We start from the raw sequence: 116,620 nt of genomic DNA, 5'->3' as shown, positions 1-116,620 counted from the left end.
AGAAGAAGAAGAAGAAGAAGAAGAAGAAGAAGAAGAAGAAGAATAGTAGTAGTAGTAGTAGTAGTAGTAGTAGTAGTAGTAGTAGTTTGGATTTGATATCCCGCCTTTCACGCCCTTTAAGGAGTCTCAAAGCGGCTAACATTCTCCTTTCCCTTCCTTCCCCACAACAAACACTTTGTGAGGTGAGTGGGGCTGAGAGACTTCAAAGAAGTGTGACTAGCCCAAGGTCACCCAGCAGCTGCATGTGGAGGAGCGGAGACGTGAACCCGGTTCCCCAGATTACGAGACTACCGCTCTTAACCACTACACCACACTGGTGTACAAATCACACAAATCATAATGACAAATGAAAGCAGGTGTGATGCAGCAGCCTGCTTCTTCTGATAGTCTCAAATAAATAAAGCCATTGGAACAATTATTGATTTGATCGTAATAAACAAAAATCTGCCCTTATTCACTTATGGGGGACACAAGAGCCCTTATAGAGTCCTTTGCAGGTTCTCCATCGGTCGGAGAAAATAACAGAGGTCAGCCAGAGAATATTGAGAAGCAAAGCAGCTAGTAAGCCTGATCTTTATTGACTGTTGCAACACGATACTCCCCTCTTATGCAGGAGAAGGAGGAGGACCCAGAACAAAGGTGTGCCCACACTTATATAGACATTTTAAATTGCCCACCCTGGAGCTCAAGACCACCCCTCCATACATCATACATACATCACAGAAGGGGTGTAACCCAAGACCACCCTCCACAAACATCATACCTACATCACAGAAAAGGCGGTCTACAGCAGAAATCTGAGTGGGTTGTTTATCTCCTGTCTGACAGGTTACCTGTTAATGCTCACTTAATTGGATACCCTGAGGAGCCTGGCCAGTCTCTTGTAATGACAAATACTTAGTTCCTGAGCCAGGTCACAGGCTCACCCTATTCATACACAGACATACCCTTAAGACAGGATTTGTGAAGGAAAAGACAATGGGGAGGCTTTTCCATTTTCCTTGACCTTGCAGAGAAATCATTTGGTCAGTTTGGAAGTCAAAATGGTTTCAGGGCTGTTTTCCTGTGGGGTTTCAGACATGTGGTTTATATATGCAGTTATGAACATTTATCTTTTATAGAAGACCTTAATTTTTTAATTTCACGATGCAGTTAAAAAACGGTGACGATGCCTCGTCCCAAGGCAGCAGCAGGGGGAGTGTAGCTCTTGGAAATGGAGCCTGGGGAAAAACCCTCTCTCCAGCTCTCCCCCTCCTTCTCCAAATGCTGCAAGGACTCTTAGCTTGGAGTGTGCAGCCGTGTTTGTGTACAGGAAGGGGTGGGGGGTGACTGGCCGGCCTCTGGCCTCTGTCCAAGTCCTGCTTTCTGCTCTCCTTGCTCCTCCTAACCGGCCGCCCTTGCAAATTCTCTATACTGGGGGGGAGTGTCTGCAGATGAGGAGCCCCCCTGTTGTCCTCCTCCTCTCCTGGAGCCAGGGGGCTGCAGAGGGGAAGGGGCCGGCCAGCCAGTGGCCTGGTACATCCCTCCATCTGCCTGCCTGCCTGCGCCGGGGTCTGTTCTATAATAAGAGTCTTTGGCAGCTGTTTTGTGCCTTGGCTGCTTGCCAGCCTCCCGGCAGTTGCACTTGGAGAAAGCCTGTTGCCTCCATTTCCCACCTCGTCCGCTCCAGCTCCTTGCTTGTCCCACGGTGAGTACCCTCCCGCTCGCCCTCCTCCAAGCTCTACCAGGGGCACAACGGCCTGGCTAGGCTAGGTAGGTGCTGGCACCTCTGAACCACCAGGCTGGGAGAACTGCCTTCCTGCTCGGCTCCCCGGCACATAACGGGAAAGTCCGCTTGCCATCCGACTCTGGGGAGGCAGATTTGCCCCCTCAATGCCTCCTCTGCCCCAGATTTCTGCCCGCCGGGCCCAAGGTTTGGGCACTGCGCTCCCTCGACGCATTTTCCCTTCTGCGTCTCTTGTTTCCTTTCGCCTTGGAAACTTTCTTTGCTCTCCTCCAGGCCGTGAATGGAGGAGGCCAGAATTTCTCCGGGAACAAAGTAACTTTGTAAGAGTTTGGCGTTACAAGGCAAAGCTTGGCTTCCATTCTCCTCCTCCAGCAATGCCAGGGCAACTCTCCTTCTCGTGCCCCCCACGAGTTTCCGCTTGGATCCCCAAAATGTCAAACAGATGGATCCTATCCCTGCTTTAAAAACTGTCTGGAATCCTCCAGAGCAGAAGAAAGCCTCCTCCACAGTGCCCAGCAAGAGATTTGGGGTATCTGTTGCCCAGTGCCAGGGCCACCCTGAACCCTCTCTCTGCCTCGAGTGCCTTTCTCCGTGTCTAGAGGTCAGACAGGACGGGTCCTCCTCAGCGGCCACCTTCTCTGGTGGCTGCCGGCCAGGACCAGGGGCTGCTGGGATGCTGGAGGGCCGGCGTGTGTGTGCCAGGCCACTTTCACTCCTGCTGGCCGAGCTACTGCAGGTGTGGCCAGAGAAAGGCGGCTTCAGGTGTTTAGGATAGCCAGATCTCTAGGCCTCTGGCACCGAGGAAGCTGCCATTGGGTGGACCATTTATTCTGCCACCCTCTCTCCCTTCCACCCACCCACTGCCGGTCTGATTTCGGAGACAGGGCTTGTATCTCGGGCAGCTGACACCCTCCAGGCGGCGACAGAAGCTGGGTGGAAAGAGGGCTGTGGTGTGACTTGCAGGATTAGAGATTCTTGACCTATCCAGGGCTGCACACACACAGTGCATTTAAAGCATGTGACTTCCCCCCCTGGGAACTTTAGTTTGTAAAAGAGGCTGGGAACTGGAGCTCTGTAAGGGGTGCGCTGTGGGTTAAACCACAGAGCCTAGGGCTTGCCAATCAGAAGGTCGGCGGTTCGAACCCCCACGACGGGGTGAGCTCTCGCTGCTCGGTCCCTGCTCCTGCCCACCTAGCAGTTCGAAAGCACATCAAAGTGCAAGTAGATAAATAGGTACCGCTCCGGCGGGAAGGTAAACGGCGTTTCCATGCGCTGCTCTGGTTCACCAGAAGCGGCTTAGTCATGCTGGCCACATGACCCAGAAGCTGCACGCCGGCTCCCTCAGCCAGTAAAGCGAGATGAGCGCCGCAACCCAGAGTCGGCCACGACTGGACCTAACGGTCAGGGGTCCCTTTACCTTTAAGGGGTGAACTATAGTTCCAAGGATTCTTAGGACGTCCAGAGGTTGGGCTACACGAGAACGGGGCCCTTTCAGTGGTGGCTCCCCGCTTGTGGAATGCTCTCTCCAGAAAGGCTCACCTGGCGCCGTCATTACATATCTTTAGGCACCAGGCAAAAGGAACCCTTTTTTGTCTTTGGATTGGCTTGGGATGTTTTAATGTTATCAGGGCCATCTTTACCCGAGGGTGCAAGGGGTGCAGGGCACCTGGGTGCTGAATTCTGGGGGGCGCCTGGCATCCGCCGCTGAAGCCTCCTAAGCTCTTAACTATCTACCTGTTATGAAATAATAAATAATTTTGATCAAGCTAGAAAAACAAAATACGTAGGTATTACCGAAATGTATACCTACTGTTTCACTAAAGGACTTTTGACTTTGTGCGCTCATTTACCAAAGATGTGCCGGTGTTTGTCATTCACAACGGTGGCACTTGTCATTCTCAACGGTGCCATGCATGCAAAATTAACTAAATTTGGGGGCGCTGGGTGGTTCTTTGCACCCCAGCGGCACATATGCTAAAGACAGCCCTTAATGTTGTTTAGAAAAACAGAAAAGATTTTGCCATTTAGATTTTTTGAGGCTGGTTTTAATGTACGCATGAGAAATTGTAAGTCGCTTGGAGCTGCCGTGGCAAAAAAGCAACAAAGAAATTTAATAAATATTAATAACAATTGATTGTGATGATGATGATGATGATGATGGAGTGGCAATGTGCTTTAAATGTGCTTTGAAGGTTTGGTGTGCACATAGCCCTGGATAGGTTAAGGTCCCCTGATCGAATGAGGCTTTTAAATATTAGAAAATTCATGCATGGAGGAGGAGAGGGCTATCGAAGGCTACCAGCCATGACAGCTCTGCTCTGCTCCACAGTTGGAGGCAGCAGTACTTCTGAATACCAGTTGCTGGAAACTGCATATACAGTGGTACCTCTAGATACGAATGGGATCCACTCTGGAGCCCCGTTCGCATCTAGAAGCAAACGTAACTAGCAATGGCACGCCTGCGCATGCACGAGTCGGTTTTCGCCGCTTCTGCGCATGCGCGTGACATCATTTTGAGCGTCTGCGCATGCGCAAGTGGCGAAAACCAGAAGTAATGTGCTCCGTTACTTCCGGGTTGCCGTGGAGCGCAACTTGAATGCGCTCAACCCAAAGCGCATTCACCCCGAGGTATGACTGCACCATATTTTTCACTCCATAAGACGCATTTGACCATAAGACGCACCTAGTTTTTAGAGGAGTAATAATAATAATAATAATAATAATAATAATAATAATTTATTATTTATACCCCACCCATCTGGCTGGGTTTCCCCAGCCACTCTGGGCGGCTTCCAAAAGAATATTAAAATACTGTGATACATCAAACATTAAAAGCTTCCCTAAACAGGGCTGCCTTCAGATGTCTTCTAAAAGTCTGGTAGTTGTTGTTCTTTTTGACATCTGGTGGGAGGGCGTTCAACAGGGAGGGCGCCACTACCGAGAAGGCCCTCTGCCTGGTTCCCTGTAACTTGGCTTCTCTCAGTGAGGCAACCGCCAGAAGGCCCTCGGAGCTGGACCTCAGTGTCTGGGTAGAACGATGGGGGTGGAGACGCTCCTTCAGGTATACTGGACCGAGGCCGTTTAGGGCTTTAAAGGTCAGCACCAACACTTTGAATTGTGCTCGGAAACGTACTGGGAGCCAATGTAGGTCTTTCAAGACCGGTGTTATATGGTCTCGGCGGCCGCTCCCAGTAACCAGTCTGGCTGCTGCGTTCTGGATTAGTTGTAGTTTCTGGGTCACCTTCAAAGGTAGCCCCACGTAGAGCGCATTGCAGTAGTCCGAGCGGGAGATAACCAGAGCATGCACCACTCTGGCGAGGCAGTCCGCAGGCAGATAGGGTCTCATCCTGCGTCCCAGATGCAGCTGGTACACAGCTGCCCTGGACACGGATTTAACCTGTGCCTCCATGGACAGCTGTGAGTCCAAAATGACTCCCAGGCTGCGCACCTGGTCCTTCAGGGGCACAGTTACCCCATTCAGGACCAGGGAATCCTCCACACCTGCCCGCCTCCTGTCCCCCAAGAACAGTACTTCTGTCTTGTCAGGATTCAACCTCAATCTGTTAGCCGCCATCCAACCTCCAACCGCCTCCAGACACTCACACAGGACCTTCACCGCCTTCACTGGTTCTGATTTGAAAGAGAGGTAGAGCTGGGTATCATCTGCATACTGATGAACACCCAGCCCAAACCCCCTGATGATCTCTCCCAGCGGCTGCATGTAGATGTTGAAAAGCATGGGGGAGAGGACAGAACCCTGAGGCACCCCACAAGTGAGAGCCCAGGGGTCTGAACACTCATCCCCCACCACCACTTTCTGAACAGGGCCCAGGAGGAAGGAGCGGAACCACTTTATGACAGTGCCCCCAGCTCCCAGCCCCTCAAGACGGTCCAGAAGGATGTTATGGTCGAAGGTATCAAACGCCGCTGAGAGATCCAGCAGAACTCAGAAACAGCTCTCACCTTTGTCCCTAATCCGCCAGAGATCATCAACCAGTGCGACCAAGGCAGTTTCAGTCCCGTGATGAGGCCTGAATCCCAACTGGAAGGGATCCAAATGGTCTGCTTCTTCCAGGCGTGCCTGGAGTTGTTCAGCAACCACTCGCTCAATCACCTTGCCCAAGAATGGAAGATTTGAGACTGGGCGATAGTTGGCCATCGTGGCCGCATCTAAAGATGGTTTTTTAAGAAGCGGTTTAATAACCGCCTCTTTCAGTGGGTCTGGGAAGGCTCCCTCATGGAGGGAAGCATTCACCACCCCACGAAGCCCATCACCCAGCCCTTCCCGGCTAGCTTTTATAAGCCAGGATGGGCAAGGATCAAGGAGACAGGTGGTTGGTTTCACTCGTCCAAGCAGCCTGTCCACATCCTCGGAGGTAACAGATTGGAATTGATCCCACTCAATTTGACTAGACAGGACTCTAGCACTCTCCCGCCCTGGCCCTGCTCCCACGGTGGCGTCTACCTCTTCCCGAATCTGAGCGATTTTATCTGCAAAAAACTTTGCAAAATCATTGCAGGAGAACATGTGGCCCGTTTTTAGGAGGAAAACATTGTGTCTTATGGAGCAAAAAATATGGTAAGTGCTGGAGATGCAAAGAGGTTGAGAGAACGCTTTTTCATATGGGGTGGACTTGTAAAAGGGTAAGAGAGTATTGGGAAATGATCCATAATGAATTGGAAAAAAAATGTGTAAAACTACTTTCCAAATAAACTCAAGAGTCCGTTTTGTTGGGGATAATTCAGACTGAAATTCCCAGGCATCAAAAAAGGTTATGATGTATGCCACTCATATGTGCAGGGTATAAATAATAAATAATAAATATTATATGATCATCACCATCACCATCACCATCATCATCACTACTGCAGCCTGTGGTTTGTTAGCCCCAAAATGGAAAACGAGCGAGGTCCCAGCCAATGACGAGTGGCAACTTAAGCTGACAGAATATGTGCAGCTTGCAGACTTAACATATAGAATAAGAGAACAAGAAGAACATACGTTTAGAGAAGATTGGAAAACGTTTATTGAATATATGGGAAATAACTGTGTGCAACTGAAAACACTGGTAGTATTAAGATATATAAGTTATGATGGATGCAATAATGGAATACTGAATGGTATAGTTTCTGTAAAATATGCAGGGACTTATGATATGTAAAATGAACCGTGGAAAGAGAGAAAGGGAAGTCATTGATATATTAAGGATGTAAAAATGAGTACTTTAAATTGTGAAACAGAAAATTTAATAAACAAATTATATACAAAAAAGAGAAAGAAACTGCAGCAAGGGAGAAATGTTCTTGTGCCTGGATCCTGCTTGCAGGTTTCCCATAACAGGACCCTTTGAGAACAAGATACTAGCCAAGATGGGCTATTGGGCTAATCCAAAAGAGCCTCTTTCTTATATCCTTCTATTCACAACAACCCTCTTTCTACTCGGCCCCTAAGAAAGCAGCTTCTTCTTCTGCCATGTGGTGGATCTTGGAGGGTGTCGGAAGGGTGTCCCTCTGTCCAGGGCGTGATGCGCACCCCGCACGAGTGCTCCGCTTGGCCGACTTCCCACACATGTCTCTGGGCCCCCGGGTCCTGTGTCACAAAGCGCTGGACTTTGGAACGTAAAAAGTGCAATTCCCGGAAAGTCCACCTTGCCCCACATTCCGAGCCCAGACGCGGCCAGAAAGCTCACAAGCGGAGCAAAAGGCTTCTACTCTCTTGCTATTTATTCCCAGCATCCGGTCACCAGCGGTAGAGACCTCCTGAATATGGAGGTTCAGCTTTGCTGTCTTGTCCTTGCTTTGAAAAGTTTTGGAGTGTGAACCGTATCCAGACGACACGGTTACCAGTCCTTTCCACATATTTCTTCTTCTTCTTCTTCTTTTCTTCCCCCCACGAAATTAGCATGTTTATTTGTCAGTTGGTAAGAAGTCTGTTACTTATGTAAGCAGCCAAACAAAATCAGAGCATGAATGATTCCTATGCAAAATCACTGTGAGCAATAGCTTCTGCAGTGACCATTACACGTCTTAACCAAACATACAGAATATTGCCATATGAAAAAGTTACTACCTGAACTACATGCATTAAATATTGGGAGGAAAAAAGGTTTACATTTTTATTATAATTCACTTTAACAATCTAAGATGTTTGCGGCCATCAGCAGTTCCAGTGCAATTTCAGGTGCAATTGGAAATTCAGGGATCTCTGTAGGGCTGTTAGTGTAGCGAACCTTATAGGTGAAATACATGCATACTTTGGATAGGACGTGGGAAGGAATCTCTCTGAAATTCACTTCATTTGTTTAATTTTCTGCAAATTGTCCTGAACCATTCAACATAGCTTTTATTGTTCCCGATGTGAGTGCAGGCTCTCTTTTAACTATGAACTCATGGCCATCCGAGGATATCAATTTCACATACATAACATCAGGGCCTTCACAGCCCCCATATATCTTCTCTTCTCCATCCATCTCTTCTTATCAGATGCTTGGTTCTTTGCCCCTGGAGCCTTTGCAATAATATCTCTGCCCTGCCAGCGCCTGAAAGATATTCGCCGAGTAGCTTCTCAGGCCCCTCACGGTTCCAGCCGGGACAACCGCCCTCCCTCTGCCCAAAACCCTCCAGATATTTCTTCAGAACATAGATTTAATGTGCACGGGGGTGCGTGCGTGTGTGTGTCTCTCTCAGCCTAAACTACCTCACAGGGTTGTCGTGAACATAAAATGGGAAAGGGAGCACCACGTGCACCATCTGGAGCTCCTTGGAGGAAAAGGTGGGATAAGAATGTAAAAAAATCATAGAATTATAGAATCATAGAGTTGGAAGGGACCCAAGGGCCATCTAGTCCAACCCGCTGCAATCTCAGCTGGATGCATTGCTTGGGGGTTGGACTAGATGACCCCTGGTGTTCCCTTCCAACCCTAAAATTGTGTGATTCTGTGATTATTGCTCTGGTCACTGACTTATGTACACCACCCTGAGTGAGAAAAGGGTGGGATAAAAATATGATAAATCAATAAGCAATAAATTCCTTTTTTAAAAAAGGCCCTGGTGAAGACTTGACGTTTTCATCCCCAAAAAAGTTTTTGATTTGAGTTCCTACTGAAATGAGGCTGCATTTTAATGTTGCATTTTAATCTTGTTTTTAAGTTGTATTTCAGTCAATTGTTTCTATACCTGGTGTTAGCCGTCCTCAGCCCGGTCTTGGCTGGGGAGGGTGGGGTATAAATAAAATGTATTATTATTCTTATTAAAAATTATTTATGCTTTTCATTTTACAATGAACACAAAACATAAATTTGAATCCTTCCACATCGTATTTCGACTCCCCTCCCCCCTTTACTTCGGTTTCTTATACTTTTTTTTACTGTAATAAAATCCCTTGGCCTTGCAGATGCTGTCGCTGCCGTCCTTGCGGGTGGGCATCCTGACCGGAAGAAGGGTCCTGGCTGCTGCTGGTGTCCGAGCAGCCCATGGGCATGGCGGACATGGTAAGTGATGCTTCTGCCATCATCTCTTGCTCCCGTTGTCCTTTGGGGCGAGTGGTCCCCTTCTAAAGGGGGGGCATGGCTTGAGTTCTCTAACGGCTCTCAGCACCCAGAACAAACTTCAGTTCCCACGATTCCTTGGGGGAAGCCAGGACTGTTGAAAGTGGCGTTGTGTTGCTTTAGATGTATGAGGAAGATGTGGCCTACTTTTTAAGGTGCAGGTAAGGACGCGGGTGGCGCTGTGGGTTAAACCACAGAGCCTAGGACTTGCCGATCAGAAGGTCGGCGGTTCGAATCCCCGTGACGGGGTGAGCTCCCATTGCTCGGTCCTTGCTCCTGCCAACATATCAGTTCGAAAGCATGTCGAGGTGCAAATAGGTCGGCGGTTCGAATCCCCACGATGGGGTGAGCTCCCGTTGCTCAGTCCCTGCTCCTGCCAACCTAGCAGGGGTAGGTATGGTCAGGGGTCCCTTTACCTTATGTGTGTTGCCCAGCCCTCAGTGTTGTTAGTAGGGATGCGAGTGGCGCTGTGGTCTAAACCACTGAGCCTCTTGGGCTTGCCGATCAGAAGGTTGGCGGTTCGAATCCCCGCGATGGAGTGAGCTCCCATTGCTCTGTCTGGAATGCGGATCCTACCCAGGGCCGACCCGGGACATTTTGGCTGCTGAGGGAAACCACAAAACGATGTCCCTTTCGATCCCCATTGGAGACAGCTGCATATTCGTGCGTTGCACAGGGTTGGATGAGGGGGCTGGATCCCCAGGGACCTGTCCAAATCTTACCATCGTTATGCCCCATCGTTCTGCCCGGACACTGAGGTCCAGCTCCAAGGGCCTTCTGGCGGTTCCCTCGCTGTGAGAAGCCAAGTTACAGGGAACCAGGCAGAGGGCCTTCTCAGTGGTGGCACCCGCCCTGTGGAACACCCTTCCGGCAGCCCTGTTTAGGGAAGCTTTTAATGTTTAATAAGTTATTGTATTTTAATATTCTGTTGGAAGCCGCCCGGAGTGGCTAGGGAAACCCAGCCAGATGGGCGGGGTATAAATAATAAATTATTATTATTACTATCTATTATTCTATTATTCTAAACTACCCGGATGATCATTGGAGGCCCTTCTTTGTGTGCCTTCTCCATGAGAGGTCCAGAGGGTGGCAACATGACAACGGGCCTTTTCGTTGGAGGTTTTTAAGCAGAGATTGGATGGTCATCTTCCATGGATGCTTCAGCTGAGATCCCTGCATTGCAGCGGGGTTGGACTAGATGACCCTTAGAGGTCTCTTGCAACTCTACAATTCTATGGAGACTGCATTAAGCGTCCCAGTGTGACCCAGTTACAAAACCTTTGCAGCTTGTTGAACCCAAAAAAGGAGGTGGAAAAGAGGGAGTCAGCCTCAAGAGATCTTCCCTCCTTACAACTTGCACTTGAGAGCTAATCGCCGTAATGGCGAAAACAGTAACATTGCATTGACACAGTATAATTAAGGAAGCAAACTACACTGGTAATAATATATTTGGAAGAGCTGCAAAGACAACAGATAAAACACTGAAAATGCAGCAGCAACCCCACCATCAACCCCCCCCCCAAAAAAAACCTCCCCACAAGCAGCACATATAACTCACCAGCATTTTGCAAACAAAATTAGGGACGAGCTTTTGACACCCCTGTTTCCATAAAAAGGATCTCTGCTGAGGCCCCCCCAGAAAAAAATCATTACATATTGCGGAAGGCTGAACATGTAGCTTCTGGCTCTCGTTATATTTATTTACTCAGCAGTAGTAAATGCTGATTTCAAAGCCGAGGCGGTATGTTTGTTGAGTTAAAAATACACTAGAATACTAGTCATCCGACAATGGCTTATCAGCAGTTTGAATTGCAAGGTTCTGCAGGAATAATCAGATGCACAAATAGAGGCTGGGGGACGTCTGGTTTAGCGGTGCAGGTGAAAAGGATCTAGAGATCTTAGTAGACCAAAAGCTTAACATGAGTCTACAGCGTGATGCAACAGCAAATAAAGTGAGTGATATTCTAGGCTGCATCTACAGAAGTCTAGTGTTCAGATCAAGGGAACTCATTTTGTTGTTTAGTTGTTTAGTCGTGTCCGACTCTTTGTGACCCCATGGACCAGAGCACGCCAAGCACTCCTGTCTTCCACTGCCTCCCGCAGTTTGGTCAAACTCATGCTGGTAGCTTCGAGAACACTGTCCCACCATCTCGTCCTCTGTCATCCCCTTCTCCTTGTGCCCTCCATCTTTCCCAGCTCAGGGTCTTTTCCAGGGAGTCTTCTCTTCTAATGAGGGGGGCCAAAGTCTTGGAGCCTCAACTTCAGGTTCTGTCCTTCCAGTGAGCACTCAGGGCTGATTTCCTTCAGAATGGATAGGTTGGATCTTCTTGCAGTCCATGGGACTCTCAAGAGTCTCTCCAGCACCATAATTCAAAAGCATCAATTCTTCGGCGATTATCCTTCTTTATGGTCCAGCTCTCACTTCCATGCATCCCTACTGGGAAAACCATAGCTTTAACTAGACGGCCCTTTGTTGGCAAGGTGATGTCTCTGCTTTTTAAGATGCTGTCTAGGTTTGCCATTGCTTTTCTCCCAAGAAGCAGCCTTTTTTAATAGTCCTACTCTATTCTACCTTGGTCAGACCACACTGTCTGGAATACTGGAATACTGTGTCCAGTTCTGGGCATCACAATCTAAGAAGGAGGTTGACAAGCTGGAAGGTGTGCAGAGGAGGGCAACCAAGAGGGTTTTGGCAACCAAGCCTTATGAGGAGCAGGAGCAGTTGAGCACAGAGCTATTCCCCTATAGATTGATCTCCACCACAGACAGGCTAAGCGTCACCCATCAGATGGCCTGTGATATGGACAGAATTCTCCTACAGGGAATGTAGAATCCCCTCTGAGCAGTTTAACTCCAGGCTCAAAAGAATATAAGGCTTAAAAGCAATCCTGTTTTGAGCCTGCTGTCGCCGTAGGGATTGTGTTTTGATGACGTCTACGATGCTGTTTTTACTGCCGTTTATTTCATGGTAATATTTGGCTTGCTTGGGTTTCTACAAGCCTCCCTGAGTTTCATTTTATCAGAGAAAATGGTTACCTTGACATGTGCTCCTTGGAGATGATGGTGCAAAACATCTGGAGGGATGGTTTTGCACAAGGGAAAAGGGCAAAACACCTCTCTCTCTCTCTCTCTCTCTCTCTCTCTCTCTCTCTCTCTCTCCATGTGGCTCAAAGTTGTATAAAACCCAGTTCAATCCTCAGACAGTCATCTGCAGAGGGGCTGGTGGTCCCTAGCTTGGCCGTGTTGCCTGCTTTACAAACCTCTAATTTGAAGGGGTGTCAAGAGCAGGGGCGTAGGAAGGGCGTAGGGGGTGGGCTGCCCTGGGTGCCACTCGGGGGGGTTGACAAGATGCCCCCTGCCTCCCCCCAGCTGTAGAGCGGCCAAGGGCGCACGCAGTCTGTATGGGCACCGCTTGCACGGCATCCGTATGGGCTGCTTCTTGCACAGTGACCATACGGGCTGCCACGCATGCGCACTCCGTACGGGATGCCACACATGTGCAGTCCATACAGGATGCCGCATATGCGCACGTTGTAGAGGATGCCGCTCGTGCAACAGCCCGTACGGTTGCTGTGCAAGTGGCAGCCCATACGGTCACTGTGCGTACGCACGCCATACGGGATGACGCACATGCACAGTCTGTATGGACGTTGCGCGTGCATCACTGGGTGGTTCACCCCGCTCCGGGTGCCGGAGAGAGTTCCTCCGCCACTGGTCAATAGTTGTTGTTTAGTCGTTTAGTCGTGTCTGACTCTTTGTGACCCCTGGACCAGAGCACGCCAGGCACTCCTGTCTTCCACTGCCTCTCGCAGTTTGAGTTACAGATAGGTAGCCGTGTTGGTCTGCCATAGTCAAAATAAAAAAAATCCTTCCAGTAGCAACTTTAAGACCAACTAAGTTAGTTCTTGGTATGAGCTTTCGTGTGCAAGCACACTTCTTCAGATACACTGTGTATCTGAAGAAGTGTGCTTGCACACGAAAGCTCATACCAAGAACTAACTTAGTTGGTCTTAAAGGTGCTACTGGAAGGATTTTTTTATCTCGCAGTTTGGTCAGACTGATGTTTGTAGCTTCGAGAACACTGTCCAACCATCTCGTCCTCTGTCATCCCCTTCTCCTTGTGCTCTCCATCTTTCCCAACATCAGGGTCTTTTCCAGGGTGTCTTCTCTTCTCATGAGGTGGCCAAAGTATTGGAGCCTCAGCTTCAGGATCTGTCCTTCCAGTGAGCACTCAGGGCTGATTTCCTTCAGAATGATAGGTTTGATCTTCTGGTCAAGAGTACAGGTCCTCTATTTCAGAGGCTCCCACAGACCACTTGAAAGTGGCTGAGGGTCTTGGTTTTTCTGCCCATTGTAGCAATCATAATGTGCCAGGCTAGACGCAGCAGGCTTTTCAGTTGTAATCTTTATTGCTTCTTTTATTTCTTACATATATATTGCACACTGCTGTATTGCAATTTGCGTTCTATAGAATTAAAAATGCAGTACAATAAAAAATACATAAGAAATGGAGCCGTAAAAACACAATATAAATCAATTGGGTTCTTTGTTTATTTTGTTTCATAAACTTTATACACCGATCGATCGGTTTTATAAAAAACAACAACCCTGAAAGCAGTTTACAAAAAGATAATGCAAGAAAAAATGACAACCATACTGTAAAGCATACAAAAGTTAAAATACTAAAACAGATTAAAATTGCCTCAGCTTCCTAAATATCTGGCTTGTCTTGTCTAAGCAAGTATGTTGTTTGAAGCTCTCCCCTATGTATGTGAAAGCCCTGCCAGTACGATTGCGGTTTCAAGATAAAAGACCCCTGAGAAGGGGGACCTGCAGGGCTCTTGCAGGGGTTGCCTACCCAGAGTTTGCAGCACTCAGACAGCTGACTGGGCAGGTTGATGTGTCAGCTGGTCACAGCCTCCCCTGCTATTAGCCGAGATTCCAGCAATGCAGGGGGTTAGACTAGATGATCTCTGGGACCCATCCATCTCTACAATTTTGTGATTCTATGGTGAGACATATTGTACTATTTAAATGATAGGCAGTGCACAAATTAAAAGTGAAATAAAATGAAAAACATTTTAAATTTTTAATATTTTTTAAAATTCAGTGGTGTCAATATATTTAGTGTAAAAAATGGTAGAGATAAAGAACCCCTGGACGATTAAGTCCAGTCAAAGGTGACTATGGGGTTGTGGCACTCATCTCGCTTTCAGGCCGGCGTTTGTCCACAGAAAGCTTTCCGGGTCATGTGGCCAGCAGGACTAAACAGCTTCTGGTGCAATGGGACACCGTGACAGAAACCAGAGCGCACAGAAACGCCATTTACCTTCCCGCTGCCATGGTACCTATTTATCTGCTTGCACTGGCATGCTTTCAAACTGCTAGGTTGGCAGGAGCAGGGACAGATCAACGGGAGCTCACTCTGTCGCCGGGATTCGAACCACCGACCTTCTGATCGGCAAGCCCAAGAGGCTCAGCGGTTTAGACCACAGCGCCACCCGCATCCCTGTAATTAGTGTGTGCAATTTTAATGCAAAAATGGCAACTTTTTAGCTTGGAGGGGTGGGGAATGTATAAGTGGCCACCCTCATGGCTGGTGTGGGGATGTGCCCTAGCCATGCTCAGGTTCCTCTCTGCTGTTCCTCTTTCTCCCTAGTTGCAGCCCAAGAAGATCTCTCGGTGCCTATGTATTACGACAAGCGCAGCTACCCGCTCCCAGACATCCCCTTCTGCAAGGAGCTGGACACTTCCCAGAAGGCCCTCAAGGAGAAAGAGAAAGGATCCTGGAAGCAGCTGAGCAATGAGGAGAAAGTGGCCCGTACGTAGCAACAGACTGGCCTATCCAGGGATGACCTGCTGGGCTGGAGGAACTTGGGCATCCCCACAGGGCCAGGACGATGTTTTGTGGGCAGCCTCTGTAGGGTCAAGGCACACTAGACAGACAAGATAGAGGCTGCACCCTAAGTTGCCAGCCTTTGGGGATGTGGGAGTAATTTAACTCCCATTTAAAGGTGAATCACACTTTCTGCCATAAAGGGAGATACGGCCACCCGTGGAAATTCACACTTACCTGAATTTTGCAATGCAACACTTACCTGAATTTTGCAATGCAACACTTACCTGAATTTTGCAATGCAATTCTCCAAAGGTATTGTTCTGCTTTCCTTTGGACCACTTCAGCAAGGCCAAGAGGGGGTGGTCTTGTGGTCTGGGCAGCCCAGGACCTCCACACCCCAGGGAGGTCACTCCAGCGCTGCTTATGCAGCGGTTTGACTTCACCCTCGGAGGCACACTCCATTGTCTCTCGGGACAGATGGGTGCCCACTATATTCTCCAGCCATGCCACATGTATAAAAATGCATCCATAAGGGGGAAAGTGAGTGCATTAATGAAAGTTAACATACAAAATGCATCTTATCTGGAGCAATTGCTCACAAAAATGTGCGAGTGAGCAAAAATTGCGAACGAAAATTTGGGGAGCATGTGCTCTAAAGTGCTGAAGAATTTTCATCAGCATGAAAGGAGAGCTTTTAAGCCAGTGAGAATAAGTTTTCTCACCCTGAGATATTACTCAGAGCCAATTAGAGGGAAAGGAGGTGAGTTGGCCACTGAAGATGGGCTCCTGGGGTTACTCTGGAGAAGGTTTGCAGGAAGGACACCAAGGAGTTGTTGTTCTGCCTGCTCCAAAGCTAAGCGTTTAGGAACACTGAAAAGACAAAGCACTTCATTTTCAAGAGAATGGAGGGCATGTTCTGTTATGTATAAATGTACCTTCAGGGAAAACACACCTTAAGGCGCTCCAAAATATTAGAGCACTCCAAATCATTTGCAGAAAACAGATCTAGCTGGAAGCATCCCTCAGAGATCTGATTCAATTGTTGCACCGCATCTCTTAATTCTTATTACAGTGGTACCTCGGGTTACAAACTTAATTCGTTCTGGAGGTCTGTTCTTAACTCAAAACCGTTCTTAACCTGAGGTGCACTTTCACTAATGGGGCCTCCCGCTGCCGCCGGCACACGATTTCCGTTCTTATCCTTGGACAAAGTTTGTAACCTGAGGTACCACTTCCAGGTTAGCGGAGTTTGTAACCTGCAGTGTTTTATAACCTGAGGGGTTTGTAACCCAAGGTACCACCGTATTGTATAATGATAGGATTGTTGCATCATCTTAGAAGGGGGCATGGCTGTGATGTTCACGAAGGCGTCCCTGCACGTCTGAATTTTCTGTTCCGCTCCTGCCTGGAGCTGCCATCTTTGCCTGCCCATCACACCTGCATGGGAGACAGGGAACAGCCAGGGCACCCCTGCCAATCATCCGGAGGGTCAGGCAAGTGAAGGCACAGAGAGCCTGAGCAGGGGAGGTGGGTGGTGTGGATCCTGACCCTGCTGTGCTTGCCTTGCAGTGTACCGGCTCAAGTTCCACCAGAGCTATGCAGAGATGAACAGGCCCTCCAGCGAGTGGAAGACGGTCCTTGGAGGAATTTTCTTTTTCATCGGCTTCACGGGATTCATTGTCTGGTGGCAACGGGTCCATGGTACGGAAGTGGGAAGAGGAGAAGGAGGAGGAGGATGGGTGGCTGTGGTGTGGATGAGAATCCCAGTGGTGTTTACAGAGCTCCCACCCTTTCCTGGGCATCTGTGAGTCTTCCAAGGCAGGCAGAAATACAACCGGTGCTGCCTCCTCCAACAGCCGCATTGCTGGGCCAGATGGTGGCTTCACCTGTGGAATTTTGCTCCTACGCACAACTGCTGAAAGCACAGAGCCTCACCTGTGCTGGGGGAAGTACTTTGAATTTAGGGGGTTTTTTGTTTCCAAAGCCACCATATGCTGAGGCAAATCATGGGCTCATCTACCCAAGAGGGCTGGAAGCCTCTCTCACAGGGAAGGACCATAGTTTGAGCATCCGCCTTGCATGACAAAGGCCCCAGGTTCAACCCCCAACATCTCTGGGTAGGGCTGCGGACGCCCCTGCCTGAAATGCTGCAGAGCTGCTGCCAGCCAGAGTTGACAGCACTGAGCTAGGTAGAACAATGGCAGACTCAGTATAAGCTAGCTGGTTGTGTTCCTGTGTAAAAATAGCCTAACTCGGAAGGCGCTGGACTCTTTGTTGTTGTTGTTTAGTCATATCCGACTCTTCGTGACCCCCTGGACCAGAGCACGCCAGGCACTTCTGTCTTCCACTGCCTCCCGCAGCTTGGTCAAACTCATCCTGGTAGCTTTGAGAACACTGTCCAACCATCTCGTCTTCTGTCATCCCCTTCTCCTTGTGCCCTCCATCTTTCCCAACATCAGGGTCTTTTCCAGGGAGTCTTCTCTTCTCATGAGGTGGCCAAAGTCTTGGAGCCTCAGCTTCAGGATCTGTCCTTCCAGTGAGCACTCAGGGCTGATTTCCTTCAGAATGAAGAGGTTTGATCTTCTTGCAGTCCATGGGACTCTCAACTGTCTCCTCCAGCACCAGAATTCAAAAGTATCAATTCTTCGGCCATCAGCCTTCTTTACGGTCCAGCTCTCACTTCCATACATCACTACTGGGAAATCTATAGCTTTAACTATACGGCCCTTTGTTGGCAAGGTGATGTCTCTGCTTTTTAAGATGCTGTCTAGGTTTGTCATTGCTTTTCTCCCGAGAAGCAGGCGTCTTTTAATTTCGTGGCTGCTGTCACCATCTGCAGTGATCATGGAGCCCAAGAAGGTAAAATCTCTCACTGCCTCTATTTCTTCCCCTTCTAGTTGCCAGGAGGTGATGGGCCCAGTGGCCATAATCTAAAGAGATTCTAAATAAGAGTTTGGATGGCTGCCTGCCAATAATTCTTGTGATTCCAGCATTGCAGGGAGTTAGACTAGATGACACGTGGGGTCCCTTCCAACTCTACCATCTTTGATTCTGGGATTCTACTCTGCCTGGCAGCAATTCTCCACCCTAGAGGGCTTTCCCCACGGGAGATGCTAACGATTGAACCATGGGCCTCTGGCATGCAATACATCAACTTTACCACTGAGCTACGCAGCCCCTCCCCAAATTGAAGCCCAAGGTAGACATCTCACTTGGAGCAGCACCTATCCAGATTCCCCTCCCAGGCAAAGATTCCTTGTACAGGACCTCTTTCCTCCTTTGTGTCTGAACCAGACTGGATTTATCTGTCTCGGTAAGTGAGGCATCGGTGGAAATCCAGCCAATTTGGCTGCTTGAATCCTTCCTTCCCTCCCTTTCTTCTTTTTACCATTCTTGATGGATGATTTCTCCAGGCTGCCTCAATGCTTCCCCTTCGTTTAGTCTGGCTTGTGCTCCCACTGCCCGGCTGCAGACGTAGGCTGTGCTAAGACATAATGGCTTGGGAAAAGAGGTCTTGAGGCAGGCAGCCTTCGCTCCTGGTTCACACTGCCCATGATTCTGTAAATGCCATTTCCCCACTTAGGCCAAATCTACGCATGAAGCAGAATGAGGTCAGAATTAGGTGGGTCAATTAGACTGGGCCGCTTCAGATTGCTAGCGGAGGATAATACATCTGAACGCTCATGGGTGTTGAACCAAGCAGAAATGTAGCACACCAGGGAAAGAAAACCAGTAGAAAACCAGCGTATCACTGGAACCTGTCTTGATGTGCTGGATTTCCAAGTACAGGCAGATTACTATTATTTTACATTTATAACGGAGCATTCAAAAACAGGGTTCCAACCTTTGCAGCTTGAAGTGGAGCAGTGCATCTGGCCAAGGCAAGACTCCACGGCTTCATTCTGCTCTATTGAACATTCAGCCTCCACCGACTTAAGTGTGTCAGAGAGTGGGTGGATGCGTAAATTAAAAAGCCTCAAGCTTTCCTTTCTACGGATAATCCGAGCTGCCCTCTTCTGAACCATTCCCAGCTCTGCACAATCCTTTGAGAGACGGGACAACCAGAGCTCTCCTGCTTGCCTGGAGTTTACCAGAAGCGAACCTACCATAAATGTAGCCTGGATGTGGGGAGTTGTGATTTCTTAAGAACGTAAGAAGAGGGTCTGGTGGATCAGGCCAATTGGCCCATCTAGTCCACCATCCTCTTCTCACAGTGGCCCACCAGACGCTTGTGGAATCTTCTTCCATTGTTCAGCTTCACTACTGACTCCGACAGGCCTGAGCATTTAGAAGATCGCTTTGCCCCCATGTCAGGCACTGTGCTGGTCCCGTGGGTTACCCGAGAGGCGAGGTCCAAGTCCGGTCCGGGGTCAGAGGTGCAACATGGAGGCAGTCCGTAGTAGCTGGAGCTGGGTGCAGGGCAGGGAGTCCGGTGAAGTCAGGAACAGGCTTGCAAGCAGGGAGCCAGGGCAGGTCGGGAGCTCAGGCACGAAAGCAGGACAGGGTTCAGGCAGGAACTAGCAACCAACAATGTTGCTCCCGCAACTTGGGACTGGGGCTGGCCGGCTTTTATCTGCCCCGAGGCATAGGGCGGCCCCGAACTTCTGGTGACTAGCCTCTCCTGGCCTGGAGGCGAGCACCTCCTGCGGGTTCCCTCCGCCTCTCTGCCCTGAGCCGCTGCAACTCCGGAGGCTGGAGGGTTACCGGACCCAGAGGCAACCTCCTCTTCCCCTGACGGGGCTGAGAGTGGAGCACCTGCAGGCAATGGGTCCTCCATCACCTCAGGAGCCAGAGCAGACTCAGCTGACGCCTGCACCTGAGGATCCAGCACAGGTGAGGACCCTTCAGGCTCATGCCCCAGCCCCGGCTCAGCTGGTTCTGGAGGCGGGGAATCCTGTGCAGGCTGGGATCCCTCAGGTTCAGCATCCGAGTCCGAATCCCAGGCCATCACAGGCACAAAAGCAAACAACTTGGAAGGTGTCTGCTTCAAGCCTTGCATCCACGGCTGGGAAATGGCCTGCCTAAATCAGCCCTGAAAAAGCTTTTTGGTTTCTGCAGCGTTCCTGCTGCTGGAAGATGCTTTCCAGCAGAGGGAGCACATGCTTCTCCTAGCTGCGCACCCCAGCCATTCCCCAGGCCAGGCCTCTCTGCCCACAGCTGATGTTCCTGGACCATTGGGGAGTAAACAACCCACAGCCGGCCATGTCTGCCCTGCGCTCCTGGAAATCAGGGTGGGGAGGAACAAAGGGGCCGCTGTTTTCCTCGCACTGGTCTGATGCCCATGGAGCTGTTTTCCTGGATTTGCAATAACAGCCCATCTGCCAAGTGAGGGGTGTGGAATGGCGGGGGGTGGCGGGCTCGGAAAGGAGGAGAAAGGCCAGTTCTGTTGCCTGCCTTTGCAGCAACAGCAGCTCTGGGCTGTTCCCCTTCACGGGGCTCGCCTGGTGCGTAGAAAACCCGCAGGGATGGTGGGGCCCAGTTTATGTGCGCAGCCCAGCGGCAAAGGGCGAGGAAATTAGCGCACCCACTTTCTCACTCTGCGTGCTGTGCTGGAGGTTGCAGAAGAGGACTTCACCCCAGGCAGAATTCAGTTTGTTTGGATGCAGAATTGCATTTTATTTTTTTTAAGCGCACCTAGAAAGCTAAGGGTGGCCCAGTCACTTGCCACAGATTCTCACAGGGCAGGCAAAAAGAAAAAGAAAAAAGGATGTTGCAGAGCTGGAGAAGGGGAATGGATGGAGCAGTTCCCCTGTAGGAACGTAAGAGGAGCCTATTAGACCAGGCCAGTGGCCCGCCTGGTTCAGCATCCTGTTCTCAGTGGCCAAACAGATTCTTGTAGGCACAACAGCATCTCTTCCCTCCTGTGGTTCCCAGGAAGGAACCTGCTTTTTAGTTCAGAGAAAAGGCAGGTGAAAGGGCTCATGATAGGTAAAGGTAAAGTGACCCCTGACGGCGCTCATCTCGCTTTATTGGCCGAGGGAGCCGACGTACAGCTTCCGGGTCATGTGGCCAGCATGACTAAGCCGCTTCTGGCGAACCAGAGCAGCGCACGGAAATGCCGTTTACCTTCCCGCTGGAACGGTACCTATTTATCTACTTGCACTTTGATGTTCTTTCAAACTGCTAGGTTGGCAGGAGCAGGGGCCGAGCAACAGCTCACCCCGTCGCGGGGATTTGAACCACCAACCTTCTGATCGGCAAGTCCTAGGCTCTGTGGCTTAACCCACAGCGCCACCCAGAGAAAGGTTTTTTCCTCCCTCTCTCATAACTCTAGAACTCGGGGACATTCCACGGAGCTGAATGCTGGAAGGTGGTCTGATAGCGCCAAGGTCACAGGTTTGATCCTCGTATGCGACAGCGGCATATTCCTGCATTGCAGGGGGTCAGACTAGATGATCCCGGGGTTCCTTCCTATTCTATACTTCTAGGATTCTGATTCTATGCAGGACAGATAAAAAGACTTCACGCAGCACAGTTAAAACTCTGATAGTGACGGCCGCCAAGTTGGATGGCTTTGAAAGAGGATTAGACAAATTCATGGAGGAGCTACTAACCATGACGGCTATGCACCTCCGTTATTGGAAGATGCAGGCCTCTTGCTGGGAGTCAGAAGTGAGGAGGCGGCTGTGATATTCGAGTCCTTCCCATAGGCATCTCCTGAGCTGCTTTGCGAAAGATGTTGCTGCACTAGGTGGGCCTTTGACCTGATCCAGATGCAGCGCTCTGTTTGTGTTGAAAGAAATCTTAGCAGACATGCATTTCACTCCATTAGCCAGTTGATTAAACCTGAAAACTTGTCCTGCAAAGCACAAATACTAACAGAATTGTAGAGTCGGAAGGGACTCCACGAGCCATCTAGTCCACCCCCTGCAAGAATCCCTGACAGATGGCCATCTTGTTTAAAAACCTCAGATGGAATGGCTTTGCTTTTTGTTAAGGTGTGGCTGGGTCTTAAGAGGATTTGTCTTAAAACAGGCTAAGATGGCACCCACAAGCTGCAGGTTTTAGAGGTACTTACAGGATACTTACCAATTAAAGCTTCCATCCTACACATCCTTATCCCTTGAACTCTCTGGGACTGACATCTGAGCAGGGATGTGGTCCAGGTTGTAGCCAACTAGGAACTTTGCTGTGCTCTATTCTGCGTTCCCAAGGCAGGGTGTGTGTTTGTGTGTTTGGGCCCCCGTCCACTTTTTGGTCTTACATATGGAGTAGCAACCATACACCGGGGTGGGAACCTATAGACCAGCGGTTCTCAACCAGTGGGTCCCCAGATGTTGTTGGACTACACGTCCCATCATCTCTCACTGTTGACCATGCTGGCTGGGTCTGATGGGAGTTGGAGTCCAGCCATATCTGGAGGGCCACAGCTTCCAGTCACCCCCCCTCAAAGAAACAAACTACTTATTGTCTTTCTACCCCTAGACCACCCTGGAACAGGATTTGGGAGGCATCAAGGGTCTCCTAACCAGTGCGGGAGAACCTTCCCTGTGACCTGCTTATGATCTTTCTGTTGCCCTCCTCACTCGGCCTTCCCCCGTTGCCTTGACAGTGTTCCCCCCGAAGCCGCACACCTTGACCGACGAGTGGAAGGCCAAGCAAATCAAGCGCATGCTGGACATGCGCATCAACCCTGTGGACGGCTTCTCCTCCAAGTGGGACTACGACAAGAACGAGTGGAAGAAGTAGAGCGCGGAAGCGGAAGTCGGGGAGAGGCAGCCGCGGATCCTGCACGTTCAAGGCAGAATTGACCGCCCCGAGGGTGGCAGCTGGGGTGACGCCTCCCACACTGCCCATGCCCCTACCAGCCCCCTTTGGATCACCTCCCCATGGCCCAAGCCTTCCCAAATCCACCCAATGTGCCTTTGCCTTCCTGGAGCTGCAGGAGGTTGGGCATGTTCACCAGCCGTCTCTGTTCCACTGGAGAGACTGGCCCAGCCTCTGCCAACCTGGTGCCCTCTGGCTGTTCTGGACTACAGCCCCCGGCAGCCCTTGCCAGCACAGCCAAGGTCAGCAGGTCAGCCGAGACTGGATTGGACCCAAGCCTCTTTGCGTGGCCTTTCCAGCGGCTCCTCTTAAGCAGCCTTGCTCTTTCCCTCCATACAATAAAACACTACGTTGTACATCAGGCTGTGATTTGCATCTCTCTTGGGTAGCCATAGGTAAGAGGAAAGGGGGAACCACCTGGGGTTCTGGCAGGATTGTCACTGCCTTTGGTCAATGGATGCAAAGCTGCCTTATCCCGACTCAGTCCTTGCAGCTTCCAGCAACTTTGGATCCAAAAAGAATCCCCCGCTCCTCTTAGGAGCTCAAGTCGCTGGAAGCACCAGGGATCACATATCAACAGTCTGCTGGATCAGGCCAATGGCCCATCTAGTCCAGCATCCTGGTCTCACAGTGGCCAACCAGAGGTGTGTGGGAAACCCAAAAGCAGGATTTGAGCACAAGAACATCTTCCCTTCCTGTGGTTTCCAGCAACTGGTATCCAGAAGCACTGATATCTCCAACTGAGAATAACCATCATGGCCAGTAGCCTTCAATAGGCCTCCTTGTCTAATCCTCTTTTAAAGCTACCCACGCTAGTGGCTGTGGCCAGGGCTGCCTCCTGTGGGAGAGAGTTCCAAGGTCTGCACAGTCCTAAGTACGCGACTGTGCATTACTGCTGGTTTAAAGGTAAAGGGACCCCTGACCATTAGGTCCAGTCGTGGCCGACTCTGGGGTTGCGGCGCTCATCTCGCATTCTTGGCCGAGGGAGCCGGGGTACAGCTTCCGGGTCATGTGGCCAGCATGACTATCCGATCGGCAAATCCTAGGCTCTGTGGTTTAACCCACAGCGTCACCCGCGTCCCTACTGCTGGTTTAGATGGCCTTTTTTCTGATCCAGGTTACTCCTGACCATGAAAGGCAAGACAGTCTTGCCAGGTTCGAAAAGCTTGCTCATGCTCCCCCTTAAAGAGCACACAGGCAGAGAGGACAGTGCTTGAAAAGACTACTGGCCTGCCCCGCAGTGCCCAGTTGCCCGAGAGTGGCGAGCCGGAGATCCCAGCCACCTTTCTCCAGCAGGCTGTGATGCAAACATCTGCCTCCCACTCAGCCCGATACTCCAATGTCCTCTAAGCATGGAGGCTGCAGTCATCACTTCTCCTGCAAGCCAAGCCTTGACAACCCTGTGCCTGCCATGTTTCAGAATACAACTCCCATCAGCCCCAGCCAGAACGGTTGCGCTGACATCAATTCCAGCATCCCACAGCCATGCTGGCTGTAGCTGATGGGAGTTGTAGTCCCAAATATCTGGAGAGGGCAGTAGGTTAGCAAAGGTGGCTGTCTGTGTTCATTGAATTCTTTGCTAAAGTCTCTCCCCCCCCCCTTCAACCATCATCTAGAAAAGTGTTCCCCAAATTTGGGTCTCCAGCTGTTTTTGGACTACAACTCCCATCATCCCTAGCTGGCAAGGCCAGTGATCTGGGATGATGTGAATTGTAGTCTGAAAACAGCTGGAGACCTCAGTTTGGGAAGCATTGATCTAGAATATCCTAAGATTCTTGGCTTTTGCCTTTCATTTAAGTTCATCTGCCTGCAAAGACATGGGAAGCCATCAAAGGCAGCAGAATGGGACTTTATGACCTAGCACAGCCTTCCACAGCCAAGAGGCCTTCTCCAGCCATTTTGAACCCGAGTTCTCATCAGCCCCAGTCAGTGCAAGGGGCTCTCAGGGGAAAGGTGATATAAGAGGCAGCAGAATCCCAAAAAGCAAACCGGGCCAGATAATTCAAACACCACAGTTTTATTGGTGGAACTGAACTTTCATCTTCAAATCAAACTCTTTCTCCTAATAGGGGGTGCAGGTGGGGCCTGAACACAAGAGGGATGGGCGGGCGGGCGAGCTCCAGGTTCAACATTCACGCTTTAATTCAAAGGGGCCAGAGAGGGCGAGGTGGGGGGAGGCTCCCGCTGCCACATGGGGGGGCCCCTGCGCTCCCTTGCCCAGCTCCCGCCACGTCCCGTCCTCGTTGGCCGGTTTTGTGAAAAATGAGGTTAACTGGGAGGAGGGGAAGAGCACAGTCAACACACATAAATACAGACATACAGTTAACAAAAATAGTATTATTGTATTCACAACTGAATAAAAACTACTCTCCGATATATACAGCCGAGCATGTACAGGGTGGCGGGGAAAGGGGGCAGGCAAGCCGCACAAGGGATTCGGACAGGACAGGCGGGCATTGTGAGGTTATGTCATAAGCGGACTTGACGTTAGAGCAACCCAAGGGGTTCAAAATGGTGCGACCCACAGAGGGAGGGACCGGGCATTTTGCGAGGGGCCTCCACCCCACTACCCCCGAGTCAGAACCAGGAATGGGAGCTTGCGCATACCCCCCCCAACCAAGCCCACCCCTCCCCAATTCCCTTGGCTGCTGCAGAGACCAAGAGAGAAGCAGACTCCCCAACCCCAAAGGAAACATCGCTTTCTTTTCCTCTCCCTACGGCCATTTCTGAGTGGCCTGCAGAAGCGGCTTCTGAGCACAGCTGGCTTTGAACACCCAAGGCCCCCCCAGTGCCCCATCCGCCCCCTTCGACCCTGCGGACCAAGGCCCCATGGCCACAGCTAGGAGAGGGGTGGGCGATGAATGTAAAGCACTGAGGTGGCGCCGTCAGGCAAGGCCCAGCCTTGTGCCTGGGGCTGCCCTGCATCTAGAACACCCACTCCCCGCTCTAAGGAAGCCCACTGTGCTAGACCGGCCGCTGCCCCCCACCCACACAGCTCTCCCACTTGCAGGGAGGGAGAAGAAAAAGTGCTGGCGTGCGCACGCACACCAGCTAAATCTGGGGTGGCAGGCAGTGGGTGGGAGAAGCAATTTCTGCCACTCTCTGCAGAGCCTTGGGGAAGCGGACGCACGCCCAGGCAGGCAGGCAAACACAAACACACACAGACAGACAGACACAAACCACCTCTTCCTATCAAAAACACTCTCTGCATAGCCTGGTCCAGCACACGCTGTTGATTTTTGCTCTTACTGGAAGTTCTCTGGGCTGCCGCCAGGGAGAGTCCCCGGAGAGCCAGCCTAGCAATTAGCAGCTGATCATAAACACCTTCCAGAGGCTGCTCCGGCTAACGGACTCTCGTCTCCCTTCCTGGCAGCCGGTCTCTCTCTCTCTCTCTCCCCCCGCCATCTTGCGCCTGCTCTTTCCTTGTAACCGGCAGAGGACGGGCTTCTTCTCATTGCAGAGGACGGGAGGGGAGGCGTCTCTTTCGAGAGAGGGGGGCAGGGCCGGGGAAACGGAGACGTGGGCCAGGACCGTGCCCAAGGGGCCAGCGCAGCCACCCCCCAGCCACACTGGGGACTATCAGCCACCCCAGAAGGTCGAGCAGGACAGACGGGGATGGGGGTCATTACTGAGGGCATGGGAGGGAGTGCTCTGGACTGCAGTCCTCACTGCCAAAAGCTCCTTCCAAAGAAAGAGGCTTGTCCGCCCCTGCACATGACTGGCCTCCATTTCCTTCAGGTGTGCAAAGCAAACACTGGCCTGCATCCTGTGGGGTGCTGAGGATTAGCACAGGGCTGGGGAAACTCCCTTAGAAATAAGCTCGGAAGGGATGGACACGAGACCCGCGGCAACATTGAGACCCCTCTTGACCGTCCACTGGGAATAAGGGGAGGCGGATAAGTTTGGGAATAAGAGGTTGATAGTGGATCCTGCCTTTGACTGTTCCCATTCCAGGGCTCCCATGCACTTGCCTCATCCTTCCTCCTGCCCAGCCAAGCACTGCCCCACAGAACAAGGGGGTCCCTCAGAGAGGGCACCCCCTTCTCCTACGCTCACTGCAGGGTCCCCTCTTTGGTCATGGGAGGGGAACCCTCAACGCACTCCCACATGCAGGAGGCTCCCACGCAGGTCAGCACAAAAGGAGTCTCTCTCCATCGGACTTGCTGACCTCGGAAGGCGTTTGCAGTGCTAGAGCTCGCTAACCCAAAACGACCCACGTGGCAGAACACACACACACACACACACACACTTCCTGGAAGTAAAGCAAACAAGAGCCAGGCCTGCCTTAGGGGGGCTTTTTAAAAAAAATAAATCAACCACCAAACGAAATACCAGGAATGTGAGTAAAAGTGATTAAAAGGAGCAAGGGAAGCCCGCTCCTGGGGGCGGGGTGGGGGGTTTGGAGGCACAGCACCCAAAGGTGAGGTGGGGAGGAATCCAGGTCCCTACGCATTGGAACAGTAACCTGGGGTTGGTTGGAGGTGTCTGTGGGGCAGGAGGCACCAGAAAGAGGTCTGTGAGTTGTTGGGGGGAGGGAGAGGATGACACCTGGGGTCAGAGTGGGGGGTTTGCTACACGGAGGCCCACCCCCCGTCTCCACCCCCCCCTGGAATGATCGCAAGGCTGAGGGACAGGATGCGCAGCGCGTCCCTCGGCGACGGAGCGCAGGCCGAGGTGGGTGGTGGCGGCAGCGGAGAGTCCGTCTCTGGCTATTTGCGGCTCAGGAGGGAGCCAAGAAGGACGACCCCGGCCACGGTGGCCCCCGTCCACAGCCACTTGTTGAAGCGTTCCTGGCCTTTCCTGCTCTTGGCCGCGGCGTCATTCCCGTAGAGGTCCACAAACCTCTCCTGGAAAAGAGAGAGAGGGAGGGGAAAAGAAGAAAAACGAGGGTGAGATGTGAGGCAAGGCAAAAAGTTTCACTGACAGCTGAGATCATGGGTGACAGAATGAGACCGGGAAGGGCAATAGCTCAGGGGCTTCACCTGCAGAATGCCCCAGGCTCACTTAACAGCAGCACCTCCAGGTAGGGCAAAAAGAGACCCCCTGCCTGAGCCTCAGGAGAGCAGCTGCCAGTCAGTGTAGGCAGTACAGATCTGGAGAGACCAATGGTCTTACTCAGCGCAAGGCAGCTTCCTGTGCCCTGTGTTCCAACATACATGAAAACAAGGTTCTTTCTACGTGGTCAGGAGGCGAGGAGGACTGCTCTGGCAGCTCAGCAGGGAAGAGCGCCGTGAGCAGGACTGAGCTGAAGCACCACCTCAGGGCTCCAAATGAAGGAGGCAGAAGGATCTGGTGCAATTTAGCATGTGCTCTCAAGTGGGACATGGTGAACAGGAAGCCCAGGTAAGGCTCTGTCACAGCACATCCTCAAGGAACGGATAAGTGATGCACAAAGTTTTATAGACCACTATTCATTAAAAAAAAAGTATCAGAGAGGTTAACGACAATTGTACATGAAAGCATACGGAAAGTTGGAATCAGAAATCAGCAAACTGTTGTGGAAAGATGTATTCTTAATAGCCTGCTTAAGCCTGAGAATCATAGAGAGATGAGACAAGCCTCCGTCCACCCACCCACTTCACATTTCTTCATCAAAAGGTTAAAAGAAGCCACAGTCAAGAGCCTTATTTTCTGGAGTGTGGCTTTAACTTGGGGGCAGCTGACAGCATAAACTGTGTCGTTAGAACTGCACAAAACTCGCAGCAAACAAGTACCGAAGAACAGCCTAAGAGAAGCAGACAAGAGGCTGCAGTGAAGACACCCAAGATCCCGCCTAAGGTGCCCTGGAAATCTCCTGCGCTGACCAAATAAGAGGCATTGATGGCCTGGAGCATCTTGGTCCTGCGTTCCCTGATTTGCAAACTGGCCTCTAACAAGCAAATTGCTTAGGAACGTCGAGAGGACTCTTGAAGGATCCTTCCTCAGTATCTGTAACGATATCAACAGCACTTCTAGCCCCTGATCCTACAATTGCGAATTATCTGAAACCAGGATTCACTCTACTTGCCGTATTTTTTTGTGTCTAAGATGCCCCCATGCATAAGACGCCCCCCTTTTTGGGGGGACTCCAAGTTAAGAAAACACCCCTCAGCACTACCCGTGTATAAGACGAGCCCCAATTTTAAACCTAATTTTTTGGTTAAAAAACCCTAGTCTTATACACAGAAAAATACGGCAAGTTTTATTTTTATGTATCACATTTGTCACACTGTGTGTGGTGATGGGAGCATCAGACAAGGGCAGGAGAGAGGAGAGACCTCTCCAGACATTTGGAATACGGTCCACCAAGTCAGGGCCAATTGCGTTCCACACATCAATGACTGCATGGCCTAATAAGCACATAATTTCCTCTGACTGCACAACTGAATATCCTGCAGCATCTCAGTTTCCTTTTTTCTGCTTTTTTTTTTAAGCTTCTAGTCCTTAAGCCTGCAGAAATTTGAAAACTTGGGCAGTGCTTGGTGAAAATGCCAGAAGCTAGAGGGAGTTTGAGCAGGGCTTCCAGATCCTTAAAGGTTCAGGGTTGAAACAGATGCAACAGCGATGCAATAAGCCCACATCCCTTCCCAAAGCCAAGCAGAAATTGTACAACAGAATAAGCAAATATGGGAACATGCAAACTGTACAATATATTTGGGACTGCAGGATTTGGGTTTTGCCCCCACCGTCTTTTGGGTGGGCACAATCCTGTCCCTTAAAGTTCCTGCGCAATCCTTTTCGGCAAAGCCATCCCAGGGGAAGCAGTTTGCTGCGGAAAACGCTTGCTGATTCTTTTGGATCAGCACTGCAGAAGGGTGCTGGGCGGGGAAGAGACAGGGAAGTGACATTAGGCAGTTTCTTAGCAACGGCTCAGAATAGATGCTTTTGGTGCTGACATAGTCTATCTCTTCAGGCCCCTTCTGCCCCGTCATTGGGGAAGGAAATGACTGGGAGTTTGCTCTGCGTTTCGCAGGGGTCTGCTAGGCAGACTTGGCGTCTGAAGGGAACCAAAAACCACCAAGCCCAACTCACTGCACAAAAACACAGGACCCCCAAGCCCTGGAAAATCCAGGCTCTTAATATATGATCAGGAGAAGCATGAGACATGTTTCTGGCCCCCTGGTGGGAGTGGGCAGGTGCACTAACACAAGCGCTACCATGCCCCCCACCTAACAGAAGGATGTAACTGCCTTTTGGGGTGAAGGATGAATTTCTGCTGTTTCCCCTAATGGATATGAATTTGATGACTCTGCATTTTTATACAGAAAGTTTCAAATATTCAGAATACTTTGCATCCCAGTGATCCTTGCAAGGTTAGCCAGCATAATGAGCCACATGTTGTGCTAGAAGAGACAGCAGGGTCCAGGGTGTAGAGAGAGAAAAAAGGCTGAGCCTGACCAGAGTGTCTGCTCACTGTGCCACAGCGGGGTTAGCAAAAAGGGCCTATTTTGCTTCCTCCGCTGAAACCTGAAGCAGTTGTCCAGAGGAACTTTATGGAGGGATCAAGGGACTGTTATCATCTGTGGGCAGAGCAATAGGGCTCTCTGGAGTCTGCTGTGAATTATCTGCAAGACTCTTGAAGGACAAAGTCTTCCGCTTCTGTGGTGACCTTCATGCCGCAGTGACTGCAGGATCAGCTGAGGTGTCCAATGTCCGCTCTGAGCGAGTGCTGCGGCATCAGTTTCAGTTTCTGTGGCACGACGATGATGTAGCAGCAATGCATCCGCCAACGTGAACGCCTGACCTTTGCCCCTCTTGGCTGACTAAAACTAGCTGGGTGCATGTGTGCTTGGCCAGACGGGCCCAGGATGTGCTTAAGGTGCCATTATGTGAGCCGTCTTCGAAATTCCCGAGGCGCCAGGCACATTTTGCGAGTGAAGCAGGTCCAACTGCAACCATGTGGAGATCTCTGCATGCCAAGTTGGCAACTGACATCTCCACCTAGCCGGCCCTTCCAGCTTTTGTAATCAGGCAAGCAGGAGAGCTTATTTATTGCACTTATATCTCACCTTTCTCTACTAGGACTATTCCTCATGGTTCGCTTCCCTTAGTTATTTCCTACAATGACCCTGTGAGGTAGGTTAGGAGGATGTAACTGGCCCAAGGTCACCCAGTGAGCTTCATGGCTGTGAGGATTTGAACCCTGATCTCCCAGGTCCTAGTCCGACACTCTAACCACTGCACCACCCTGGCTTCCTAGAGTACTTCTGCTATGGGACAGCTACATAAATAAATATGGAGAAAGCAAAATATCACTTAGAGATGGATCTGAAATATTTTCCTTGAAGCTTGAATTTGTTTTATTCTGGATTTATTTGATGTTTTAATGTGTTGCAAACCACTTCCAGATTTTTTTCTTTAAAATATAAAGCGGTATAGAAATGAAAGGACTAAAAATCACCACAACAATAAATTCAACTAGCGAGGGGAAATGGCACCTAGACATTCCATGGTGGTGACCGCAGACCAGGTTTAAGGTGCATTTGGCAATTAGCTTGTATATCTAAGTTTCTAACACTGTCATCTGATGAGCAGGGATTTGGTAATTCTGCTGTTTTGGCTGTGCAATCCTGTTCCCTGTGCAGAAAAAGCAGAATTAAACCCATCAGCTGGTAAAACCAGTGGTGTCAGCTGACAGGTGGGTGGCTATGGTTTGGAGAAAATGGCCTCATGAGCCAAACTGGACTCCCTGGCAGGCCAAGGTTGGACCACAGGGCAGCGATTCCTCACCACTGATGCAAATGGACAATTGCCAAGAAAATCCAACACGGTCACATCTGACTTCCAAAGAGGAAGCTTCCCGAAAGTGAGGGGACTGGTAAGAAGGAAATTGAAAGGAAAAGGATATATATTTTTATATTACACACACACCATTGTGTGAGTGCTTTGCAAAGAGGGACCTGCAAAGCAAAGTCCTGAAATGACAATCCCTAGTGAGTGACTTCATACAGCATACTATGTACCAGCCTTCCCCAATCTGGTGCCCTTGCGTTGTTTTGGACCACAACTCCAATCGACACAAGTCAGCATGTCCCCTGCAAATGTACCTAAATTCATTGTCTGCAAATGGGTGAGAGGAACATTTTGTTCCGCACTATCAAGCTGTCTTAATTTTATGTACGTGCTGCTGTCGTTTTAAATTGTTTTTATGTAGGAAGGATGAAGGTTGAATGTCCGAAGAATGTTTTCTCCCTGAACATTTGGAATATTTGTGAACATTCCAAGCTGTCTAATCAGCTCAATTGCTCAATATCTCTAACTGGTATACAGAAAACTGAAGCAACAAAAATATTACAAAAATTCACAGGTACATATAAAAATGTCTGCATTAATATAAAGTTACTAATACAGTGGTACCCTGATACTCAAATGGCTTGGTTCCTGAACAAACCAGCTCCCAAACACTGCAAACCCGGAAGTGATTGTTCCAGCTGGCGAACATTTTTCAGAAGCCGAACGTCTAACGCAGCTTCCGATTGAGTGCAGGAAGCTCCTGCAGCCAATTGGAAGCCGCGCCTTGGTTTTTGAACCGTTTCAGGAATTGAACGGACTCCCAGAACGGATTAAGTTCGAGAACCAAGGTACCACTGTATATATCAGGCTTCCTCAACCTCGACCCTCCAGATATTTTGAGACTACAATTCCCATCATTCCTGACTACTGGTCCTGCTAGCTAGGGATCATGGGAGTTGTAGGCCAAAAACATCTGGAGGGCCGAGGTTGAGGAAGCCTATTATGTATAAATCAATATCAATTCATTATCCTTCTGGCACACCCTCCTTCCCAGCCTCCGCGTTTTTAGCCAGGGTGCTAACAAACTCCCAGCTGACCCACAAAACTCTCACAAAGAGAAGAGTTCCTGGAAATAGTGGACATCACCCTAGTCTCTTACTCTAGACTTGTTTTTTACAGGTAGCTCAAGGTGGAGGGTACTTCTTCAGGCTGCCCACAGCCGTGTCCCATTCAGCTGCAGCTCCAGGTACAGTAGGTTAGTTGAATTTCCCAAGGGGTCCAATACGTGAATTAATGCCTGCAAATTATTTATTCCACGAAGGAGGCACAAAATCGACGTTTTCTTCGGTACAAACTTTGAGGCGCTTATAGACACAGGCCGGGGAAGCACAGTACAGCCTGGATTTCAGGACGGACGATGCAGCTACCGAGAAAAGGCAGAAAGGCTACAGGCACTTGGAACACAAGACCCATCACGAGTGGGGCAGTGGGAGGAAAAGGCACAAGCTGGAGGCAGGAGGAACACCACGAGGCCTGGCCGTGCCGAAAGCAGACAAGCTGTGCTCAGTATGAGGTTGCAGGGAAGAGAAAGCGGCACTTTGTTCTGGCGGAAAGAAACATCCGCAAGGCATCTGACCCATTTGCCAAGCTGGGGGGGGGGGGGCGGGGATACCCTGAGGACAAACACCACATGAATCCAGCGCTTGGACAAGTCACCCCTTGGTCCAATGATTGAAAGATGTGCCAGGATAACCCACCAGAAAATGTACTGCACACCCCTGGCCCCACTGAGACGTTCACCACAACGCTGGCTGCCCTACGGGTGCGTCTTTTCGCAAAAAGCACAGGGGAATGAGAGAAAGAAGTGCAATATTATCCAATTAAAAATAAAATAAAATAAAAAACAGCCAAATTACAATCCAATTTATTGGATTATGATTTGACGGATTTATTAACTGGATGTTCTTATTGGAAAACTAATAAAAATGATTTATAAAAGAAAGAAAGTGCAATATTATGCAGCCTGCTGATTTCATACATCCCTTGAGCGTTTGATGAAGCCTTCCCTTGGCCTCTGCTACCAAGCGCCTTTAAGCCTTTCTGCTGAGGTTCTGCAAGCCTCTCCAATTTGGTAAAACGCTTTCTTGAGTCCGGTGCCCATATGCGAAGAGCTGGTGCAGCCCCAAGAAGGACAAGGCCCATGACTTCATCCCACAGAGGATATGGTACTTCTGCTAACGCAGCCCAAAATAGCCAGGCCTGTCGCCTGTCCCATCCCTCCTTGCCACAAGATCTGTCATATGTCTGGCTCATTCTTAGTTGGTGATCTTTTATAACCCCCAGATCCTGCTCAGCAGCTAAGCTCTCCACTCTCAATCCCCAGTCCCCACCGCTGTTGGCCAGCTGCACATTTGAACATTGCCTCCAAGTTCAGCAAACAGTCGAACGACAGCAGAGCGTTATCCTGCTGGCAGCCCAGCGCTGTTATCAGTTCTTCCATGAACCCGGCGGGGAGAACAAAGGAGCCACAGTGCCGTCTCTGGGGCTTTGCCCAGCCATGGGAAAGTTTCCCAGGATGGCATTGCAGAGAGCAGTGGGGTCGATTTCCTTGGCTTTCGCCAGCTCTCCTGCCGAGGGACGGAATGCAGAAGAAGGTGCAAACCTGGGTGGTTCTGCAAAGCCGCAACAGGCAGAACAAGAAGCTGATTTATGGTGCATTTCCCGGGAATCAACCATGGAACAGGGAAAGCAATACCTTAAGGGAGCCATACTTTGCGGAGTATGTGCAATAGTGCAACATCCTCACAGTCAACTAACACAGAGCCTACACTCAAATGTCTGGATCTGGGGTGCGCGCACACGCATGTGTGTCAAAAGATGTTGCTTCTAGTCAGGTCTCATTCGTGACCTGCCATTGGAGAGCTTCACCATCACCCCAGCCTCATATTGCAAGTGAGAGATGGTCAGCAGCCCTGGGCCTTCTTCTCTTCTGAAGTCCTGACCACTTGAGGCCAGCTATGGAGCCCCCTCTTTTATGCCCCACCTCCTCATTTAGGAGGGAGCTTGCTTCAGGCTAGTGGCGATGTCCCACTTCTAGGAATTTCCATGCCTACAGAAAGAGACCTGCCTGACTCCTGCTCTGCAGTCATTTAGCAAAGTGGCTTAGAGCTTCTTGCCAGGCACTCGGTGAGAGGCTGTTGATTCAGTGAAGCTGTGATTTGGGGCTGTTGGGCTTTTCCAACTAAATCCTATGCTGTTTTCATTTTGGTTTTAAATGGCTTTTATGCCTCCTCTAAGCTGCCTGAAGTGAGTATCTGAAAGACAAAGTGTGACTTATCAGGTAGGTAGGTAGGAAGGTAGGTAGCACCCAGGAATATCATTCACCCTGACCTCTCACCTGCCTTAAAGGAATTAAAGTTAAGAACATAAGAACATAAGAACATGAAGAGAGCCTCGCTGGATCAGGCCAATGACCCATCTGGTTCAGCATCCTGTTCTCACAGTAGCCAACCACATGCCCATTATGGGAAACCTGCAAGCAGGATTTGAGCACCTGTGGATTGCAGGAACAGGTATTCAGAAGCATCGTTGCATCCAACTGTGGAGGCAGAGCATAGCCATCATGGCTAGTAGTGATTGACAGCCCTCTCTTCCATGAATCTGTTTAATCCTCTTTTAAAGCCATCCAAGTTGGCGGCCATCTCTGCCTCCTGTGGCAGGAAGTTCCATAGTTTAACTCTGTGCTGCATGAAGAAGTCCTTTCTTTTATCTGCCCTGAATCTTCCAGCTTAGGAGCAGAAGCACCTCTGGCTGGGTCCCTCTCCAGCCTCTGACCTAGGCAGGCATTATTGGGATTGTTCCCTGGACAGATCAAGGGCAGCACCCGTCATTTAACAGACCTGGAGAAGCAGGGATGTGCGCTCCATATCTCCCCCTCCTCTCTCCACCGCTTTCAGAAACCCGCTCCCCCTTTGCAAGACCAAAACCTCAGCAGGGTTCCCCAGGCTTCCTGCAGAACTGCCAAAGAACTGTGCCACGCACAGCAAGGCCACCGATGACATCAAGAGCTGCAACCGTTGCTAAGGGTGCTGGGAGGTGTTCCCAGCCTTGAGGTCACAGGGGCGACCGACAGACAGCTAGCTCGCCCAATGGCTTGTGTCCAAGATCCCCACTCCGGCTTCGGAACACGCAGAACTCCCTCCCTCTTGTTGTCATAGCATCCCTGAAGCATCCCAGCAGGGTCTTCCGCCATCATTTGGTCCCAGCCCACTTTGGCAACCCATGTGAACAAGAGGCTGGAGCCCCTTCCCTGGAAGGAAACACTTAAAGCATTTGGGGCATTGGGCTTTGTAAAAACATGACTTTAAAGAGCGTGGGCATGGCAGAATTTTATAAAACTAGGCCTGGTGTGGAGTAAGCAGGCACAGTTTTTCTCCCTCTCTAAAATATACCATCAGCATCAGCAACAATTTAGTTATTGCCTTCTACACTGTCATCTCAAGGTCATGCACAATAAAAACAGCAAAAAGAAAAGTTTGAAACTCAAATAGTACTAGAACTGGGAGTTATCCAATGAAGCCGACTGACAGGAGATTCAGAATAGTCCAAAGAAATAATTAACTTGTGCACAAGAGGTCATGATGACCAATAACTAGGTGAGGTGGTTTGGGGGGAAAGGCTAGGCCTAAATTCTCCAACCTGGTGTGCTCCAGAGATTTTGGACGACCACTGGTCGCAACGTCCTACACCTGTGCTTGCTGAGACCGACTGGAATTGTGCTTCAAAACATCTGGAGGGAACTAGCTCTCAGCTAGGAAGGTTTGTGGAAGCCAGGTCTTTCAACAGCTGGTAGCCATGATAGGGAAATGGAGCCTCCACACTCAGAAACTGGCTACCAGATGCTGGGCACAAACCACAGCAGAGGCCTATAGGCTGCTTGCAACGTTTGTGAGCCTGCTAGGGGCACCTGGTTAGCTACTATGAAAAGCAGGATACTGGGGCAGGTAGATGCCTGATGCAACAGGGCTCTTTTGTAGCACTTCCCACCTCCAGTCCAGCTTGCTGTAATCCCCCAGATCCAATTTGGGCCCTCTTCCACCTCATCACCGGTCACAGCGCCGGTTCCTCAAGTGTTGCCAGGCCAAGTCATGGGGGTCTGCACTTTCAGCAATCTGACTCAAGCATGAGTGGCTGCAGGGAGCCCCAACTGATGCCAGCCCTGCCTGTGCCCATGTGCTGCTCTGGCCATCTGCCTCAGGTTGCCAGGTCTCCATTTGGCACAAGGAGGTCTGAAAAGAGCCGTGTCTATGGCGTTGCATGACACTCAAAAGCCCCCTAAGCCCAGAGTGAGCCTGGAAATGACAGGACTCTGCGCTTCTCTTTTATCATGTGCATGATGCTTTCAACTTGCTGTTTTAATAAGGCTCCCATTGACAGCAGTTTAGTAAAATAAAGCACTACCATTGCAGTTTTGCTGGTGAGGAGCAGAGGAACAGAAGCTAAGAACTGCTTTGCAGGATAAGAACAAGGGCTTCAACAGTGTGGGCAGATCATAGCCATTCTGGCTAATAGCTATCAATGGCCCTGCCTTACTCCATAAATGTATCTGATCCTCTTTTAAAGCCATCCAGGATTGTGGCTGACACTTGTCTCCTGTGGGAGGGAGTGCCATAGTTTGACTATGCCGTACTTGAAGAAAAATTCCTCTGTCCTGAATCTTCCAGCATCCTTGCACTGAAAAGACATCTTAGGTGGATACTTAGGTAAAGGTAAAGGTAAAGGACCCCTGCCAGTTAAGTCCAGTCACAAATGACTCTGGGGTTGCGGCGCTCATCTCGCTTTACTGGCTGAGGGAGCAGGCATTTGTCCACAGACAGTTTTTCCGGGTCATGTGGCCAGCATGACTAAGCCGCTTCTGGCAAAACCAGAGCAGCAGACAGAAACACAATTTACCTTCCCACCAGAGCAATACCTATTTATCTACTTGTACTTTGACGTGCTTTCAAACTGCTAGGCTGGCAAGAGCTGGGACCGGGCAACTCGAGCTCACCCCATTACAGGGATTCGTCTAGGGCAAATCATTATCTCTCAGCCTCAGACCTCTAAGGAGAGAGCAGCAAACTTCCCCTCTGGGCTGTTGTGAAGATCAGTTCACCATATAACACTCCTGGGTTCTGATTTAAGAGGCACAATCTGTACCTCCATCTTCTTCTGTAGCTCCAGAGAGTGCTTACAACACAGCTGAGCTGGTATAGGTGCTGCACAGCTGTTTGTGCATCCTGTGATTTTTCAGATCATAAAAGGGGACAAGCAGATGGTCTTCTATGAGTATTCCCCCCCCACCCTGCCCTTTGCACCTTGGCCAATGTTGCAGGTGCTCCTGTGGGAAGCGAGCTGCAGTAACAGCTGAGCATTTGCATCCCACTCTTCAGCCAAAAAGTCTCCCAGAGCAGCTTACATACGATCAAACTGACCACTGAGCAAACCGGGACGGCACTTTTGAAGCAGATATCCTGACTCTTCTCTTCCGATCTTACTCTGCCCACACTCACACAGTGTACACAGAGTTGAGATACCATTCCCACCCATATAAAGCAGCCTCTCCCCCCCCCTCCACCAGCCTGGTGCCATCCAGATGTCCTGGACTACAACTCCCATCAGTTCTGGTCGGCGCAGCCTGCAAAGGCTAAGAGATGCCTTTCCCCACAAGGCATGCTTGCAACCTGGGGACTCAACCCTGATTGCGTTTACAGTGAGAGCAGATGCCTCCTCAGCCCCCTAACACCCAAGATGCTGAGGGGTGCAGGTACGGCTCTCGGGTTTCTAGCCTGGGACCAGTTTCCAGGCAGGGACCAAAAGCGTGGCACGATGTCTGCAAAGCGGCGAGACATGCAGGGCTGCACGTTTGCAGAGTACAGGCTGGGGAGGGGGGAGGAGAAAGCGGGATGTCAGCAATGCTTAGGTTTCAGGCAGGCAGGGAGATGCTTTCCCTGCAGAAGACAGATGCTGGGGCCGGAGAGCCCTCTGGATAGAATCGCGTTGTGTTGAAGAGGGAAACGGAAAGCAAGGCAGGCTGTCTTGTGCTGCGCATCAGACTGTGGGGCTGCCCTCGCAACAAGCACCCCAACATCTTGCTCTTGCCTTCCCACTTTCATCTAGAAATACACAAAACCTGTGTGATGTCACTGCATCACACTCGTGGTTTCCCTCTCCGCAGCAGGGGCACAGAAACTCTGGGCAAGTTGGCCAAGGAGAGCCTGGCTTCTGGATCAGGCCAACGGGGACTCGCCTGGCGCAGCATCCTGCTCTCACAATGGCCAACCAGATGCCCTAAAGAGAAGCCTGCATGCAGGACCTGAGCACAACAGCACTCTCCCCACTAGTGATTCCCATCAACCGGTATTTGGGGAGCCACCACTGAAAAGTCACCACCCTCTGCACATCCCTTGGAGGGGGCCTACAACAAAGGGGCTCAGATTATGACTGTGGGGCCCGAGTTGCTTCATGTGAGTAGAGGCGGTCCTTGTAGTATCGGGGCCCTGAGCTGCATAAGGTTTAATAGGTCAAAAGCAGCACTTTGCATTGAAACTGGAAACTAAGGAGGCTTTTTCTAACAAATGAATCTGATCATTTCTCAAATATGAGTACAGTGGTACCTCGGATTACATACACTTCAGGTTACATACGCTTCAGGTTACAGACTCCGCTAACCCAGAAATAGTGCTTCAGGTTAAGAACTTTGCTTCAGGATGAGAACAGAAATCGTGCTCCGGCGGTGCGGCAGCAGCAGGAGGCCCCATTAGCTAAAGTGGTGCTTCAGGTTAAGAGCAGTTTCAGGTTAAGAACAGACCTCCGGAACAAATTAAGAACTTAAACCAAGGTATCACTATATTTAAACTCCACCTACCAGATGCAGGCAATCCATCTTCACCTGATCAAAACCAACTGCTTTTGTACACCTGGCAGCCCTACTTTGAGTTATCAGTCATGGTCACTTCATTTTTATTTATTTTTTGCAACTTTCTGGTTGAGTGTGTGTGTGAGAGAGAAGGTGGGCCGAGAAGCAGTAAGGAGCAACACTGGAAATAAGAATGGAAGACAAAATTGTGCATGTTTCCATATTCTCATACTTAAGCAGGTATAGGACTGCAGCCTAACATGGGAGAAGAAGCCCCACTGAACTCAAGGGGACTTACTTTTGAGTAAACATGTATGGGATCCTGCTATCAACTTTGCAAACTGTCATGGGTGCTGCTTGTTGTTAGCATCCATTTGTCCTGAAAGACAATGGAATGTGCCTCCTCTGCTGATAATAGAATTTAAACATATTCCCTCTACAGGTAAATATATATATATATATATATATATATATATATACACATATGGAAAGCAAGTACAACTAAAATAAAGAAGGCCTGGCTATAAGAATAAAACAAGTATCACTACTTTAACATGGTTTAGGGGTCAGATTTGCACTATTATTTCAAGAACAAAGAGTATCAAAGGAGAACTTGTTTTAAATAAATGATTTAAATTGCCTCTTTCTTCTTGCTGATTTAAACCAATCCACCCTGTCTCTAATTAAGCAAAGTGGAGAGTAACTGGAAAATTCTAATGATAAAGCCAGGAATAACACCTATCCTGAAATTATTTGGGGTCAGTTAATGTGACCCATCCTCTCTTACAGATTTTGGGGTGCTGGATCCAAATGTTAATGCCATTTGGCCACCAGACACAGCCTTTTGTGGGAAAGAACAAAATATCTTCAGAGAGAAAATAAGATCCATAAATCATCTGGGTCGCAAACACATGTGACAGAAGTGACTGATAAAGAATGCAATACCTGTTTGTTAGGGTTGGTTTCTTAAAATTTGACATATGCTGACATTCAAACACACACACACACACACACACACACACACACACACAGACCCCACAATGCATTTATTACACCACAAAGGACCGTTACCCCAGGGTCATACGTAAGTGCTCTCACTGTAGACCTTGTGGCTAAAATTACAAGGAATTGTGAAGTTCCCTGCAACTTCCTCTGAACTCATCAAGTTAATTTCTGAAGAAATAGTGGAAGGATGCCAAAAGACTGATGTAACCCTGTCAAAATACATATTAAAGGCACCTGAAAGGAATGTATGAAAAATGACCAGTCTACATTCATAGGTTCTCAGAGTAGACTTCTTATGACATTTCCCAACTGCCACAAATGATATCAACAGGAAGCAAAACGTCTGATGTCATCATAAGTGATGACCAAAACAATGCTTCAGCCAATCAGGAAGGAAGGAAAGTGCATGTTTCATAGTAAAGTGGCTATTTTCCAATAAAAGAAGAAAGCACTTTGCCGAAATCCGGAAGAAGCTGACTCAAGAGTTATACCATATGCTTTACGTCAGAAGATCATTGTGTATGAGCAGCCAAGGAAACTTTTTTTGGAAATACCTATGATTAGACAGACATGTGCCCCATGTCAACTGAGTCTAACATTACACATCCACCTCTCCAAATACCTGTGCAGGCTCTGATGGCTTGCCACAACAGCAAGGATTATTGCTGGCTTTCCTGGACATCATGGATGGAATAAGGATAGGACAGTCAAATGCGGCCAAAACCTGTAACTTTATTATTACGATTTATTAAATTTCTATACCACCCTCCAACCGAGGATCACCGGGTGGTCTACAATATAAAAACACAAAAATACATACCATAAAAACAATAACCCTCCATTATTATATATTTTTTAAAAATAAAAATAAGCTTGATGAATGGACAAAGTGACTGGATGGAAATAAATAAACAGCTTCAGAAGACTTATTAACCTTTGATATTTGGGTTCAGAGACCCAAGCATTTTATCAAAATGAGACTGGCCACAACCATTCATGAACCAGGTAAAACTAACCTAAGACTACGGCTGGGCTGGACCAAAAGCTTATCTTTCTCTGGTTCCCATGCACAAGACTCTTTTGAACAAAACAAAGGATATGGGATGAATTCAAAAAGAAAAGGTGTCCATCAACACCACCAACTGCAGCTGTACTATTTCAACCACAGTTTAAGAAAAGTGAGACTATAGAATGATTTGCCAACTGGCATAAAGGAGGTTTGGGGAAATTTGCTGATTGGATTGTCGACAATCAGATAAAGTCCACAAATCAAACGAAGGAAGGTTTAAGCCAGGCATCCCCAAACTTGGCCCTCCGGATGTTTTGGGACTACAATTCCCATTATCCCTGACCACTGGTCCTGTTAGCTAGGGGTGATGGGAGTTGTAATCCCAAAACATCTGGAGGGCCGAGTTTGGGGGTGCCTGGTTTAGGCAATGCGGAATTTATATTATTTTAGTATTTTCGGATTAAAGACTTTTGAAAAATCGCTGGATGTGAATTCAAAAGAAAGATTAAGGCAGTTAAATAATTTTGAAAAATTAATATGGCAAAAAGGGACAAAAAAAATCCCAAATATATATGGGCCTAGGACACAGAAAGGGAAAAGATTACTGGGACATTAATCCCAAAGGATATCTGGATTTTTTTCTCTAAATATACTGCATTATTAACACGGAGAGATGCAATTAAACTTTGGGTGGTGTGGTATCTAATGTCATCTCAGATATCTAGAATATATATATATGACAGGAAGAAAGGACAAGATGCTTGAAATACGGAACAGATACAGCAGATTTTATCCACCGTTGGTGGAATTGTTCCGGGGCTAAAAAGTATTGGTTTGAAACTGCATCTGATATAAGCAATAGAGAAGCATCTCCCCTCCTCTGCGTGTTGCACCCTGGGAAACTGCTGTTATGGAGCAAAACTGTGACCCTGCAGGGGGCTCAAGCTGGGAAGTTTTCTCTGGCTTGGAACTTTATTTGCGCCAGAGTAGAATTCAGGGGTTTCCAGCGCTTGCCACTCCCTTTCAGAGAAGCATCACCAATCCCCTGAAGCTTATTTCAGGGCCTTAGCCTGGTGAATTTCACTGGCGTCTCCACCAACCCCCTCTGCCCTGCGATGGCCACCTTACTGTACTTTCAAAGGCAGGGCTTTTCTCCGATGGGAGCGTCCCGCACTGCTAGAATCTGCATCACCACCCAACTGTGACAGACATGCCATTCACGCTATGCTTCAGTGTTTCGTATCCTACCCCATGCCTGTTCCTTTGGCAGGTATGCCCGCATGCACACAAAAAAGATCCCAGGAGTTTTTTTGGGGGGAAGCAAAATATCTGTAACAGCTTGGCTACTTAAATTTTGCTTTGTTTGTTTGCTTTCTGCCTCAGGCGTAGTCCACAAAAGAGCTCTGCCTTGTGATACAAATAAAAATCTCCTGCGCGTTCAGGTTAAGCAGTGGGGAAATGAATGGGTCCTCATGCAAAGGCCGTTCCTCTGCATCAGCTGATCCCGCCAGAACAAAGCAGTTTGCCTCCCAGGTGCCCCTCTTTGCCTTTTAGTTGCTGTTGCTACTGACCAAGAGGGTGACTCTTCAAGGACACATCCAGCTCCTTTTGTAGAGGCACCTTCTTCTCTGTTCCCTGACTGGGCTTGCAAGGTCCTTCTGCACCCTGCATCCCAACAAGCCCCTCCCCACACCAGCTCCCCATACACTGACATCTCTGCTTCCGAGAGGGAAGCTCCAGTCCTTTGTTCTCCGTGGGACCAATAGTCGATAGTCTGTGGGACAAAGGAAGGAAAGGGAGGGAGGGAGGAGGAGACCCAGGAAAACCCTTCTTTTTTGAAGCAGCTCCTTCAAACAATAGCCCATTGTTCCAGAACCCATCCCACCTGCCACACCCCAAATACCCTTTGGCTGCTTGCTCCTGAGGAAGGACACACACAAAAAAAGGAATCACTTGAAAGTTCAGGGCCAGAGCTGATGACTCTGGAAAGCAAAGACTACCAGAGCAGCAGTGCAAAGCCCTCTGGCATGGCCAACCGTGCTTCTTCCCATGAGCTGATTCTTCTGCAAGGAAGCTGTCACTCTACTGCTGCTCCAAGCTAACTTTTTCCATGCACCCGCCAACTTTGCTGCCATTACTGGGTAACCACTGCCTGGCCAAGGAATCGAAGAGGGGGTTTCTGTATCCACATTGTCAGTAGTAACCTAATGCTGACAAGCTTACTTCAGCGCCTCGTCTCATAAGTACAAAAAATATTGCTTCCATCAGAGAAGTGTTGTAGACCAGTGGAAGAGAACATGCTCTGCATGCAGAAGATTCCAGTTTCAGCCAACGACCTGATTCTGTTTAAGGCAGCTTCCTATATGTTCCTATACTCCCAGAGGAAGCCAAAGGTGATGGTGCTTAAAGATGGGGATAACAGTTGGGAAGAGCAAAATGAAATTCCAATTTCAACTAGCTCCTGTGCATGCTCTCAGCCTAAGAATCATTTACAGTGGACTCTTGTGATCATGCTCTGTGTGCATTGAAAATGTGGCAGTGTGCCTTGCCATGCAATAATCTTCAACAGGAAGAAAGCTCCCATGTGAAGAGATTATTGCCATACCAATGAGTTGTTTACAGGTTATCTGAAACCACAGTTCATTCAGGCACAGAAGTGCAAAGTCTTAGAAGTTTATTTCTTTGGGGGATTTTCACCATATCAGTAAGATGTCCCCACCCCATGGCTTACAAGCTAAAAGGCATGACACAAAAGGAGGAGGAAGAGGAGGAGGAGGAGAAACTAACTCAGGCACTGGTTCTTAGTTACCAAGTTCTCAACATGACCAGTTGGAATGGAAAACAATTTCAGGGGAAGAGAAGCCCAAAGTTCTTGATCTCAGCCAAGCCAACAGAGGGGCTGTGTTTTCCTTTGTTGCAGCCTGATGGAATGGCTGCTGCCAGGGGGCATATCCTGATGGAGTTGCCTTCTCAACACAACTGATGGCGGCCATCACTTCCTCTACTACAGCCTGAGGAACCTGATGCTGAAAAGGACTCCTACTGAACTATCAGTGGTGAGGTGGTCCTAGTGACTGGGGAGTCTAATGAACTTAGTGGAGGCATCCTGTACAAAGTGGGGGAGAGCAAAACCCACTGAAAAGGAGATACGTAGCCAAGCTGAAAGATAGCAAGCATAATGGGGGAGGGTTTGCACAGGGGGCCTTCTTCCTTCATCTTCACACTGCTCCTCTTTCCTCACTCTAGGCAAGTACCGTATTACTTCCGTGGGCCTGCCCAGCGCCTAGCACACAGTTGGCACTAGGTAAATGTCAAAAACGTTTAACAGCTTGGGAGGGGAAGAAGATGGGGGATCAGACGCAGAACACTTCAAGGCACAAGAAAATGCTGGGGAGCAGCCAGCCGGCTTGGCTTTGTACAAGTTTTTGATTCTAGGCGGTACTCGCGGAAATCAAGTTCCAAGAAAGTTCTCTTTCTGAGAAACAGAGCTCTTGCTGAGTGGGAGATAAACGCCTTCCACCAAGAGCACTATCAAGAGACGCCAGCTCAAGGGACTGGGGAGGGCAGAGCTGTGCAAATGACATGCCCCCCCCCCCAGCTTCAAAACTAGGCAACATGCAGGCAGCAGGCAACCCTTGTGCACACCAGACAATGTCCCAATTCTATTTTCTGTGGGTTTGGCGGAAGGGAAGGCCCATTCTTACAACGCATTTCCCTTGCATCATCACCTCTTTCCTGGATCCGTGATGATCTTCCCTCCCTTAAGGCTTATGTCCACATAAGGTTGGGCAATGCCAGGGAGGCTGAGCATGGGGGACAGGGCTGGCTTACGTGTCACACTCCTCGACAGGAAAAGCAACACTCTACTGTCATTCTGCAAAGCAGCACGCACGCTGATGATGCACTGAGGACAACCGCAATAAAGCGGAGTTTGTGCAAAAATAAAAGGCACCCACATGCCAAATTAGGCAGGAGCTGCATAAGGATGCACAGCAGGGGGGTAGCATTTCAGTCCGTGTACATTTTTATAGTACAGAGCCGAGGCAAAGCAATTAGCCCCACTTTCAACTAATGCTACTTTCAACACAGGTAGTAATGCTGTGCCCATGTCGCTTCCCAACAGAGGTGGTTTGTCACGAGAGAACCTGGGAAGGCTGCCTCAGGTGGCAGATTTGGGGTGCCAATAAAGGTGCTATCCATGAATTCACCTGGACAAGTTCTAGTGCTCAGCACCTTTCCATAATTGTCCTGCTCTTTGCTTGTGCCACATTTTCTGTGGGGTGTGAATGTTGTGCTGTGTATAATTATTTGCAGAGACTAGTTGGAGGGAAGCTAGCACAGCCATGGGTACCTTTACTGCTTTAGGATTCCAAAGCACATCCACTGCTAATATGTGCTGGAAAGAGTAATAAAGTCTGGGATAGCTCACTCAGTAGAGCATGAGAATCTTAATCTCAGGGTAAAAGGTTCGAACCCCATGTTGGGCAAAGGATTCCTGCATTGCAGGGAGTTGGACTAGATGACCCTCATGGTCCCTTCCAACAATACAATTCTAGGGTTCTATGATGATGCTACAAGTGTTTACAGCAGCTGCTTAGTTCTAAAGACCAGGCAGGGGCATCCCCACATACTGCTATAGCTGAGCATGCTGGGAGAAAATTATGCCTGGCTGTTATCAGCACAATGCTCAGACCTTGCTGTGATCTAGAAAGCAGTTCTGAGGTTCATCACAACTGCAGTTCATTTAAGCCCCACTGAGATGGGGATGAAGCCCATTTGCCCCCTCCTGAGTCCACACAAACATCTCAAAACACATTCTGAAAACCAAAAATGTAGAGTGGGGCTAGCAACAATAGGTCCTCAAACTGAGCCAGCCTGAAGCCACAGAATCTAGCAGAACCCCTGTTTGACCTTTGCATTCTCCAGCCCAGAATTCAGGACCCAAGACTTGTCTGGACAAGTCCAGTTACATCTACCCTTCCCTTTATCTGAAAGGAAATGTTTGGAATTCCTGAGTTACTCAGTCAATGACTCGTGGTAGCAACAGCTTGCCTTGCTACACAGAGGGTGACTAACCCACATGTCAATTTGCACACTCACTTGCCAAGGGACAGGATGTCCTGCAACAGGCTGCAATTCTAAGTGGGCTCACATGACTGAGTTTTTCACTCCGTGGCAGAGAGCCACATGGATTCTGGTGCAGCAGAGTGCTCCAAGGAGTCTTTCAGTTGCCGGCCTACCTGAGCTCCACAGAATGGAAGTGTGCCAATCTCAAGACGGCCTTGCAACTGGAGTGCACAGTGTCGAGAGTGGGACGCTGCCCAAGCTTTGTGGAGAAAGGGTGGGGTTAAAGTGTCACAATAAAAACGGCTAAGCAGATGAAAGAGAGGGCAAAGTTGGTACAAAACACAAAGCAGCACCTTCCTCCTCCACCTCCTGCTGCTCATCACAATCCTCAACTTTCTCCTCCAAGAGCCCAGGTTGAAAAGATGGGATGAAGCTGTGTAAACCACATCTGTGCTGCTGTGAGGTCCAGAGGATGGAGAGCTGGCACCAGATACAGAAGACATGAGTTCAAATCCCAACCACTTTCAGCAAGGACAATAATGAACTTGCAATCACAGATTTATAAAAGTGGGAGGCAGGATCCTGGGCCTGATCTAGGAGCGCTCTTCTGAAATCCTTCATATACTTATTGTGGGATAGGACAAACTACTTTTTAAAAAAAGAAATATATACTTTGAGGCCAAAAATGAAGTGGAAAATCCTCATTCAGGGAACTGGCACCAATATGACAGGGGCAATGAGGAGCAGGTACCTGCCTCTCTGTCTCTGGGCATGTGAGTTCAGTGTGCAGAACAGAGCATGGAGCGATGTGTTGCACTGCAAGGTGTGCGTTGGATGTGTGCATGCGGCTCGGTCAGCAAGGTGGGTGGGCGTCAGGTAGCATGGAGCAGGTGCCTGCTCTGGTGCAATGGCTTTGTGGAGTGGGTGTGTAGCACAGGAACAAGAGCCCCTCCCGCAGTGAAGGAAGTGCCAGCAGTTCAGAGCAATCGGGGAGGTTTGAGGATCAATGGAGTTCAAGCTGCAGGAGAGGATGGGACAGAGTCCAAAGGCAAACGCCAAAGGCCTTTCACACAGAACATTCTCTGCCGAGGAGGGAAAACAGGCTGGTCCGAGCACCACGCCTCAGCATGTCAACACAGACGACACCCCTGCTTCCGCCTCAGACAGCTTGCAGAAGCAAGGCAGCAGCGCACACAGGAAGCTTGGGGACTTTCTGCAGCCCCCCTCCTCAAAGACCCAGCAAATGACAGGCAACTCCAAAGCAACTGAGCGCTTGCAAATGCAGGAAGCCTCTTTGCTGCTCTGCAACAGTGTGCTCAAAAGAGAGAAAAATGTGACGATCAAAAGATCCCCTGAACCATCCACGGCTTAGGGAAATGTTTATAACTCTCTTCCTGTCTCTCATAAACACTAACAACTGTTGTCACTATGTGTTTTGGTTAAATTGGTATCCCATCCTTCTCAGGGTGGCTCCTTTTCAGTGTCCCCTGGTCTCCGGCCACAGCTACGGGAGGTATTCTGGTGCCCCTCCAACCAGCCATGAGAAGACCTTCCAAAGCCTCACCTGCTCTGGCAAACGTACAATCTGCCAGTCAATGCTGTTTGTTTCAGCACATTCCTGCCCAAAGGAAAAGGTGTGCAATTGGACAGGGGCCAAATTCTTCCAAAGATTTTGCACCTGGCGGCGTGGCCCACGCCTTGTTGAATCTGTCACAAAAGGTTTGATGTACCACGGCGTGGGCCTCCATGCAAGGGGCTTGACCCACAACTGCCCTGAAGATCAAAGGGCCTTGCCCCCTTGGACAGAGATTTGGCTGGGATGGTCTTGGCTGCCCACCAGGCTCCCTCCATACTTCCAGCAGGCCCTGGAATAACCACATGGAAGCTGAAATCATTCCCCGCCCTCCTCATTATCCTTCAAATGTGAACCAATGTGCCTTTGTTAACAAAGAGCTTACCAGCTAGGCGTGGAATCGGAAACCCTGCCAAGGCAAAATCCTGGCAACAAGGGCAGCCCCAGGGGGCAGCCAACTCTGCTTTGGGACAAGCCTGCTGGGTGAAAGAAAGAAAAGGGGTGGGGCGAAGACAACAGAGCGCTTCCTGGAACGCCAAAAGACAAGGTATTCTCAGGGCCCACAGCTATATTCTCGTGAGAGTGTCTTGAGAGAGAGGGTTTCCCTTGCCTCTTCCAAATGGTCCCACTCTACACCTCGCCCAAAGCCAAGGGCCAACACCTACCAATTATCTACAGCTGCAAACGCCTTTTAATGCGGCAGTTACGAGAACAAGCTGGGATATCACCATTTCAAATATTATGTCAGGCACCAATTTTTGGGGAGCCCCCATCTCTTGGCCCCAGGCATCACCACCTGCAATGTCGGGATGACCAACCTTATAAGGCTGCTGCAAGGAACATTGCAACAAAGTACTTCGGGGAAAGCCAGGGAAAAAGTGCTATGTACGTCTACCATTACATCCTTCCAGCCTATAATCCTCTTTTTCTCTCCCACCCTGGCTGCCCGCCCCATATCATAATGGGGAAAATTCAAGGACTACCACACCTCAACAGGCTCCTCAGCTCAGCTCCTTGCAATGATTTCCTCCCCCCCTTCACATATATACAACAGAAGCAGGATTAAAGGGGAGACACCCCAGTGAGCCAGCCCTGCAGGTGCGAATGCTTCTGGGACTCCGTTTAAACTGTTATGCAAATGACTGACCTACATGAGAGCAGCTGGTGCATTTCAATGACAAAAGAGGGAATTCTGGGCTCAGCAACCCACAGAGCAAACAAACCCTGAGTGGTGGCAATTAAGCTGAAAGAGATGCAAAACTACAAAGGGTTAAAACACTAAAAGCTACCCACCCTCCCCCTCCCCACTTTTCTTTTCCTACCACCCCCTGTGCAAGCCAGCAAGCAGCTTGGCTCCAGGCGGCAACGTTCAACCTTCACCATTTGGGGTTAGGGCTCCACACAACTGTGGGTGTTCTAAGGCAGGCATCCCCAACCTTCGGCCCTCCAGATGTTTTGGACTACAATTCCCACCATCCCTGACCACTGGTCCTGTTAGCTAGGGATCATGGGAGTTGTAGGCCAAAACATCTGGAGGGCCGCACATTGGGGATGCCTGTTCTAAGGCACCCAGAAGGAATTTGGGGGAGCCACAGCTACTCCTCTCGTGCCTCCTCACACCAGACACAAGAGGGCTGCCAGCACAGAGCAGGCTCCCTGTCAAATTGGTTTCCTGAGACAGCGCATTCAGGTTGCTCAGAAGCCACTTCAGATGTGCCAAAATGTCTGGTTTGTGTAGGCAAAGACAAGGAATCACACTCTAGGTGTGAGGATCACACAAGCATCTGAAGCAAGGGGTACACTTTGCTTGCGAAGGCAGGGCAGGACCCAAACCAACAGATTCAAGTCACAAGAAAGGAGATTCCAGCTAAACATCAGGAAGAACTTTCTGTGTAAGAGCTGTTTGACAGTGGAAGGGTCTCCCTCAGGAGGTGGCAGACTCTCCTTCCTTGGAGGTTTCTAAGCAGAGGTTGGATGGCCATCTGTCATGGATGCTTTAGCTGAGATTCCTGCATTGCAGGGGGTTGGACTAGATGACCCCGGGAGTCCCTTCTAACCCTATATTTCTAGGATTCATCGGCTTCCAGTTTGCTCCCTATTTCATCTACGTCCAGAAGGTGATAGATTAATCATTACACACAATACACTAAAGGTGCCCATGTGCCTCAAAATGTCACATTTCTAAGGTTATAAACTCATTTCTTGGATATTTCAATAAAAAAATTTTACCGGTACCTGCTAGGAAGGCTATTGTGATATAGAACTGACTGGAGAGGCCCTGCTCCAGCTTCCAACTGCAAGTAGGACCTTTCCTGTGGTGGCCCTGTTTTTATAAAACCGTCTCCCAAAGGAAGTTGACAGTATTCAGAAAGCAAGTTGAAAGGGTGGGGCAGTTTTCAAAAATGGAGCTGTCCTTGGTATGCCCTTACTTTGCTGATGTGAATGTTCACGATTTCAGCTGCTTGCGCATAATAAATAATAAAACATGGAATCAAGCCACTGTCCGTCCACAGAGCAATATGCCCAGGTATAACTGCCAATACCGCTAAGTAAGAAAAATGCAGTTTGGGGAGATCGATTGTCAGTGAGCTGCACAACAACTGCACCCAACTTGCAGAGGACATTCTGGGTGCTATGACAATGCAGACACACTGGTAGGTGAGTGGGGGGGGGGTGGGATGGCGAGGGAGAGAGAGGCTTCGACACAAAGGCTGAACATGTAGGTCGAGCTGGAGATTAGCACCTGCTGGGGATGGGGTGGTGTTACCATTTATCATTCCAGTTAATGCCCTTTGGAAAACATTTGCTTTGCCCCTTCTTGCCCCCCCCCGCCCCTTTTATGGACATATGGCGTCTGAGCCCTCCCCTCTCCCTCACCCGCGACAAGCACAAAAGGGAGAGGCACATTATTCCATAATGCCTACCTGCATGTGACAGGGTGACATGCAAAGCACAGAACCTCCCCTTGTGTAGGCAGAGACACCTTAAGCCTCTTATTATTTCTAATGTCTGGATCCTTTAACAAAAAAAAAAAAGTGAGCAGAGTGCTTAACAGCCTTTCTGTTGTAGCAACTCAAAAAACCAAGAGCCCTGCAAGGTTGCTTGCTGCTCCTTCTACCTGACTCTCTGGGAGACCGAAGCCAAGAGGCGGCAGTTTGACAAAACCCACAAATCAGCCCATGGCAGGAGGTTGTACTTGAACCCACATCTCAAAGTCCAATTCCGTGTTCAAGGTTCCCCAAAGGAGATCACGACGGGTGGTGAGCAGCAGAGCTGGCAGTTTCCAATGCAAAGGAGGAGAGGGGGCCGGGAGATAGCAGCCCATCCTGTGGGCTGAGGATAGGACAAGAAATTACAGGCTTTGTTTACAGCAAAGGAAGAACTTCCTAACTTTAGGATTCTTTGGACTGCCAAGAAAGTCACTTCTTTGAAGTTTCCAAGAAAAGCATGAACGGGTACCTGCCATGGATTCTGCCATTACAGGATATCCAGCAGAACCAGGGCGCTACCAACACCATTTTCTTTTGTGTTTAAAAGTGACAGGAGGAGAGGCAGACAAGAAGACAGGCTGCCTTACAGTGAGTCCAGCTATTGGTCACCCAGCTCAGGACTGTCTACACCAGGCATGGCCAAACGTGGCCCTCCAGCAGTTTTGGGACTACAATTCCCATCATCCCTGACCACTGGTCCTGTTAGCTAGGGGTGATGGGAGTTGTAGTCCCCAAACAGCTGGAGGGCCAAGTTTGGCCATACCTGGTCTACACTACACTCTCCAAGGTTCCAGAGGGGTGACATTCCCAGCCCTATCTGGGATGCTGAGGAGTGAACCAGGGACCTTCTGCATGTGAAACAAACGGTCTGCCACTGATCTACCACCCTTTCCCCGCGGGGGAAAAAGGTACAAGTGGATTCTATCTTGCAGGATGGGCTTACTGATAAGTCCTGGATTTGAAAAGGCTGGAGACTAGGTGGCCCATGTTGCAAGGACACAAGAGAGAAAGAGAGAGATCTGTAAATCAAAGAATCATAGAATTGTAGAATTGGGAGGGACCCCCAAAAGTCATTTAGCCTAACCCCCTGCGATGCAGGAATCTCAACTAAAGCATTCATAACAGATGGCCATCCAACCTCTGCTTGAAAATCTCCAAGGAAGGTCGGTCCACAACCTCCACTGTTGAACAGCTCTTTCAGCCAGAAAGTTCTTCCTGATGCTTGGTTGGAATCTCCTTTCTTATAACCTGAAGCCATTGCTTCAAGTCCTACCCTCCAGAACAGGAGAAAACAAGCTTGCTCCATCTTCCATGTGACAGCCCTGGAGTGCCATGGAATCAACCAATATTAAGCTTTTACAGATGGTGAACATGCCCATTTCCACAATGTGGGCCCACTGCAACTTGTCAGCAGGATGCTCACAGCTGCCATGTTGGAACCAGGACTTGTTAAGTTGGGCATCCCAGCGACACACCATCTGGCCGTGGGAAGGGTGTAGGCAAATCAAGCAGAATCCTCCTCCCCCAGCCATTTTCTTCTGCTTTGGCGCTGCAAGATACCATGTGAGTGCAGCTCCTTGGGAAAGCGAGCATGTGGGCACACGGAAGCCGAAAAGGAGCATGAGCAAAATGACTGGCATCTCAGCCTGGCTCTGCCAAGCTCCCCTTGCTTGCTCACTCACTCACTCACTCACTCACTCACTTGCACGGCCAGGGCAGCCTACAGAAGGTACTGGGTTCAAGGTACACAGGGGTGGGGCAATGTCAGAGGAAATCTCAGAAGCAGATGCACGAGGGTGCAGTGGCTGAATACGTTCCTCAAGGGGTTGGGGGGCAAGGTTTCAATGTCCCTGCCACTACCCACAAATAAGCACACCACAAAACCTTATGCACAATAGGGGACATTTCACCCATTTGGTCAATCTCCACAGTTTAGATGGGTTGGAGAATTCATCATGTCTTGGCGCAGAATCTGGACTGCTGGGGCAGTGAATTTTATTTTCCTCAATGTCAAGTACAGTGTCATTCCTAGAAATCCGATACTTGCATTTCAACAGCAACCCTTGGCAGCTTGCACCGCCTGGGCTCTGGGAACCTTGTAGAGGTGCCTTTGAACAGGAGTCCTTTTTCCGCAGGCTGCTTTGCTTCCCCAGAGGAGGAGGAAGAGACTGATCAGGGTAGGCAGCTCCTACATTTAATTTCCAAGCACAAGAGAAGCTTCTTTTGTTCTGAGCAAGACGTGGGTGCAACTTTTCCACATTTAGGAGCCTTAGATCACCAGGAAGACAAAGATCTCAAAGATCTGGAAAATGTCTTATAGAGTTCTGGGATCGGACCAGGAGCTGGGCTATCTGAGCACAATGCAAGCAGTGCTGAGCTCCCTTTCCTGCCCAGACCAGCTGCTTCAAGGCTGGAGGTAAGTTCACAAGCAGATGGCAAACACTCTCTTCTCTATAATTCAGTGCAAAATGCTGCCTTGTGTGGGTCTGGAAGCTGAGCCCAGAATGCCTAGGGCAGATGCAGGCCTTAACCTAGAGAAGCTGAGAGGAGGGCCAGTGCTGAGCACATTGGGCTCAGAAAGAGCTTTTGGCCTTGGGAATCTTGAGAGGGAGAGGTGTGCAGGATCTTGCCTCCCCCCCCCCCGACTCCAGCTCTTATGTCTCCTGGTTGTTGCAACTCTAGGGCAGGGGTGGGGAACCCTAGCCCTAGGGGTCAAATGCAGCCCACCAGGCTTCTCTTTAGTCCTCAGGACTCTCCCTAGGCCACACCCCTTCAATTACACTGTTGCCTCTTTCCTTGCTTGGATGGAGAGCAAGGTGAAGGACCCCTGGACAGTTAAGTCCAGTCAAAGGCGACTATGGGGTGTGGCACTCATCTTGCTTCAGGCCGAGGGAGCTGGCGTTTGTCCACAGACAGCTTCCCAAGGTCATGTGGCCAGCATGATTAAACTAAGGTTACCAGACACTCCCGTTTCCCTGGGACAGTCCCCAGATTTACAAATTAGTCCCCTGACAAAATCCATCTATTTAGTAGGAAGTTGAAAAGTGTCCCCAGATTCATTGAAAAAAATCTGGTAACCTTAGATTAAACCGCTTCTGGCATAATGGAACACCATGACGGAAGCCAGAGCACACGGAAACACCATTTACCTTCCCACCGCAGTGGCACCTATTTATCTACTTGCACTGGTGTGCTTTCGAACTGCTAAGTTGGCAGAAGCTGGAACAGAGCAACAGGAGCTCACCACCGTTGTGCGGATTTGAACCACAGACCTTCTGATAGTCAATTCCAAGAGGCTCGGTGGTTTAGACCACAGTGCCATATGCTGGATGGGGAGCAGAGAGATCTGTGTATGTGGGCAGAACAGAGAGAAACCTCTGGCTTGGTGTGACAGGATTGTATCCTACTGTACAGAGGTTAAGAGCCACATCTGTTGCTGTGCTCACCTTTGGCATTTGGTCCTCGGAAAGTTGCAAAGGAAATGTGGCCCTCAGGCTGGAGAAATGAGAACACCTACAACCCTTCCCTAAAGTGGATGAGGAAAACAAGAAGCTGCCCTAAGCAAGGTCAAAGGAAATGGGGCTTTGTGAGATCATCCCACTCCTATACCACCCTCTGAAAGAGCTCTTTTTCATTGCAGAAGAACTTGTCCCAGGCACTTCTGGGTAACCATGTGATTTAACTGGACCACTGAGAGTGATTGGAGTTTAGACCTCACTCTCAGTTCCTGTTAATGCCACATGAAGCCATCACTTCCAGGGTGATTCAGCCCATGAAGTCATCCTCAGCCCACAGAACACTGGTTGGGAAGAAGAGGGGCTTCCCCTCCTAAAGTACATACAAGGCTGTGTGTGTGTGTGTGTGTGTGTGTGTGTGTGATTCCTCTGCTATGTGTGGCTCACAGATATCTTGGCTGTTCCTTAATATATTCTCCATCACAATCTACTAGGTCAACCAAGAGCGATCACAAGTCTAGAGAGGATGTCTTAATGACTGCTCCACCTGCCCAAAAACTGGGGAGCACCCTTCCAACAGAGGCTTGCTAAAGCCTAGGCCTGAGACTTAGCTGAACTCTCTGCATCCCAAGGTTTGGGCTGGGAAACCTGTTAAAAACTGCAAGATAAAGTGCCTCATTGCCTTACCACACCTGCTTAATCCAGGCCCATAAAATGAACAGATCTGGGTTTATAAGAGATGTGCACAAAGTGCAATCCTATTCATGCTTACTCAGAAGTAAGCCCTGCTGTGCTCAAGCAGGATTATTATTAGGTAAGTGAGCATACAATCACAGCATTAAGCTCTTAGGGCAGCCTTTGCCAACCTGGAGCCCTCCAATTTTGTTGCTCCCAGCATCACAGAGCTGTTCCAGCCATGGCTGCTGGGAACTGTAGTCCAAAAGAACTGGAGGGGCAACTGTCTTTAGGGACAAGGCAAGATTAAATACTCAGAACTGTGCTGTATGTTTAAATTGCTATCGACAAGGAGCCCTTTTGGTGGACCAGATTCAGAATGGAAATAAAGCCACATGCAAGGAACTGGCTTTTGCTTGTGGGCCACGATAAGCCGTGCCTGCTGCAGAAGGGATCCAGGCTTGCAAAGGTTAAAGCCAGAGCCAGCTGACACTGAGTCCACAGGGTGCAAAGTGCCACTGAATCCGAGCCACCGCTGCAATTCCCTGCATGCCTCGGAAGGGAAAAACACTGCACTGAACACCCCCCACACCTCCAGGGATCCTTGGGCTGCAGCCTGGTTAACTCCCCTCTGCATCTCATCTGCTTTTCCACACACACACACACACACACACACACACACCCCTTTCTCCGGAGAGGCTGCAGCAGAGAGTGGCTCCGGCTCCCCATTACGGGAATCCTAAGAGATGGCGCTAGCGGAGTCCACGTGAGCCGGCTCCCGGGAGCAAGCACGTGTATCTGCACGGATGAGCAGGCAGCGCGCAAGAGCGGCGCTGGGTGTTCCTACCCGGAGGCTGTCCTCCCTTTCCCTAGCCTGCTCTTCTGCTCACTCTAGTTAAAATAAAAAGCAGGGGATAAAAATAAGTCAAACGCCTAAAAATACAAAACACACACACACACAAAGCACTTTCCGCGCAATAACTGGGTCAAGCCAGCTTTGCGGCGTCGCGGGCGAGCAACCCAGCAAGCCTCATGGGGTTGAGGAGTCACTTCAGTGCTCCCTCCTGAACCACACACCTGCTCCCTATAACCCCCAGCTGGAACCATCTGTCAGCTAACAGCCCTGCCCCGCAGCCATCCCCTTTGCGCTTCTCCCCCCCCCCCCAGCTGTTTTGCTTGTGCGGCAAAGTGTAACTTTAACGCAAACACACATCCCACCGGCCGGCCCCTGCTCCAAACCCAAGCAGCACAACAACAAGAAGCACCCAAGAGGGCAAAACCCCAAGGCAGTTCTGCCTGGCGAAGAAGAGCCCCACTCACTGCCTCTTTTTTGGAGAAGGCAGCTATTGCTGGGGAGGTGCAAGAGAGTGCAGGCTGAGAAAGGGACAGGGGGGCGAGTTTGCACCAAACAGCATTACTACCAGGCACGTCGTGAGCGGTACAAGACCAAAGGTCCATCAGGAGACCAGACTTGCTTCTGAGACAACCTACAGCATTAAACACCAACCCCAGCAGGAAACCGATACGGAAAGAGCTGCAAAGCATATGTTCCATCCATCCCTCAGCTGACCCATGTGACTATTGCCAGTCAGATGAGATAGGGATCTTTTAAACATGAGGATTGCTTGTGTGAACACGTGTCTAGTCAAAAACACTGCTGAGCGACTCAGACTTCTCTGACAGCTGATGGAAGGAGCTGCAATAGCAGTGAGGAACATGATCTGAGGAGTCTCTGGCTCAAGTCTAGCATCAGCCGCAAACTCCCTTCTGGAAAGCTTGGACTGCAACTCTCTGCAGCCTTGTCCAGCCTTGCATCGTTCTTGTAAGGATTACTGTGATAATTCTGTACTGTTTTAATGGCCTTTTAAAAATGGGATTTATATTGCTGCACACCAACTTCATATTCTATGAGACGATGGTACACAACAAAGAACCCGAGGGCTCCGAGCGCACTCTATAAATGCTGTTATTCGGGACCAATGGTGATTCATTGTAAGGGACTGAGGGTAGCCATTCTGCAAGGAAGGGCACTGACTTTAGCTAGGAACCGTGCTGCAATGGTTTACTCATTTATTTGAGGCATTTCTACCCTGCTTTCCAATGTTCAAGGTGGCTCTGCACGCTTGATGGCTTAGAATGCTCTACTCTCTGTAGAGCAGGAAGAGATCAGCCAGGTTAAGTAGGGAAAGGGGCAGGGGCAATGGTTCAGTGACAGAGCATACACTTTGAATGACTTAGAAGGTCCCAAGCTCAGTCCCTTCAGTTAAAAAGGATCTTGGGGACAGCAGGGCTGAGAGAAACCCCTTCTAAAAGGACCTGAAGAGCAGCTGGAAGTGAGACTGGACACTACTGGGCAAGAGTGGTCAATGGTTTGACTCAGGATATGAAGGCTTCATATTCAGGAAGAGAAGCAAAACACTGGGAGCTGCCTTAAAAAGAGTGAGGCCACTAGTCCATCAAACTCAGGCGTGTCTTCACTGGCTGGCAGCTGCTCTCTAGGGTTCCAGACAGGGGTCTCTCCTGGCCTTACCTGAAAAATCATAGAACAGAACTGTAGAAGGGACCCTGAGGGTCATCTAGCCCAACCCCCTGAAATGTAGGAACCTGGCCACAATATGCTGTGGATTGAACCTGCGACCTCTTCCATGCAGAACAGATACTCCACCACTGTGCTACGGCCTTCCCCAAACTGTTTGTCAGGAACTGAAGTCACTTAACCAATTTTGGCCAATGGCTACTATAGAAATGTTGGAATCCACCCTTGAGCCACACCTATGAGGTTCTCTTCAGCTGTGGAAAGCTCAGAGCCACACACAGAAAGGCTGAGCTCCAGTCGCTCTCCACTCCCAAGTCTAGCAAGACCCTAATGGATGCTAGGTAACCTTCTGCTTCCTGCTGCTGCAGCAATCTCAGGAGCAGCACACTCACATTTCACAGTTCTCCTGCATGTTTGCTAAGATTTTTAACCAAATTTGCCCACCCCCATGTAAAAACTCCAGAGCAGTGATCTCAGCGTCTTAGAGAAAAGGTTCTGCTCTAGCAGCTTTCCAGATTTTACTCAATAATTTAGGGCAATGGAGTGGAGAAGAAAAAAAGGACAGGGAAAAGAGTGAATCGGCTGCCTCCCACCCCCACCGTGTGCCCCCGGGGCTCACAGAGCATGTTCGCATCCTTGTTATATAACGGTGGGTTACGTCACTTTCTGAGGCACAGCTTGGCGTGCCAGGCACACAGAGCTTCCTGCTCTCTGAATGAAAACCCGGAGCCTGCACACATCAGCCACCCTGTCTCAGCAGCCAAGACAAGATGCAGCTCCCCGTTCAGGGGCCCGGATTCTGGGTTCAGGGGCCCGGATTCTGGGTTCAGGGTCAGCATCATCAGGATGAAGAGGGTCTGTGGGTGCCGAGGGCAGTCAGAGGATGGTGCCCTAAATCCATCTTTAGTCAGGGGTCTCTGGCAGCAGCAATTCTACTCTGCACTGAACACTTGAAATACCACCTTATCCCATTAGTCACAGTCTTCTGCGTATTTCCTCCATAAAGTCCCCAAAATGTCAGAAGCCCACTCCACAGTGACTTGGAGCAAGCCTTTCAGGGTGGCTGCTGCTCTTGTTCTATGGATCAGTATTCCTGTCAAGATAAGATAGGCACCCACTATCTGTATTTTCCGGAAACTGCTGAAGACATTCTGTTTCAACAAGTTTTCCCAGCTAGATGAAAGGTCTTTGCCTTAGGTGTTGATTTTGTGTTGCTTTTAAATCTATACTTTGCTGTTCTTGTGCTGTTTTTTTAAAAATGTTTTAGCTGTTTTTAAGGATATGTCTGTAAACTGCCTTGGGACATATTTGTGGAAAACAATTCAGAAATTAATAAATAATATAATAGCAGTGGTTCCCCCCCCCCCCCCACAGACAGACAACACACGCAGGGAGAGAGACAGAGAGAGGCCTTCGCAAGGCTCACAGAACTAAATGCATTCTCGTTCACCAAACCCTCCTCTCTGTCCACACAGAAAATAAATTAATTTGTGCAAAAATTCAACAAACTAGCCCAGGAAAATCAGGGGCCCCAAACCAAGGCTAAGAACCAAAGTGAGGGGGTGAAAAGTTAAGGTCTGTAAATGTTCTTTTCCATCCTTCACATTTTCTGAGGCAGGAATGCTATTTGGGAAAGGAAATGGTTGGGGGAAGTCATTCCATTGGCATTTCCTGAAGAGCTCGGCAGAAAACCCTCCCACTTCCGAAATCAACTTGGGTGGCTGCCAAACCTGGGAAGAGAGCAGAGACTGAACAATCCCATCTTTCTGCCTGCAATTACCTGCGGCTGGCGACTAAGGCTTCCCACTGTCTCAGTCAGCGGCAAATGGGTTTTCCTGGGAAACCAAACTCAGACTCCCCAAAGAGGCTGACGGGGGGCAAAAGAAAAGAATTGCACAGAATTCTGGGGTTCAGTCTCAGTCTACAGAAGAGCTTTAGCAAGGGGTGACTTGGTATGTTCTACATTTGGAACCCACTGCATGAAAACTGCACCGTCGTCCAGGCACATAATGATATCAATCAGGACAATTCTGAGTTTGCAGAGAGACCAAAGCTCTGAGCTGCTACTCAGCACTGAAGGTCCATGGGGCTGAGGGAAGACTTGCAAGAGCAGCACAGATAGCAGTAACAACCTTGCACAGATGGCTAATAGAAGCTTGGACAAACAGTCACTAAGAATGGTTGCAATTGATAGGAGGTTTGCTTCCAAGTCACCTCCTAGTGAGAATATCGGCTCTTGCAAAATCAGACACGTCAGCTGTAAGAGGATGCTATTACTGTCCAGGGGTCGGCCTGACATCAACAGCAATGTCAGCCGTCGGCTATTGTGCCCACCCCTGCTCCCAGTTTCCAAGCCTTTGAAGAAACAAAATAGTTAACCTTCCCAAAGAGCTGATGAGGTGAACGAAGAAGAAACCGGTAACAGTAAAACTAGGATTCTTTTGCTGCCACGAAGACTACCAAACTGCTGGCCTCTCAGGTAATGAATGTCCAGGATCTTTTCTAGCTAAGACCTGAAAGGAGGAAGTGGAAGGGGGAACCTACTGGACAGGATGCAGAACCCACCTCCAGGAATCTGCACCAAGGCACCACCTTGCAGAGTGCCAGCAACTCTGCCTGGGTTAACAAGCCGATCCGTTCCCAGTAACATCCAAGTGGTGATTTCTCAACCCATAGCATGACCATTGCTACACATGATGTGTGCAGTTGCCATGTGCCAGAATAGAAGTGGCTGCATTTTATTGGCAAATGAGTCAGCTCTTTGACTTGCAAAATTGCGATGTAAATTGGTGAGTCTTAACGCTACAGGTGTGCCCCGTCAAACAAGTTGCATTCATGCTCCAAACATCCGTGCCAGGCAGACCAACTCCATGGCTGACAAGAGAGACATAAAGGCAAGCAGGCATGCGGATTCTCCCCAAATCGGCATGTCAGGATTAAATGAATTGGTTCTGGTGACAGCCTTAAACAAACTGGACGTTCCTGACAGAACAGTCTGAGTTGTGCAGAATATGGTTAGAAGGTGTGAATGTTGGGAGTTCATCTTGCTACAGTGCCTGAAATCACAGACACACCTTGTGCATACCTTCCCACGTACATACCCATGAAAAGGAAACAGAAAAATCACCTATGCACCAAAAAAAAGATACTCTGCCCACACACCAGTTGCCTTAGAGGACTGAGCTTACAATAGGCAACTGAGTTTTGACTGCACAGATTTAATTATGCATTGTACATTTATATCCTGCCTTTCCTCCAAGCAACTTAAGGCAGCAAATGTGGTTTTCTTCCTATTTCATCTTCATAATGACCAAGAGGCGGCTTGGTATGTTCCAGTTTGGAACCCACTGCATGAAAAATGCACCATCCAGACCATGGGTGCCAATTTGTCTTGCATTCCTAGTCCAATCCTCTAAACCCAGCCTTTCCTCAAGCTGGTGCCCTCCACATGACAGCTCCCATTACAGATACCGGGGTGGGGTTACTGTTTTTATTTGCTTTTATGGTATGTATCTTTGTGTTTTTATACCGTAAACTGCCCTGTGGTCTTCGGATGAAGGGCAATGTGGAAATTTAATTAAAAAATTAAAAGTTCCTGACCACTGATTGGTCTTGCTGACTGACGATGTTGGGCGCTGTCGTCCAAAGGTTGTTCTAACCCCTACACCACACTAGTAGTGGCCATGGGCACACTGTTAACACCAGAACTGACCACTGTTCCCTCGCCTTCACTTTCCAGTTGCTAGATCTAGGCTTGATCCATCCTCTCAGGCTTTTTAAGCCTGCCAGATAGCTTGTTTTACTGCTCCAATGCCCATGTACTTCTCCTACAGCCCATCCATGACAACAGACCATACATACCAAAATCCATACATACCAAAATCCAGCCTTGGGCACAAAAGGGATCCCACCTCCCTCACCTTACTAAGAAGGCCAAAAATGCTTCATGCGACGTCTGCAAAGGCAATGGAGGAGAAGGACCAGGAGAGCGCTGGGGACCCCTTGCTGGCTACCTTACACACACACACACCCCTCCCAATGTGCCTCTGTTTATCTACAAAATTTCCAGAGTAACTTTCATCTCCTGAAGACTGATCAAATAAAGGCATTGTCCCACCCGCTTTGAAGTGTGCTGCTCCTCAAGCCCTCTCCAAAGATACTTTCCAAGACATAAAATGCTGAGCGACTCTGGGGAATGCGCACGAACACACGGAGCCTGCTCCCTGCCAGGGGCAGGCCTGCCAGAACATGCAAGCCTCTCTGTGGGTCTTTCTCGCAAGCTACGCCCTTTCCACAACAGCATTGTTTGAAAGGGCCAGGCAAAGGCTGCTCCCCAGGCCCCAAGAGAGTGCTAATCCCATGCTAACAAGGCTACGGCAAGAGCAGGGAGAGAAGTGCACATTGGCTGAAGGCTTACAACAGGGCAGCCAGTTCAGGGCCAGTGTGAAGGGGGGAGAGAGATAGAGCTCACCTCTCAAGCCCAGAGATTTTCCAGGCTGCAAGCACAATCAGGAAGTTAGCACAAGGCCAATCCAGCCACTTCTGTTACTGTTAGCAAAATGCCCCTCATTCAGACAGGAGGCTTGTGGGTAGGAAGGGGGCTTGTATACGGCAAAGAAATGAGCAAGTGAGGAAAGCGCACCTGTGTGCAATCTGCACGGAGACGCTACTGACCCTTCTGTGAGATCACTGTCAGGGACAGAATCACGGAGTTGTAGAGCTGGAAGGCACCCCAATGGCCATCTAGGCCAACCCCCCTGCAAACGCATCCCTCAATAATTAAGACTCAAATCTTCTAACTGCACATTCCTGCCATCTGTTTCTCGGTCACTCTAGAGCATGACAGTTTATTGCTACTGATTGCTACCAGAAAAATGCCTGCCATGATGACTGGAGGACTGTGTACTTGGCTGCTTACTGGAAGCTCCCAGTCATCACACAAGCCAGCCCACTCAGGGCCAGGGGGGACGGCTGCGTTGTTCTCCCTTCAACAGTCTTATTGATGTGACTTTTTCCCAGGGCAAGCAACCATTTATAAAATTAAGGGGTATATACTAAGACAACATGAAGCAGGGGACCAAACCTGCTCCCCAGCACTGGTGAACTGAGTTCCTGGCAACCAAGCCCACTACTATCAATATAGTCCATCCTGAGTTTGGGCTCCTGGTCACATTGGAGAGCAACAGCAAGTGGAATAAAATGCTGGGAAATAGATGCATTTGCATCCTTCCAGGAGTGCCAAGAATAATGCATGGACTTCATAACAAACTCATCAGGGAGAAAAAGAGAGAGAGAGCAGCCACATTTCCAGAGATCTGAACCCAGCTCTTCCTGCTCCAGGTCAATCCTCTGTCCACAACATTCACCGGTTCTTAATTTGCCAAATGCCTTCTAGTCACTGCAGCCTCACTTGCAATAATTCTGCGAGGTTGGTAATGAAAATTATTCCATTTTTACAGATGAGGAACAGAGGCCAAGAGCAACATGCCCAAGACCACACATGTTATTTTACTTTTCATTTAGTACTTTTCCATCAAAGCTATCTCCAGTTGGTTGATGTTAGGGGTGGGGACTCAAGCTGTCTGTTCTGGATCCAGGTGCAATTATATGATCCACTGGATCTCAGTAATTCCATGATATGTGATGGGAGTCTAACCTTATTAGTGGTTAGTATGTTGGAGAAACTGGATGACTCTCTCTCTCTCAACTTGACCTACCTCACAAGGTGGTTATGAGGATAAAATAGGAGGGGACTACATGCCACAACTTAAGCTCCTTGGAGGAAGCATGGAACAAACATCAAAGAAAGAAAGAAAGAAAGAAAGAAAGAAAGAAAGAAAGAAAGAAAGAAAGCTATTCTGCAGTACAGAAAAAGTTATCCCCATGGACATGATGGTCCATAACCTTTCTGTGGCCACCATTATCTACTTCCCCACCTTGCACCATTCATTTCCACCAGCAGAACTATGTAACAATACCAGAATAGTGAAGGAGAACCTAGGGAGACAACAATGTTGAGATCTGAGCAGCAGGAACCAGTGGGTGTGCATCCCAGAGCAATTCTGCCCCTCCTACAAATGCTGAACAAATATTTGCCCAAACAATGCATTTGTCCTTAGACATAAAAAAGGGAAGACTCCCAGCAGGCGGTATTAGCTGAGTTGGGGGGGAGGGGAAGGGGGATCTCAGCCTCCCAGCAAGCCAGGGCCAGTGACTTTCCATCAGCGATTTAATCTAAATCCCTCCGGGGAGTTCGTTTACAAAATCAGATTACATTATCGCCTCGGTCTCCAGGATACAGCCCAATCGTCACCAGAGCGACAGGGATATGGAAATCTCCATTGGACCAAGGACTAATCTTGGGAGCTGGAGGGAACCAGGAGAAGAGGAGAGAAGAGAACAAGAGATGGGGCCAGCCACCAAGATGGCCTTAAGAGGAAGAGGAACCAGTTGGGTCAGTTTGGGCAGACACACCCCAGGTTGTGCCCCCAGGACGACTGCATTCCTAGCATTCCTGAGTAATACCCCCTCCCCATGTCTCTCAGTTTTCTCAACACTCACCCTATCCAGCCTGCATCCAATACTGGATTTCACTCCATGCGCCCATTAGGTTTTATCCCTTGCTTGCTGCATTTACATCTGGGTAGCTGAGAGCTGCCACACACAGCCTTGAGTGGTACTTAAAAGTAAATTCCCAAGAAGTGAGCATTAACCCACCAGGAGCTTTGTTTAGGTTCAAACCAAAGGATGTAGACAATTCAGCAGGTGGGACCTTGAGTGAAACAGCCAGCAGCTGATTTTTAACAAGGATGTATTTTCAACTGAGCCAGCATCACCGCCAGATGCAGGGAAAGGGCTCAATGGCCCCCTTGGTGTGAGCAGCCGCGGAGACTGGGTCAAGGGTCTCCCGTTATTCTGCATCACAGCTACTGGGAGTGAGCAGCTGAGAGACGTCACTGGAGGATTCTGCCAACGCGTCTGCTGCTGATCGCTCTCTGAGGGGAAGAGGGCATTAAAGTGTCCTTAGCAGATGAGACACAAATAAAGAGGGCTGGGGGAGGGTATGCAAGGGGTCCAGATGGGGAGTCTGACTGAGCCTCCAGTGACCCACCCCTACTTTAACATAATGCAACCGCCCTGGAGTTAAAAGCAGCCTTGCTGTTAGCCACTTGCCCATATGCCCAGGCTCCAACTTGGTCACTAATTGCTAGGCCCATTGTTCAGACTGCCCTACTCTGCGCAGGTACATGCAGGCAGCCTGGCTAGTAAAACTTTTGGGGGGAACCAGGAAATATGACCCGGAAGCTGTACACTGGCTCCCTCGGCCAATAAAGTGATATGAGCGCCGCAACCCCAAAGTCAGCCACGACTGGACCTAATGGTCAGGGGTCCCTTTACCTTTACCTTAGGAAATAAGGCTGGCCTGTTTACAAGGAAAGATAAAACTAATTTTCCACCCATGATGAATGTCAGGAATTTGTTTGGAGTGTTCCAACAAAGCACGAGCTCCTGAGTGGTATGAGAGCTTCCTAAGTCAGCACTGATTTGCAGCAGTTAACCCATGTCTCTCTACCAATTGCACATTCTGGGTGTCACAATCACTGTACAGGGTCTTCCTGTCAAGCAAAGGAAAAACACCAGGGAGTTGCCAGACACTTATGCAAGGCCACACCCAGAGCCACACTAGCTGCTGGCAAATCCCATGACCTAACCTTTTCCATAGCACATTCATGCTTGGGGCAAGCACATTGGCCATGCACCAAACTGCACTCCCTGGGAAGGTGATTATGTGTGGCAACACAAACAATCTATTTATCCACAGTTGGGGTTAAGGGAAGAGGAAAAATACAGGATTGAGTCTAGTCATGACCAGCAGTTGTCTCATCACCCCTTCACTGGGTACCTGTGCCCTGGAAATGCACCTCAATCATGCCAGACAGCAGGGTAGGCAAAATGTCAACCAACCTCTTCCTTAACCTCAAGGCTCACCCCAGGTTCCAAAGATTAGCTTTGACCCCTAAAGATGAAGAAGACCCAGGGTGGTACATTTTATCTGAAAGCAGCCTTCAGCCCCTGTCAGGGTACAGGTGGGGTATAAATAGATATATAATAAGGGGATAATAAACTAGAAAAGAAATGGAAAGTACCTCTGAGGCTTTGATTAGTGGGCTATGAAATGCTCTAGTGAACAACGGGATTCAGAGGCAGGCCTGTGGGTGACCTGAACCAAGCCAGCCTGAATGAGAAAAGGAAAGACAGTGGCTAGTACCTATCCAACTACACAGCTGAGGAAAGAGCCCTTGTATCATGTGTGTCTATATACTTGGCAGTGCAGGGGAGAAAGAACAGGAAACCTAATATCCATCAGGAAGTGTGAAATAGCATGGAACAAAGATACAATATTTCAGCCCTTGGTGGCCATTTCCAGCTTCTGGTTATCCAACGTTGCATTGGCACCTTGCTGGAGAAGGCACTTGGCGCCTTTCCTCAACTGGTGTCCTCCACATGTTTTGGACTACAGCTTCGATTAGCTCCAGCCCATCAGCATCCTCAAGTTCTGCCTCTGATGCTGCTAGAAATATAAACTGGCCTGTTTCATACTTAAAACTACGAAGGTGCCCTTCCCACCACTACCACCCTTTGCCAACTGCTTACCCAGCCGCCATTTTCTTGGATCCACGGGTCCAGGTGGTCCGTCAGGTAAGTGGTCATCCAGCTGACAATCCGTCCCACCAGCACTCGCATCTCCTTGTCGACGCTCTCCACGCACAGGGCCCCTCCGAAGGAGAAAAATGCCACAATCCTCCCCCAGTTCACCCCGTCCCGGAAAAGTTCATTCACCACCTGCTCAAAGCTCTGGTATGCTGTGCCAGGGGTGATGTGGAGCTGGGATGTGAGGTCACTGAAAGCTCTCCGGTACCTCAGTTCAAACTCATCGCCTGCCTCTCTTAGCGTCTGCCTCACGTCCAACCTCGGGCTGTCTTCAAGATCACTGAGGATGCTCGGGTGTCCAGTAGCCCCATTTACGACCGGGCTGGTACTTTGATGCCAAGACGGACTCCCATTGGGGACGCTGTCCATCTCGTCTCTCAACTCAGTCCTGTTCTCGCTGTCCTCCTCCAGCTCATCCCAGCTGTGGCCCCTCTCTGACAGCTTGTAGGAAACAAAGTCTACCACGAGCGCCCTGTTATTGCGTGACATCTTCACACCTGAAGGTGTCTCAGTAAGTCCATGGTCCAGAATGCTAGCCAACCAGCACGTTTACCGAGCGAGGATGCTGCTCCTTTCCATCTTTCTGGCAACCAGAAGAATGCTAAGCAAGAGAGCTTCAAGGGAGAAAGAGCAGAAGGAGAGAGAGAAGGAGACGAAACTGTTAAAAGGACCAGGCTTCCACTCTGTTTTCCTGGCATGCACGTAGAAGCAGTCCCTTACTACTCAGGGAAAGTCAAATATTCATGAGCATCTCTGTGGCTCATCCTCAGACTTAGTCATATGAGCATCTGTATAGACAGCCAACTCCTCCCCTCCCCCGGCCACTTTACTTTTCCACTAAAGCTGGTCCCAAATCTCATGCACAGGGTTCACCCCCCCAAACAGATGTTTTACCGGCCTCAGGTGCTGCCTGTGAGGTCCTTTCCCCCAAAATTCTGTGCAGCATGACCAGGACACTCAGTACCCAGGTGGTCTCTCTGCCACATCTGAGATCAATCTTTGGAAGCAAAACCAGCTCTGACCGGAGTGATCCTGCAGCCTGCCAGGCTGGGAAGATGCAGGCAAAGAAGGTTCTGAAAACCCAAGAGGGCTCCCCCTGCCACCTTGATTGAGTGCTGCGGCTCTCCTGCAGCAGCGAAGCATAGAGATCCCTCCCCCTGCATCTCCACCTCCCACCATCCCCAGGATCTAAGCACTTCCTGGTGCTTTTTTTAAAGGGACAAGTACTGGATGAAGCTTCTCGGCTGTATTTGCTTGCTCCCCAACAAGGACCAGGAATTAACAATCAGGACGCCACCTTTTGCCCCTGGTCAGTAATGTCTCTCAACAGCCTAAAACAAAAGCAGAGAGTAAACCGGGGAGAGAAGTTTGGGCTTTTTTTAATTATAAAACAACTTCAGGGAAGGATTAGAAGCTGCTTTCAGGTGTGCTCAAGCCAAGGTTGATCACCTTGACTTAGATTTCAAGACCCTGAAAGGTGTGGGGAATTTGATTACACAGCCTCTCCATTTTACACTGGAAAAGCGGCTCGTTTTTCACTCCCTCCCTGCAGCCTGCTCCGGCAGCAAAGTCAAAGGCAAGAGTTTCCTTCTGCCTTCCTGAAATACTAGCTTAAGTACTCTGCGCTAGCTTAAACGTTAACTGCAAAGGGTTGCAGCTGAGGAGCACAGAGGCACAGCAGACCTCAGCCGTTAATGCAGCTCCAAAGCAGAATTCTGAGCACAAACTCCCACCACAAACAGACCCACTTATGGGAATGAGTCATGCATGAGACATATCCCCCAAATTGGAAAGCTCAGGCACGCACAAGGCAAATGACTGCGAAGAACTAGGCAGAGGGGGTGATAGCAGGCTGCAATTGTGCCAGGCATGGCAAAGGATCCAACTTAATGTTGAATTTGTATTAACAACCGGTCGGTGGTATTCTCTCTCTCTCTCCTGCCCACCCCAACCCTATTTCCTCCTTTGCAGGAGCTGGGAGAGACAGGGCAGTCACAGCAGCATCCCCTTCCTCCTTCCCAGAAGGCCAGCTGAGCAACAATAGCCAGGCTATCCCCTACTGGGAGATGTGTCAAAAGGAGCTTGTGCAGTACTCACCCCCTGGAGAGGGAGGACGAGCTCAGTTCTGGGAAGTCTTAGGGGAAGGAGGAACCCAGCCAGCCGCTGTGCACTGAATGTGGCGGAGGAGGCGGCAGCAGCAGGGATAAGTTCCAGGCACTGGCCAACCCGCCTTGTCATCACCATCGCCCCGCCTCCTAAGGGCTGGCCAAACATTCAAGCCAGCCAGCCCCCATTCCCAGATTGTAGGAGGCCTAAAAACATCAAAGCTCAGCAGATTATGAAACCTCCATTCTGTTAATTGAGCCTTCATTCAGGATTTTTTTTTTTTTTTGCGCGGGTGGGCGTGGGAGAGGGGATTTTTGTAGTTAAAATCCCAATTTTTCTACCATTCACTCTAGCAGTATGGCACAAGCCTGTGTCCAGCACACATCTAGACTCCTTCCGCGTCCATCACAAGGAGGTTATGGGTCTGAAAACACCCTCTCCCCAATCTTTTATGTTCTTCTCCCACAGTGCCATCTGAATAAAGGTTAGTCGGAAGCGAGCCCTTCTGAATCCAGCAGGAATTTGCTTCCTGGTAACCCTGAAAGCGCTTTCTGTAGGGTTGTACCGCATGTGGGGAAGTGCGACAGTGGCTTCTTCAAAGGAGAGGTAACTAAATGCCATTTTCACACAACAGACTAAGGAAGAGAAACCTTCATTCTCACCAGGCTAAAGCAAGATTCCCTAACCTGGTGCACTCCAGATATTTTGAACTACAATAAAAACAACTCCTATCAGCTCTTGGTCAACTTCCCCAGCCTCCTGAGCCCTTATTTCCCAGATCCTTACAGCACACAAGCCACTTCCACTGCTAGGCCCTATGTGGCCTTTTCCCTGGACAAAGTGGGTTTTTTTATTTCCCTCCCAGCAGCTGTACTCTTTAACATTTCCGTCTCCCTCTCTCCTTTGCTGGGAAAGCGACACAGGCAGGCTGAAATAAAAGACTCCTGGAGGGCACTCAGTACCTGTGAAGCAATCCTGTCAAGAGCACTGTAGAGTGGTCCCACACCCCAAGGGTGTGGAGGCACCTGTGTGCCTGTCTTCCAAGCCTTAGCCAATTGCAAATCATCCTGTCCTCCACAATGAGATCATCGAAAGTTAGAGCTGCTAACTCGAACACACACAGAGAGACTTCTCTTAAGACCACCCTCTATCATTTTCTCAGGACTTTCAGCCAAACACCCCGCAGGCTACTGGAATTCGGCAAGATCAGCATCTTTCTTTTCTCTCTCCTCCCCAAACATGCACAGAGCAAAGGGTTTGGCTCTGGACACACTCACTTGCAGGATGAACTCCCTGTCTGAGAACTGTCCCATCTTGGGGGAAAGGGAAAAGAAAACCAGACTCAAAAGTTAACTGCTGGGCCTTGGGTTCCCCTTGTTCTCTATCAGAGTTCCCCATGTGCCAGAATGACTTCTTTTCTGCAGGGGTGTGAGAACGTGTTTCCCAAAACTCAAATCAAGAGGTCATGGGTATATCACTTTCTCTTTTTCTTCTCTTTTCCCACCTCTCTGCTAGTTTCAATTGTGTGCTGTCTCAAAACTAGATTCAGGGTTATTGTTTGGCCTTGGCAACTCTTGCGCTCGTGCTGCTTATCTGCACATGAGATGGATAGAAAAGTGCTAATTAGAAGCTTCATACTGTAGTTTTGCAAGAAATCTGGACACTGGTTCCTGTACATGCATACCCCACTCTGTGTGAGGCTCAAGAGGGGGATAAGGCTACCAATGGCTACTAGTGAGCTACCCCCAGGATCAGAGACAGCATGACCCTGAATAGCAGTTGCTGGGGAATAACAGCAAGAGAGAGAGCCATTGCCCTCATGTCTTGCTTGTGGACTTCCCAGAGACATCTGGTGGGCCTCTGTGAGAACAAGGTGATGCACTAAGTAGGTGTTCAGCCTGATCCAGCAGTCAGGCCCTTCTTATGGTTTTAAGAGCAAAGAATGTTGCTAGAGTGAAGGCAGAGTGAATTCACTCAAGAATGATGTATAATTTCTTTCTAATGCCTTTGTCATGGGTTCATCTAGCATCTCTGCTGCATCTAGTGTAAAACATGTGTCCCTCACTAGAATTTCCCTGAAAAAAGGAAGAGCAGTCTCACTGATCAAACTAGGGCCAACTTTCTGATTCTGTGGGTTTTCTTCTCCTTGCTTTCCTTCAGCTCCATCCTGACTATCCCCTCTCCAACCCACAAATCTCCACATTCACCATGTGCTTCTTTTACTGCTCTTTTTAATTTTTTACTTAGAAGAGATGCCACATTTCATCTGTTTTTTTCTGCCCATCCTATGCCTAAATGAATTTCATTTGAAAACACTTTACAATCATACCTTGGTTCTTGAACGTCTTGGTACTTGGACATTTTGGCTCCCGAACACTGCAAACCCGGAAGCGAGTGTTCTGGTTCGTGAACGTTTTTCAGAAGCTGAACATCCAACGCAGCTTCTGCAGCGTCCAACTGAGTGCAGGAAGCTCCTGCAGCCAATTGGAAGCCGCACCTTGGTTTTCGAACCGTTTCGGGAGTCGAACGGACTCCTGGATCAGATTAAGTTTGACAACCAAGGAATGACTGTATTGATTTGGCATATCAGAGTCTTTCAACAATATGAAAAGTCCTGTTCCACTACCAAAGACAGCTTTCACCAACCTGGTGACCAACATGCTGATGGGATTTGCAGCCCAAAATACCTGGAAGGCACCAGGTTGGCAACGGGTGACTTAAAGCATCATCACCCTGTTAGATATGGTGGAATTAAAAGTCAAGGGGCACAACAAGAAGTGCTCAGATCCCATGTCTGGAACTGGCAATTCTCTGTTGTCCCAACTATAGGATGAGCAACCCTGCCAATGATGTCTCCAATCCCAAATTCAAGCAGTTTCTCCCTGGAATTTTGGTTGGAGAATTGAAAGCTGGGGAAGGGGCACATGTTCAGTCCCTGGCATCTCCTGTAAAATGATCCTAGGTCCTAAGGCTGGGAAAGATGTTGAAGAGCCACTGGCATTTGGAGTAGACATCACAGGGCTGTGTAGTTCCACAGCTAAGCTCAATATAAGGCAGCTTCATAGGTGTACAGGCGCAGATCAGGGAGCCTATGCCCTTAGCCCAGTGGTGGCCAAACTTGGCCCTCCAGCTGTTTTGGGACTACAACTCCCATCATCCTAGCTCCCAGTGGCCAGGGATGATGGGAATTGTAGTCCCAAAACAGCTGGAGGGCCAAGTTTGGCCACCACTGCGCTAAGAAGACTTCGGCAAACCACACTATAGTTCCATGCACACTAATGGCACTATATCAATAGGTCAACAAAATGGGTATAACAGTGACCAACATTATGGGTTCAAGGTGAAAACCTGCAATAAATGATTATTGCAGGGCACTCTGTAGATTACAAACGATGTCATCTGGTCCTTTCTCTGTCCTGTTTCTTTCTCTCGCATATCCTTGTCCACCCCTTAGCACTATCCTATCCCTAATCACCCCCCTCTCAAGCCACTTCCTCTTCCCACACTGGCACCCCACTCTGCTCTCCACAGATCACAGCTCCTCACACCTTCCTTTTACACACTGTTCCCCAGACAGAGCTGTCTGTATAGGATGATTCCATTCCGATCAGCCTAATCCCTTAACAAACCAGAGAACCAGAGGGAGAGGAAACCAGATAGCTTCCCAAAGCTGCCTTCTGGGAGAGCTGTCCAAGACCAGCTCCCTGACCACTGCACACCATTGAACCCTACTGCTGCCTCACATTTACTGAGTTCACATGAGTCAGTATATTGCACTGGCTAAGGTACAGGCAAGCAGCCTGTGGTCCTCAGGCATAATTTCCAACACCCTCTTGCTCAGGTCAGACCTGTGGCCAGAATGATGTGTCGCAACCTGTTCAGCAAGAACGAAAAGGGTAGTGGTCCCACCAGCTATTGGCTTCTGCATGGCCAAAGTCAGATTATTTCTGCAGCGTTTCTCAAACTTGGATCCCCAGCTGTGGTTGGACAAAAACGCCCATCATCCCTGGGTCCTGCTAGTTAGGAATGGTGGGATTTGTACTCCAACAAGAGCTGGGGGACCCAAGTCTGAGAAACACTGCCTGACAAGAATGGAGACCTCATCATTAATAAAGAAAGAAAAAAGTCATTTTTAATTTCTTTCTCTATAAGTTTTATAATTGTTTTCAGTATCGGGAGTATAAATGATGTTAGTTATATTAATTTTGTTGTTTCTTATATTGTGGTTGTTTGACTTTTCTATTATTTGTTTGTTTGATTGATTGTGTTTGCTTATTTGTTTGTTTGTCTGTTTTCCCACAAATGTATTTATTTTAAAGCAATAAAGATATACTTTAAAACCATATATCTTAAAAGGTAAAAAATTAAATAAAAATTAAATAAAAAGAAAAGAAAGAAAAAAGTGAGACCATCAGACGACAATCCTGAGAGACCAGGACTGAAATCCCAGTCATCAAGATCAGTGGGGAGCCATCGTTTCTCAGCCTAAACGGAGAGCCTCAAGGTCCATAAATAGCAACACCCTACTGGTCCCGGGCCCTAAGGAAGTTAGATCAGCTTCAACCAGAGCCAGGGCCTTTTCAACACTGGCTCCAGCCTGGTGGAACGCTCTGCCTCATGAGACCAGGGCCCTGCAGGATCTGATTTCTTTCCGCAAGGCCTGTAAGACAGAGTTGTTCCACCTGGCCTTTGGCTTGGAGGCAATTTGATTCCCTCCCCCTCTTTCTTTTTCCTTTTTCCTTTCTCCTCCTGTGATGAGGCTGCATTTTAATATTTCAATGTTTCAATATTTTAATGTTGTATTTTAATCTTGTTTTCAAGTTGTATTCATTCAACTTGTTTTTATTATTGCTTGTCAGCCGCCCTGAACCTGGCCTTGGCTGGGGAGGGCGGGGTATAAATAAAATTATTATTATTAATATTATTATTATTATTATTAATATTGTTGTTTCTTATATTGTGGTTGTTTGACTTTTCTATTATTTGTTTGTTGGATTGTATTTTTGTTTATTTGTTTATTTTCCCAAAAATGTATTTATTTTAACTCAATAAAGATATACTTTAAAACCATATATCTTAAAGGTAAAAAAATAAAAAATAAAAAGAAAGAAAAAAGCTGTCCGATCTTGGGTGAGACCATCAGACGACAATCCTGAGAGACCAGGACTGAAATCCCAGTCCTGAAGATCAGTGGGGAGCCATCGCTTCTCAGCCTAAACGACCTCACAGGGTTGTTGTAAGGTAGTTGGGGTGAATCCTATATGCCCCTTCTCAGCCCTTTGGAGGAAGATGCAAAAGGTCTCACTTCCCCCTTTTGCAGAGAGCATCGCATCCGCCCTGACCCGTAACCGCATCCACTTCCTTCCCCCGCGCCCCTCCCCCGCTCCCCATTCATCTTTCCCCGATTCAACTAGGACAAAGCGCAGCCCCGCCCCCGTTCCAGGGCTGAGCCAATCACAAAGAAGGGAGGGCGAAGACGCGCATGCCCGGCGCGCGCTGCTTCCCCATTAGACGAGCCTCCTGTCACTCCTCTCCCGCTCGCCGCCCTCACCTCAGAAAATGCCAAGGAGCCCCGCCCCCTGCCCCGGTTCCCTTTACCGGCCTCCGTCCCCGGTTACCTCAGGGAAGAAGCGGCCGGCAGGAACCGCCGAGAGGAAGGCGCCGCGAGGGCTGGGCCGCTCCGGCGCCGGCGGAGCTTCCCTGCCACCCGACGAGGCGGCGGCTTTTTCGGCGGTTCTGCCTCGCTCCTTGACCGGCCGGGCGAAAAGAACTGGGCATGCGCGAGCAACCGCTACTTACTACTCGGAGCCGCCTTGCGCATGCGTGACTCGAAGCCGCGGCGGAGGGGGAGGAATGGTCTGGAGTGCGCATGCGAAGGAATGTGACGCGAGTGGGGAGGGGGAAAGCGCTCTCACAAGGGGTTAATGCGCCTGCGCGAGGAGCGGCGCGCCAGGCAAAGGAAAGGCGTTGGCGCCCTCTCTCGGCCGAAGACCGGCATCGCGTGGGAAAAGAGGTCGGTGGTGCTGATGTTGCAGTGACTGCGCTCTGCAAAGAGAGACGCGCTTGGCAGAGTGGCGTTGCCGTGATTTTCTGCGGGGTTTACAACGAGTAAGATCTAACGTAGATGCCTAGACAGCATCTGAAAAAGCAGAGACATCACCTTGCCAACAAAGATCCGTATAGTAAAAGCTATGGTTTTCCCAGTAGTGATGTATGGAAGTGAGAGCTGGACCATAAAGAAGGCTGATTACCGAAGAATTGATGCTTTTGAATTCTGGTGCTGGAGGAGACTCTTGAGAGTCCCATGGACTGCAAGAAGATCAAACCTCTCCATTCTGAAGGAAATCAGCCCTGAGTGCTCACTGGAAGGACAGATCGTGAAGCTGAGACTCCAGTACTTTGGCCACCTCATGAGAAGAGAAGACTCCCTGGAAAAGACCCTGATGCTGGGAAAGATGGAGGGCACAAGGAGAAGGGGACGATGGAGGATGAGATGGTTGGACAGTGTTCTCGAAGCTACCAGCGTGAGTTTGACCAAACTGCGGGAGGCAGTGGAAGACAGGAGTGCCTGGCGTGCTCTGGTCCAGGGGGTCACGAAGAGTTGGACATGACTAAATGACCAAACAACAACAAGATCTTACGTAGTAGTGTAAGAGCCAAAGGCCTATCTAGCCAAGCTTTCCTGTCTCAGAGTGGGCAACCAGATGTCCCAACGAGAAGTTGGGAAGCAGGACTTGAATGCTTCAGTGATTTCCCCACTTGGGAATCTCAAAACTCACACCATCTTATTTAGCTGTTTGCAAAAAGCAAAACAAAGCGAAAACAAAAAAAAGCTACCACCTAGCTGTAATCAGTAATTTTAAAACAATTAAGGTAGCTCTGCTAGAATAGAAGAAAACAAGCAGAAAGTTTTCTCACCATCAAAAGCAACAGAAATACTGATGCAGTTGCAGTTGTAGGAGAATATATTAACATGCAGCCCAATCTCTTTGCAGTTTATTCAGCAGTCACACTCTTTGAATTACTTGGGACTTACTCCCAAGTAACTGGATAGGTTTGCATCCATCTATCTCAAATCATAAGCCCACTGATTTGGAGTTCAATCCTAATATACAGACCTGGAGACAGGAGAGGCCCTCTACTGATGGAGAGAAAATCTGTGCGTGTAAATCTTCAACCTTCTGTGTTTTCACAAGCAATAGGCCCTCAAAAGGCCTGCTTCAGAGCAGGTCACAGGTAGCTTTGGAATCTTTGGATCCAAGGCCCCTTTATTCACCTGAGTGGTTCCAGGACTGGGTCCGTCAAATGTGCCAGCCTTGAGATAGAATAGTTCCAGGACATTTGGTCCAGCTGTTGGTCTGCATAGAGGATTCTGATTCTGTGGATCATTCAGAAGTAAGTCTCACTGGCCACCCAGATTCTGTATGAAGAAGAGCTTCTGATATCTCTGATGGTAGAGAATATAGCCTCTGGGGGAGGGGGAATATTCTGCACAATTTCAAAGATTTTGAAAGCCCCCCATTTCAATGCCATTTGAATAAGCACTCTGCTACAGGGTGGCGCTGTGGGTTAAACCACAGAGCCTAGGACTTGCCGATCAGAAGGTCGGCGGTTCGAATCTCTGCGACGGGGTGAGCTCCCGTTGCTCGGTCCCTGCTCCTGCCAACCTAGCAGTTCAAAAGCACGTCAAAGTGCAAGTAGATAAATAGGTACCGCTCTGGCAGGAAGGTAAACGGCATTTCCGTGTGCTGCTCTGGTTTGCCAGAAGTGGCTTAGTCATGCTGGCCACATGACCCGGAAGCTGTACGCCAACTCACTTGGCCAATAAAGCGAGATAAGTGCCGCAACCCCAGCGTCGGCCACGACTGGACCTAATGGTCAGGGGTCCCTTTACCTACCAGGTATCTTTAGGTGTTTTCGGAGATGACAAGTGAACTAGTTTGTGAAAAGAGGGAAAATGCTAATCCTGACTTCTCTCTTTGCTTTTTTTGCCAGGATCCAATCTGGCAACAAGTCACACTCTTTTCAGTGTTACACAAGCACAACGCTTCCTCCCCGGCTCATGTCCTGCTCCTTTTTTAAAAAACAGATTTTTTACTAAATTTTCACATTTTTACACATTTTATCTCCAACCAATTCAACCATTAAAATATCAGGTTCGCTGAAACTTCGGACTTCCTTCCCTCCCTCCCATGGGTTCTTAAATTAAAATTTTAAGTTTTCTGCATCTTTTACTTTATCCAACTATTGTATATCACTAATTATCATAACCAATTTCATATCACAAATGTCATTACAACGCTGCCAATGATTTTAACTGTTTGCAGTGGTTTTTAAAGTAAACTACAAATTTACTCCAATCTCTAACATATACTTGATCTTCTTGGTTTCTGATCTTCCCCGTCAGTTTCGCCATTTCTGCATATTCCATCAAATCCGCCTGCCATTCTCCCTTTGTGCTCATGTCTTGTTCCTTTCTGGTCTTGGCTACTGTAATCTCCTCTTCTGTGACCTCACATTATCTCATTTTTGACACCTTGAATTTATGCAGCACACTTCCCCACATCACTCCCCTCTCTTGTTGCTGTTACTCTGGTTAGAGGGTGATCCTCCTTAAATACCATCTCTGGTTTCTTTCCCACAAGCTCCTCATCTAATCCGTGGCCCCTGCTTTACAAAACTGAGCTTGGGCCAAGGAAACCTGTTTGGAAATGCCATAAGAAGACCACTGCTCCCTTTCCCTTATGGGGTATCTAAGAGCCCGTATAGAGTCCTTATGTAGGTTCTCAATCCATAGGAGAAAAGAACAGAGGCCAACCAGAGAATATTGAGAAGCAAAGCAGCTCATAAGCCTGATCTTTATTGAACTGTTGCAACAGGGAGGGAGGGAGGAGAGGAACCCAGAACATTGGTGTGCAAGCTCTTATATAGACTTTTGAAACCCTGTAGCTCAAGACCACCCCTCAAAACATCATACATACATCACAGAAAGAGGTGGTCCCCAGCAGAAATTTGAGTGTGTTGCTTCTCTCCTGTCTGCCAGGATATCTGATAATGCCTCATCTGAGTGCCTTTTCTGGGTAGCCTGGCCATTCCTTGGAGATGGTCAATACTTAGTTCCTGAACCTCTTACGCATATTGAGAGTGTGCCCAGCTTAACAGACACTTGTCAGGCTGTATTTGAAAAGGGAGGTGTAAGCCCCTAAAGTCCAAAGAAAATTGGAAAGCTTTCCCCATTTCCTTCCTCCTTGCAGAGAAAATATTTGAGGTCAATTTGGGAGAGTCAAAATGGCTTCAGGATTGCTCTCCTGTACTATTTCAGATGTGTGGTTTATATATTTATGTATGTGTTTGCCTTGTACATTTATTAACATTTATTTTATATATATAAGACCTTAGAATTCCTATAACAGAAACAACTAGCCTCTACCATGTGGAATGAGATTATCTTGATCAAGTGCAAACACCACACAATGATGGGAGGTTTCACATTTTTATTTCCTACAATGTTTGCACAGCTAGGCTGCCCTTCTCTAATGGAGGTAATAAAGTCTGTCTTTGATAAACACAGATAAACATGTTTCTCTGTTCCACAGCCAGGCAGCCTGGATACAACTGTTGATAAGAGTCAGTTGGGGTGAGGGCTTGCCTTTCCCATGCAGGAAGATGAGAGGAACACCTCTGTAACTGCACAAATTCTTCACACATGCCTTGGGCCTCTTTGGTACAACAAAATGTCTTCATCATGTTAAGAAGTCTGGACTGTTTGCATCTCTTCACACTTCAGTCTTACTGGCCAGCTGTCCAGCCCTCTTTAGCCTTTGTTGACCTTGGAAAACAGTCCCTCTTAGCCTCATCCACTATGGGCTGCCTGTAAGAAAAAACCATCCACACGCCACACATCCTTGGAGCTTGTTGAGTTAAGCTCTAATTATTACTTTTAACACACGAGAAACAACAGAAATGTTTGGCTACCTTCTTTTATATATTATATAAAATAGATTCTATAAACTGCCTTCTTACGTTATGGCTTCATATGTTCTTAGCAATCCTGATAGGCTCAGCAAATGTCTTCCTAATAACCTATCCTATACCTGAAGGATTCCATACAAGGTTACAGTACAGTGGTACCTCGGGTTACATTCGCTTCAGGTTACATACGCTTCAGGTTACAGACTCCACTAACCCAGAAATAGTGCTTCAGGTTAAGAACTTTGCTTCAGGATGAGAACAGAAATCGTGCTCCAGCGGTGTGGCAGCAGGAGGAGGCCGCACTAGCTAAAGTGATGCTTCAGGTTAAGAACAGTTTCAGGTTAAGTACGGACCTCTGGAACAAATTAAGTCCTTAACCCGAGGTACCACTGTATATGATAAAATTGTTGGTTGCCACAGAATAGTCTTAAGTGGACATGCCAGGACATTTGTGCTTTGATGATGTTCCAAAGATGTTGATACATCACATTTAGCTAGATGTAACATTGAATCACCTTGTTGTTGTTATTTAATCATATCAGACTCTTCATGACCCCATGGACCAGAGCACGCCAGGCACTCCTGTCTTCCACTGCCTCCCGGAGTTTCGTCAAATTCATATTGGTAGCTTCAATAACACTGTCCAACCATCTCGCCCTCTGTCGTCCCCTTCTCCTTGTGCCCTCCATCTTTCCCAACATCAGGGTCTTTTCCAGGGAGTCTTCTCTTCTCCTGAGGTGGCCAAAGTCTTGGAGCCTCAGCTTCAGGATCTGTCCTTCCGGTGAGCACTCAAGGCTGATTTCCTTAAGAATGGAGAGGTTTGATCTTTTTGCAGTCCATGGGTCTCTTAATAGTCTCCTCCAGCACCACAGTTCAAAAGCATCAATTCTTCGGCGATCAGCCTTTTTAATGGTCCAGCTCTCACTTCCATACATCACTACTGGGAAAACCATAGCTTTAACTATACAGAAACCCTGGCTGGTGAGGGACCATGATGGTGCTGTTATTATTTATTCAATCTCTGTAGCAGGTGCAATAGGATGGTTCATCTGGGCAGGAAAAAAGATAGTGGGATCAGGAGAATACGTGTTGCTCCTGGCAACCATTACGAAACAGGGCTGGAATGTGGGCTGGAGATGAGCGGGTAAGTTATGGAGGAGTGCAAAAACTGGGAGATGAGAGCAGCTTAAGGCAATTTAAATGCTCCCAGGCACTTAACCTGAGAGCACCAGCTAATTCATCTTTCTTCTTATATTCTTAGTAGAGTTAATAAATTAAAAGACACCTGCTTCTTGGGAGAAAAGCGATGACAAACCTAGACAGATATTAAAAAGCAGAGACATCACCTTGCTGACAAAAGTCCGTATACAGTGGTACCTCGGGTTAAGTACTTAATTCGTTCTGGAGGTCTGTTCTTAACCTGAAACTGTTCTTAACCTGAAGCACCACTTTAGCTAATGGAGCCTCCCGCTGCTGCTGCACCGCTGCTGCACGATTTCTGTTCTCATCCTGAGGCAAAGTTCTTAACCTGAAGCACTATTTCTGGGTTAGCGGAGTCTGTAACCTGAAGCGTATGTAACCTGAGGTACCACTGTAGTTAAAGCTATGGTTTTCCCAGTAGTGATGTATGGAAGTGAGAGCTGGACCATAAAGAAGGGTGATCGCCGAAGAATGGATGCTTTTGAATAATGGTGCTGGAGGAGACTCTTGAGAGTCCCATGGACTGCAAGAAGATCAATCCTCCCCATTCTTAAGGAAATCAGCCCTGAGTGCTCACTGGAAGGACAGATCCTGAAGTTGAGGCTCCAAGACTTTGGCCACCTCATGAGAAGAGAAGACTCCCTGGAAAAGACCCTGATGTTGGGAAAGATGGAGGGCACAAGGAGAAGGGGACGACAGAGGACGAGATGGTGGGACAGTGTTCTCGAAACTACAAACATGAGTCTGGCGAAACTGCGGGAGGCAGTGGAAGACAGGAGTGCCTGGCGTGCTCTGGTCCAGGGAGTCACGAAGAGTCGGACACGACTAAACAACAACAAAGAATGGAGCCTGCATGTTCAGAGGCAGTCTACCTGCATCTGCCATGTGCTTGGGGGCCAAAGAGCAAGCTTTCTTTCTGGGCACCTGATTGGCTACTGCAAGGAAACAGGATGCAACTGCCAATTTTGGGGGCTGGCTGGGGGTCAAAAACATCTGGGGGGGGCACCCCAATCCTTCAGGCCTCTTTTTGAAATTCTTGAGGACTAGCCCCCTCCATCTAATTCACCCTCAGGACCAAGCACTTAAAACTAACGGAGGCGCGTTTTCATTTTATTTCTCCCCCCCCCCCCGCGCTACCCTTGCTGGGACTCGTAGTTCATTCGGCGCGCTCCTCCTCGGCTTGCCTTTAATCCAGGCCCCTCTTCTCGGACTACGTTTCCCAGGAGGCTGCGCGGCCTGGAGCCGCGAAGGAAGATGGGGCGAGCGTGCCCTCGAGGAGGCCGGCGAGAGGGGCGGGGCACCCGCTTCCCAACGCGATCCGGGACGTTGTTTTTTTTCCCCTTCTCCCCGCCCTCCCGCCCGTCAGTTCCACCCTCTGCCCCAATCAGCGCGCCATGGGGACCTTGGGACGGGCGGCGATTGGCCAGTTCGGAAGGGAGGCCGAAGTTTGAAATATTTAAACGGCGGCAACGGCGGAGGGAGCTGAGGCGACGGCGAGACGAGGCCCCGGCGGCTCCGAGGTACGGAAGGCGAGAACCGGGAGTGGCGAGAGGAAAGAGACGGAAGGAGAAAAAAAGATTCGGGAGAGCGACTGCTTTCCCTGCGGTCCGCGGCGGGGGGGGGGCGGGCATCCCGCTCACCTGAGGTAAAAACCGCAGGTAGTTCCGCGGGTTCTGCAGGTGCGGGGTCCGAATTTCAGGGTCCTGAGGAGAAGCCCAACCCCAACCCCTCCGTTAGTTTCCTGGGTCTGTCGGTTTGGTTCCCCCCCCCCGCCTTTGTTTCCCGCCCTTCCCCCTGCCTAAGGGCCCAAGGGCGGGTCGAGGCCCTCGAAGCAGCCGGGCGGCCCTAGGAAGAATTGGCCTCGGCGGGTCGCTTACCTGCCGTCTCCCCCCGCTGGGCTTCCCGGTGGAAGAGGGCGCCACGTCCCAAGCCCCGGAGAGCCTTTTCCAGTCGGGGGAGGCCCGTTCGAGCTCGCGAGTCTGAGTCCCCCCTTGGGCAGCTTCCTATTGTGGGGATTCTGGGGGTGGAAATGGGCCCTATAGCCTGGGGAGTGGCTCAGGGCCTCCTCCCTCCCTCAACCGCCAAAGACAATATTGTTGTTGTTATTATTATTATTATTATTATTATTATTATTATAATATTATATTTATACCTACATGCATGCATACCCCACCCATCTGGCTGGGTTTCCCCAACCACTCTGGGGTCTTCCAACAAAAGATTTAAAAAGATTAAAAATACATTAAAAAGACAAGAGGCCAAAGGGTGGGTTGTTTTGTTTTGTTTTTAAATAATTTTTATTAAATAGTTTCTTTTAGGTTACAAAAATATGGGCATTCTCTCCTTTTTCAGGTTGTAGAGCCTATTCTACAGATCAGTTGTATTTGATGAGAGACATTATGTAAGGCTGCCATATTTCAAAAACTGAAAATCCAGACGCAAAAGTTCAGCTTTTTAAAATATATACAAAGTTGCTCAGCTTTTTTGGCAAAATCGCAAAAAAACCCACCAACAAAACGGTTTTTGAGCTATTTTTACTTGCAGATTGGGGGTGGGATACAACACTATGTTCCACCCATCCTTCATCATGTGGTCCAAGTATTATTTACATACAGCTCAGTATAAGTAGCTGTTAAACAGGATGCATATTCTGATCTCATCTTTGTCTTGATCTGGTGTTGTCATGTATGACCCATACATAGGGGCCAACACAAAGAAGGCCCCCTCACACACTCCTGCTCATAGCTTCATAAGGCAGCAAAGCTTCCAGCAGGACCTCCCCTCCAGATCATAACATCTAGACAGGTTTATATGGGTTCCTCTCTCTTTTAACCCACTCACCCAGCAGGATGGGGAAAAGTGATAGCTGCAAAGCCAAGTGTTGAGACAAGTGGCATTCTGGGCTTTTTAGAGGAATCTGGTTGACTGAAACGGATACTAGTGATTTTGACACTAGATAGATGACCCTTTCATCTGCTAGCAGAGCTGTTCTTGCATTCAGAAGGCAAGTTTGCTTTAGATGAGGTGAGGTATTCTGCAAGTTCTTTATTTCCAATGGTTCTGATAGAGACAGTGATGGTTTAGTTGCTTTCTGTTTGAGAGAAACACCAGGCAGATAAATGGATGATTAATCATTAAGTTCCCTGTACAACAGCGCCAAAGCAGTGAGTAGATACAAATTTTTGGAATGCCACCACTGCTCTGGTGCATGATGCATATTAACAGAACATTCAAGGCCGATTGCCAGGAGGTTTTAGAATACTTACAATTCTTGCTCTTTCCAGTGTACTTTTTTGCTCTGTTGCAGAGTAAGGCCTGTGTACTTGCTCTGTGTTACACTCTCCTGGTTTTGTGTTGTGGTGATATAATTTAGGTATTATAGCCTGCCCTAACTGTTAGCTTTTAGAGTGGAGAACAAGTTAAAAATGGAGAGCTTTTTGATCACTAAATAATATGCATCCAATTAAAAACTTGGTTCTAGCCATTTCACATAATGGGAAGAAAATAAGAGCACACAACTGGAAGGAATGTTAGGTCTCAAAATAACCAGCCCAATTTCCAGCTCCAGGGTGTTGGTTGGGGGGATTTCATTGTTCTAGCAATTCCCCCCGCCCCATGCCTTCCTTTCTCAGGCACTATGACAAATCTAAACTTAGGGCACCTAGGCAAAAGCTGGCCTGGCATTAAGCAGGAGATTTTGGGTGTCTTAAGAGGCTTTCTGGTTCCCCTTTGCACCAAGTCTAACACATCAGCCCCAAATCCCCTGCTGTCCCTTTAACACCTATTTTTAACTTGTCCCATCTTGATGTCGCCTAGAGCTTGTGGGGCCTGAATTACAGGGCATACGATGTCAGGGGCATTTATTTTTGGGTTGCTGGGAAGGGAGACACGGATCTCTAGCTGGGGTGGAGGGGCATAAGAAGTCTGGGAAATACTGGCACAGCTTTTATCTCTCTCACTTGACTCTCCCTGTTCCACAAATGAGTCTGTTGCAACATCAAGCATGATGGATAAGCAGAATTAGCATGGGGATAACATTGCAGATCCACCAAGACTTCCTGGCTGGCACATTACGGTTTGCATCTTGGCCTTAAAGTGCAGGGCCTCCCACATGTTTGTTAGGCCCCAGAGCTCTGTACCAGGAGCTGAGTCAGGTTGTGACCTTGCAGAGCACCCAGAAACAGTTGGAACAGCTCTGACACTGGTACCAGCAGGGTACATGGTCTGCATCCGCAAATTCCACCAGAAATGGTGAAGGATAGTTGGGAAAAAATACTTGTGGGGGAAGAGAATAACAAGTTTTTTTCTTCACAACATAGAAACATTAGAAATGGGCTCATTCTGAGAGAAGATGCTAATTGCATCATAGAATAATAAAATTGGGTTGTTCACTTTGAGCTGCTGCTTGACACATTTCCTGCTTCCACATTAGAATGTTGATTTTTCATATTGTTCCTGATCCCAAATAATACAGTCACCTTTCTTTGTTATCATGGGGTCATTGGCTTCTATTTTCAACTTATTTTTTGCTAGCTGAAGGCAGATATTGGGGGGGGGGGGGAGAAAAAGATAATGAGGGCTCAGCATTGCAGTTTCCATTTATGGGCAGATTTGAAGTGACCTGAATAGAAACTGCAGAACCTGTGCCCTATTAATATAACAAACATTACCATTCCATGTGCTGAGATTCCTGATGCATTTTGTGTGTTTGACATATAAGGTCCAGTTTAAATGGGCAGTGCATAGAAGTTAAAACTCCAAAAACCTTTTGTTTCTCCTCCCCCTGCCCCCAAATTGTCATTCTCCTAAGTGCTGAACAGAATTTCTGTGTGTCTTGCATGTGTGGAGTTGAAAGCATAAAAACAAAAATGCATTTACAAATGGCATACTTACTAGTAAAGACATTACCCGCCCCTCCTGGGTACCTGGGAATTAGCTTTCTAACATGAGGACTGTGCTGTAAGGAAATAGGTACCTATGGCATGAGCAACCTTACTTACATGAGTAAGTTTGGGGTGGGACTTACCAGGCAGTCATCCTTTGATGATGCTGAGACCCTAAAATACTTCCGCTGCTCTGCCTGAAACCTTGATTTGTCCTGGGATTTCCTTAGTGTAATGGAAGCCTTGAACATCTGTAAGTGTTTCTGCAGTGAAGGAATGTGGGCCCTTGGGCACAAGAGGCCTGCAAGTTAGCTGGGGATATGGTCAATGGGGCAAGTGGTCAGCACAGCACCTGTGCCAGCTTGTTCTGTTTGTAGCATGAGTTGCTCATGTCCTCCAGCCTGGTCTTGCACAGTAGTTTCTTGGAAGTGCCTGGGCTTGAAAGCAAAAAGATCTGCATGATTGGGTGGTGGCGGTGGAGGAGTGGGCAGAATGTAATGGCTTCTAACCTTGGGTGTAATTCATATTTCTCTGTGGCTTCACAGCCTCTACTTGTCTAGCAGGGATTATTCTTACTCCTCTGATGAAAAGGCCGAAGCTGTGCAGTATCAGTGAAGGATAGATTATGCCCAAGGTTGGATGTGATTAAGTGTGGCTGTTGTGGTTCCTAGCTGGAAAAAGGCATGCTATGCCCTCCATGCTGCTGGGTGACCTTTTCTGCAGAGGTGCAGAAAGTGACACAGCCCTGCCCTGTGATGAAAGAGTTGAGATAAGTGCTAAAAAAAGCCTGCAATCCATAGCCTTGCTGAACTTCACTAGTAAAGCCTATTGAGTACCCCTGTACCAACCAAGTAATGGTGTGAGGTGGCAGAGAGGCAGGCTTATCTGGTAAATTGGCTGTGGGAGGCACCATCTCCCAGAATGTTCTTCCTCACAAGCCCTAATGCAATGAACAGCAGATGTGCAAAAGCATCTGAATCCTGTGTACTTAGGAGAGGATAATCGGGTGGGAGCAGTTGGTTTAGTGCCCTACTTGTGTGATTTCTAGAAACATTTAGTCCAGTAGAGCTGCTCCTCGGTTTTGTTGCTGTTCAGGCATCTAAATGGCTACTTGCTTTCTAACCTGTGCACATGCTTTCCATGCAGAAGGCCCCAGATTAATCTCAGATATTCCTAGGTGGGGCTTGGAAATTCCTCAGCCTGAAGCCCTGGAGAGTTGATGGCAGTCACTGGACCAATGGTGTAACATGGAATAAGACAGCTTCCTGTGTTCCAGTGAGGCTTCTTCTAAAATAGGAAGGGTTGGTTCTCAGAGGCCTCTTATTACAATAATAAATAAATAATAAACCTTTATTGTCACTACACCACCTGTGTGCAATGAAATTAAATGAGCCCCCCCCCATACACTCAGTCTAGTTTGCGCTCTGTGTGCTTGTCAGAAGTCAATTACACCACTATTTTTTTTCCATTCAGCAGCCTACGGATAAAAACTGTTATTTAACCTGTTGGTGCGGCTGACTATACTTCTGTATCTCCTGCCCAAAGGTAGGAGATTAAAGAAGTGCTGGCCAGGTGTGAGTCATCCCTAAGAATTTACCTCGCTCTTCTGAGGCAGCGGTCTCCCGCGATGTCATCTAGCGAACTCCGAGGACAGCCCATGATGTCATGTGCTGTATTCGCCACCCTCTGTAGGGACTTCCTGTCCATGACTGTCAGACCAGCGTACCACACTGTTATACAGTATTAAAGGACATTTTCTATTGTGGCCCGGTAGAAGCAGATCATCAATTTTTGTTTGACATTGTTCTTTCACAAGACCCTGAGGAAATGGAGTCTCTGTTGGGCCTTCCTAAACCACCTGGGTTGTATTGATTTTCCAAGTGAGGTCTTCACTAAGGTAAACTCCCAGGAATTTAAAGGAAGAGACTCTCCACACGCACACACCTGATATACAACGGGGCTAGTTCCTCTCTCTTCCTCCGAAAGTCCAACACCATCTCCTTTGTCTTGCTGATATTTAGGTTCAAGTTGTTCTCTAGGCACCATGTGGAGACTTTTTGAACCTCCTCCCTATATGCTGATTCATCTCCACCTGTATTTAGACCCATTATGGTGGTATCATCTGCAAACTTAATAATTGCAGTGGATGGATCAGATGAAATGCAGTCATATGTATACAATTACAGGTAGGGATTCAGCACGCATCCCTGTGGGGTGCCAGTGCTGAGCTTCAAGAGGTAGATGTAACAGGCCCAATCCTCACGAATGTGTGTGATCCCTTAGAAAGTCTTTAATCCAATCGCAGATGGTAGGGAAAAGGTCCAGGTCCATCAGCTTTTTAATAAGAATGCTTGTGTATTGATGTCTAATGCTAGCAGATCTATTTGGAAGGTTATGGACTGTTAAAGAAAACAAGGCACATGTTCCCTGCAAGATCTGTATTTTTCCTTGTTTCCTTATATGAGGGTGGAGGTATTTCTACTCAATGCAATCTTTGACAATCTTCTGGCAGCAGATCTTAATAGAGATGAGAATGCACCATTGCTTCCAGTTTGGATGGATGGCTTGAGCTGAAAACAGCAGTATGCGCTTTTGGGGGAATTGTGTATTGGAATTTTTTTGTCCTGCAGATTATAATTCGCTTTGCCTTAGCCACTGTGCAAAGCTGAAAGGTAAAAGGCTCACTTCTCAATAGTGTGGTCCAAATTGGTGGCTGTAGTACAACCCAAATTGCAGCCCACAGCTGATATCTGAGGAGGTTGAGCTTATGGCTTCCTCCAGTGGCCAGACCATTGCTTAATGCTGCCTCGCATGGTCGACCTACCTTTCCCTCCTGCTCTGGAAATGCCCTGGAAATCGGACCCTTCCAGAGGGGGATTCCCTACAAGGGCCTCAAGCACACCACAGCTCCCCTGTGAATGTGTTTCTCTGGCTCCAGCTGCTTCCCCAGCTCCTGCTAATGAAATGGCCGTTGTCACTCTCTTGCAGAATGAGGGGCTGAGGGAGCAGTGGGCTAGCTTTGGAGCCAACCATTTCTGAAATGTGATTCCTGCTCCTCCTGCTTGGCAGCTCAACTTGTTGGGTCGTGTGGGCGAAAAGAACGTCAATGACGCACTTCAATATTTTTTTTAAGTTGTTAGTGTTGACAGAAACTTGATCCTGATTAAGGGGGCTAAGAAGGGATCTAATTCCAGCCAGGCTTTGGAGCTCTCTCAACTCTCCTTTGGGGCTGTCACTTTCTTCCCTCCATCCATTCCTGCTCTGGGGCATTTTGATCTATTGTACCAACTTTTCCCTAATCTTGGAGACCACCTTAGTCTTGTTGCAGGACCCTTTCTGCCCTGTCTCTCAGCTGGTCCATGCTTGGAGACCTCTTGTCTACATTTCAATGTGGCAGCTTTCCATGCCTTGGCAAGGGAAGGCCAAGGGTTATAAATTAGGGTGGCACCTGCTAATGGTGCTGTAATTTATATCTGGGCACCCTTCCCGCATGTGAGTGTAGCCAGCTTTTCTAAAAGCACATAAACCAGCAGTAATCCTGCCCTAGGCCTCAGCTGACTGAAGAGGCCATGCATGCAAAGTCTTCCTTTGGATAAACTTGAAGCCGTTTGGCTTAGCAAAAGCCAGTTGCTTTTGTGGAAGGTTGCTAATAAGGTGGGGCAACATGGCACAGATGGATGTACTGGATATGTTAATGCATGTTCTCAAACCTAGGATGCTGCATAAAAATATGCGCCAGGTTTATGATTCTAGGAAGCCCTGCCCCTTAACATGGAAGTTGCCCTTGTAGTTGTAGAAAGGGTGCTCTGCACAAGCGCAACATTAACCCATTAAATCAGCCTATCTGCAGCAAGGCCAGAACTATGGAGCAATCTGAGTAACTTGAGTTTCAGGGCCCCTTTCTTAGCTTGCTTTGCACCAGGTGTGGTCTGAAAAACATCTCAAGTTCCTAGGCTAGAAAATCCTGTCCTTTTCTTGGCTCCTTGATTCTGTCTCCGCTGACACCTATAATCCCCTTTGCTCCTTCTAACTCAGGCTGGGTCTCTTCCTGCAGGATCATTCTCTGGGTGATCTTATTAATTGCAATCAATTAAGCTTTGGGAAGGCCCTCAAAATGCTGCAAAGTTGGGTGTGAGGCCAGAAGCAACCATGCTGGGGTCAATTGTGAGGCCAGGCTGATTCTTTTAAGTCTGTAGAAACAGGTTTTGCGGAAAGTGGCTTGCTGAAGGCACAAATAGCTCCTTAAACCAGGGTTACAGGCGCCAAAACAGAATGTCAATAGTTGCCATTTTGGGGCCAGATGGCTTGAAAGTCATATTTTTCAATACAACACTTGGGTTCCTGAAGTTTGTTCTGATTGTGCAGATAAAATATCATGGATAGAATTCTACAGGCTCCCCAAGCATTCACCACCAGATGGTAGAGATGTCAGGTGCCATCTTGGCACCTGGGCATCTTCACTTGGTCTTAAGTGGCCAATAGTGTGGTGCCAAAATGTGCCTGGTGAATTTTAAATGCTGGCTGAAGGTCAGGGTGAGCACCTGTGTTTCTTCTCTAAAGTGATGAATTCCTTGTTGCGCAGTGTTGAAGTACTTTGAGGCTTAACCTTCTTTCTTGGTCTTCTATCTTGCATTGCTTTGGGTTGTAGTGTCCTCTAGCTGATAGTCATTCTACCTAGACCTGGGATGGTTGCAAGGTTGCAGTCCCAGTTCAACCTTGGGTCATTGGTTAGATTTAAACATGGGTGGCTTGTGACTGTAGCTTTCAATCTATAAAAGCAGAAATAGACTGACCATCCATAGCTTTGAGAGGCTGAAAAAGATAGCATTTGTAAGTTACTCGCCATGCTAATAGTGCTGTATATTTCTTGATTCTCAGGGGTTTGCTCCAAGATTGCTGGAAAAAGGCTTTGCTCCAGCAAAATGTCTGAGGAACGGTATTCCTTTGATGTCCCCAATGAATACATTGACTTTAAGAACATTAAAGATGGTGAAACAACTGGCATTGATGCCTGGTTTGGTGAGTATCTGCATATTCTGCCAAGTTGGGATGAAAAACTGGTCCTGGTGAGCAGGGGGTTGTCACTTTTTTGGCTAGGGGATTTCACAGGCTTGAGGAGGTGTTTGTTAGCATAAACTGTGGTGTACAGCCAGTATAGGATGCTGTAAGACTCCAACCCCCATCATCCACAGACTGCATGGCCCAGAGGTCAAGGATGGCGGGAGCTGTAGTCCAACAACATCTGGAGGGCTGCAGACATCTTATACTCATTGTACAGGAAGTGATGAAACAGCACTAGAAAACCAACCCTCAACTCTCTCTGCCACCGTTGTATCAAAAGGAGCATGGAAGAGGGCTGCCTATATTGTCAACAACTTTCTTCCACGTGCAGGTGTTGGGCAAAGCAACCCACAACTGCTGAGGAGACCCTTGTTGGACTTGGCAATGGTTAAAGATGCATAGGGTTGTCTGAAAGAGAAAAGGGGCCAGCTAGGGGCTATATGAGCTGAGAGAAGCAACGTAAGAGAGAGGAAAGGCCAACATATAATATGCTGTAGGCTACCCCAAGTTGGGATGGCTTAATATTCCAAGAGCCCTTAAATGCACCACTCTTGTCCTTCTGCTTGGTTGGAAGCAGATCAGAATAAAACGAATTGCCTGGCCCTCCTGAATTCTTTTAAGGTGATTTAATACAAAGCTTTGGAGAACAGAGATTATTGCCAGTGCTGTCAGCCAAACAGAGTTACCAGTATTGGCACACTGATTTTTGGACAGATAGACATAATCAGGGACTTGCTTGAGTTCATCTTGGAAACCTTTCCACACTGTCATGCCCTCATGTTTTTGATGGAAGTGCTAGGATGCAGACCAGTATTAAGGATGATGGAGTTTTCATGTGAATAAAGAGAAGACTAGAAATGTGTCTCTAAGAGATTCTCAGGATCGCATGTGATCTGGGAGATCATCATCTGATCTTTATTAATCTGTATGTGAGCAAGAGCAAGAGCTTTTTCCAAAAAACAGGAATCTACAAATGCTTTCAGAGTGGTGCCAAGGTGGGTGGGTGTTTAACTGTTTTTCCCCAGCCTAAGTTTGTCCTGCCTCAGAAGCTATAATTAGCCCTGCAGGGACCCTTTGGAGAGTAAATGACTTCTCTTCACTTGTTTTATGTTTACAAAAACATGTAGAGAGATCCAGTTGTGATCTTCTGTCTAGAATGTGGCTTTTGTGATTCCACACATCTTCCTCTCTGTAGTGGAAGGATGTGACATACCAAAAACCTCTTGAGAGATCTGCAGTTGCTTCCTTGAACACTTACTTCCGAAATGCTGTGAACCTGCAATATGTTCTAACAATGCACACGGGATCTGCAGCGTCCAAGTTTTTTGTTGTGCTGCGATATGTTTTCAGCCAACTTTAGGAAAGGGGGCGGGAAGCAGTAGCCTCAAGCTTCTACCACACTACATCTGATGATTTTGAGCTTTGAGAATTTTGAGTCAAGGTGGGAGAAGATTAATCTATCCTCTTGTCAAAAGCTGGACTAGCATACTCGACTGCTCTTGAGTCTAGCTGGCACTTTTTCTCTCTCAAATGTGGGAAAGGAGCAGGGGACCTGAGGTCTTCTCTGTGTTTGCCTGGCCCTCGGACTGGGAGAGGAAGGGCCATAAGGGCCACAGCTGGCAGTGGAGATGGCAGTTAGCCTACCAAGCAGCACTGGGAGGAACATTGAATTTAACCAGGTGGTTGTTGGTTCTTCCAGATCTCAGAGCTGGTCTTCTGAGCACTCCAAGTTCAGATATGCCAGCCAGTCATCTGAGAACTCCAAGTTCAGACATGCCAGCCGGCATCCTGCAGAAATCCTCAGCATCAAGGGCTAACATTCCACGTGCCATTGTCTCTCCAATGGTGAAATCCAGTAAGTTGTTCAGCTCAGGACAGCAAGTTCTTGTAAACTTACAATGGTAATAGAAGGGTATATGGACCTAGTCCAGTGATGGCCTGTGAACTTGCTCATGTGAGGCTTGGCTTTCTCTGGCAGTGTCAAGACCTGAATGCCTGACACACAAATGTGCATCTGATTATTCCCGCCTAAGGGTTGAACCTTACACTTGTCCCTATTGAAATTCCTTTTGTTGGTTTTGGCCCTGTTCTCCAATCTGTTAGGGCTGCCTTGAATCTGGACTCAATTTTCTGCGGCATTAGCTACCCTTCCCAGTTTGGTGTCATCTGCAAATTTGATGTGCGTCCCCTCAATTCCTTCATCCAAGTCCTTTATAAAGATGTTGAACAATGCCAGGCTCAGGACAGAATCCTATGAGTGCAGTACCCAACGTGTCACTTTTTTCCAGGATGTTGAGGAACCATTAGTGAGCACTCTTTGGGTTCTCTCAGTCAACCAGCAGAATTCATCGCAGTCCACTCAGCTTTTCACCATTCCGAATAATTTGATACTAGCTACAAACAAGGCTACCGCCTTAACTTGCCACTGACTCGGGATAACTTCTAAGTAAATTAAAAAGCACAAGTCCTAATTCAGGTCTCAGTGGGGCTAAGCTAAGGTTTACGTTATCCCTCTGAGGGTGCTTTATTGCCCATGCTGGATGCATCAAGCTGTGGAGCTGTGGAAGGATAACGCAGGGTCCCAAATATAGAGTGGAAAGATGAACTACAACCTCAAATACACAAGCAAGCTGTTTACTGCTGAAGCTAGCAAAAGATCTATTTCCTGCTCATTTGTTTTTCTTCTGTGCTGATAGTTCAAAGCTGTGAAGTTTTTAAAGCTCTTTCCTCACAACCTCACTTGCCGATGACAGGCTCAAGCCTCTGTGCATCTGTTGGTAGTATCCTATCCTGTAGCAGGCTTTTCCTGGGGGGTGTCAGAGGGAGCACTGTAAGGTTGTTATGGATAGTTATTGGGGTCTTTTTGTGAATGTTGTATAAGCTATTAGCTGGCTTTGAGCCCTTGGAGAGGAAGAAGGGGCATATAAATTTTGAGGAATATATATAGCTCGTGTTTCTTATTTGCCTTAGCTGAGAATCACAATGAAAATGAGATGGGACTGGCTAACAGGGTGCCACCAAATGTAGTTGGATCCATGGCACAGTGGCGCAGTACATCAAATGAGACGGTAGCTGCCCCTGCAAGGGCCCCAGGAAGGTAAGCATTCTAATCTCCAAGTGGGTCACCTTTCCCCTGGGACTTGGTGTTGACACAGCTTGTAAGCTTTGACGTAGACCATGGTTGCCTAACATCTTGATCCTCCCACAAGTGCTTCTCTCTGTTTTCTCAAGAAATGGCCTGCTGAGCTTTTCCAGCTGGCCTAGGACTCTCCTTCTCCTTTCGTTGCTCTTAAGCTAACTTCCGGGTCTGCAGTTCTGGGAAGCTGCAAAGTGATCTGAATGTGGGAATAAAGCTGATGCACAACCCTTCCTGCCACAGTGCCCCTTCAGTGGGCTTCTTCTCAGAGAGGCCAGTATAATGAATTCATAAAATAATAAGTTTCTAGTCCTCATGGCTGCCAAGAATCTCCAACATGGCTATTACCGTATTTTTCGCTCTATAAGACACACCAGACCATAAGACGCACCTAGTTTTTGGAAGAGGAAAACAAGGAGAGAAAAAAATCTGAATCCCATAAGCCAGGACAGCAAGCAGGATCACTGCGCAGCAATCCCGCTTGCTGTCCTGGCTTATGGGATAGCCGCTCAGCCTCTCCTGGGCAGGGGATGAAGGCTCCCCTTGCCCAGGAGAGGCTGCGTGTGTCTAAGCCAGAAGCCAGGACAGCCAGCAGGATTGCAGGGCAGCCCTTCTCCCTCCTCGGGAAAAGCCCCCAAGAGCTGCACGCACGCTCCATGTGGCTCCTTAAAGGGAGCGCTGAGCAGAGCCTCCCGCCTGCATTCACTCCATAAGATGCACACACATTTCCCCTTACTTTTTAGGAGGGGGGAAGTGCGTCTTATAGAGCGAAAAATATGGTATGTTGTGATCTAATTCTGAAATCAGGTTGTCCTTGAGAACATGACAAATAGTCTCAACAGAACCAGTGAAGGCGGTGAAGGTCCTGTGTGAGTGTCTGGAGGCGGTTGGAGGATGGATGGCGGCAAACAGATTGAGGTTGAATCCTGACAAGACAGAAGTACTGTTTCTGGGGGACAGGAGGCGGGCAGGTGTGGGGGATTCCCTGGTCCTGAATGGGGTAACCGTGCCCCTGAAGGACCAGGTGCGCAGCCTGGGAGTCATTTTGGACTCACAGCTGTCCATGGAGGCACAGGTTAAATCCGTGTCCAGGGCAGCTGTGTACCAGCTCCATCTGGTACGTAGGTTGAGACCCTATCTGCCCGCGGACTGCCTCGCCAGAGTGGTGCATGCTCTGGTTATCTCCCGCTTGGACTACTGCAATGCGCTCTACGTGGGGCTACCTTTGAAGGTGACCCGGAAACTACAACTAATCCAGAATGCAGCAGCCAGACTGGTGACTGGGAACAGCCGCCGAGACCATATAACACCGGTCTTGAAAGACCTACATTGGCTCCCAGTACGTTTCCGAGCACAATTCAAAGTGTTGGTGCTGACCTTTAAAGCCCTAAACGGCCTCGGTCCAGTATACCTGAAGGAGCGTCTCCACCTCCATCGTTCTACCCGGACACTGAGGTCCAGCACCGAGGGCCTTCTGGCGGTTCCCTCACTGCGAGAAGCCAAGTTACAGGGAACCAGGCAGAGGGCCTTCTCGGTAGTGGCGCCCTCCCTGTGGAACGCCCTCCCACCAGATGTCAAAGAGAACAACAACTACCAGACTTTTAGAAGACATCTGAAGGCAGCCCTGTTTAGGGAAGCTTTTAATGTTTGATGTATCATAGTATTTTAATATTCTTTTGGAAGCCGCCCAGAGTGGCTGGGGAAACCCAGCCAGATGGGCGGGGTATAAATAATAAATTATTATTATTATTATCAACATAAATGAGCAAATGTGTTTTTGTGGGTGTGCATCTTTCCAGGATCTAGTACTAAAAGCTTGAGGAGGGACACCAGCCAGATTTTCTCCCAGTAACTGTCAAAAGTCATCATGGGAGGGGGGATCTGGATCAGTGGTTGAGGAGGGAAGACAGATTAGATGCCTTCTTGTGGAAAGATGCTTCAATTTCTCAGCAGATGCTCTACATAAATGAGTCTCTTATCAGCCACTATGTTCAAAACGCTGCATAAAACAATACTTGCCCAAAGCCAAATGGATAAAATATTGCATGTTTCAAACATGGGGAAATTGGAGTACCTGGAGCTATTTCCTGGATAACTGCTTCTGTTGCCTCCAGCTGCAGCCTCCGTACCCCAAGCAGACTATGTGCTAGGTGCAAGAGCACATGATGCTCATCCCATGTAAAATATGCAAGAGTCCTATTTTGAATGCCCTACTAATCCCCTCTTTTTCCCTCTTGTTTTGGAATGGCTCCATATTATTGCAGTAGCTGAAACTTGTAAACTTTGAGGCTGTGTCTCTTCATCTCATTCCACCCCGTTCCTTTACAGTCGTCTGGCTTTTCCCTTTTCCTCCCCTGCAGGGTGTCAAAACAGCTCTTGGAACGGCAGAAGAGCGCTCAGCGCAAGTGCGCTGCCAAAATGCATGCCAAGAGATGTGCCGCCTTGGCCACCAATGAACAGCTGCCACCACCTGTAAAGAAACAGTAAGTGTAGGTCTGGTGGGTTGAGCAAGGGGAGAGGCACAAAGGAGTGGCTTGCTGTGGTGTTTGAATTGGCTGGTGGTCACGGTGCCATCTTATTTCAAGCCCTCTTCAAGTGCCAAGAAAGTTTTATCCAACAAAGTTGTCAGCAATAATTTCCTCCAGTACAATGGGACAACCTCTCCCTGTGCCCCCCCCATCTGTTCCATGGGTTCACCCAACTTTCTGGAACAGATTTGGCAGGCACAAGGAGAGGAAGTCCTGTTGCACAGGTGGAAACTGTTGTGGTAACCAGATGACTTCATTGGATACAACCCCAAACTTGGGGTGTTTAAGAGATGTCTGAACTGAGCCCAAATCCACCAGGAACTTGCCCTGCACAGGCCTCATTGATGCAAGGAAAGCTGTACAAAAATGTTGGCTTCATGTTTGGACTTTATTTCTTTATTAAATGTGTATACCATCCTTCATCTATAGGTATCTGGGTGGTTCACATCATAAAAATACACATTTAAAAGGTATAAGATGTTAATCAGTTCAAAGCCTGGTTGAAGGGGAACATTATTTTTGCCTGGCATCTAAAGGTGTATAATGAAGGTGCCAGTCGAAGCTCCCTTGGGATAGCATTCCACAGTGCTCTGATCTGTGTTGTGATTTTGCCCAAGCATCAGGTGTTGTGATGGGCACAGAATGTGATTCCCTTGGAATCTTGCCTCTTCCTGTTAATTTAAAAGCCAGTGTGGGAGAATCGGTGGCCCTCCAGGTATTGCTGGGCTGTGGCTCCCTTCACTCCTGACCATCGGCCAGACCAGCTGCAGCTGATGGGAATTGGAATCCCAACAACCTCTGGAGGGTCACAGATTCCCCACCTCTGATTTAAAGGAACTTTCTAAGCTGTGCAGGGGTCAGAAGTAGTAGGCCTGAGGCTGAGGACCTTCAGGCAGCTGCAGCCTTGTACACTGCTCCCTTTTCTGAAAGGAATCTGTGTCTTTTTATTTTCCAGGAAACGGATTTCATCCAAGGGCAAGTCCACTGAGGACCTGGAGGTAGAGAAAATGCAGCAGCTGCAGCAAGAGGTAGCTGAGCTGCGCAGGAAGAACGAGGACTCCCTCAAAGTGGCCATTGCCGGACCGGGTGAGCTTGAAAGTAACTTACAAAGATTCCTCCCCTCCCACCCCAGCCAACCTATTGCACTAATAAAGTGTGTGCTTTTCTTTAGTGTTTGGATTTGGATTGCAGCTCACCAAAGAATTATTTTAAAATTAATGATTTACAGTTACTTACCTCCAGCCTTTTCCTTCAATGTATGTATTCTCAGGACAGCTTACCAATAAGTGGTACAGTCATACAGCAAACGTGATCCGTGCGGGAGGCATGTTTGCAACCCGCAGCGCTGCGTCTGTGCATGTGTGTGACTTGCTTTTGCGCATGCACGTGATGTCATTTTGCGCGAGCGCCAAAACCCGGAAGTAACCTGTTCCAGTACTTCCGGGTTCAGCGCGGTCCGCAACCCGAAAATGCACAGCCCACAGCGTTTGTAACCCGAGGTATGACTATCTCGGTTTACGAACTTATCCATTCCTGAAGTCCGTTCTTAAACCAAATCCGTTCTTAAACTGAGCCGCGCTTTCCCTAATGAGGCCTCCCGCCGCCAGTGGCCTTCCACCGTTCGGCTTCCATTTGTAGACCGAGGCAAAGTTCACAGTTTTGCGGAGTTCATAAACCAAATAGTTCGTAAACAGGGCTGTTCGTAAACTGAGGTACCACTATAATATAAAATAAAATCTGGAACCAGCAGCATTGGGTATAGGGGGTGGAGGGCGTTTCAGCTTCATCAATATTTTTTGGCCCTCCGGGCAAACACCGGACAGTATCACATGAAGTGTCACATGACAGCAGCCCCCTCAATGTGGGGGGCAAGTCGGCGCCCCTGTCTGGAACTGTTATACTGGGTAAAATAGGACGTTTCCAGCAGCGTAAAAACACTAGAGGAGTTAAAGTTAAAAACAGCACAACATCATAGCTTTAGGAGATAGAAAGGCTGTTGGTGTCATAAAAAGGGAGTGGCAAACCTCAGGCCATGGGCTGAAGGTGGTCCTTAGAATTGCCAGATCCCTCACTGGTCCCATTTCACACCCAGGGTTTTGTTTTGTTTTTTTGCCTCGCTGGAATGTGTCCTTTAACTCTGCTCATGACTCCTGTTTGTGTGAAAGGAGGATACAAAGCGTGTGTTGTAGAAACTAGCCGCCTGTGAAATTTACGTTTGTTGCTGTGCCCACTTCTCCTCTTACTGTGGTCTCTGAAAGGGTATTTGGCCCTTCTCATGAAAAGTGTGTCTCTCGCCTGCCACAGAAGGCTTTCCCCTGGGGAAAGGACCCCACAACTGGGATGCCAGAACTGAGGTCATCTCCAGTTTCACCCATTTTATCTCAGATGGCAGTCAGGAAGGAAGGTTTCTAAAAAGTATTTTGCCTGGTGTACAAGCAGGCCGGCATGGAGCTTGCTCTTTCCCCCCTCCCCATGGACCCTTCTGCTGGCACATTGGCCTTGGGCAAAACAACCTTGTGTGTGGCTATCCTTAATGTGATTGTGCCATATGATCGTAGTTTGTCTGCAGCTGAATGTTCTGAAATACATTATTCCTAGGAGCTTTCTCACGACTATAGTCATGCACTTCCTAATGCAGGTGTTAGTCCCAGCCTTGAAAGGCCTTGCTGGGCACAGGTAATCTCTGTCTGCCAGGCAGGTATCTGGCACCGTGGGCCACTGGCAGCACTTCTTAAGCTGTAACTTGGAGGGGCTACCAAAAGTTGTGTATTGAGTGCTTCTTTGTCATCTGTCCTGAACCTGCTTCCAACTGGATTCATTGGACACTTCCAAATTCTAGTGTTATGGGAAACCTCTCTGCGAACTGAGTGAAAAGGGAGTCACTTTACAGACCTCTAAAGTTGCTCTACTCCCCCCACCCTTGGGTGGCTTTTCTCGTCGTCGTCATGGCTTATTTATAGATGCACCTAAGCCATGCTAGCCACTGTAAATGCATAAAATGCATGGTCCACTCCTGCCTTTCAGTCTAACAATCTAGATATAAACACAAAGCAGAAAGGGAATTAATTCTCAATATTTCTTGGGACTAGCCACCTTGGAAGGACTATCTTCTACCTCCACTGCCAGAGGCAGCATCCCTCTGAATACCAGCTGCTGGGAATCACAAGTGAGAAGACTTGTTTCACTCAGGGCCTGCTTTTGAGCTTCCCGCTGGAGCACCTGGCTATACTCACTTTGAGAGCAGGAAGCTGGGCTAGGTGGACCTGTGCTGTGATCCAACAGGGCTCTTCTTATGGAATGTGATTAAGAGCTCGCACTGCGTTGTGATGGCCATTGGCTATAAACAATGAAACCCACTGACTGATTAAGCTTCTTAATCACTTTAGTTAGCCTTTGTGCCATAAAGTCTGCAGAGGTCTTGGCGACTCCCTAAGTGAAAACAGTAGACAAACTGCTTGGCTGTGACTCTCTACAAGCTGGGCTTTCACAAATTCTTTCCATGTCCCACTGAGCTCTCACTGGTTCATGTGAATCTTCATGGGTGGTACCTAGAGCAGATTATATGTATGCGAGTGTGGCAATTTATCTTGATTTGGATGGAAAATGAATGCACCAACTTAACTGGCATAGTCCTGCCTAGGGGAGCAAGTGGGAGGCACAACCCATCTGAGGATTTCCTCCATCCCCTTCAGAAAATGAACCTTCATAGTATGCCCAATATTTCATTTGTCTTGATTGGATGGAATGTGAGTACATCATATTGAGTTGTTCAAGCTGCCATGTCCTGGACATTGGAATGCTTCTTACTAAATCTCATCTCCCACTTTCTCCCCACCAGGGCAAACTGTCAAGAAGATAGTGACCCATATCACCAAGCCAGTAGATTTCCACTTCCGCACAGATGAAAGGATTAAACAGCATGGCGAAAATCAGCCCACCACAGAGTATAAGGAGGTGGATTTCAAAGCTGCTCTGAGGAGGCACCCACCATCTCCGGTGAGAGCAACGAGAATCAAGAAATGAGGCTTCTGGCTAGAGAGCCTTCAACTGCTTGTTGTTGCATCTCTTGGGGTGTAAAGATTTGCAGATGAAAAGATTTGCAAGAAATAAATTCTATATAGGGCAAGAAGAAGTAGGTGCCAATTAAAAATGAATAGAGGCAGATTATTTTGGAGTCTTTTGCTGGGGCCTCGTGTTACCTTGACACAGACGGCGAACCATCATCATCATCAATTTATTATTTATACCCCACCCATCTGGCTGAGTTTCCCCAGCCACTCTGGGCGGCTCCCAGCCGAGTGTTAAAAACAATACAGCATACAACATTTTCTCATGTATGTAGCCTACTTAGTGGGGTTAATATCTGCTTAATGAGACCCTCTCTAACCATTCTATAGTGCCCTTTCCTTATGGTGTGTTAAAGAGGCTTCAACTTTAGCCTCTTTCAGAACAATACATCTGTAAACGTGTGCTTCTGCATTGCTTCTTTTAAAAAGGAATGGGCCTTCAAAATGTATATATGCAGATTTCACCTACTGCTGAAGTGAATAATTATTCATTTATTCCGTTCACAGGTAAGCTCCCAAATGTGCACTGCACTAAGAGCTTTAGAATGAGATAGACTTGCAGGCCAAGTAAATTTTGTCCGCAGCTGGTGGGCTAATGCCCAAGGTACATCCTGCCTTGAGAACATTCTGCTAACAAACCAGCCCTGTCTCCTTACAGGTCCAAGCGTCAAAGGGTATGACAGTCCCGAAACCCTTCAACCTGTCCCAAAGCAACAAAAGGAAGTTTGATGAAGTTTCCACAGAATTTGTATCAATGGCCCAGCAGGTTAGAAACTTTCAGCAATGCACCCCACCACGTTACCACCTGAGGAGCAGGAAGACCGAGGAAGGTAAGGCTGCAAGTGGCTTGACTGGGAACCCCTTTGTGACAGTGGGAAGAACTCTGTGAGCACAGTCCCTCTGAACTTGGTGACATTAATCAGGTGCAATTATTCATGTCTTGGAGACTGCTAAACAGCGGTGCCTCTTCTTTCCTTCTAAGAGGAGTAAGGAACCACAGTAAAGATAGGTTGGCTATTTTTCAAGTTTGCAGTTCTAGGGGGACTAGACAGTCAGAGATAGGAGGTTGAAGTTGGAATTGAGACTTGTGCTTACTTTTCCTAAGAAAATTCAGTTACTTCCACTAGTGTGCGTTCTGTTAATATCAGAATTTAGGTTTGTGTCTTCCTCTTTTTATTTGAAGAGGTTGGGCAAGGACACAAGGCTTAAACTTGGAAAAATGTAAAATGGGAACTGTGGATGGCACAAGGAAGGGTTGAATATATCAGGACTAACATCAGCCTCACTTTCCATACTTTCTTATTTTTTTCTAAGGCAATAAGATTTCATATTTGCAAATATGAGAGTTGGCTAAATGCACCTCTTGCTTTTTTGAAGATAACTTTGTAAGCTGTGCTTTTGTTTATGGTCATTTCCCTCCGTTCTTGCAGGCATAAGCCAAACAAAGCCACTTAAGGCCAAGGTAACCAACCCCAAAACTCCCCGCCTTGAAACCAAGACCCGCCAGAGACCTGTCAAATGCAAGAGCACTGCTGAGTTAGAGGCTGAGGAGATTGAGAAGCTTCAACAGTAAGTGCAACTCTTTGCCCAAATGACGCCTCTCTGAACCGAATAGAGTTCAGGACTCCTGGTGGTGTCCTTGGTGTAGAATCCAGGCAGTGAAACAGAATTGTGTGAGTGCTTCTCTCTGCATGGATTTCATGTTCATGTTGGTATCTGAAGAAGTGTGCATGCACATGAAAGCTTATACCAAAAACAAACGTAGTTGGTCTCTATGGTGCTACTGGACAATTTTTTAATTTTTTTTATATGTCCAGGCTTGTGTCCTGCAGTCCAGTGGGGGTAAGGGAAAGTAGTCAGAGCCCCTTGAGGGTATGAATATACTTGGGGAGACATGTTGGGTGAGACTGCAGCAAGACCCACCCCCAAGGGCTTCCTTGATTAGAGGCTGGTTTGTGCGCTTGCCTGTATCTATTCCATGGCAAATCTTCCAACTGAGATTGTGTCATCTACAAAACTGGGAAGGAATGCCTCTGGAAGAAGAGGGTCCATACCTTAGTGCTTGAGAACTTGCTTGGCCTGTAGGTGCCAGGTTTAATTTATAGCCTCTCCAGCTAAGGAAGTCCAGTAGTAGAGCTTTGAGAGACTCTGGAGAGCTGCTGCAAGTAAGCATCACCCATGACTCATAGAATCATAGAATTGTGGAGTTGTAGGGACCCCAAGGGTCATCTAGTCAAACCCTCTGCAATGCAGGAATCTCAACTAAAGCATCCCTGACAGATGGCCATCCAACTTTAAAATCTCCAACAAAGGAGAGCACCACTTCCCAAGGGAGACCGTTGCACTGTTTAACAGCTTTACTCCGAGACAGTTCTTGTGATGTTTAGTTGGAATCTCCCTTCTTTTAATTGGAATCCATTGGTACAAGTCCTACCCTCCAGAGCAGAAAACAAGCTTGCTCCATCTCCCCTGTGATAGCCGTTTAGATATTTGAAAATGGCTATCATATCTCCTCTCAGTCTCCTCTTTCCCAGGCTAAACATACCCAGCGCCCTTGATAATCTTGGTCGTTGTCCTCTACACCCATTCCAACTTATCAATATCTTAAATTCTGGTGCCCAGTTGGAATGGGTGTAGAGGACAACGACCAAGATTATCAAGGGTATGTTTAGCCTGGGAAAGAGGAGATTGAGAGGAGATATGATAGCCATTTTCAAATATTCCAGGTGTGTCTGACCAAGACTGAATAGAGCAGTACTATTACTTCCCTTGACCTGGACTCTTTACTTTTGCTGATGCAGCCTAGAATAGCATTAGGTTTTTTGTTTTTTCTGCTGCATCACACTGTTGGCTCATGTTAAGCTTGTGGTCTGCTAAGACCCCTCAATCATTCTCATATGTACTACTGACAAGCCAGGTGTCCCCCATCTTATATTGGACTCAATGGGCCGGTGGTTTGACTTAGGATAGAGCAGCTTTGTACACCCACATGAGTGGGTATGTTAAAGCTGGTCAGCCTCCCTTCTGAGTGGGAGAAGGCATTAGCACTACCCTGTCTGCTCATCTGCCTATCAGACAGGAGGAGCCTTGTGGGTTAGTTCAAAACTTCTGCAGTCAGAAGTGTCAAAATGCAGACACACAGCTTTGAAGTGTCACAGGAATGGGCTAACTTCAGGCAACTTCAGCCCATGGCATGGAGTAATTTCAACTCCACATTGGAGTCCCACCGTTTGCTTCGTTGTCTGGCAGGTACAGGTTCAAAGCTCAAGAGCTCAACCCCCGGATCCTGGAGGGAACACCAGTCTTGCCCAAGAAGCCTCCAGTGAAGGAGCCCACCAAGCCAGTTGGCTTTGATTTGGAAATAGAGAAGCGCATTCAAGAACGGGAGAGCAAGAAGAAGCACCAGGAGGAGGAACACTTCCAGTTCCATTCAAGGCCATGTCCGACTAAAATCCTGGAGGATGTGGTGGTAATCTTTGCAGCTTGTGTTTTTCAACCTCAAAGGAAAATGGGCTGAAGTTGGTAGTAAGATGGTCTGAATCTATGATTGATTATCTGCATTCCGCCAGGCCCTCCATTTTGCCTTTTGGATGCCAAGAGCTTCAATCCTTTGTCTGGCTTCAAGTCATCTTGCTCTAGTCTACTGCTTGCTGCTCATACATTTTCACCTATGGACCTTCGGCCTCTTTGCTTGGCTGCTGTGCTCACTGCCTACTTTTACCCCACATCCATCAGGAACACTCTCACCTTCATCCCTAACCAGATGCTTACCAGCTCCTGTCATAGAGGAGATGCACCTTTTGGGACTCAGTGGCTGCATCCACAGTTGGCTCCCCAACTTAGGGTTGCCTGCCAGTGGGGGCGGGGGGCAAAGTTGGTGCACAAATGGATGCACACAATCAGGAGCAGGCAGATATCCAGTCTCCCCAATCCATGCAGCATGGAGGGTGTGTGTGAAGGTTTATTGCCTCTGGCTGGAAGCTGTCCATCCAGCTCTGCAATGGGAAGGAAAGTACTTTTGCTCACCTCTTGGAAAGGTTGAGCAGTTCAGAGCACTCTGGATACAGGAAGGAGCACTCCTTGTTTCCCTAGCTCTCTGACCTGCTAGCAGTGGCAGCATGCAAGAGGGAGAAGAGGTTTTTTTCCACGGCGAGCAGAATAAAACTAGTCCAAGGGACAGGGAGGCCACTGAAAATGATTCTAACATTAACAGAACTCTCTCTTGGTTAAGACTTGAGTGAGCAAAGATGAGGGTTTTGTGCAGGGCACACAGAGCCCTATGTTTTTAAGGGCAGAACTGATCATCAGATGGCACTGCTGTGTTTCCACCATTTGTCCCAGTGCAAAATGTAGAAGGGGAATTTGTTTTAACGCTACTCCATGTTTCCTGACTCACCAGTAGTGCAACTTGCTGTTTTGTTCCTGCAGGGTGTTCCTGAGAAAAAACTGCTTCCTCCCACAGTTCCACAGTCCCCAGCATTTGCTCTGAAGAACAGAGTTGGCATCCTGGCTAAAGAGGAGAAAGTGAAGGTGATTCTTTTTCTGTAGTGCGTGGCAGTTGGGGACCCTTGTGTTGCTTCACTGCTGTAGCCAGCCAGGGCCTGACATGGGGGTTAGGGTTCAAATGAGCCGCTCAGCCCTTCTCAGTGAGTGTTTTGCCTGGAACCAGGCAGTTCTGGGCCATCAGCTGACACAGCTGAATGGTAAATATCCTAGCGGCTGGATGATTTTTTAGAGTCCCTTTTTGAACTGGTTCCTGGATTTGCCATGGCGAGCCTTCCCCAAAGAACAGCCATTCTGCCCTCTCCAAGTCTCCTTAAGATTCAACTCTTCACACAAGGTCAGGTGGGGGAGTAGAGGCTGCCTTTGTTCCCTTCCCTACTCCATTTCCCATGCTGTTTTTCTCTACAGGAAGAGGAAGTTGTGCCTGTGATCAAAGCCAAGCCAGTGCCGTACTTTGGGGTGCCCTTTAAGCCAAAAGCTGCAGAACCTAGGCAGGTGGAGATGTGCCCTTTCTCCTTTGACTCTCGGGACAAAGAGAGGCTTCTTCAGAAAGAGAAGAAAATTGAAGAATTGCAAAAAGAAGAGGTGGGTGCTTTTCATTTAGGGACACCCTCTTCCTGTTGGGGCAGAGGCCATCCTCCTCCTGACACTACTGTCCAAAAGCAAAAGTGGATCTTTGCACAATTCTCAATGTAAATGGGCCACAAAAGACAGAAGCAGATGTTGGCCATTCCCTGGGCTACGTAGGAGTCTCCTGGTTATATCTCTAACTCACGGGTGGGCAACCTGGGGTCCTCTAGATGTTGTTGGACTCCCACTCCCATATTTTAATGTTTTGACAGAATTGTTTTATTGTGTAACTGGTTTTATATTTGTAAACTGCTTAGAGGCCACTTTGGCAATTAAGTGTTATATAAAATAATAAGAAACAGTTCCCACCAGCCCCTGCCAGCATGGCCAATGCTCAAGGAGTTGTTGTCCATCAACATCTGCAGAGCCATAGGTTCCTCACCCTTGCTATAATTGATCAGATTTAAGACCAAGCTTCTAAAAGTGTCTTTGGCAGAGAAGGGAAGGCCAGAGGTTCCCATCAGTTATCCAGGCTTCATTGTAGAGGCTCACTTGCCTAAAATAGCTGTAGGGAAGTAGATGGCTTTTGGAGAAAAGTGAATGCCAATCTGTATTATTATTATTTCTATTTCTAGACCGCTTTATATTTTTACCCCCCAAAAATCTCATAGCTGATTACAACCTACATTAAAACATGAAATAGGTAAAGGTAAAGGGACCCCTGACCATTAGGTCCAGTTGTGGCCGACTCTGGGGTTGTGGCACTCATCTCGTTTTATTGGCCGAGGGAGCCAGCGTACAGCTTCCGGGTCACGTGGCCAGCATGACTAAGCCGCTTCTGGCGAACCAGAGCAGCGCATGGAAACGCCATTTACCTTCACGTCGGAGTGGTACCTATTTATCTACTTGCACTTTGACGTGCTTTCGAACTTCTAGGTTGGCAGGAGCTGGGACCGAGCAACGGGAGCTCATCCCGTCGTGGGGATTTGAACCTCCAACCTTCTGATCGGCAAGTCCTAGGCTCTGTGGTTTAACCCACAGCGCCACCCACGTCCCAAAAACATGAAATAAAGGAAGTCAAATATAAAGTATACATTCAAAGCAACATAATTAACAAGAAACTAAAATATTATCTTAAAATCTTTCAAAACATTACAGATGTAAGCTCCACTATTTATTTACACCATTACATTGTACAAAGAATCTCAGTCCTTATTTGCTGCTATTCCATGAGGATTCGCTTGTGGGATCTATGGTCCATGTGAGCATATAATGTACTGACAAAGTATAGGAAGCTCCCTCATATGGAGTCACATGGCTGGGTCATCTATCTCAGTATTGTCTGTGCTGACCACCACCAGCTACCCAGGATTTCAGGCAGAAGATCATAGAATCATAGAGTTGGAAGGGACCCTGAGGATCATCTAGCCCAACCCCCTGCAGTGACAGATGGTCTTCCAACCTCTGCTTAAAAACCTCCAAGGAAGGAGATTCCACAACCTCCCGAGGGAGACCCTTCCACTGTTGAACACCTCTTACTGTCAGAAAGTTCTTCCTGATGTTTAGTCACAGTCCTGGCACAGCGACTTAAAAGGGCCCAGTCAGATGGTGACTCCCCAGTCACCATCTGACCTCAGGTGCCAGGTGGGAACCAGAGGAGAAGGAGGGCCTATTGATCTCTAAATAGCCTCCCCCAATTTGGTGCCCTCCAGCTGTTTTGGACTGCAATTCTTGTCACTCCCAGCCACCATGGGCACGCTGGCTGGGGCAGATGGGAATTGTAGTCTATAGCAGCTGGAAGGGCCTCCATCTAAAAGGAGAGAGAAGTTGCACCTGAAAGATTAGGTGAGGGAAGGTGGCCTCCAAGACTTCTCCTAGCTTTCCCCAAGAGCTTTTCACTTGATGTGTTTACTATGTTCCAAGTCTTCATGTCACCAGCAATGCTGAGCGTTGTTCTGTGTTTCGTTGGCAGGTGCCAAAGTTCAAAGCACTCCCCCTGCCCCACTTTGACCACATCAGCCTTCCAGAAAAGAAGACCAAGAGCCCCACCAAGCTGGAGCCCTTCCAACTGGCTGTTGATATGAGAGGAGCTGTGAAGCAAGAGCAGTGGGAGCAGCAGGTGAGGGGGCTGAGCAGCTGGCTGAGCCGGGGGCCCTTCCTGGCCATCTTTACAATTTCCCTTCCATCATCGGAAGAGGAGAGAGTCTGAGGCTGCCATCGGAAGCAGCATCCAGCACAACCCTGCACTTGTGGGGGCTGATTCCGGTGTTTGGACTGGGAGCATCCTAGTGGCCTCTTCCTGCAGTGTTTTGTCTGGCCAAAATGGCCTTGTGTGGATAGGGTCATGAGAAACAGATGGGGGAAGCATCCTACTAGAGATGGTTTTCCTGTTATGCATCAAAATTGCTCACCCACACAGGGAAGAATGTAAGATCTGTATCTCTACTCCCCACCCCGCTTTCTCCTACAACAGGGATAGTTAACCTGGAGCCCTCCATATGTTACTGAGCCTCAACTCGCACAAACTCTAGCCCGCTTGGCCACTGGTCAGGGCTAATAAAGGTAGTTGTGGTCCAACAACATCTGGAAGGCTCAAATTAGCCACATCTGGCCTAGAGAGAGAGATGTAGCTATATGGAATAAGCCCTCCTTGTTGAATGAATGCTTTTCAGCCCTGGAACTTGCTGCTTAAAGTACATTGTTTTAAAGAATACTTGGGTGTATAGAGTCTGGTCCCTTCTCATCATTGCTGCTTTTAGTGATTTTTCAAGCTGCATGTTGTCGCATGGCTCAAGGGCCACGTGTGTATGACAAGGAGTGTGTATTTGTACTTGTGTGCAAGTGCATAGTGTCTGTAAACGTGGTCTTAGATAACGTGTGGTAGAAAGGAAGAAACCGAATCAAATTCTTAAAATCCTAGCCAACCCAAGCGTTACTAGACCACAGTACCTTATTTTTGCTGACTTGTCAGTCTGCCTTGTGGACTTTGTTTGCCTTGGTGAGGAGTGTCTGGGGTTCTCTTAAATCTCTTTCCCCCCAACTTCCCTCCCTTCCTGAACAGCTCAAGGAAGAGATGAAACAACAGAGGGAAGCTGCCTCTTTCAAGGCTCAGCCAAGCACCGTGTTGCACCAGGAACCTTTTGTGCCCAAGAGGGAGAGCAAAGTCCTTTCAGGTGAGGCTCCTTTGGGCAGCCTTCAGGGCCCAGCCACTTAACCCCAAAGTGGTGCCTTGCGTGATGTTAGCTTGCATCTGTGCCTGGGGGACAGGGAGAAGTCCCATCTCAGTTGCCACAAGAACAGGTGAGGGCAGCAACTTTTGACAGCTGTGTGGAGACATGGCTGTTGATTGAGTGCTAAGTTAGATCAGGCGTAAGCAGAAGGCATGGAGTCATAATCCTGGCAACCGCTTCCAGCCTTCTCTACATTCCTCGATTCCTTGGGGACAAAGGGCTCGGCATATGGCTACTCCAAGGAAGAGGCAAGCTTGCTCTTGGGTGACAGAATATTGTCAGTGCCCTTTGTGGGAATGTTGTAGGTACTAGGAGAGGATATATTGATTTAATAGCATCCTTCCTAACTCACACTTGTGAGTCGGCAGCAGAGTGACATTCCCCAGTATACAGCAGGAAGCTAGTTGGTAGATTGGTTTGAATCTCTTTACTTAAGCAATCCAATCTGGCTTTGTTCAGATTGGAGCATATTCCTGGTAGGACCCCTTTTATCCCTCCTAAAAAAAATAAAGATACAAGAAGCTTCTTTTAAAAGTAATAAGACTTTTACTCACATTCAGTTCACAGTTGGATCCCTAATGGCAGCAGTGCAGTCCAAGAGAAGAAAAGGCATCAAAAGAGGAAGGTGGCTGCGTGACCGGACCTTTTGTGGGGTCTGCAAGGGTCACGCCCACCTACCTGGTCACAGCAGGGGGAGGATGCTCCAGACCAGGTGTAACAGGAAGTTCAACTGGCTGGATCAACATCCCCCTGTCTGTGTCCGCTCTAGTCAAACAGGAAGTGTTGTACTTGACTGCTTATGTTACATCCCACACCCTTGAAGCCTTGGTTGCAATACTTCTGAATGCTAGAAGAGGTATTGCTGGAGAGGAGAGGCTCTTGTTCTTGAATCCTGCATGTGGGCTTCCCACAGGCCTCGGGTTGGCCCCGTGGGCCTGTCTGAGCAGGGAGCCAGGTGTCTACATAATGCCTTGTACCTTTCATCCTAGCAAATGAAGCTTCAAGAGAAAGCATCCAACCAGCCTCAAAGCAGTTCTGCAAAGCTCAGTTTTGCAGCTGAAATTCTAGTTGGATCCGGTAGGATGAAGGACTAGCACTAGACGGACCTTTGGTCTGATCCAGCAGGGCTGCTCTTCCATTTTGAAAAACAAACATGCAATTGGGGTGCTTTGCGTGACAGGCACCACCTTCCCGCATAAAGAGTTGTTCCCCCTACTATTCCGAAACTCAGGTGTCCTTTCTGGTTCCGTAGCTCCAAAAAGCTTTGAGCTGGCCACAGAGCGGCGCGCCCGAGAGCGGCAGGAATTCGAGAGGCGGATGGCAGAACTTGAAGCTGAGAAAGCGCGGCTGCAGGAGACAGCGAGACGTCATGAGGAAGAGCAGAGGAAAGCCGAGTTGGCTGAGCTAAGAGAAGAGCTGGTAAATGAACTTGTGGCTTGAGGGGCATGAATCTGGATCATAGATGCCTAAGCGGCTGGGTCAGCAATGGATCCCATCTTTTCTTAGCAGTGCAGGCAACTCAGTAAATAAAATAGCATAATATATAATATTTTTACTGGCAGAAGGTCTTAAAACCAACCAAGCCGGCTCTGTAGCTCAGTGGTAGATCTCTTACCTTGTGTGGGGGATTTTCTGGGAAAACAGGCCCAGCCAGATGTCTGCTACACTTTGCAGCAATTAATTCTGAGCTGGAAAGATGTTGGAGAGCTGCCTTTTTATAAAGTGGCTTCATCTGTTCCTTTGACTTTTAAGGTACCTACAACTGTTCCTGCTTCTCGGCGGGTCAAGATGTCTTGACTCTTGCTTCTACACATACTGGGAGGCAGGAAGGTGCAATCAAAGGCACACTGAAATTGGCTTAACTTGAACTTACAGCTCAATTTTCTTTTGTATGCCTCCACCGCCATCCGCAGTCTCTCAGTGGTTGGCTGCAGTCCACCCCTGGCCCTCCTTGGGGGGGGGGGGTGAGCAAGGCTGTTCCTTGACAATATAATAAAAATAAAAATAAATTTATTATTTTTACCCCGCCCATCTGGCTGAGTTTCCCCAGCCACTCTGGGCAGCTCCCAATTAAGTGTTAAAAACAGTACAGCGTTAAATATTAAAAACTTCCCTGAAGAGGCCTGCCTTCAGATATCTTTTAAAGATAGGATAGCTGCTTATTTCCTTCGCATCTGAAGGGAGGGTGTTCCACAGGGTGGGCGCCACTACCGAGAAGGCCCTCTGCCTGGTTCCCTGTAACCTCACTTCTCGCAATGAGGGAACCGCCAGAAGGCCCTCGGCGCTGGATCTCAGTGTCCGGGTGGAACGATGGGGGTGGAGACGCTCCTTCAGGTATACAGGACCGAGGCCATTTAGGGCTTTAAAGGTCAGCACCAACACTTTGAATTGTGCTCGGAAACGTACTGGGAGCCAATGCAGATCTCTCAGAACCGGTGTTATGTGGTCTCGGGGCCACTCCCAGTCATCAGTCTAGCTGCCACATTCTTGATTAGTTGCAGTTTCTGGGTCACCTTCAAAGGTAGCCCCACGTAGAGCGGGTTGCAGTAGTCCAAGCGGGAGATAACTAGAGCATGCACCACTTGACAACAGCACTTTCTCCTTTGATGACGGTGCTTAGAATCTCCTTCTTTTCCTTCCCAGGTACACAAAGCCAACCCCATCCACAGGTACCAGCCAGTGGAGATCAAGGCCAGCAACCAGCCCCTGACTGTACCCCACTCTCCAAACTTTTCCAAAAGGTTTCAACGCTGATGCGTAACCAAGAAAGAAAAGACAAGGGGTGCTTTTTTCCCCCTTCTTAGTATAGTGTTTTTTCCCCCTTTTGTATTTTATTGACTTGTTTATCAATAAACTATTATACTTAAGCAATATAAAACGTTACTACTGGGAGTGCTTTTCCTGCTAAGCCTAGGGGGGGGAAAGTGTCATTTTTCAATTTCTCTCTGTAACTGAAACCCAACCCTCAAAACATTTTGCACATACCCTCTAGGACTTGAGTTGCTGTGCAGAACTTCCTTGTTCTTGTGTGACCTTGTTTCCTGGACTGGACCCTCTGCCTTAATCGCTGGCTCTGGCTGGGAACCGTGCTTTTGATAAACCTGTACCACAGCATGGGGAACTGTGTACAGTCAAGGGGAGGGGGGCAGGCTTTCTTTTTCTCTGAGCTGAGGTGGAGATGGATGCATGCTCTTTCTCCTCCCCACCCCCATTTTGTGCTATTATTTTCACATCCCTATACAGGAAGCAAGAATCGGTATTCAGCCAGAAGCATCACATTTCTCTTTTAATTACATTTAACTTTCCAGTGATTTTAGCTTTTAAACAAAGGTTGATGTGTGTCATGACCATAGAACAATGTTGCTTTGATGTTGTATATGTAATAAATGTAATAACTGTGCCAGGTTGTTTGAAAATGGGTGGTTTTCTTGTCATTTGGCTCCTTTGCACAGGGGTTGTTAGTTTGTCCATGAATTTTAATTCCCAGAGTTCTGCGATCCAGATCTTAAGCAGGTCTGTGCTGAGAGACTTCCAGTGCATTGCAATGGTAAGCCGTGCTGCAGCCATCAGGTGAGTAACGAGATCCTTGTAGGAAAGCTGTTGAGCGGCTTCTGAGCAGTATGATAGAAGTGCTATTTTAGGATCCAAATTGGATGCACGCTGTTGACCACCTTCCCAGACGCTGGGCTTGCACCCTCCTTGCAGCTGCCAACAAGGCTGGTTAATGTTGCCTCTGCTCTTTGTCTACTCAGCCAGAGCTCAGGTTTGGATCGCTTGAGTTGGGTCGTGGGGATGCCCCCACATGAGGTTCTGTCAGGGCAGCCCCAGCCTGTCCCTACTTGCCTCCTTTGGGATAATGGTGTAACAAGAATCAGTGCTATCCCTCCCTGCTTTCACCTATACAGTGGTACCTCAGGTTAAGTACTTAATTCGTTCCAGAGGTCCGTTCTTAACCTGAAACTGCTCTTAACCTGAAGCACCACTTTAGCTAATGGGGCCTCCCGCTGCCACCATGCCGCCGGAGCACGATTTCTGTTCTCATCCTGAAGCAAAGTTCTTAACCCGAGGTACTATTTCTTTGTTAGCGGAGTCTGTAACCTGAAGCATATGTAACCCGAGGTACCACTGTAGTTTCATGGATAAATTCCAACAACTTGGTTTCAGTCGTGAAGATTTGCAACTTTACATTCAGAAGGTCCCAAGTTCAATGTCCAGCAGTGCCAGGTAAGGCTGGGAAAATCTGCCTGAAAACCTGGAGATCTGCTGCCAGTGTGTGTCAGGAACAATGAGCTAGGTGGGCCCAATAGGTCTGGCTTTGCAACACCCATGAGGATCCCAGGACTGGGCTAGTAGTGAAAAGCAGCCTTTTGCTTCTGGTTTGTTGCAGGTGGGAGTAACACTCTGAACTTCAGTTTCTTAATAATAATAATAAATAATATTTATACCCCGCCCATCTGGCTGGGTTTCCCCAGCCGCACTGGGCGGCTTCCAACAAAACACTAAAATACAATAGTCTGTTAAACATTCAAAGCTTCCCTAAACAGGGCTGCCTTCAGATGTCTTCTAAAAGTCCGGTAGTTGTTCTTCTCTTTGACATCTGGTGGGAGGGCGTTCCACAGGGCGGGTGCCACCACCGAGAAGGCCCTCTGCCTGGTTCCCCTGTAACCGCACTTCTCACAATGAGGGAACCGCCAGAAAGCCCTCGGCACTGGAGCTCAAATTTAAAGGTAGATCTGTGCTGTCACTTACGAATGCTTCTGGGACCGCTGACCTGCCTAGCAGAAGCCCCCATGATCTGCTTACCAGCTGACTTTCAGTAAAGACCATCCTGCACAGTAGAGACCACAGGCAGATTCAGGGCAAATAGGTTTTCATTTTGACATTGAGCTAAGGCTGTTTGGTGGGGAGCTGCCAGGGTGTGGTGGACATCCAGCGTCTTTTCCCCAGAGCTGGAATGCGCAAACATGAAGCTAAGTTAGCCCTTGTAATCCACTTGTGGCTCAAAGGCAAAGGCAGGAATCTTTCTAACTACTACCAGCAGCCCCTTTTTTAAAAAAGGGAATTTGCAACTGGGGTTCCCTGCATGCAAAGCATTTAGCTTATTGCTCAAATTTGGGCCCTTCCACACTACACCCAAGCAAGCAGTTGCCTGTTTTTTGTCCATAGCCTAAATACAGTTGCATGGGTCAATACTGTTCCGTGTGGGCAGGAGCTATCGTTAAAAGAAATAGAATTATGTAATTTTCATCACTGATATTAGTGTGGAAGAAAAACAGCTTTCACAACGTGGTTGGAATAAAGTCTGTTCAAGACTCTTGTTTATTAAGACAAGGCAGTTGCAATGCAGAAGACTCATGAGCCAGACTTCTCAGCTGATTGATATCCTCTGTACGTAATCAAAACACCCTAACAGTTTTTAAAGTTATCACAATGTGGTTAATAAGAATCCAGAAGAAACTACTGTAGTTTGTAGGGGGGAAATAGGCAAACATTTCTGGTCCAAATCCCTCAAACATTCCATACTTCACTTTTCCTCCCACCTTCGTGTTGATCCTGTTACACTCTTAAGAGAGATGTTTCCTTAAGACAGAAGCAAGCTCATGTCTCCTGTGACAGGCTCAGATCCCTGCAGGCCGCAGAAGCATACATTCTGCTTCCACATTAGGAAAAACAGGCAGGTGCGTTCCTTCTCCAGCCTGTGTCTGCTTATAAGTGGGTGCCCCCTGCACTTAATATTTGGGGAAGGACCACTGTGTTGTTGCATTATTAATTGAATTTATATACCGCCCTTTACCCGCAGGTCTCAGGGCGGTTCACCAAATAAAAATATAAAACCACAAAATGCATAATCAAAATAAAAACAACCCAATAACCTCCACATTTGCATGGAAATGGCTCCAGCCTTTGCAGGAAGGGCTGGGGAAGATTCCCTGTCTGAAATGCTGGAGAGCTGCTGGTAGTGTAGACATTAGAGCTCCATAGATTCATGGTCTGACTCTGTCTAAGGTAACAGTCTACATTCTGCCCATACATCAAAAAAACCCTAATGCTGTTCTAGGCTACATCCAGTGTCCAGATCAAGAAAAGCAATAGTACTGCTCTATTCAGCCTTGGTCAGACCCCCCCCCCGCCGAAGTCCTGTATCCAGTTCTGGGCATCACAATTTAAGAGGAATATTGACATGCTGGGAGGTGTGCAGAGGAGGGTGACCAAGATGAAAAAGGCTCTGGAAACTAAGCCTTATGAGGAACAGTTGAAGAAGCTGGGTATGTTCAGCCTAGAAAAGAGGAGGCCAAGAGGTGATATGATAGCTGTCTTCTGAAGGGCTATCACATGGAAGGTGGAACAAGCCTGTTTTCGCCTGCTCCAGAGGGTAAGACCCAAACTAAAGGATTAAAACGACAAGAAAGGAGATTCCAACTAAACTAGGAAGAACTTGCACTAAGAGCTGTTTGACCATGGAATGGGCTCCTTTGGAATAATAATAGTTTTTATTTATACCCTGCCCACTCTGGGCAGCTTCCAGCAAAATATTAAAATACAATAGTCTGTCAAGCACTAAAAGCTTCCCTAAACAGGGCTGCCTTCAGATGTCTTCTAAAAGTCTGGTAGTTGTTTTTCTCTTTGACATCAGGTTACTTCCGGGTTTGCTGCTCGCGCACGTGCAGAAGCGCAAAACCGCTCAAGCACGTGCGCAGAGCGGCGCTTTGTCAAGCATCTGGGGCTCCGGAATGGATCCCAGACTCAAAATGAGGTACCACTGTAGTCGTTTATTTCCTTGACACCTCATGGGAGGGCGTTCCACAGGGCAGGCGCCACAACCGAGAAGGCCCTCTGCCTGGTTCCCTGTAACTTGGCTTCTCGCAGTGAGGGAACCACCAGAAGGCCCGCAGCGCTGGACCTCAGTGTCCGGGCAGAACGATGGCAATGGAGGCGCGCCTTCAGGTATACTGGACCAAGGCTGTTTAGGGCTTTAAAGGTCAGCACCAACGCTTTTAATTGTGCCCAGAAACCTACCGGGAGCCAATGGAGGTCTTTCAAGACCGGTGAAAGGTGAAGGACTCGCCTTCACTGGAGATGTTTGCACAGATGTTGGATGACCCCAGATCATGGATGCTTTAGGCACAATTCCTGCATTGCAGGGGGTTAGACTAGATGACCCTAGGTGTCCCTTCCAACTATGTTTCGATAACCCGTGATTGCGTTGGCTGCAATTGGGGTACCAATATGAGCATCGTTGCTCAGGCCCAGGGTTATAGACTTGTCCCCCCACCCTGTTTAAGAGTTGTCAAAGTGTGTTCCTGATGTTTCCCAATCACACCCCCCCCCCCGGCAGGAAGTTCCCAGTGCTGATGGAAGGCTTTGAGAAGCTGTTGACTACATCACAGACTTGTTCTCCCCGGATTTTCCAGGCTCTCCAGTTACGGAGCAGGGGCTGGGATATTCAGGTAAGGGTTCTCCATCCTGTTCCAACTCTTGTAAGCCAGCTGCCCTGCTGAGTGGCTCGAATTAGCCTGGGGATAGAGTTTCCCTGAGAAGGGGACGGGCCTGACTGCCCGACCAACTTTCTCAGACCCATGGAAAGAGCAGAAAGGTTAAAGTGTGTCCTGCTTGAGGCTGTGACGGCACTGTAGCCAGGGGAACAGGCATGCTTGACCGCTGGCCAACTCTCCCAGGACACTGTGCACTGGCTGGAGCCTCTGGGTTGTGTCCACAGAGCCAAAAACTACCCGGTGGGTGTGCTTGTTTTCTCCAGCCTGGAACAGAACAAACACACACACACACACACACACACACACACACACACACACACATTGACCCCAGCCATGCTCCAAAAGTCAGCCCGGGTGTGTGTGTGTGCCTTTTGGATCCGTCTTCTATATCAAAACATCTTTTGAGTGCTGCAAGCCTCGCAGGGCGCTTCCAGGCCGTTGCTGTTTTCGGCTGATATTCAATCACATCCCAGCAAATTCAAGTCGCGTAGTTCAAGCTGATGGCCAGGTCTTGCTCAACAGACCTGCTTTCCCCAAAGAGCAGATTTTTATATTCTATTTCTGTCGTGCAGGGATTAATCAGCAATATCAAAAGCAACACAATGGCCAGAAACAATTACAATGTGAAAAACTTTATGGAATAATTCAAAACATAAAAACTAACTGAAATCTCTGAAAGTCCTTAAATGAATCACAGTGCCAGACTGAACTCTGCTGAAGAGTGTTTCTGGATAGCAAAATACTTCCGGATAGATATAATATACATATAGTCACTACATAATTGCATGAACACTTACAGAGTATTTTTTATTCTCATGTATATTATATCTATTCGAAAAAAAGATTGGTTAATGAAGAAATTACATATCTTTCTACTTATGAGTTTTGAACTAATTGGCTGATGAAGAATTCAACAAAACAGTTGCTATCCGGAAACACTGTTCAGCAGAGTTCAGAGTTGCACATCAGAATTGGACATTTGCTGATTATACAAAGCCTCACAGCTTGCTCTCCGCCGGGTAAAGTCTGGCACCGTGATTCACTTATGGACTTTCAGAGACTTCAGTTTGTTAGTTTTGATGTTTTGAATTATTTCAGAACGTTTTTCTCATTGCCATTTTTTCTGGCCATTGTGCTGCTTTTGATATTGCTGACTCATATTTTGCAACACAGGGGTTTATTTGTTTACTCATTGTTGTGCAGGGATTAACGGCAGGACAACGAAAGTGGGCTTTGCAAGCCCTCGTGGTTCCTAAGACATTGAGGCCCTGATCTGCACTATGCATTTAAAGCAGAATCATGCCACTTTAAGCAGGTTTAAAGAATTCAAAGCAAAGTGGCGCAGCAAGAGGGGGCCCGGC

General features: G+C 48.4%; 3 protein-coding genes, 1 long non-coding RNA gene and 1 pseudogene across 9 annotated transcripts; 2 read left to right on the top strand and 3 right to left on the bottom strand.

The window, feature by feature from the left end:
• The first annotated feature begins 1,503 nt into the window (after positions 1-1,503).
• On the top strand, positions 1,504-23,240 carry COX4I2 (cytochrome c oxidase subunit 4I2). Its single transcript, XM_081011660.1, has 5 exons — positions 1,504-1,687; positions 9,120-9,216; positions 14,933-15,094; positions 16,682-16,813; positions 22,665-23,240. Exons 2-5 carry the CDS (start codon positions 9,120-9,122, stop codon positions 22,799-22,801), a joined length of 528 nt encoding a protein of 175 aa, XP_080867786.1. The 5' UTR covers positions 1,504-1,687; the 3' UTR covers positions 22,802-23,240.
• Positions 7,789-8,340, bottom strand: LOC308480228 (elongin-C pseudogene; annotated as a pseudogene). The gene has a single exon. The product of its transcript is annotated as an elongin-C pseudogene (transcript).
• Positions 23,241-24,880: 1,640 nt separating the features above from the next.
• On the bottom strand, positions 24,881-74,394 carry BCL2L1 (BCL2 like 1). 2 transcript variants are annotated; one of them, XM_081011621.1, is made up of 3 exons: positions 74,235-74,394; positions 66,454-67,124; positions 24,881-27,726 (listed from the first exon to the last, which is right to left on the bottom strand). In XM_081011621.1, exons 2-3 carry the CDS (start codon positions 66,997-66,999, stop codon positions 27,589-27,591), a joined length of 684 nt encoding a protein of 227 aa, XP_080867747.1. In that variant the 5' UTR covers positions 67,000-67,124; positions 74,235-74,394; the 3' UTR covers positions 24,881-27,588. The 2 variants fall into 2 exon arrangements, with proteins under 2 accessions (XP_080867747.1, XP_080867746.1); XM_081011620.1 differs by lacking the exon at positions 74,235-74,394 and adding an exon at positions 68,608-68,759.
• Positions 74,395-78,095: 3,701 nt separating this feature from the next.
• LOC308480332 lies at positions 78,096-81,502 on the bottom strand. The gene is made up of 2 exons (XR_013988050.1): positions 81,429-81,502; positions 78,096-78,487 (listed from the first exon to the last, which is right to left on the bottom strand). It is a non-coding gene; the product is annotated as an uncharacterized lncRNA (long non-coding RNA).
• TPX2 (TPX2 microtubule nucleation factor) lies at positions 81,168-111,185 on the top strand. Of its 4 annotated transcripts, none has more exons than XM_081011172.1 (16): positions 81,168-81,308; positions 89,550-89,690; positions 91,432-91,587; positions 92,703-92,829; positions 95,229-95,351; positions 96,352-96,482; positions 99,235-99,392; positions 100,122-100,293; positions 100,894-101,032; positions 102,713-102,932; positions 103,892-103,993; positions 104,375-104,551; positions 106,509-106,655; positions 107,598-107,709; positions 109,019-109,185; positions 110,410-111,185. In XM_081011172.1, the coding sequence occupies exons 2-16, from the start codon at positions 89,594-89,596 to the stop codon at positions 110,518-110,520; spliced, it is 2,139 nt and encodes a 712-aa protein (XP_080867298.1). In that variant the 5' UTR covers positions 81,168-81,308; positions 89,550-89,593; the 3' UTR covers positions 110,521-111,185. The 4 variants fall into 4 exon arrangements, with proteins under 4 accessions (XP_080867298.1, XP_080867295.1, XP_080867296.1 ...); XM_081011169.1 differs by having other exon boundaries at positions 108,998-109,185; XM_081011170.1 differs by having other exon boundaries at positions 81,265-81,393; positions 89,526-89,690; positions 108,998-109,185.
• Positions 111,186-116,620: the final 5,435 nt, after the last annotated feature.

The sequence above is a fragment of the Podarcis pityusensis genome (genome assembly GCF_964106645.2).
Source record: "Podarcis pityusensis genome assembly, chromosome: 6".
Classification (NCBI taxonomy): domain Eukaryota; kingdom Metazoa; phylum Chordata; class Lepidosauria; order Squamata; family Lacertidae; genus Podarcis; species Podarcis pityusensis.
This window is presented reverse-complemented; position numbering and strand designations above follow the sequence as displayed.

Bases quoted from the DNA above. Each gene is read 5' to 3' on its own strand.
- COX4I2 (XM_081011660.1), top strand. From the start codon at position 9,120: ATGCTGTCGCTGCCGTCCTTGCGGGTGGGCATCCTGACCGGAAGAAGG. The intron at 9,217-14,932 runs GTAAGTGATGCT...CTTTCTCCCTAG, and splicing joins CCATGGGCATGGCGGACATG to TTGCAGCCCAAGAAGATCTC. The intron at 15,095-16,681 runs GTACGTAGCAAC...CTTGCCTTGCAG, and splicing joins CAATGAGGAGAAAGTGGCCC to TGTACCGGCTCAAGTTCCAC.
- BCL2L1 (XM_081011621.1), bottom strand. From the start codon at position 66,999: ATGTCACGCAATAACAGGGCGCTCGTGGTAGACTTTGTTTCCTACAAG. The intron at 27,727-66,453 runs GTAAGCAGTTGG...TCTCTTTTCCAG, and splicing joins TCCAAGAAAATGGCGGCTGG to GAGAGGTTTGTGGACCTCTA.
- TPX2 (XM_081011169.1), top strand. From the start codon at position 89,594: ATGTCTGAGGAACGGTATTCCTTTGATGTCCCCAATGAATACATTGAC. The intron at 95,352-96,351 runs GTAAGTGTAGGT...TTTATTTTCCAG, and splicing joins CCACCACCTGTAAAGAAACA to GAAACGGATTTCATCCAAGG. The intron at 106,656-107,597 runs GTGAGGGGGCTG...CTTCCTGAACAG, and splicing joins AAGAGCAGTGGGAGCAGCAG to CTCAAGGAAGAGATGAAACA.